Source organism: Hakea prostrata, unplaced genomic scaffold, assembly GCF_041222555.1.
Source record: "Hakea prostrata isolate BN-2017 unplaced genomic scaffold, UWA_Hpros_2 contig_4, whole genome shotgun sequence".
Classification (NCBI taxonomy): Eukaryota; Viridiplantae; Streptophyta; class Magnoliopsida; order Proteales; family Proteaceae; genus Hakea; species Hakea prostrata.
This window is the reverse complement of record NW_028291123.1, coordinates 722,650-857,077: the sequence shown is the minus strand read 5'-3', so window position 1 is coordinate 857,077 and position 134,428 is coordinate 722,650. Positions and strand designations below refer to the sequence as shown.

General features: G+C 37.8%; 3 protein-coding genes and 1 pseudogene across 4 annotated transcripts; 3 read left to right on the top strand and 1 right to left on the bottom strand.

The window, feature by feature from the left end:
- The first annotated feature begins 15,005 nt into the window (after window positions 1-15,005).
- On the top strand, window positions 15,006-51,255 carry EMB3103 (Pentatricopeptide repeat (PPR) superfamily protein). 2 transcript variants are annotated; one of them, XR_016170927.1, is made up of 11 exons: window positions 15,006-15,532; window positions 16,518-16,602; window positions 24,796-25,059; window positions 25,216-25,518; window positions 31,261-31,365; window positions 38,512-38,611; window positions 39,732-40,051; window positions 44,118-44,294; window positions 44,452-44,580; window positions 50,358-50,759; window positions 50,861-51,255. XR_016170927.1 is itself a non-coding variant. In XM_089141140.1 (11 exons), the coding sequence occupies exons 1-11, from the start codon at window positions 15,249-15,251 to the stop codon at window positions 50,571-50,573; spliced, it is 1,833 nt and encodes a 610-aa protein (XP_088997266.1). In that variant the 5' UTR covers window positions 15,006-15,248; the 3' UTR covers window positions 50,574-51,255. The 2 variants fall into 2 exon arrangements, 1 of the variants encoding a protein (XP_088997266.1); XM_089141140.1 differs by having other exon boundaries at window positions 39,732-39,831; window positions 39,982-40,051; window positions 50,358-51,255.
- A 5,059-nt stretch (window positions 51,256-56,314) lies between these two features.
- Window positions 56,315-78,865, top strand: LOC148999462 (uncharacterized). The gene is made up of 5 exons (XM_089141132.1): window positions 56,315-56,444; window positions 57,848-57,978; window positions 58,073-58,148; window positions 58,243-58,649; window positions 78,797-78,865. Exons 1-5 carry the CDS (start codon window positions 56,315-56,317, stop codon window positions 78,863-78,865), a joined length of 813 nt encoding a protein of 270 aa, XP_088997258.1.
- A 29,327-nt stretch (window positions 78,866-108,192) lies between these two features.
- On the top strand, window positions 108,193-114,909 carry LOC148999461 (autophagy-related protein 2-like; annotated as a pseudogene).
- Window positions 114,910-126,633: 11,724 nt separating this feature from the next.
- On the bottom strand, window positions 126,634-129,602 carry LOC148999460 (RNA demethylase ALKBH9B-like). Its single transcript, XM_089141139.1, has 6 exons — window positions 129,285-129,602; window positions 128,767-129,180; window positions 128,042-128,127; window positions 127,416-127,726; window positions 127,218-127,289; window positions 126,634-127,142 (listed from the first exon to the last, which is right to left on the bottom strand). The coding sequence occupies exons 1-6, from the start codon at window positions 129,487-129,489 to the stop codon at window positions 126,887-126,889; spliced, it is 1,344 nt and encodes a 447-aa protein (XP_088997265.1). The 5' UTR covers window positions 129,490-129,602; the 3' UTR covers window positions 126,634-126,886.
- Window positions 129,603-134,428: the final 4,826 nt, after the last annotated feature.

Below are 134,428 nucleotides of genomic sequence, written 5' to 3'. Positions count from 1 at the left end.
CTTCTTCCCCGCAATTCAAGCACAATGGTCGAGCAAATTTCATAATCATTATGCAAACTATCAAGATCATTCATCAAATCTATTTCTCTCGAACTCAGCTGCCGTTAATTTTGTTTTCGAAGATCCCAATTTTCTTCGAAGATCCCGTACCTCATTAACCAATTCGAAGTTCTTCTTGATCGGTTCAACATTTTCCCGAGACAAAGTTTTCTCTCTCTCCAACACTTCGAAAAATGCATTGAAGGCAGCTCCAAAACATCCGTTTATCAATCAAAAAAATATATATGTATACATTAAAGACAATATAAATAATCGGATCAAAAGCGAATTAGTTTTAAATAAATAAAAAGAAGGAGAGGTCTAATTCTTACCCCCACCCATGAGAATAAAGATCGGAATCGACATCCGTGCGAGTATTCTTCTTGTCGCGAGGAATTCTCGCCTTTTGTACCCCATTCTCCGGCAGCCCCCCAATTACGGCGGGTCGTGTGATTTTCTTTTAAAAACCACTCGGGGTGGAAAGGATTCCCGTAATCAGCATTGCTCATGGTATCATCAACCCGATCGTGGGCTGGTTGGAGATCAGCTACCTCAAGAATATTCTCAGGATTAACATTCACCGCAAAGCATCATTTGAACCACCGCATGATGATGATATTTTCTTGATCTTCAGCATGAGGGACAATTACCACGAGGGCTTCAGGAGGGACAGGATTATTCTCTCGGGAGAACTACTTCATGAATTCCATGGGAAACATTTTGGTTATTGTCCTCCAAGGGAGGAACATCTTGATTACTTTTCTCAGAGGAGGAACATCTTCATCATTTTTCGGGAGGGGGAACATAGATCCGGAGGAGCAAGAACATGGATCCGGAGGAGCAAGAACATCGCATCATATCTGGGACAGCAACATCCAACACAGGGATGGATAAAGGTAAAACGGAAGCGGAAATTTCATTTACACGATCCTCGGCAACAACATCCAAGGGAGAGACAGGAACATCAATATTTTCATCACATAGTTGATCGGCTATTTCTTCAATAATACCACCGCAGATATGTTAGTATGTCTTCAGCAATTTTCTTCAGATGGTCGAAGAATAGTCAAATAAATCCTTACCTTGACCTTCGTCCTCAACCATTTTTTTCGGGAAGACTGGAAGTATCATGAGGAATTTCTTCACATGGATTATCTTCAACAATAGGAACTTCTATGGGGGCAAGTATGAATTTCTTTTCTTTCTTTTCTTCTTCTTCTTTGAGCCGATGGGCCCCGGTCGAGATCGGACTCGTAGACCTAAGTCTACATCTCAGGTGTATTGGAGGTTCTGGAGGTCCTCATCTTGGGACCAGGGATTTCACTTGCAATCTGTTTTCACAATTTGCACATCAGCATCTTCTCCGATGGCACCTTCTCGGAGCCGGGGTAGTTTTCTCTTGATCGTGGGAACTCTCTTAGCAGTTTTTCTTTCGAAGGATGACGGGCAAGATGTTTTCTTTTCTTGGAGGGTTTAATAACCCTAGAATCAGACTTCTTTTCCTCCGAAACACTTCTCCGTAAGTCAGCAACATTAAGGATGGGACGAGCAATTACTTCTGATGGCAAAAATATATGATAATGAGTAAGGATTACAAAAGGATAGAAAGAGTATACAACAGGTTATTATCTTTACCCGGAAAAAGGCCATGACTAATGAGACTCGCATCCGTCTTCAACTTGGCCGCATCTATGGGAGTTCCAATGGGAATCATTCTCCAAGTTATTCGGTCATATTCAAGAAGTTCGGGACGTACTTTTAGAGGAGATAAGGATTCCAAGGAATGAAGACACCATCGAGACCGGAAGTTTGGATTTGGAATAGCGCAGAAGAAGTATTTTTCCCGCCATTGCTTATTGTCATGGGGAATGGAAGAATCAATGAAAATTTTGGATTCTCTTCCCAGTTCACCCAAAATGCAGGTTCTTCTGGCAAAATGAAGATATCCGCGTTCGCGGGATACTTTCAAGGTGTAATAATTTCTGAAGAGATCAACAGACGGGACACGATTCATCTGGAGAATAAACGCAAAAAAACAGTAAACTAGCCTCCAACTATTTGGAGTAAGTCGAGAAGGACAGACATGATAATAGTCCAATAAAGATTGAACTACGGGAATCAGGGGGATTCTAAAACCTGAATCAAGGTGATCAAGGTAGATGGTGATAACACCAGGATCAACTGAGTAAGGACGGTCGGAGGAGTCGGGAACCCATACTCTAGCATCAGAAGGAAAATGGTAACTTTCCAAGTAAGAATCCAGGTGGGATTTCTTTATTTTAGTGGGATACCATTCAGGACCGGCATGCTTTGGGTCCATTTTTTCTCTGGACATGTTGACAGGAGTATAAGGAAGGATGGCTTCATCATGAGCATACGGGACCGGTTTCCAATCGAAGGATTATGTTGAGAAGAGGAAGAAGCACCGCACACATTTTTCATTTGCTCTCTGTTTGAAGGTATATCAAAGTTGGGAAGAGATACTTGGTAATCAAGGATTGGAAGCAGGATCCATGGCGGAGATAAGGAAGGAAGAAGAAGGAAATTGAAAAGGTAAAATCTGAAAAGGAGTAATAAAGAAGTTAGCAGATAGGTATGTTGGTGTTCGCGAAGAAGAACAGAGTACGGAAAGGAAAAGGCGACATGGATGATGATATATATAAAGAATGAGAGAGGATTTCTTGAAAGGAGGGGGAAATACACGATGGTCCAAAATCAATGGTCATTACCTTTCGTAACCGACGCGTGGGATTAATCAGCCTAACGCATGAAAAACAACAAGTTGAAAAAAATGAAGATGATGTGTGAAAAGGCAAGGGAACAATATGATGGCAATGCATGGGAAAAAGACGAAGTCGGTGATCAAGCAAGGTAACGCTAAGGAAGTTAAAAAGTTATATTTGAAAATTCAGAAAAGATCTCGACAAGCAAAGTGATTTTAGCCGGTTTTAAGATAATTTGGGGGCTGAATACAAGAATATAATTTCAACCAATACGAAGGACATGATCTCATGAGAGACATAATTATAAGCAGATTTTCAAGATAATGATGATATGATGCGGTAACTCGTCATCAAGGTTTTGAAGAAACCGAGAATTACCCGGGGAAAAGGCATAATAGCCGGACAAGAAATGCCGTGTGTTTTTTATGAAAAGGATAAAACGTCCCGACCGCAGTCTCATACAAGTTCGACCCGATCAGCAGGCTTGGGGGCTTATGTTGTAACTAATATATCCATTGCCGGTTTGTACCGGTCAAACCAATCTCAATCGGGTTCAATTGAGAGATAAAGCTAAGATGATCGAAGACGCCCAAAGAGGAGCAATGATCTCGATGGCTATGATTTAAAGAGTATTATAAGCGGGAAAGCCAAGATAAAAGCGAGGGAAGATCCGTGAGAAGGTAAGTCTCTGGAATCAACCAAAACTCTAAGCTCACTCGATTGAACTCCATTACTAGCATTCCGAAGCTCCGAGAGAGCTCGTGAACACCATCGACACCATATCGACTAGATCGTCGGAGACGAGACGCCGATCAAGACGATCGGCTCCGTTTCTTACCGTGATTCTGTTTTCTTTCAGGAGTGAGAGGTTGATCGATCGAGGAGCAAACCGGGGTGTTGGGGTTCGGGGGGGGCGGGGGGGGGGGGACCACCGTCGGAGAAGAGTGGGGGTTGAGAGAAGGGGGGGGGTGGGGGGGGGGGGGGAATAGGGGGGGGTGGGGGGGGAGGGGGGGGAGAGGTGGGGTGGGGGGGGTGGGTGGGTGGGGGGGGGTTTTTTTTGAATTTATTTAAAAAAAAGCTAAAGGGGGGGGGTGGTTGGGGGGGTTGGTTGGGTTTTTGGTTGTTTGCCCCCCAACAACAAACAATTTTCTTAGGGGTGGTTGTTTAAGATAATGATGATATGATAACTCGCCATCAAGGTTTTAAAGAAATCGAGGATTACCGGGGAAAAGGCGTAATAGCTGGACAAGGAATCTGTATGATTTTGGTGAAAAGGATAAAACCCGCTGATTAGAGTCTCATTTAGGTTCAACTTGATCGTGAGCTTTGGGGCTTATGTTGTAACTAATATATCCACTGCCGGTTCATACCGGTCAAACCAATCTTAGTTGGGTTCGATTGAGAGATAAAGAAAGGATGATCAGCGACGTCCAAAGAGGAGCGATGATCCGACGATTATGATTGAAAAAGTATTATAAGCGGGAAAGCAAGTATAAAAGCGAGGGAAGATCCGAAAGAAGGTAAGTCTCTAGAATCAACCAAAACTCTAAGCTCACTCTGATTGAACTCCATTACTAGCATTTTAGAAGCTCCAGAGAGCTCTGAAAGACCATCGACACCATATTGACTAAATCATCGGAGACGAGACGCCGATCAAGACGATCGGCTCCGTTTCTTTTTAAAATTATTTTTTTTTTGAAAAAAGAGATAAAAAAAAAAAAAAAACCAGATCAAATCAGATTTGAGAGTTCGGTGCGGAAAACACGGTTCGAGGCGATCGGAAATAGCACCAACACACCCATTCTGGAGGCCAAAAGCACCCGACCACGGATTCCAAAACAAAACCACCCACCCGGGCGGAGTCCACCCCAAGCTAAGTCAGATAACTAACACAAACCTCGCAGAACCACTAATGAATGAAAAACGGAAAGGTGATCTAGATAGCAGGACCCGATAGTTAGGTCTATCGCATGACCGAACCGACCGAATAGTATCTCCGATCAGATCCGTCCCTCACCTATAGTAGTGAGGTAATAGAGTGTACCAACCCAGATCACTCAAGCTCCGTAGTCGTTGATCTCAAGTAAGATCCGGACGAAACCACAGTGGCAGAGAGGACCGAGAAACCGAGGTACAAGTTACCCTAAATATCCGCAGACCTGAGTCCACATCAGATACCCTAACCAAAGTAAGATTACACCCCAAAACTATCTCTACAACCATCTCGGATCCGTCGCTTGGGAGCGATTCGTTTTCTCCGTCTCGACCGGTCGAGGGTCGGACCATGTATGAACCCGGTCTGATCATAAACTCTCCATATCAGGTACCTCTATTACTAAGTGGCGGAAGGATTTGATCAAGCCACCGGGAGTAAATGACGAGGAATCTCTACTTTCTTCAAAGGTTGTAAATGAATAACTGGAATCTTCTTTCAAATTCTCATCTACATCCGTTTTTTTTGGCCAAATTTAACTTCTTCTTTTTTTACATTTTTTTTATGAGGTTCATCCGGGCCAGCTAGCGCGCACCACGATTACATCCTCAAATTAATGCCACCGAATGGGTACGAACCCAAGACCTCCCCGTGGGAAGTAGAGTCTTTAACCGCTTTACTAACCCATCATTGGTCATCTACATCCGTTTAGGAGTATCTGAACTAATAGGATACCATAGTATACCCTTTTCCTACCAATTATTATCTATTCGATAAACTTATCCAAATAAGTTACTTGCTTGGGTATGTTTTTCTTATTTCTATAAATTTTTTATTTGAGATATGTGATTTTTTTTTTAGATTTTCTGTTAAAATAATTGTCAAAATTCTTAAATTCTTAAATTTCAAACTTAACTCTAACAAATAAAGTGGTAAAGATGTCAATAAATAGTCATGAATTTGTATTCATATCAATTTAGAAGAATCTACTTGAGAAAATAACTATCTGACTATTATCCAAATCTAACTGAATCTGTTCGATAACTTATAGGATATTATCTGAATTCTTTAGAATATAATAGAATGAAGATATGGTATTACTACTATCCAATCCTAGTCCAAACCATTTACACCCTACTTCCTTCCTCAAAGTATGCAAGCATTGCATCTACTATTCTATGCATGAGCTAATGTTATTCCCTATTCAATCTTAATGTGTGTAGGGTCTTATAATCCACGGATGAAAAGAACAAAGTGGGTTTTCCCCCTTTTTTAATGGCTCTTTCATAGTTTTTTCGCATGGGGTGGATAGACTCTTCTGATTTTGGAAGCCTTGATATTATGCGTACAAATGGATTTGGATCAGTCACGCATTTTTCTTATATCAATCAAGGAAATTTGGTGCCATGAGCAAACTGCCCAGGATTTTTTTTTTTTGCCCATATCAAGAAAGCCATGGACTTTGAAGATTTTGAATAGTTTCAACTTCCAACCCCTTTGAACAGTTTCATGAGGTTGTGCGTGATTTTTGCATTCTATTATGTCTTGATGTGATTGTTCATCATACATGTAATCATTTGGTCATTATACAATTGGGGCCTAGATTGCATTCACTTTCTCATATAAAAGGCCTATATTTTATACTAGAGCAATGATTCTCACATAATATAAATAATAAACCGATCACAGTACTGTAGCTAATAGAAGGAACCATTATGGTTGGATTAGATCCCCCAGCCAAGGAGTTGGTAACAGTGGTGGTCAATTATGTTGTTTTCTATAAATTATTATTATTATTATTATTATTATTATTATTATTATTATTATTATTATTATTATTATTATTTTATATGTTTATGTTTAGGCAAACATATTCCATGTTCATATTTGTTATCGCATTGATTTTATTTTGTTCATGATTATGTTATTGTGCATGTGGGAGAATAATTTTTTTGATACTTGTTCTTCGGGACTGTGGATCACACACTCAGGTATGCCAGATAGAGTACCGTCTGGGTGGATGAGACACAACTTCTCAAGATTGGGAAAAAGCTAAAGTTTTTATCAAATTGGTAGAGTATTTTATAATTCAACTACAAGACTATTTGGATCACATTATACTATTACAAATCTTTACTTTACAGAGATTAATGTGATTGAATCACAGTTGAATGAATGGTCAAAAAGTAAAGATAGCATAGCTCAAGGCATATTATTGGCAATGAAAGACAAATTTGACAATATTAGGGTAGTATAGATAAAATGAATATTATGGTGGTCATTGTTCGTATACTTGATCCAGATTTTAAGTTAAAACATGTGAGATGTTGTTACTCAAAAATATATGCTAAACATGAAGTTGAAGTGAAAATGGAGAGGATCAAAATTTTAATAGATCGTCAATGCATCAATTGACTCATAGTGTATCAGGAGTTGGTTCAAACAATTTTTAATAATCTACTAGTATATGAAGACAATGAATTTTCAAAAAGGGGACTTCATACATAATGCATTAAAAGAGGAGGAGCATTTCTATGTTGCATTTGATTTGGAGAAGTGCTGGAAGCTATTTAAAAGGATGGCTCTCAAATTTTAGATGCCATGAATTGGTGGAAGTTTAATAGTTCAAGATTTATGTTTCTAAGTAAGATGGTTGGGTATGTTTTGGCAATTCTTGTTTCAAGTGTTGCTTCAAAGTTTGCATTTAGTATTAGTAGTACAATTTTGGATCAATTTCTTAGTTATTTGACATCTAAAATGGTAAAAGCATTGATATGTACAAGCAATAATGTTGATTTTCAAAGGTTTTTTTGTTGATAATTTACTCTTTAAGAGGAAAAAAAATAAAAAATAATGTATAGTAAAAAGCATTGTCAAAATTCAAATTACTTGAAAAAAAATTGTTGCAAATATTAAAATTTCTTGTTAAAAAAATTTTACTTAAAAAAAGAAGGATTAGGGCCCACCAATAATTTATTTCGTTAATATTCAAAGGTGGGTCTCACTACTACTGTTTGATGGGGAAGCATCAAATAACCACATTGTTCTCCCCTGACGGGTAGCTGATTTGAACTCCGACCCCCTCCATGTTGAATCCTGGCTGTACCCTTGAATGGAAGGACTACTCATAACATTAGCTAACTCACTATAACTCAAATAACCATGACCTAATAAATAATTACAACCGGATCAAATAACTACAACCTAATAAATATAACCACTAAACAATTATATTACCCCTCATGCACGTAACTTGTTTCTCCCCTCCTAAGTTTGACCTTGTCCTCAAGGTCAAGTTTTGAAAATTGCAATGCCAGCTATTATTTCTTCTCCTTATACAACATTGTACCCTTCAATCAAAAAAAGTTTCTTGCACCTATGCCTTAGACAAATCGATCATTACAATTGTAACAAATTCCTTTGGCAATCTTTCTTGCATTTCACTGGCTATCATTCATCGGATTGGTAATGCTACTCCTTTTGGTGGTTTCTTGTTGGTTGCAAGCAGTTCGCATGATGTGTTCTTGGCTTCATATGACTTGCTAGCTCAACTGCATCTGAAAGGGTCACAAGACGTGCAACCAAAACATCCACCTTGATGCTATCACACAACCTACTCACGAAGCAATTGATTTGCCTATTGGGTGGCAACTAACTCACCTTTGATAAAATTCTTTCAAATTTTGTTTGGCAATCACAAATTGAACTTGTTTGTTACAACTTAACTAATTCACCAAACGAGAAGTGGAGTGGGTCTGAACCTTGCAGGTAGGCCCTCACAAAACTCAAGCTAGCTTCCACCTCCTTCACTTTGCTTGTGACGTTGATACTAGAGTTGAGCCTCTCCTTCTAAATGAAAAGATGCCAATGCAACTTTCTCCACCTTTGGTGTTTGGTGGAATTCAAAAAACTGTTCCACTCTACAAGTCCAGCTAGTTGTGTCCTCCTCAATGCTATAGCAAGGGAAATCAAGTTTGACCAGTTTCGGATGGACCATCTATTGCAATGTTGAAGACTTCCAAGTAGGTGTGGCAATTGGAGACTTTTTCTACCCATTGGTTTGGTTTGATGCTTATAAGTTTTCCCCTCTATCCTCCCATCTAGAGTGGAGGTTGGGTACTCATGCGATCAAACATCTCTCAATCTTTTTTAACATCTGCCATTGGTTGTCTAGCTTTGAGAAGATTTGTTGTTGCGTTCCTTTGATAGAACTCACCTCCCCTTCTAATCGTTCCACCCCCTGATCTATAATCTAGCTCTGATACCAAGCTGGTATATATATGGTTTTTTTCCACCCATGGTAGCAATGGGAATTAGAATAATAGATATGATGACTGGAACTAGGGGTGTCAATTTTCAACCCAAACCGTTAAAACCGGACCGAACCAGACTGTTATAGTCCGAACCGGCCCGAACCGATCTTAATGGGCCGAATTGGCTGAGGTCCTCACCAACGGCGGGCTGGCCCGGCCCAGCCCGTGTGCGGCCCGTCAGTCCGTTAGTCTTTACATAAATAAAATTAAAATATTAAATGTAATTAAATTTTGTTTGGAATTGTTTAAATGTAATTAATGATCCATGAATTTCGGTGTTTGAGATGTTGAGACTCGAGTTTGAGTAGTTGAGAGTTGCTTAACTTTTAAGTTTTAAGTTTTAACTTTTTAATTTTCAAATTTCATTTAGTTTTATTATTTTAAAATTTAAAAGTCTTAATTGATAACTCTTAACTCTTAAGTCTTAATCTTAATTGTTAACTTTTTAATTTTCAAATTTCATTTAGTTTTATTATTTTACAATTTAAAAGTCTTAATTGATAACTCTTAATTCTTAAGTCTTAATATTAATCGTTAACTTTTTAATTTTCAAATTTCATTTAGTTTTATTATTTTAAAATTTAAAAGTCTTAATTGATAACTCTTAAATCTTAAGTCTTAATCTTAATCGTTAACGTTGTTTCAGTTTCAGTCTTTAACATTTTCGCTTTTGTGAAATCAGGCATCAGGGTTTCAAATTTTATTTTCACCGTTTCATTTCCAAACCGTTAGTCAACCCGAACCCAAACCGCACCAAACCGAAACCGCACCGAAACCGTTATCTTTTAAATGGGCTGGTTTGGGCTGGGGGTTTTTCAGCCCGAAACCGTTAGGCCCGGCCCGAAACCACTCCAAACTGCACCGTTGACACCCCTAACTGGAACACTGGCTTTATTGAGGAAGCCTGACCTCTCTACTCAATATTAGTTTCAACATTATTTTCTCAGATGGTTCTATTAACAAATCAAATGGTTATATAGACTCCACAACGATTACCCATTTCGACTCAATTAATAATAACTAACCCAATTCAAATACCAGTAACCATAGTTTAATAAAATATAATCACTACCCATAACATTAGTTAACTCAGTATAACTCAAATAAAACAACTAAATCAAATAACCACAACCTAATAAAATATAACCACTAAACAACTCTATTCCCACTTATACACGTAAAAATGAGACAAATGCATTGTTTATTGATAAAGTAAAACTAAAGAGATCATCTTACGAATTTGAAGGTCTTGGAAAATAAGAAAAATTGAGATTAAAAATATATGTGTAATTCCCTTAGTTCTAGGATAGACTTTGAAAAGAGAATTTTATCAAGTCCATTCCCAGTGAATTTATGACATGTATCCTTACATCACATTAAAAGGTTGAGGTTAAGTTTACAAGATATTTTTATTTTAACTTAATCACGACTCTTTGATGTGACTTATGAATATGTGTCACAATGAAAAAAAGGACTGGAAAAATTCCCTATGAAGAGGTGAATATTAAGGGGAGGAGATCCCACAAACTAATCATATTAGATATTTGGATTCAAATGTGAAGAAGGGTGACATAGACAAATGATGTTCTCAAAAGATTGATGAAATGGTGAGGTGTAATTTGATGTGTGATCAACATACTTCTTTAGACAACTTAAGGGGTTGACTTAGTTGACAAAAGACCAACACCTAACAGTATGAGGTCAAGGGTTCGGATATTCTTGCTGTCAAGGGTAAAACTCTATCATATATTTAGATTATATAAAAGAAACTACCCTAAGGAGGTAGTCCAATTAAAAAAGAAAAAGAAAAAAAGGACAAAACCTATATTGTTAGAGCTTACTAGAAAATTTTCATGGGATTGCACTGTGGTGTTGCTCTCGTTAGTCCACAAGCTCCGCTCGCCATTGTGCTAGACAACTCAATGGCAATCTAACCTTTTTGCTTTATCTTCCTTCTCAGGGTCCTATCCACTGACTACTTCATTCCTTTTGGGTAAACCTCTTACATTGATGCTTCTATAGTTCCATGGCCATTCACAAAATAATACAATAATAGTGATTGCATAGTCGACTTCTATATCTATGGGAGCAAACCCATTCGATTGGAATCTTCATTGTCTGAGGACCTGTTTGGTTATCTGAATCCAGGATTTCAAATCTTTGGATACATGAATCGGAGATCTATACCTATTTAGTTGTAGAACATCCTTGCATTCATGAAATTTAGAGATTAATTTCACTTTTTTGCCTAAAACATGAATTAAGTTGTTATTGGTTATTGGGTGAAATTCATGGATTCCACTATGAATATAAAATGGATAAAATTTGAGGATTCATGTGGAGTAACCCAACGGAACTCTACAAACTTTGATAGATTTGAGGCTAGCCAAACAATTAATTTTTTGAATCATGTATCCATAGATTTGAAATTCAAATACCTGAACTCATGTAACCAAAGAGGTCCTTAGTCAAGAAGTACATTTTCTACACAAAAAGTGTTTTGCTACCTTGACAAGAGTGACGAGTCGTCGCCGCTGAAAAACCCTAAACCCAGTGCCTTTGCCGTCATTGCCCCTTTGAGCAATCCGGTGTAGGCTTTTTCTTGAGGCAGAGAGAAACCAACGGTCTCCCACCTGTCTCTCCACCTCTTCCTCTACGTTTTCTTTGTCCTCTCTCTCCATTTTTCTTTATCTTCTCTCTATTTCTCTTTTTTCACCCCTACCTTCTCTCCGTTTCTATCACTGCCTCTCTCTTGTTTCCCTCTCCGTTTTCTTCTCTTCTTCGTTCCTCTCCATTTCTTCTTCCTTTTCTCTTCGTTTCTTTCTCTTCTCTGCTTCTCTTCTCTTTGTTTCTCTCCATCTTTCTATTTTTCCCTAACTGATAGAAATTTTCGTTAAAAAAAAAAAAGAAAAGAAAAGAAAATCGGTAGATGTGAGATCTGGTTGTGCATTCCACAGATTTGGAAGTGCATCCTGCGAATTTGGAGGTTATGCTGCCTCGAGTTTCTACTGGTCGCCTCTCTATTGTTGCTGGTCTCAGTGTTTGTGGCAGCGACGAATGACAGTGTTTCTCCGCCCTTGTGGCGTGTTTTGTCTCTGTCCCCGGGCGTGTTGTATCTTTGCCCTCTTGTGGCGTGTCAATCTCCATTTTTGTGGCTTGTTTTCGCCTCTTTGGGTGTTTTTTATGGAAGATACGTATTTTGTATCTCTTGTGCTTATAGCGTTTATTCTAAGGGTTTATTGGGCTTGAGTCTAAGGGTGTCAATATGGTATGGTATCGGTAATTTGGTACGGTACCGCATTTCAAACCGTCATACCGACATGGTATGAAAACGGTAATTTAAAAAAAGTTCGGTATTGTTTCGGTATAAAATCGGTACGACAAAAACTTACTTAAACATAAATGATTGGAAATTTGCAAATCCTTGTCTTTAGAGGATTAACTGATTGTTTTTGTCTTCTCCTTTTATTATTATTATTTTTTTTATTTCTTTTTCCCTTCAATGCTTCTCTGCTCAAGGATATCATTTTATTTTTCCCTGTATGTGGCGTATTTCAAGAGAAGCTGACTTATACTTGTGAAGTGGAGTAGTATCGTTCCCTTCAATTACTGCTTACTGATATGGATTAGTCTCCATAGTTATCTTGCAGATTCTGTCATGGGGGGCCATTGCGTTGGTCCCAGCTGGGGTGAAGTTCTTCCTCTGTTAATGCCGTGCATATGGGATGAAAAAAATATATATATATATATATATATATATATATATATATATATATATATTTATTTATTTATTTATTTATCAAGTGTGATCTATCCTCAATGCTTTTTCCGCTTCTTATTTCCTTACATACCGTAATCTTCTCAGGATTATTACCGTCTGAACACCTTCTCAGATGCTTCTTGATCATCTAAACATAGCTGCAATTTAGATCAGCCAAGTCTGAATTGTTTCCTCGATGCAGACTTTTAAATTATACATTAAGCAATCAGAGAACCATCTCGAATTTCATATCTTGTTTTCAATTATTCATTTTATTAGTTGAAAAATCAGATTACCCTCCACACTTGACCAGATTTGTGGACTAAGACTAACCCCACAATTGGATTTATAGTAATATCTCTTATTTCCAGTTCAAACTAATTCTGGCCTCTAAAACTTTACTCTGGATTTTGATCATCTTCAACTACTACAAAAAGATGGATTAGTTTTAAGAAGCTCTAAAACTGAAGCACAATTTTGTAATATCACTGACAAAAATCAAACACTTGTCATAAAAAGCAGAAGTAGAAGGGCATGTGTCATAGCGATTCACTTACAATGCAGATGGGAGTTTCCAGAGGATAGGTGAACCAAGTTGGGCATCAGAGGGAAAACGAAGGTGCTAGCTTCAACTCGCAGAGAGCCAGAGAGACTAACGAACAAAGAGCCAAAGCGACAAACTACGGATGTCAACGGTGCGGTTTGGGGCGGTTTCGAGCTCAAAACCACTCAGCCCAAACACGGCCTGTTAGCAAAATAACGGTTTCGGTCCGGTTTCTGTTTGGTGCAGTTTGGGTTTGGGCTAACGGTCTATACTCAGGTTGACTAACGGTTTGGGCTAATAATTTATGGTATGCAATAAAAATAAATAGTCGAGCATCCTATAACAAGAGCCAAAATTCTATGGAAAAACAAAATTGTTATTTATCAATTTTCATTAAAAAAAATGAAAAATCATTCCATGTTGTAGAAATCCCACACACCTTATAGAAATCAATAACTCAAATAATAAGTAGTAACATAGAAACTGCAAGTTCATTTTTTTCATTCTTTAGGCTCCATCAGATAGTCCTGAACAAATCTTCAAACCAAAAACCTTTTTAAATTCTAACTTGTGCTATGATGCTTGAAATTGGGTTTTTGTTTTGTGAGAATGTTGATTTTTTTTTCCCTTCTATGAAATCCGTCTCTTTTTTGGGTTGGTATTTAATTGATGTGCAAAAGAAATACCTCTCAATAAATATAATCATACTTAATCAACATTCTCATACTTGATAAATATTTACTTAATTTAAACAAACGTTGCACATTCAATTGGACATTCATACTTAATCATTCTAATTGTCTCTTATAAGTAGTAGAATGACTATTTGATCTTTGAATTCATGTTCAATTTTTTTGATAGTCTACCAACTACCTAGTGATAATGTGATGATTCAAACAATAGTTAATGTTAAACTATATAACGGGTTACAGTTTGGGTTCGGGTTGGTGCGGGCTCTCCACCCTCCAGCCCAAACACAGCCCATTAAGGTTTGGTTCGGGCCGGTTTGAGCTATAATGGGCCAGTTCAGTTCGGTTTTAACTGTTCGAGTTGCAAATTGACACCCTAGAATGAAGCTTGAACTCGAACTGAAGGCTGAAGCTTGAAGAAGGCTCAACTGCTCAAGAGTCACAGAGAGGAACGAAGTCACAAACATAACAAAAGTGTAAAACTAAGGGATTTTGGGACTTAGGGTTATTAACTTATTAGGGTTTAAAGTTTAAAACAAAATTACAGAACTAATCTTAAATACAATACGAAAACATTATTCGGTATGTACCAACGGTACACCGTTTGAAACCGAAACTGTACCGTACCGTCTGAAAACGGTTTCGTTACATACCGTATCAAATTTGAAATGGTGCGGTACGGTGTGGTTTTAAGCAGCCGGTTCGGTACGGTTAAAACGGTTTCGGTACCGAATTGACACCCTTAGGCTTGACCCATCCCTTAGCTTGGATGACACAGTCTATTGCATGTAGCACAATTTGGTCAATTTCTACTCTATAATTCGAATCCAACTTTATTTTCATGCATTTATCTTTTGAAGTTTTTTCTTCTTCTGAGTGTGTATGTTCCTTTCGAGTTCAATGAATAAGTTTTTTTAACTTCTTACCCCACAAAAAAAAACAAGGTAGAGAACATTTTCTGCGCACGTTTAGGCTAAGCTATCAGTGCTCAACTTTGATGATTCTTCAGTTTCTGCTTAACCCAACCCCTCAAAAACAAAAAAAGAAAAAAAGAAAAAAAGAAAAAAGAAAACTTTGATGATTCAATTCAATTGTGTCCAGGGAATTGATTATTCTTAGCGGAGACTACTGGTCAAATTCCCAGATAATATTGTCAGTTGGGTCACTCACATGATCACCAGTTTTCAATTCCTCGGAGAGATTTACAGGCCCCGCTACGGTTCTACCTAGGAAGAAGTGGGGAAAGAATGGAAATTGCTGTCTCGGCTGGTGGATTTCAGCATTTCGTTAGCCTCCCTTCACCCGTCGTTACCTTTCCCTCCATTTCTACAGCTGAGAAGAGAAAGAGGAAGAGTTCTTGGTTCTCCTTTGCAAATACGGCCCTCAATGAGTCCCAACCTGAGCCTGCCCAAGTTTCATCTCGTACTACCACTACCACAGTGCATAAAACCAGTTTAACACCTTACTCGGCGAGGCGAGCTGCGGTTGTGTACGTGCAGAAGTGCGTTGATTTGGATTCTGCTCTTGCAAGGTTCTCCCTACATCCGTTTGTAGTCTTGCTTCTTTTATATTGGAATTTTGAATTATCTTTTGTTTGGTAATTTCACAGACAACCTGTATGCAAATCAATGGGTTCAGTGATTGGTGATGAAGTCATGAAACTGTCAGTCTTTGTTTCAATTCCATTAGATAGTTTTTTGTATTTCTTGCTTCCTTATCATAATGCGTTCCAAATTCTTTTCTCCTATGGAAATGAACATTCTTGAGAGGATAGAATAGACTTGAAAATTCAGAAGGAAAACAAAGGGGTCTATTAGATTGATTGTGTGAAGTAAAGCTGTATCATGAAGTGGCAATGGAACGTGATTGTGGCCCAGCATAGTCCAACCATACTGGCTTTCAAATTCATGTTATCTTAGGCTTTCATTTCACTTCTCCAGTCTTTCTTCTTTTTGGGTCTTGAGACATTGAGGCGTTATTTCTTTACTTTCTCATTTCTAGTTTCTAAGCTGTTTAGCTGTTCCCAGTTTATTTAATTCCTGTATGAAGGATTTATACACAGATATTGAATCAAAGCTGTGATTTGAGAATTCAATATCATCCTAATGTACTTATCACCACTGGTGTTGGTTTTAAACTATTTTATAAATGGCTTTGATATGGTGAATTGTTCTGCTAAGAAACCAGAAATGGATTGTTATATCAAACATTATTTTGGAGTGACTTTTCTTATTTTCTGTTGTTAAAGAATCCTCCTTAATTTAGAAACATATTTTAGAAGTTGTTCATATTCTGTGGCTAGGCCTAGGAAATGTCAATATTGAATTTGAATATCTAACTGATTTTTCTTTGTCCAGCTGTAATTTATATTGAATTCAACCTGATGATGCATTCTGATCTTCAAATTAGGTCACTTAACCACATTTTGATGCTCAGTTGAAGGTTTTTTCATTTTAAATGAGATTAAGGATGTAACTGACTGAGAACGTGATGACTCATCTGTTACTATCTGTCAGGTCAGGAGGGGTGTTGCAGGTGCAAGATTTGAATGTTATCTTGCGCCATTTTGGGAAGCTAAACAGATGGAAGGATGTCTCTCAGGTGACTCAACTTGAAAAGTGCATTAGATTTTTCTGAATACCCAGCCTGGTTGGTATCTACGGACTGTTGCTTTACCTGTCAAATCTATTTGCATCATTTGCGTAACTGGAGTTGGCATACATTGAAGATTTTGACCCTTAAGAGTCCCTTAGAAAAACATAATTTGGCCTTGTTTTATTTATTTATTTTTTTCTTTCCTGTGCTGTTTATCTATGTGCAATGTGTTACAGAGATGTCCTTTGTGTTAGATCGTGGTACTCCATGAAGTCATAATTTTAGGATCTTTATCAAGTTCCTCAATTTGTAAGATGTAGTTCTTGAGGTTGTCTCCAAGGCCATAAAAGTACACACTAGAGGAAGCATAAACCCTCCTGGTCATATAAGCCTCAAGGTGGTCATTGATAAAAGAGAGTAATGCAAACAGCTCTAGACTCTTTGTACAACAATCAGGTTCGCCAACTCCAAGTAATCGACAGAACCCAAACAAATGCAAGCAATTTTCACAGTTTCGAGGTCCACCTGCTAGAGAAATTGGACATATGGTACAACAGAGGTTATGCCATATTTCGTTGAATAGAGCAGAGTAGCAGACTGAAGAAGAGCAGAAAAGTTCTGAAGCTGCACAGAGGTGTTGCCCTTTTTGAATGAATTCCAGGCACAAAGGGTTCTCCGTCTGCCTCATCTGAAAGCGTCAAACACATATATGAAGTTGGACATACTAACTTTAGTCTTTCATTGTAAGTATCCAATCTCCCAGTGCCACAAATGGCTGACGAAGTAGTTGAGTTGCATTTCCTGTTTCTCTCCCCCTAGATAAGGGCTTAATTCAGCACTTCTGAACATAGGACATGCTATCAAAAGATTGAAGAACTACTTTCTCTACCACATGCTTACAAGGAGAAAAACAAGTAAGGGACTAGGAAAGTAGAATGGAAATTTTGTGACTCTTCATTGGTGAAGAATCTTAGTGATAGTAGTGATGCCATCACTGATGGATGTATCCCATGACATAGGGAAGAGGTGGATGTAGATTTAGGGGTTCAACTAGGGACCAGTTAACCAGGATCCTGTATGAACTAGGGGAACAATTAGAATAATGTGTGCAAACCCCTTGAGGGCTAAGGCTACGGTTGATGGTAGGGGTTTTGTGTGGCTGATGTATGGTAAAATATATGTTGGAAGTTAGAACTGCATCAGATGATTAAATATGAACTTAGAGAGGATTTCTTTTAAAAATAGAAATGAAGAGTGAAAGGGCAATTTCAGGCAATTGGCTGGGTGTATGCTAGTGAAATTTGGATTGGTTCTCCCTAAGGGTTAGGAGAAGATTAGATAAAATTTTCAGCAGGGTTTAGTGGTTAGATTTGACTGTGCAGAATACTCGCAAACAACGCCTGGCTTATGAAATTCCAGAATGAAGTTGTAGGTTCTCAAAATAGAAGCTTGTTTGAACTTGGAAGTTGAATAAATTTTTATCTCTGGATATTAGGGTTGTTAGAAAACAAGCTTTAAACAATCAAAATAGCAGTTGAACTTGAACAGAGAAAAGAGAGAAGAAGAAGAAGAGAAGAGAGATGAAGAACCAGTAGAAAAGACCTGTGATTCTTAGCTAAAGAGTCTAGAATCACAGAGCACTTTTATTTATAGCTTCTAATGAATCTAATACAACTTGAGAGACAAGTAATTGTCCTCTAGAAGAAGGAAACAAAATATTACAGCTTTAGTAACTTCCTAACTTCTAAATAGAAAGTTCTGAAAATAGAAACTACCACAAAAATAGAAACTATGTTTTCTAAAAAACTCCCAAAACTTATGTAGCAAGATTCCCACATTAGAAATAGAAAATATAATCAAAACATCAGCAAAATACTGTTCACGTGAACAGTAAAAGCTGTTTTTACTGTTCACTTGAACAGTAAAAACACTGTTCACGTGAATAGTAACGTGAACAGTAAAACTCCTAATTTATGTATACTTCAACACTCCCCCTCAAGCTGGAGCATACAAATCTCCCATGCCCACTTGCGCAACAGTGATAGACCGAAAACTTGGTCCGAACGAGCTTTGGTGAACAAATCAGCTAGTTGGTCAAGAGAGCTCACAAAAGGAGTTGTTATAAGCTTCTTTTTCACTGCATCACGCACAAAGTGACAATCTACCTCTATATGCTTCGTTCTCTCATGGAACACTGGATTACTAGCAATGTAAGTGGTTGCTCGATTATCATAAAACATTTTCATAAAGGGGAAACCGGAAATCCTATTTCCTCTAACAATGAACGAAGCCACATCAATTCAACAGCGGTGTGGGCCATAGCCCTATACTCAGCTTCAGCACTAGATCGAGCAATGGTGGACTGTTTCTTACTCTTCCAAGTCACAAGATTTCCACCAAGAAAAGTACAATAACCTGTGGTTGACCGGCGATCAATGACGGATCCAGCCCAATCTGCATCAGAAAAGGCAACCAAGTCCATACTCCGATTTGGTCGATAGATGAGCCCTTTTCCGGATGCACTCTTGAGGTACCGAAGCACTCTCATTGTTGCATCCCAATGAGCCTTCCTAGGAGACTGCATAAACTGACTTAACACACCAACAGAATAAGAAATATCAAGACGAGTAACAGTAAGATAAATAAGTTTCCCAATAAGACTCCTATAACGATGGACATCATCTAACAAATCACCATCATCACGTCCTAACTTCAACTGAGGATCCATGGGAATGTCGCTAGGTTTAGAAGCAAGCATGCCAGTCTCAGTCAAAAGATCTAACACATACTTTCTTTGTGACAAACTTACTCCTTTTTTACTGCGGATCACTTCAATTCCCAAGAAATATTGTAGATCACCTAAATCTTTGGTTTGGAAAGATTTTTGTAAGTGTGCCTTAACTGTATGGATTGCATCAACATCATTGCCTGAAAGGACAATATCATCAACATAAACTGCCATAATGACAACACAATCACCCTGCCGTCTAACAAACATAGAGTGATCAGAATAACACTGTACAAAACCAAAAGACTCCACAGTCTTGCTAAATTTCTCAAACCAAGCCCGTGGAGACTGTTTGAGTCCATAAATCGCTTTATGAAGCCTGCAAACACAAACACTATCCTCCCCCTGAGCAACATACCCTGGAGGTTGCTCCATGTAAACTTCTTCATGAAGATCACCATATAAGAATGCATTTTTTTATGTCGAGCTGAAAAAGAGTCCAATCATAATTCACAGCCAAAGATATCAAGACACGGACAAAATTAAGTCTTGCCACAGGAGAAAAAGTCTCAAAATAATCTACACCATATGTTTGTGTATAGCCCTTAGCCACCAAGCGGGCCTTAAGCCTTTCAACCGTACCGTCAGAATGGTACTTAATTGTATACACCCACCGACAGCGGACCACATCTTTCCCAGGAGGCAAGTTGACTAAAGACCATGTATGACGAGAATGTAAAGCATCCATTTCCACATCCATAGCGGCTTTCCAGCCAGGAATTTTAAGAGCTTCGGTATGATGGGTTGGAATATGAACGGTAGACATAGACAAAGCAAGGCAACGAAAGCTAGGAGGGAGATGAGAGGTAGAAACAAAATTGGAAACAGGATAAACAATGTTAGAGTGTAAAGTGCAAGCACGAGTACCTTTCCTTAAAGCAATTGGTAAGTCATCTGAAGGCAGAGTGGGATCTCCACTAGAAGAATCCGCCGGTGGAGAGGATGAAGAAGGAACATCCGTAGGGCCAACTTCAGGCTCCACTAAAGGAGAGCCGCTAATATTGTTAGGAGGAACTCTACTATCCACAATATGTTCTGGCAACTTATGTCTTCGCTGATAAACCTGTAGAGGAACATTGCTAGTGGAAGGAACTAAAGAGGGAATAGGAGGAGTATCATCCAAAACATTTTCAACAGACACAGATTGACTTAGATAATAAGGAGTGTCTTCAAAAAATGTCACATCCGCACTTGTAAATTGTTTGCGAAGAACAGGATCATAACAACGAAAACCTTTTTGAGTGCGTGAGTACCCAAGAAATATACACTTAATAGAACGGGAGGAAAGTTTATCCAAAGGATGTGGTATATGAACAAAACACACACAACCAAAAATTTTGGGTGGAACTGAAAACGGTTCTCTATTGGGAAAAACAATTGAAAAAGGAGATTTTTCAGAAAGCAAAGGCATAGGCATGCGGTTAATTAAATGACCAGCAGTCAAAATTGCATCACACTAGTAACTCTTTGGAACATTCATCTGAATCAAAATAGCACTTGCAACTTCCAAGAGGTGACGATTTTTGCGTTCAGCCACTCCATTTTGTTGGGGAGTGAATGAACAACTGGTTTGATGAATCATTCCAAGAGAACCACACAAGTTAGATATATCATGTTGCACATATTCTAAAGCATTATCAGACCGAAAAATTTTAATAGGAAGAGAAAATTGAGTCCGAATTTCATGAATAAAACTTTTAAATGTAGTTAAGAACTCTGTCCGATCCTTTAAAAGATACAACCATGTAAGACGGGAGAAATCGTCCACAAAAGTAACAAAATATCGAAAACCATGCCTATTACTAATTCTACAAGGGCCCCAAATATCGGAATGAACAAAAGAAAATAAGGACTCACTACGAGAGATAGAGGGTGGAGGATAGGTGGCACGATGATGCTTCCCTAACTCACACGCTTCACAATTTAATCTAGACACTGATTTAAAAGAAAGAAATAAAATTTTTAATTTAGGTAAAGACAGATGGCCTAAACGACAGTGCCACTGAAGAGCATCTACACAATCATCAGAAAGAGTCGCAATAGGTTTAGCATAGTCCAGATAGTAGAGTCCGTTCCTTTCACACCCTCCACCAATCGTCTTCCTCGTGTGAAGGTCCTGGAAAACACAATAAGTGGGAGTAAAAGTCATAGAGCAGTTTAGTGCTTTAGTTAATTGACTAACAGATAATAAGTTAAAAGGAAAGTTAGCAACATGAAGTACGGATGATAAAGTAAGAGAAGGTGTAGGAGAAACACTTCTAAAGCCTAGAATAGGTGTGGAAGTCCCATTAGCTATAACAACAGAATTTTTAGTGGTAGATTTAGAAAAAGAGCTAAAAAGTGATGACTTACCAGTCATATGGGAAGAGGCCCCTGAATCGATGATCCAAGGGGTGGGAGTAGAAGTGAGAAGTGCTGTGTTACCTGCATGAGAAAGTGTGGCAGCAGAAGTACTAGTGGATGTGGAAGCGTCAGTTTCAATATTTTGCAATCGGCGAAGGATTTGGCTTACATCATCTCTTAGAGTCTTAGACAAGTCCCCTGAAGAAGATCCAGAACCATTATCGTTGTTTGCTACAGTATCAGTTCCACCATCAGAAACGACATGATTGGCAAGGTGCTTGGCCCACTCTGGTTTTCCATGTTTGGCCCAACAAGCTTCCACTAAGTGCCCTGTTTTGCCGCAATGAGTACAAAGTCGAGATGTCTTATCAGACAGTTGAACACCACGACCTCCAGAAGACCTACTAACTCCCCCTGAACCACGACCACGTCCCCTTCCATAAGAGGTAGTGAAGGCTGAATTTTCTCCTTTAGAACTTTTTTTTGGAGAACTCCCTTTAGGCAAGGCAATACGTTGAAGTCTAGAATATGCTTCACTAAGATTAGGGACATGCTCACCAGCAAGAAGATGTCCTTTGACAGATTTCAGTTCAGGGTTCAATCCTGCAAGAAACTTAGACACAAAAAATTCATTCCGTTGGGCCTTAAGCTTCTCTATATCAGTGGTGAGAGGTTGAAAGACATTCAACTCCTCCATCATGCCTTTAAAGGAGTTGTAATAATCCTGCAGAGACTTGTCAGCTTGCTGAAATTGAAATAGCTTTTCTTAAATACTAAAAATCCGAGTCATATTTTTAGCTTGGGAATAAGTCTCTTGCAAATCATCCCATATTCCCTTTGCAGTTTTATGGAACATAACATTCGCTGCAATATCCGGTTCCATACTATTCCACATCCAAATTTTGATGATTGCATCATCTTGGATCCAACTAAAATAAGATTTGTCAGTCTCAGCAGGAGGTTCATCCTCAATGAACTTAAGCTTACCTTTTGCAAGTATGTACACCCGAACCGCTTGTGACCACAACAAGTAATTAGAACTACCTTTGAGCTTGATAGATGTAATTTGAACGTTTACATAATCTCCTTGAGATCCTTTTGATTCAGCCGTACTCATGATTGAGTCACGTGTAAGTGAAGACATTAAACTGAGGTAGATATCACTCAAATAAGTTTTCCAAAACTTGAAGTAGAAAGAACACAAAAAAAATTCTGCAACCTTAGGACAAAATAGGAGAAAAAAAGAGGTAACAAAGGTATTCAAGTTCTGGAACGTGTAAGAGTAAGGTAATAGGTAGAGAAGATCAGTTCACATGAATATCTGATCTAACAGTCCATAATGTACAGCATTAGGTGGCTGCACACCAAGGAAGCAGAAGAAATTTTTTTTTTCAGAAGAGAATATTGAGAACAACACTATTTTGATTCAAAAAAGCTCTGATGCCATGTTAGAAAACAAGCTTTAAACAATCAAAATAGCAGTTGAACTTGAACAAAGAAAAGAGAGAAGAAGAAGAAGAGAAGAGAGATGAAGAACCAGTAGAAAAGACCTGTGATTCTTAGCTAAAGAGTCTAGAATCACAGAGCACTTTTATTTATAGCTTCTAATGAATCTAATACAACTTGAGAGACAAGTAATTGTCCTCTAGAAGAAGGAAACAAAATATTACAGCTTTAGTATCTTCCTAACTTCTAAATAGAAAGTTCTGAAAATAGAAACTACCACCAAAATAGAAACTATGTTTTCTAAAAAACTCCCAAAACTTATGTAGCAAGATTCCCACATTAGAAATAGAAAATATAATCAAAACATCAGCAAAATACTGTTCACGTGAACAGTAAAAACACTGTTCACGTGAACAGTAAAACTCCTAATTTATGTATACTTCAACAAGGGTTTTAATGGAATACTTGGGCAGCAAGTATACTGAATGGGGCATGATATTTGGGGCTGTTGGTTGAATTTGAATGAATTCCAATTGTGAATTCGGGATGTGGAAGGAGTTAAAAGTAAACTAGAGGTTTTAAAAACCAAAATATATCAAGGGGGAGGTTAGGGTTTAGAAGATGAATTGCAGAGTCTGATAATTATACTCACTATGGTTCCAGTCCTCTAATGGCAGGAGCTAGTGAATCGAACTACAACCTTGTTGATGGATTGCAAGTTGAAGGGCAAGCTTTGATTAAAACTTCCCGGGCTTCAGAACATCAAGGAGTTGACTAGTCCAATCAATCTTACTAACAGACCTCCCAAGCACTTCCCATTGCAAGAAGTTCACTGGATATAACTCACTGTTCCCACCATAGTTTAGATGTTATTATCTAAACCAGAGCTCTCACACAAAGGAGAAGAAGCAATTTCAATAATCAAATTCATGTTCAGTAATGGATCATATTACAAACTTATATAAAAGCTAAGAAATAGACTTTTATGCTAAAAGGAAAGGCCTAATCCAATCTTTACCCTATTACGTAACTTAAGTTGACCAGGAAACTAAAATAGACTTAATAAGGTCCTAATTAGATTATACAAATTAGTCATGTGCTAATCACATGCTAACTTAAATTGAACCATTGGTTCAACTGGTTCAATGAACTAAAACAAGTTCAAAAACTATGTAAAGAAATCAAATTTTGTACTCAGCCTAATTACCATATTTAGACCAATAAAAATGTACTATTACAAAGTAAACATATGGGATCAAAGGCCCAATGCTTATATATCCAACCCTCGACCTATTCCTAACAAAAGGATGAAGATGCATCAGAGGTGCTGTTAGTAACTGCATTTTTCTCATTGCATCTTCCTTAATTGGAATGGGATTGGAAAACTTTTGTCCTTGTATTTTAGTTTGGACATGATTGATTATGACTAATTACCTGCACTTATACACATGCATGCACCTGTGGCATCCGTTCATATTGCTCTGCATTATTTAATGCATTGTTTTAGTTGTCTTCCGAACCTTAAATCTGTTGTTTTGATTACTGAAATATTCGTTATTGGGATAAATTTCCATGTTTCTGTGGTCTTCTCATGGTGACTGACAGTGAGTGGCTTGTTGCAGCTCTTCAGTTGGATGCAGAAGAATGGGAAGGTTAATGTTGGGTCATACAGCAGTTATATCAAGTATATGGGCAGAAGCCTCAATCCCGTTAAAGTACTGGAACTGTACAATAGTATTCAGGACGAGTCAATGAAAAATAACGTCTCCGTCTGTAACTCTGTTCTCAGTTGCCTAGTCAGGAGTGGAAAATTTGAAAGCAGCATTAAACTGTTTGATCAAATGAAACAATGTGGACTGGTTCCAGATGTTGTTACTTATAGTACTGTATGCCACCTTAACCCTAATGCTGTCACTTTGTTTTTTTGAATTAACTTTCACTTGCTGCAAGAGATTGACATATGGGTAAACGAGATCTATGCCTCTAGTTTCTATTTGTGTTTGCTTTGTTCTTCATCACTATTATCTTTTTGTTATGGGTAGCTGCTTTCAGGCTGCATCAAAGTCAAACATGGCTACTCTAAGGCATTGCAGCTTGTCCAAGAGCTGGAAGACAGTGACTTAGGCATGGACAATGTTATCTATGGCACGCTTATAGCTATTTGTGCATCTAGTGGTCAAAGCATAGAAGCAGAATCCTATTTTGAGAGGATGATAAGGGAAGGTTATTCTCCCAATGTTTTCCATTACAGCTCTTTGCTCAATGCATATTCAGTTGATGGAAACCATTTGAAGGCTGATGAGTTGATGAACAATATGAAATCTGCTGGGATTGTCCCAAATAAGGTTGGTCTCACCTTATTTACTCAAGTGCCTGCTCCACAGATTCTCATTTTTCTTTTCATATTTGCTCCTCTATGAAATACTAATACTAGTGTGAAAACCATACCATCAATAAGATAGTGATCCTTTGACTGCCAGCAATATGATGATGATGTAGTGTTTATATTTCTCCTTATTTTGTTTCTTCTAAAAGAATCTGCACTCAGACAGGCTGGTTGTGAGTCATTAACGATGGCTCTGAAGGATATTCAGCATAAGTGCATGTGCATAGGTCAACAAAAATACTACCATCCTAAACTACTATGGTACTTTGAACTTGAAAGATTTAGAGAAATGGTTTGAGAATTACATCTCAAGGTTTCAAAAGTTCAAAAATTGTCTACTTCATCAACACCTTCCTGTGCTTGTAATGCAAGAATAGTAGGGTGGTACTAGAGAGATGAAGTTTGACAGCTAAAATACATAGGGAGAGAGATTGTAGTGATAACAAAATTTGATGGAGGGAGATGCTAGCACTAAAAATCATGTATGCCTCTCCTTGCAACTTTTTGTAACTAGTTCTGTGAGTCTAAGGTTCCGTGGTCTAGGTAACTGACTTATCAATTAAGTGGCTAAACATAGTTAGACCTATTTTTAGTCTATTAAAACATTGCCCATAAGTAGTAGTTGCATTTTGTGAAGTAGTATTTAAACAAAGTAATTACATGGTCACCGTTTGTTTTACTAATACTTTTTAGATGCCAATAGGATTAGATATTAATTGCATTGTCACCTTATCTTATGAGTATCGTCCTCTCCTTTCATCTATGTATATATATCATAAGAGAAAAACTTCAATAAACTTATTTATCAGGAATGTATAAATCAGATTTATATCGAACCCAAGGCCTTTTTATATTATATTAACCAGTTTTAGAATGGATTGACTCTTGTTGAACACTACCTTATTCTCCAGGGGTAATTCAGAATTCACATGTAATATCCCAATTCCTAAGTGAGTTTGGGCATCACCAGCTGTAAGAATCAAAGTTATAACTCATACAGGAAACTCAGAGATTTTCTAAAATATGGGTGTTCGATGAGAATGACTTGTTCCCTTGAGTGTGTCAGCTCCTAAATCATTATTTGTAATGATCCAATCAGGGTTACCATTTTAGAACCTCATTTTTTGTTGCAATATCTTGTCCATCAACTTAAGGTGACATCCTAGGCATAGAGGTATGCTTAGAACAATATTTAAATTTAATGTAATAAAATATTATCTATTCCTTTCTGTGATCCCTATGAAGCATACTTGTCAATGCTTTAGATGATAAGGCACTTTTTAGTGACTTAGGGGCGCTGTTGCCTTTATGCCTATGGGTACATGAAAAGTGCTTATCTTGGATCATAGTTTGAAATCTCAGTTGAGAACAGGTGAGTTTTGGCAAATTGTTTTAGTCTGGATGTGTTTGAATGAACTTGTCAAACTCATGTAAACCAAGGAGGGGGAAGGTTGTTTTTATTGTTGTGGATGGTTAGAAGCAATTTCTAGGGTTTTTATGGCTTGCTGCAATTGGGAACGGAAACTTTATGACATGCGGCGATGGATAAATTAGGGTTTAGGACTGCGCTAGGGCTAGATTATTTGGAATAGGCCTTGGGTTGAAGAGGATTGGAGGCAAATTTCTGTCTAAAGGTTTTCTGCTTGAATCTTGCTTTCTTTTCTTTCAATCTTGAAGGTTCTTGAATTCTCAACTTAGGTTTAGGGTTGTGTAAGGTGTAGGAGTCAATTTTAGGGTTTTAGAAGGGTGGGAGACTGAAGGGGCATCCAGAGTTTGTAGGGTGGTCTAGGTGTTAAACCTACTGTGATTTAGGGTTTAGAATAGTGGGACAGCAAGGTGTTAGGGATTTTCAGGTTTAGAATTTCCAGAATTCTGCCACAGGTAAGGGAGAAGAGAGGAGAGGCTGTGGAGGCCTTTGGGTTTGGGGCTGGGAGTTGGTACTTGATGTTTCTTGAAGGAGGAAGAGAATGTAAGTTGTTGCTGCAGTTGGTGGTCAAGAATCAACAAAGAAGAGAGCTCAAACCTCTCACCTCTCAATGGAACCCTACTCCATACCTCCTTGGCTAGAAATTCTCAGCAATGTTTTTCATCAGAAACTGATCTGTCGCCTTCAATCTATAGCCAGTCAACTAAGACACCAAGCAGGACTCGATGCTAGGGAAGTTCTACTTCTAGAAAGATCTAAGACTCAAACTTGGACTCAAATTCCTAATTGTAAATTACAATCTGAAATAGAAGAGTACTAGTAACTCAGTTAGGACTCTTTTAATTAGAGGAAATCCAACTTGACAAACTAAAAGAAATTAAATTTAAGAAAGGACCAAAATACCCCTAAGGGTTGCACAAGATCCTAGTGGCGTCTATGGCTTCTTGCCATGGTTGTCAAAGTGGCAAGGCAGCCAAAGCGATTGGGGCTCCGCCTAGGTAAAAAAGCGGTGCCTAGGCATTAATAAGGCAACCAAAGCGGTTGGGTAAAAAATTTTCAACACAACTTTTTTTTAAATTACTTTTAAATACAACTACTTTCTATAATAAGCCAAACAAATATTCAATAGTCACATTCATCAAAAAAAAAAAAAAAAAAAAAAAGCATTCAAGAATCATAATTATGAAAAATTATTCAAAAAAAGAACACTAGCATAAGTTCATCTCATCAAACCATGGTTATCAAAGCGTCCACCTAGGCATTTACTGATTCATTGATTCTTGATGTTGAGTAGGTCTTATGTCACTTTGCGCCTTGGAGTTCCTTTGCAGTTTGGGCGCCAATTAAGCGGTTGAACCACCTTGCCACCTAGGTGGACGCTTTGACAATCATGCTTCTTGCAGCTCTTTTTGCGGGGGGGGATTGGAGTTTACTTCACAGACCCTAAGGGGTGCTGATTTTCAACTGAAATTTTGACATATCACAGTTTGGATGAAATTACATTTAGAGGAATGTTTAGTTAGATTTTGGAAATAAATGATAGGATCCTTTCCTAAAAAGTACAAAAGCCTATCGAAATGGGCACATTGGTGCAGAATTGGTCAAATTTTCAACATATTTCGATTGATCTAGCGGTTCTGATAGTGAGGGAGAATTTGCTAGAAAACTATAATTCTTTGTATTATTTTAGCCAAATCACCTACAATTATTCATGGAGCGAGTTGTGAACTACTTCAATGCATCTACAACAACAATTTCCTGCAATTAACCAAGATTTGTTAAAGATTCATACTTGAGGTACACATTTTTCTTTTAGAGATAATTTTAACAGAACTACATGATCAATATTTGATGGTTCGGTATTTTTTTTTTTTTTTTTGGTTTTATATGTTAGAAGATCAAGAGCAATCTACCTCTTCATGTGGTCGGATAAAAATTTCTAGTTTAAAAATTTGATTTTCCAAAAAAAGGAAATTCGATAAAAAATCAGGGCAACTTGTATGGGGCCTGGGGTGGGTCTGGTTTATATATGTTAGGCATCATTCATGGATCTCTGGCTTCATGGTGTATTTCTTTCCTAGCTTATAATTTTTTTTTTAAAAATTTAACTTTAAATTTTAGAAAACCATTTAGAAAAAATCTGAAAAATTATGGAAGTTAAGATAAGAAGATAGAGTGGACCTACATTTACATCATCTTCACGTTGGGGACCTGGGTTGGTGGCCTGCAGAATGTTGATGATGAGGCCTATCAGGCTATTGTAATGGAATTTGATTGTTCCTTTAGATGCAGCATGACATGATCACCTTTTTCCTGATCATATTCCATGTTCAAACTTCTAAGCAGCAAGAAAGTCATCAACACCACTTTTCTGCCCATTTGTGAAGGCAGTTGCATCCATATCACAACCCGGAGCAAATCTCCAGTAGAAGTCTTAAGGTCTGCCAAATGCATGGTGGTGTTGTACTGAGAATGAGGTAGATCTTTTTCCTGGAGTTGATGAAATTGCTTTTGGATCTCAAAGTATTTGGCATCATTTCTCACCTTGGAGTATGTCTCCTTAGCAACTTTTCACATGATGGCAGTGCTGTCCAGAAGAAGGTAACCTTCAGCAATGGTGAGGTCAAGAGAGTTCGGAAAATCTCCCAAAACCAAACATGCATTAGCCCCATTTATTGTGACTCCAGTAGGTGTAAGCTACAATGCATAGATGTGCATTGAGATACCCTGCAACTAGGGGAACCAACTACAAGAGCACCATGACCAAGACAATGTCAGACAATTAGTCCCAATAAGCTTGAGGGTGTTCATGGGAAAGGAGGGAAAGTGCCCTTCATGGGTATGGTATCCTCTTGTTTAGGAGAACCAGTGGAAAGCCCAAACATGGCCGTTGATTTGAAAAATAATTACAATGAAAAATTGGAATGATAAATTAATCTTCAAAATGAATTTATCTGTTTAAAAAAAAGAGGGAAGCCCCTGGTGGGAGAAAGAAGTGTTCACCACCAAGGGAAGCACAAGAGGAAGTACAGGTGGAGCTCCTGTGAAGAACGTGGTGCTTTGTTTTTTGGGTTTGGGGGGGGGGGGGGGAGTGGATGGGTGGATTAGGAAGTTGTGCAGGTGGTGCAAGGCTGCGGAACTCCTGAGAGAAAGGAGAGAGGGAGACACAAGGTGGAAGGTGCCAGAGGGCTTGGTGGTGAGATAAAAAGAGAGGGGGTGGCAGTGGAGAAAATATAGTGGAAAAAGAGAGACAGACTGGTGGTGGTAGATGGAGGTGGTGACGTTACTGGAAATATAAGCAAAGAGAGGCAGCTGGTTATCGTGGTGCTATTGCTGCATCAAAGAAATCAAGGGTTTAAAACTCCCAATCCGAAACTTTCTGCAATATAATGAATAATATTTTGGGAATCAGGCTTAATGCAAACGTGAGAGTTGATACAACTCCTTTATTTATAATGACAATTGGGCAGTGGAAGTTACAATATACCATTGGGCAACATAATATAAAATCCTATAGACAATTCTATCCTTGTGCCAATATTTCAGTAATATTGAAGAGGGTGGGTGTCATAGAAGTGCCAGAAATACTGTTATAATGTCTTCCATATTCTTATTTTGATTTTAAATCTAGAAATACCTTCAATGGTTGCTTGTTAAATGTGCTTTAACTCACTGAAGTGCTCACCAAGAGTAGAGACTTGCAGGAGGACTCTTAGGATGGAGAAGCTTCTATGAAGGTTGAAGTGTTGTCAAATGCGGTCCTATTGGCTCCATCCTCTGCTGACCCAAAAGCCCTGCTTCTGGATTCCAGAAGCAGGAGCTCAAGAAGCTATCTGAAATATGGACAAAGTCAATCCTGCTGACACCTTAAAGTGGGTCCATATTGGCCTATCAAAAATAAATGGCATTCTTGTAATTTTTTGAAACTTCATATCATGGAAAGTATTCTCTGTCCTGGAGTGTGGCTCTTGCATGTATACATGGGCCAATGGGAGAGTGCATGGGAGCATCATGTGGGGCATTATTTGCACATTTATAAGTTTGAAAAGTTCTGCAAAGTATATAGTATGGTACTGATATGTGTTTGTATGCCAGTTTTCATAAGTGCATGTGTATTCTATCTTGATCTCTTCTTGCATTCAATATGCATCAGTGACATTGATGTAATTTAGCTTTACTAATTGTGTTCCAGTTTTCTTCCCCCTTCTGCCATGTACATTAAGTCCCCCAGCTTTAGATTTTGAAATTTTCTCACCTTCATACGAATTCCTGCAGGTTATTTTAACTACCTTACTGAAGGTTTATGTTCGAAGTGGCCTATTTGAAAAATCAAGAGAACTACTGAGTAAATTGGAAGCTTTGGGATACGCTAAAGATGAGGTATAAAAAAAGTGCTTTCCCTTCTACTCCTGTACTTCCAATATTTGAGTAGTTTGCTATTTATGGGTGTGCTATGTTACCCACCTCCCCGGCGGTGTGAATTTGGACCAGAAATTGGGAGTTCTCAAATTGACTATAGAACTTCATAATTAATTAATGTTGTACCTTAAAATTAATAAATTATTGTGATGTAAAAAATCTGTAAATAAAGACTAGACTGAAGTCCAACATGAAACATCATCCACTAGTCATATAGGGTCCATTTACTGCTCAACATTCCTAATACCTGAAAAATGTTCTAGTCTTTCTTATTTATGTTGAAAAAAGCCTGTTGGAGAGGTTTTTTGTTTTTTTCATAAAGCAAGTTCCCTTTTAAATCCCCCCCCCCACCCCAACAAAAAAGGTGAAGTATTTTGTGTAAGATCTACTGTTTTGGTTGCTAAAAGATGACTGGTAGTTTTCTTAGGTGAAAACTCCGTGGAGTTTTCTTTTGGTTTTAAGGAAATCCTTGAATAATCTTAGGTGAGTCTAGTGATTCCTCTCTATACATGTGAAACTTAAGGTTTCAATATCAAATATCAAAATAATTGGAAGGACCATGGATACAATAATAGTTTCAGTGGTGAAGACTGAAGAGATAGACTTTTTGTTGTACCCAGGGTCTAGATTAGATCCCTTCAAGATCCTCTTTGAAAGGAACCAGCACAAATTAGGGTTTTTGGCTGCCTTGGCTTGGGGTTTTAGGGTCTGTAAATCCCTAAAAGAACCTTAAGGGGACAACATTGGTTTAAGACTTGGGAGGGCATTTAGTTAATCAGATAAGTTGTATTTTAATTGCATCACCCCAAAACCGAGAAGGCTCATGCATAGTAAACATAATGAAACGTGCTACCTCAAGTAGATGTCTATTCTTGTATTTGCAACCCCATTTTGAGGTGGAGTGTTGACACAACTGGGCTGATGTGTGATCCCTTGGTTATCTAGGTAAGAAGGGAATGCTCCATCCAAGTACTCAGTCCCTTAATCTGTACAAAGGATTTTGATTGCAGCCCCAAATTGAGTCCTAACCATATTATGAAAATTCTAAAAACACGAGAAAACATCACTTTTTTGGTGAAGTAAGTAAACCCATGTGGTCCTAGTGCAACAGTCAATAAAGGTAACAAACTACCTATGGACAAATAAAGACACAGCCTGAGAAGGAGCCCACACATCAAAATGAATAACTAAAAAAGGAACAAGGCTACGATGGTCTGAAACAGGGTAAACATGTCTAATCTATTTATCTAGAATGCAAGCCTCACAATGAAAATCATTCAAAATAAGCCTTCTAATTAGATTAGGAAATAATTTGGATGAAATAGGTATAAGGACATGGCTAAGACAACAATGCCACTGCAATAAAGTAAAAAGTGCAGGAGAGGAGGAACTAGAGGCCCTAGAAAGAGTTGATGGAGACCCCTTTAGTTAGTAGAGCCCCCTTTTTGTCTACCACTACCAATTGTCCGCCTCATTTCTAGGTGTTACAACACACAGTGAGAAGGGTAAAAAGGTTGTTTTGCAGTTCATATAAGGAGTAAGGCTACTAATGGATAAAAGGTTAGCCGAAAACTTAGGAACATGCAAAACAAAATATAGGGTAAGTGATGAACATATAATGAATCGTTGCCTAGAAATAGGAGAAACTGACCCATCAGCTGTTTCAACAATCTGAGTCAAAGGAATAGAGGAATAAGTATGAAACAAAGAAGAGAACTAGTCATCTGGTCGGTTGCCCAGAGTTAATTATCCAGGAGGGATAACTCGAATTGACACTGTGACAACCAAAAATACTTGTGGATGATTGTGGATTAGCAGAGGGAATGGCGATAGAAGCTACACTCTTATTGGAAGTCAGTGTTGGAGAAGATACGTCAAGTCTAGACATCAACTTGCGAAGGTACTAGAGCTCGGCTGAGAAAAGAGGTGCTGGAGTATTTGGGGTGTTAGAACCAGCTTGGTTCGTAGATACTTGATTGTTGCCCCTATTTCCATTCTTACCTCCTCCATGGGAATTTGTTGGTCGTCCATGCAACTTCCAACATTTATCTTTTGTATGACATTCTCTGTCATAGTATTCGCACTCCAACATTACAGAAACTCAAAAATAAATTGGTTACTAGGCAAATCTCACCACCCAAAACAAATCATAAGGATGTTTAAAGGACAAGAGGGGAAAAATTCCAAAAGGCCATGGGAGGATTGCTATTATGCCCCACATATTTTTATGTTATTATTTTATCATTGTATTGGAATGTTTCAATTCTCAAGATTATTGAAGGATCATGGTGGTTGGACCGTGTGTCAAGATTGTTTGTTTGATGATTTAACCAAATGGTTCAAGTGTAATTAGATGATAGCTTAAATGGAACTTGATTCCAATTAGTATTTTGGTCGAGATCCGACATCGCTTGTGGGTCTCACAACGATGGAATTAGACTGAATTGAAAACAAGAAAATGATCAGCATAATTTTTAGAATTTGAAGATATTAATATTCACATTCCAGAGTGGGCCCTATGTAAGAAAACTGATTGGGTCCGTAAATCCATAAAGTAGGCCCATTAATTGAATATATATATATATATATATATAAAATATAATATAATATAATATAAAGGCACGTGCATATGCATGTAGCTCTTTGTGCAAATCACGTAGCCATAAAAAAGGTGTTTGAATGGGAATTTTTTTCTTTCTTTTTTGGTTAAAAGGTGTAGTTTAATTATAGCTATTTATATATATTTAATAGATAAAAAGAAGTTTATTTGAAATTGTTGACTTGAAATAAGTTGGAGAACTTTTAAGGCTGCAAGGCTTGCACCTCAAAAACAAACTCTATCTAAATTCTATGACAACAAAATAACACATGGAGATTATAGGAATACATTTTTTAGTAACAAAGTTTGGCTTAACAAGCCAAAAAGATAACCCCCTAAAAATATGAGAATAATGGAACAAATAAATCTACTTAAAACTATACATTCAAATAAAGTCTGATATTGAAAAAAAAATGCAAGTGTTCAACACATTTCAAAATTAAGTAAACCTTTTACGTCTAATTTTTCTCCACTTTGTTGTTGACCTCCAAATATCCTTGGTAACTTTTTTGACATAGGCTTTGCCATTTTAGTAAGTGCTTTGACATTATAGCTTAGCTCAATAGTTCTCCACCACTCACAAGCTGATCAAGCTTTCATCTTACTTTATCAAGTAATAAATTACATGAATTAAGAAAGCAATTACTTGATTACAAATATATAGAGATTCTGTAAAGAGGGAGATGGAACATGAAATAGTATTTATGGTAAAAAAAATTAGGGATTATTACTGTTGCCCTCCTGTAGTTTGATTTTATTACTAATAAAATCCTGTTCTTTACAAAATTACTATTGCCCCCCTTCCTTATAATAGTGTTAAGTAGCCGTTAAGTTTGAATATGTAATGTCTAATTTGCCCTTCATTAAAATTAAAAAATCAAAAGACGATGCAAATGGGCAAAACCAAATTAAATGTCAATTTCACCCTAAACTTCATTTATTTTGAATTAATGAAATGGGCAAAATCCAAATCTGATATTGTTTCCCACCTTCACTAATCTCATTTATTTTGAATTAAAGAAATGGGCAAAATCCAAATCCGATTTGGTTTCCCGCCTTCACTAAGCTTCATTTATTTTGAATTAAGGAAATGGGCAAAATCCAAATCTGATTTGGTTTCCCACCTTCACTAAACTTCATTTATTTTGAATTAAAGAAATGAGCAAAATCCAAATCCAATTTGGTTTCCCATCTTCACTAAACTTCATTTATTTTGAAAATATTTTAGGTGATATTCAGTTTCCAATTTGAGTTGAATTCGATTTTCCTTCCTCTTTGGTTTCTATTTGAGTTTTATTCAATCATTATTTCTTTATTTGGTGGTTTTTTTTTGAGAATAAAATGGATTATAGTTACTTTTTCTCCACAGTTAATTAAAGGTACTACTGGAACTTGACAAAATGGTGAATAAGTAAAGAGACAAATATAAGGGTTTTTGGGGTTTTTGAGAAAATATAAATATGCCACATCATCAGTAAACTAACGGAACTTAACGGTAGGGGGGCAATAGTAATTGTAGACAAAGTTAAAAGTTGGATTAGTAATTTTGAAAAGTACAAGGGATACAGTAGTAATAAAATCAAAGTACAGGGGGGCAATAGTAATTATCCCAAAAAATTAATATACAAAACTTTGAATGAAAATATATTAGAAGATCCTTAAAAAATTATTAAAAAAAAAGAAAGAAAATAGGAGGTTGACTATTGATTTATAATTTATCAGATTCTTTAAAAAATAATTAGTTTGAATAGTAAACTTTTTTGATAAATCCAAGAAAGGATTTAAATTTTTTACAATAAAATAAAAAAAAATGAAATTGAAATCATAGGGGTGGTATAAATCATCCTATTCATTTTGATTCTAGAATTGCTCTTCTTAGCTCTTATTTGGTATGAATCCCTACTTGTGTCTCACTTACGAAAACAATATCATCCGCAAAAAGCATATACCAATGACCTTCCCCTTGAGTGTCTTTGGTTAAATCAATCGATTACAAGTGTAAATAAATATGGGCTTAAAGTGGATCCTTGATGTGCACGTAATCATGAATTCCTCACATTATTACATTTGCATATCCTTAACTATGTCCATAAATTTACTTGAAACATTCTCTTCTATAGTACTTGCCAAAGTTGCTCTCTAGGGACTCTAGATAGGTTTTTCTTGGTCAATAAAGACCATTTGAAAATATTTCCTACACTTTCAATACCTTTCCATTAGTCCCCTAGTAGCCTAAGTAGCTTTTGTTGTAAATCTTCCTAGCATAAAACCAATCATAATAGTGGTTTCTTGTCTTAAAGGAGTTCTAATAACTCTCTCCCATTTATGTTTGTATGGTATTACATCTTTGGGTATCCCCTTTATCTTTGTTAATTGGAACCATGATGCTTCTCTATCATTCACCTAACATTTTCCTTGTGCTCATAGTTTTATTAAACAACTTGGTTGGTAGCATATAGGTTCCTAAGCTCTTCCATAAAATTATTGGGATTTTATTTTGACCTTGTGCCTTGCCTATTTTCATCCTTTGTAAGGTTATTTTATTTCGAAAATTGTAGTTTTCTGTAATATATGTTAAAAAATTGCTATCGTGATGGATAATGTAATCTTCCAAGACACAAATACTTGAATTATGTTCATTTAGTAGGCTAAAGAAATGAAGCTTTCCATCTCTTCTTAATGTCCTCATCACGTCTTTTTACTTTACCATAGTCACTTTAATACATCTAACATGGTCAAAATCCTTACTCTTCTTGTCCCTTATTTTAGCTATCTTATAAATAACCTTTTCCCCTTTGTACTTGGCTTATTATATAAATCTTCATATTTCTTCTCACTTTTCTCTAGAATCAGTGACAACTGACAAGTGTAAGAATAGTGGGGGACAAAGTAATGAATCCCAATTATAGTTGGGCTACATCAAGAATAAACTTTAAGCCTATATTTATTTGCATTTGTAATGGATGAATTAACCAAGACATTCAAGATGAGGTCCTTTAGTGTATGCTTTTTGCTGATGATATTGTGTTTGATAGATGAGACTCAAGTGGGGATTAATACTAAGTTAGAATCATGGAGAGAAACTTTGAAATCAAGAGGCTTTAAATTAAGTAGAACGAAGATCGAATATCTAGTTTGTAACTTTGGTCATGATCGGACAGACGATGAGGTGGTGGAACTTGACGATGATTCCTCAGAGTGATTCTTTTAGGTACCTAGGTTCAATCATGAATAAAATAGGTGATATAGAGGATGATGTTTCCCCAAGAATTAAAATAGGGTGGATGAAGTGGAGAGGTGCGTCCAGGGCCTTGTGTGGTCGACGTATTCCATTAAAGCTTAAAGGAAAATTCTATAGGATAGTCGTTCGACCAACTATGATGTACGGTGCAGAGTGTTGGGTTGTTAAAAAGAATCATATAGATAAACTCAGTATAACAGAAATGAAGATGTTAAGAAGGATGAGTGACAAAACTAGGAAGGTTAAGATAAGGAATGATCATATTAAAGTTGGTCTGGGAGTTGCTCCTATAAGTGATAAGCTTCAAGAAAGTCATTTGAAGTGGCACGATCACGTTCAATGGAGACTTATAAATGCCCCTATATGGAGAAGTGATATAATTTAGATTGAAGGAACTAGAAGAGTTAGGGGTAGACCTAAGATGACCTTCAGAGAAGTGGTGAGAAAGGATATGCATAGCTTAGGCCTTGTATCTGGCATTGCCTCAAACAGAACTAATTGGAAGGCAAGAATCCATGTAGCTGACCCCATTTAGTTGGGACAAGGCTTATTGTTGTTGTTGTTGTATTTCTTCTCACTTATTTTTTTGAGAATTTTCTCAGCTTCATTTTAGCCAACTTGTATCTTTATAGGTCCTTTACATCCTTAGTCTTTTGCCATGTCTTAAAGCTAGCTTTCCTATTCTTAATGGTTGCTTGAACGTAATCATCCCACCACAAGCTCTCTATGGGAATGGTGTTTTCCTTTTGTTTAACCTAGAACATCTCACCTTCCTAAAATTAATTTTGCATCAATATATCCCTTTCCATTTCTTAAGTTGCACCATTTTTCTTGCCACCTTTTTTCCTGCTAAAAGTCTGTCTGAAGGTTTCTAGTCCTTTTCAGTTTTCCAAGGTATCTGATTTCAATACACTTGGTGGATCTTAAATGTAGTTCATTTGTTTCAAACTTTCAATTAAGGTTCTGTTTCTTGAATCAGGGTTTTTCTACCTAATATGCATGCTGATTAGGTGTTGTAAGGTTGAAGCCAAGTGCCAAAATTTCATCTTCAGGATCAGACAATGATCAAATATTAATTTTCCAAATCCAATGAAGTTATGAGTTACGGATAAATAAACATTCCACACACACATGTGGGTTTACTTCTTGCTTTTATTTTCCCTGGTGCTAATATTCTTGATTGTCTTACTTTTTTTAGATTGTTATGTAATCTTTGTCAATCCTCTTTTTAATCACCTCTTTTTAAAGAATACGATTTATTGTGTAGATGCCATACTGTTTGTTAATGGATGGTCTGGGGAAGGCGGGGCACATACCTGAAGCTAAATCAATTTTTGATGCAATGAAGGAGAAAGATGTGAAATCTGGTAAGCCTTCATTAGGTTTGTATTTTCTCAAAAAATATGGTGTGGAGCTCAGTTGAATATCTTTTGACTAATTCATCCAAAAAATAAAATCTTTTGACTAATGTCAATAACATACATAATGGGAAAATCAAGAACCTTCAATCAGACCTAGGAAAGAATCTCTTTTGAGATAGAGGGGTTGTTTGGGCTTATGGAGAGAGGTTTCTTTATCAAATCAAAGAGACAGAGTGTAAAGAAAGGCGAGGATTCTAAATTGTAAGGGTTGGGGCCTATCAGGAGACTTGGTTATTCATCTGGAATCTGGATTGTGTGTTCCTTAGAGTTCCTGCTTTCAGAACTGTAGGTTCTAGTTTAATAAATTCATTATTCACCCAAAAAAATAACTTAGGTTTTCTACTTTTTCATCTCAGTCATTATTCCGATTGATCACTGGTGCACGACAATGCGTATGTGCAGCCTACTATTAGGCCTTGAACTTCATTTCTTATTCTCACATGACACACTTCACAAATCATAAGTACGTAAAAAAGTTTTGTTTGACTAAAGATTTACTATAGCTGTATCCATGATTTAGTGCAGTCATCATTGGGAAGTCCCGGTTTGTTATCTACTAGTAGTGAGTCTTAATCATGTTGTGATAATGCATTGGATGAAGCTTATTTTGGGTTCAGTTTTGACGTGACCATTGATGGTGTAATGGAAGAACAGGTGGCAATGACAAAACACATCTGCATATCCAGGTGTAGCTTGGGGATGTATTTTTCGAATTGAGTTGAGTTGTTTTCTTCTGGGTGCATGCATGGAATAGTGTCCTGGATTTTATAGACTGCATTGTCTTCAGAATCATTTTCTTAGGGACTGTAGGCCATTGCTTTTATTACATATCACCTGCTTACATAGTTAATATCAGAGATGGTGGTATTATTTTTGGGGTGATTTTGCCATGTTCTTATTTCATCTTAGGTACTTTTAAGTTTTATCTTTGTCATAAGACTCATAACTGCAAATTTGTTGAGGATTTTGCATGATTTCACTATTTGAGTTTTCATTTATATCATGTACAAGTTCAGCTGGCATGCCGCTTTGTTAATGCTATTTTATTTATATTTTATATATGCAGATGGCTATTCATATAGTATCATGATTTCAGCATTTTGTCGTAGTAAACTTTTGGAAGAAGCTAAACAGCTAGCCAGAGAGTATGAATCCAGATATAGCAAGTATGACTTGGTTATGCTAAATACATTGCTTCGTGCCTACTGCAGAACAGGGGAAATGCAGAGTGTCATGGATATGTTAAGGAAAATGGATGAATTAACAATATCTCCTGATTCAAATACCTTCTATATTTTAATTAAATACTTCTGTAGGGAGAAGTTATATCACCTGGCATATCGGATGATGGAAGATATGCACAATAAGGGTACTCAACCAGATGAGGTAAGCATTCATTTTTTTATTTAGTTATTAATTTGTCAGTAACAGACTAGCTGTAGGAAATGTATGATTTATTCTTGGTGAAATGATTTAAAAGAATGGTAGAATGTATTGCTTTAGGACTGAGAAGGGAAATTTTTCCAAAGGAAGCAAGACTGTCTATCATCAAAATTTTCTGTGCATGTATTGTTGCAACCCAATTTAGTTTGATGCTAGAAAGATCTACAATGGAAGCTATACCTTATTAGGAGACTTTCGGAAAAGAATAGAGAGCATAAGAAAGATCTTCATATGTGGTTTTTATTGAGAGCCTATGATAGAGTCCCAAGAAAGTAAATTTGGCAAGTATTAGAGAGGAGATGTGTTTCAAGTAAATATGTGGACATGGTGAAGGATATGTATGATGGTTTAGTGACCGGTGGCCTGAATGGTGAATTCCCAATTACAATTGGTTTTAAACTAAGTAGATTGAAGATGGAATATCCAGTGCATGCTATTTGTTGTGATTGGATGGACAATGAACTGGTGAAAGTTGATGAGGAGGAGGATTTCACAAAGTGATTATTTTGAGGTACCTTGGCTCAATCATAAATAAAGAAGGTGACATCGAAAATGATGTTTTCCGGAGAATTAAAATAGGGTGGACGAATAGATATTTTTGGGGTTTCATGTGTTTGACGTAATCATTTCAAGCTCAAAGAAAAATTATATAGGACCACCACAAGTACAGCTATGATGTATAGTGCAGAATGTTGGGTTGTTAAGAAGCACTTTGTAGATAAACTCAGTGTAGCAAAAATGAGGGTGCTAGGATGGATGATTAGCAAAACGAGAAAGGATAACTTAAGGAATGCTAATATTGGAGCTAGTTTTGGTGTAGCTTCAATAAATGATAAGCTACGACAAAGTTGTTTGAGGTGGCATAGCCACATTCAATAGAGGCCTTCAAAAGCTGCTGTATTGAGGAATAATTTAATCTAGATTGTAGGAACTAAAAGAGCTTGGGGCAGACCTAAAAATACCTTAGAAGAAGTGGTGAGAAAGGATATGCATGGTATAGGCCTTGTATCTAGTATGGCCTCAAATAGAGGTGATTGGAAGGCAAGGATCCATGTAGCCGATCCGATTTAGTTAAGATAGGGCTTCTTGTTGTTGTTGTTGTTGTTGTTTTATTGAGCCTATTTTCAGCAACACTATAAAGTACATGGAATTTATAAATTTTATTACAGTGAGAAGGAACAGTATTGATTAAGTAGTGATCCCTGGTAAGTGTGAAGTGTTGGTGTCACATGTTGTGCCTTTGGTGCCTTGTAGAGCCATGTGAGTTTCTGGGCCCTGTACTTCTTATGCGGGTGTTAATAAATTTTGTTGTAACCCTTAATAGATAGCTTGAGGCTTTGGATTATGTGGTTGTAACAGGTCAATTCCTGGCTGAGTTTCAATTGGATTTGATATTTCCCAAAGACATGGTGTGGCAGTTGTTTTGGTGTGGGCCTCTTCATGGAGGAATGGTAGAGTTTGTTTGATGGCCACCCTTATTAGACACCGTTTTGGTCACTGTGGGAGGACAAAACACTTTGTCTATTTCTTGGATGCATTCTTAGCAGATCTGTGGATCATTAAGAATATAAGGGTGAGGCTAGTTCCTTGGGCATAGACTTAACCAATCGCTAAAGATGTTCTAGCAGTATTGTTTTAGTAAAGATGAGGAAATTTCTTTTTTCTTTATGCCTCTATCTTAAAAATTTACACAATTGTGGTTTCTTTTCACAAACTGGATAGTCAAATACTAGTAAAATTGAGTTCTGATGGATCGGCCTTAGGGGGGAGTGAGTCCATCTGGACATGGCAGCATATTCAAATACTGTAATGGAGCATGTATTCAGGTTCTATTGGCAATGGAAATTTGTTGATTTTGTTTCAGAGATAAAATGCTATCAATCTGAATGGGGCTTGACTTTGAGGTATAGTTCCAACTTCCATGGGCAGAGGAGCTGTGGCAACTATCATCATTTTCCTGACCTCTAATGAAAAGTCTTAGAGATTTTCCCATTTCATAATAAATACTAAACTTGTTGATGTGTTGGTGAAATTTTGTTTTCACTGTAAACCAAGGACAGCTAATGACTGCCTGTTGGCCAAGCAAGGTGTGAGATGGTTGACATTTAATTATGAACAGTGTTTTGCACTGCCTTAATAACGTCGTCAAGTCTGTTTCTCATTTTCCTCTTTCTGTATACTTGTAAAGCTGTTATTTGTGGTTTCCGGTTGTGGGTTTTGTAAGTTTCTGGTTTTGAACCTCTTCTACTTTTTTAAATAAAAGAAAAAATCTTTCTTGTCTAACAAATGAAGTTGTGTATTTGGAGCCCCAAACAGGATACTTGTATTTTGTTTTCAAGTGTCAAGTAAGCAGTAGGTTACATTGCAAAATCACCACTTGGGTCAAGGCCTACAAACATGGTCCCAGATGCGCTGAATAACTTCCACTTTCCATCTTAATAATATAATACTCCCTCCATCCTTCTATGCCTATCCCTTTGAAGGAAGGTAATGAATCTGTTATCAATACATGGGAGTAAAGTAGTGAGTTTATTATAATCATGTTGTAATTTTTGAGACAGATGAAAAATATGGGCCAGTAAATATGGGAATGAGGTGTGTCTTACACAGCAGAGGGAGCATCAAAATTAGCTTGAACATGCATAACGATGATATCTCATTTGGTTTTCAACTGTAACATGTTGAAGACCCTCCTATTTTTCATAAAGTAAAACTGTGAGAATAGAATTTCATTATTGTCCTTTGTATTGTTTCTTGTGTGTTGAGCTCGACAGATCTTATATCATATGGAGGCAAAACGAATATCAAAGTCTCTTCTAACAAAGCATTATAAGTCTTACCTAATTCACCCTTGGTGATGGGGTGCACAAAAACTGGAGAGCGAACGAGAGTGTGCTAGGGTTTTGTGTGTCGAGGGCTCCGGTGCTGGATGGATTCTCTTTCAATGCTGAGCCTAGAGAGCGACTGTTGCTGACCCTCTCCTTTCTTCTCCCTCTCTGGCTCTCTGCTTCTCCTCACTTTGTTTCAGCGGAAGTTAGGTTTACCAAGTTCTGCAAAAACAATGGAGTGAGGGCATTTGGCTTCTGCTCTTTTCTTCTCCCTTTTTCCCTTTCTTTCATGAATGATCCAGTGCATTACAGGGTACACAGGCTGTGCACAAAAACCAATCTGAATGTTTGGAAAAAGCATCAGCCATCAGTTTTATGTCGGGTGCCTTTTTGCCAAAAAAAGGCGTGAGCATGCCTAAGGGAAGCAAAACATTCATGCCTAGGTTTGAACATTTCTGTTGAATTGCCTTTCCTTTCTATATATATCAAAATACTTAAAAAATTAAGTTGGGTATGTTGCTCTGTTCATTTTTTTTTTCTTCCTTTGCTTTCTTTTGGGAGATGCATATCCCATGAATATGTCAACGTATCTTCAACCAACACAAAACACAGCCACAACCACACTGGTCAGGTGTTGCTTCTACACTCTATGTTGTAATTCGAATAGTTGAAGCTGATTTCCTGTTATTCAAAATGTTAATTCTGAGGAGGCATTTGTGGTGCATCAATGGGTTGGGTTTAAAATCTTCTGACCTCATTCTACTACATAGAAATATGCATTACCTTAATTTATTTCCAGTACCTTACCTTATAAACACCTGTGTAGTAGTTACCCATTTCCATAGAAATATGCATGACTTACCTTAATTTAGAATCTGTGTTCTTAATAGCAGAAGGGATTCATGCACAAGTGGTTTTCCCTGTCGACTTTGTTTTATTTTATTTTATTTATAATTTTTTTTTTGGGGGGGGGGGCAGAGGAGGAGGGAAGTTAGTGGTGTTTGGTTATTTCTGATGGAAATTTATGCCCATCTTCCCGTATCTAATGCAGGCCATACATGTTTTTTTCCCCCTTCTTAATATGCTTTCTAGATAAAGAAAGAAACAAAATAATAATGACATGTGTTAAATAAAATTCGAAGGACCTAGCTCAAAGCTCTCTAACATTTTATTATTCACAGGAACTCTGTTCATACTTGATGTTGCAACTGGGTAAAGTTGGTGCATCATCTGACGCATTTTCAGTTTACAATATGTTGAGATATAGCAAGAGAACAATGTGTAAGGCCCTTCATGGGAAGATTCTTAATATCTTGGTGGCAGGAGGACTTCTTAAAGAAGCCTATGTGGTGGCTAAGGTATACCATATCGTACTTAATTTGAGATGGGGGGCAAGAAGTTAAGACGCTTCTAGTCTGTTTATGGGAATAATTAAATTTTTTTCTTTTTCTTTTTTCTGTAACTTTTTCAGTATGTTCTTGTGTGTGACAAATTTTCACAATTTCATGTGGTCAGGACAATGCAGAGGTGATACCTAGGAACAGTTTAAAGAAATTTGCCGCTGCTTTTGCCAAAGAAGGCAATATAAACATGATAAATGATGTTCTGAAAGCTGTTCACAGCTCTGGGCACAAGATTGACCTGGTAAGAAAGAAAAGATTGTTTGTATCTTTTTTATTTTTTTGTTTGTTAGTTGACTGTGTATCCGGATCTCATCTTCTTGCTTCATTTTGACACCATGAAGTTCATCTAGCACAACAGTCAAGGTTTTAGTTATTTCCCAACTCCTCACTTGCCCACCCACCAAACTGAAAAAATAAAGGAAAAAAAGAAATCAAATATAGCCAGTATAGCACATGATCTTGTAACAATGTGGTTACACTTTGGAGTTTTTGACTAGTCTATTGGAAGAAAAACGTTCAGACAAATCCTTGTGCCAATTTAAAATATTAATAATAATAATCAGCACACAAAGTTGTGTTTTAGCATTTTACTGTTGAGTTTAATGTTCATATTGTTCTGCTTCATTGAGGTAAAAAAGGGGGTCCACTGCAGGTCAAGCATATCCATTGTTTTCCATGTTCCCTTTGCTTATCCTTTTTGTATGTCCTCGTGTTATCTTGAACATCTAAACACGTTACTTTCTTTTTTTATTGATTTTTCATAGGTCAACCACTTCCTTTTCTTTGTATAATTATCGTTGGTCAACCTTTTCACTGATGGTAAGTTTCCCAGTTGTAGAACCAACACTAATTTAAGGAAATCTCTATGTCAACCTGGCAAAGTGAAGATGACGGTAATAATGTTTGACTCAGCAAACCCTTATCCCAACTAAATGGGGTTGCCTTCATAAATCCTGTTTTGCTTTTTATTTTTTATTTTTTTTATCTAGCTTTATGAAGCATCTCAACATCCTTATCCCGACCAGACATTTTGTTTCTCTATCATCCAAACTTTCAGCTCCATACAAGTACAACAACTCGGCCTTATCCCAACAAAATGTAGTTGGCAGCAGGATGTTTTTCATACTACTTGATAAAAGGCCTAAGCTGTGCATTGCTGTCCTCATCACTTACCCTAGGTTCATTTTAGATATGTCTCTGGCTAGTTAAATCACTCATCTAAACTGGAGCATCCAGAGGCCTCCTTTGATCCTGGCCGTGCCACCTCAAATTATTTTTCCGTAGCTTATCAAGTACCAAAGCTACTCCCAGATCAGCTCCAATATGATGATTGTTTACTTTATCCTTCCTAGTTTTTCACTCATCCAACTCAACATTCTAATCTCCATGACATTTAATTTGTGTTTGATGCTTCTTAAGTGCCCAACGTTCTTCCCCATACATAATAACCAGTTCTGTGGTTGTCCATTCCAAATGCTCTTCTTTTCTTTCTCCTTCCAACTTAAATTTTCTGTGATTGTTTTACCTTCTCCTAGATACCTAAAATAATCACTTAGCCAAATTTCCACTGAACCAATTTCAACTTCATTACATGATCCCACCTTCAACCCATATATCTTAAAACTTTGGATTCCGTTCTCTCATCTAACTTGGCGTTAATCCTTGGATTGGTCCTTTTCCACTAAAATGATAACATCAGCAACAAGTGTACTGATTTTTTTTCTGGCAAATGTTCAGAAAGAAGTCTGTTAAAGCATTAAAAATGAGGTATGGGGTTATAGTCTAGTAGTCTACTAGTCTAGGGCCTTTAGGCATACCCAGATTTCGTTTAGAGAAAAAAGAGGGGGGGGGGGGGGAGCAACGGCTTTCTTGGGACTTCTCCTTATAACATTGTCATGATGCCATCAATAGAGGCTAAAGCAAAAATCTTCTAAAGATTCACCTTCGGCATTGTCAGCAGACCCTCAAGATGAAATGCTGAAATGTAACCAGAACATTACATTAGAAGGTGGCTAGGGAATCTCTTTGAAGCTAGATGTCTGGAGATGTTTCATTTGTAGGGCATTGAAGATGGCCGAAAAATGAAAACCAAGCCATAAGCTCTTCCAATATGGCTAGCTGAAAATATTTCACTTCCACAAATGTCTTATGAATCAGAGTCTTGACCTTCTAAGCACTTCAGGCAATATCTGAGCTAGTAAATGAAGGATTTCCCAAAAATCAGAATTTCTTAAGGGGCTGCACATCTCTTGGAAGTTAAGTCTGCAACTTCCGCTGACATATTTATGGTAGGTCACCTTCCATGAAATTGATGAGAGCTGTGGCATAAGATATTTCCAATGCCATAATATAATCCATGGGATAGATTGATTCTTCATGCTTGTTTTAACTGGATTTGAATCTTACTCTGTTCAGATGAGTGAAGCCTTCATCCTAATAATAAAGGCTTGAAATTCCAAAAAGTAATTTGGCAGAGGTCGCCAAATACGTGCAAGAACCACACGTTGATCCACCATCGGAATTCACTAAAATTGCATCCACTCCCGAATGATTTTGCAGCAAACATCCATTGACGTTGAGCTTAATCCAACCCAACTCAGGAAACTGTCACATTATTTTAATTTTCCATCCACCGACAGTGGAGGTAAAGAAATGCTCAACCTAGGAGAAAACAATTAATCACCAACTGACTTCTGTTCACGAGGCATTATTGTTCTCCTTAATCACCTGATAACTTCTACCCTTCCCATTGAACCTCCTTACATTTCTTTCAAACCGGGTGTGCATTGGAACAAAAATACAACCAGCTAGCCAGACATCTCTTACTGGAACATACGACGCCTTACTAATCCAGAATTCCAACAGAAAAAAGAGTCAAAATGTGGCCTCTGGAGTTTGTAGGGCTCCATTGAAAGATTTCCATATTTATATAGCTATTGGGAAATCTACAAATATGTGAGAGATGCTTCCAGCAGCTTTTAATTCATAGAGCATTGAGATTCTAATGGGGATCCTTTCTTTGAGATTGCATTATCACTTATCGGTGGGCACTTTGGCATAATTTGTTTGCTAGATAAAAGGGGTGGGAAAAATAAATATATGGGACCTTTATGTAGTGGGGTGGGGAAGTAGAAAAAGAAATGAAAGGATTTTGTGGGAAGTTGCCACAAAGTCCCACTAAATTAGTGGGATTTTAAAAAGAGATGGGATGTGAAAAGTAGGTTGCCATGTCAGCAAATTGGGTTTCCTTAAATCAAGGAAGCTTGTCTGTTAACTTTCTCACCCCATTAAACCAAACAAGCCATGCTTTGGAATTCTGTGGAAAAATTTACTTTTTTCCCACCCCGCTTCATATTCTTTCAAACAAATGATACCTTTCTGTGCATGAGTTTCCATCCAAAAATTGATATATAGGATGAAGAAAATCCATTTGCCATCACCTTGCTAAAACTTTCCCATGCAAACTTTACCAGCAACAGCCCCTCATTCTGAAACTGTACAAATAAGTTGACCCAAAACCACTTGATCTGAAATCTTAATTTCTGTATTAGTGTTAAAAATCATCATGAATGCCTTTGGTTAAATCATCCATGATTTGCACAAATAAGTAGAAGATAAAGTTGATCTTTGATGGCATCATGGAACCCGATGGTAATTAGGATTCACTATCTTCATCCCTATACATATGATGTAAACAGGGTCAGCAGGCCCAAGGAGGTCCAAAATTTGGGCCCAAAATAGCCCCCAGGCTTGTGGCAACTAGGGCTGGCCCAATGCCCTAAGGGGCATTTTGGTCATTTTCACACCCTTTCTTGGGGTCTCATGTGTGCAGTCAGATTCTGTGTTTAGGAGTCTAGATTTATTTTTCTTTTCTTTTCTTTTAGTTGATTATGTCATGGACTACTAATTGAAGAGTCTTAGTCCAAGTCGGAGTCCTAGTTGGAAATTATTTTCCTTCTAGGTAATATTTATTTTTATTGTTAATTTTGTGGTTCTTAAGATACCTCCTGTTTTTAGTTGTTCATGTGCCAGTAAAGTTGTTATTTAGCTGGTAGTTGTTACGTGTTAGAGGATTTTCAATCCAAATTGGATTCTCAAATTGAGTCCAAGTTTGTTAGTCAAGTAATTTGAGTGTGAGCGTCTTTCCTTTGTTGTAGTTGGCTATAAAAGAGAGCTACTCCCTCTTGTAAACCTTAGACTGGATAAATAAAACTGAAGAGCATTGAAGGAATTGGCATCGTGGGATTCCCAGGCAGAGTGTGAGCTTTTAGCAAGTCTTTTTCAATCTCCTTCAACCTCTAACGCCTGTGGCAGCCTAGTAAGTGTGTTCTAGTCCATTCCCCAGCGAGTACAATGCCAGCCCCTCACCTAACCTAGTCCCTTTCCCTAACCCTCGCATGAGTCCCTCCCTCTCTCCTGTTCCCTGCAGCAGCACAACCCCACCCCCTCCCCCTATTCTTAGCAGCCCCTTCCTCTTTTCTTGATCTTGTGGCAGCAGTTGAAGAAAAGAATAGGAAGGAAAGAAGAAAGAAAGATCAATAAAGAAAGTAAATTCTAGATTCTTGCAAGTCATTCAAGAAACCATTCAAGAACCTACCAAGAAAGCCTCCTAGCCTAGCTGCAAGTTTCCCTACACTTTCCCCCATACTGCAAGCTTCTCTATCCCCTTTTTTCCTAATTACTAGCTCCCACAAGTGTTTCTGCTCTCCCTCATCCTTTACTCCAGGGTTCCCATTTGGGTATGTTAATACCCTAACTTCTCCCACCCTACCCTAAATTTTTAAAACCCTATCCCATTCCATTTGAACTCTTAATCCCCTCGTCCCATCCTACCTAGGGTGCCTCTAGGTATCCCAAGATCATAACCCACTTCAAACGGTCACCCAACTTAGATTTGTTAAAACCCTAACCCTTCCCTAATCCCTTCCCTATCCAAGATATAATTTTTCCATCCACACCCAATCCACCCAGGGATCTTTGTTATTCTAAAATTACCCATTTTCTTCACCAAAACCATCCCGTCTAAGGTATAGTTAAAACCCTAACCTCACAGATAGCCCAATTATTAGCTGGTTCTAAGTAAAGAAGGATCCTGAAGACTAACCCAGAGCCTGGGTTGAAGCAATTCTTTTCTCTAGTTTTTTCCAGCTCTATTCTCTAGGGACTGATAAATTTGTTCTAGGATGTGGAAATACCATTTGGTGGAATCTTTCTCGTAATCTTTTCCTTGAGCCTCCTAAGTAAATAGCTTCTGTCATGGATCTTCCTGGCATCGCCATCGTACCAAGTGGGTCTCCACAGTAGTTGTTTTGAGCACCATTAGCTGTGTAATAAGGGCAAAAATATGCTTAAGATGTGGTTTTACTGCAATTATGATCAGTACATGTATGCATAGTTTACTATCTGTTGAATTCTATATTTTCCTGTTTAGAGGTGGTTTCTTCTTGCAGTTGGCTGGAGGTAAGAATAATGTATTCATAATGATCAAATTGATCTTCAATTATTGGCGCCATCTTGTCCACAACTCCACCCCATGAACATGCAGACCCACAAACCTTAATCTGCATGTGAGGATGTTAATTTGGTCCGAAACTGGGAACCATCCCACTAATACCCAGAAGTGTTCCTCGTGCTGGTTTTGGGACCGATTATTAAATGAAATGGGATGGCTCTGGGATGTGTTTCTCAATGGGTCCAAACCTGGAAACCCATTAAGGAATCGTCAACAACCAGGATGTCTAAATTACTCATTCAGATTTAATTTATAACATATTCAAATTTGAGTTGGTGGTGGTGATTTTGATGTTTAAACTTTAGGTTGGTTGAGTATTTTTGTGTTTAAGAATTGATGTTTCATAGAAATGTATATTCAACTATTTTTATGTATGGGATTTTTTTTTTATGTATTTCATATTATATTATAGTTTGTGCTTTACCCTGAAGTTTTTGTGCTTTTACCCTGAGTTGGATTAGCTGTAGAAATTTTTACTTTTGACTAATTATGTCTTATTATTTCAGGAAGTGTTTTCTATAGTTATATCACGTTATATGGAGCAATCTGAAAAGAAGGAAATGTTATTGAAGTTGCTGCAATGGATGATGGGTCAAGGGTATGTTGTGGATTCAACATCGAGAAATTTAATTCTCAAGAATTCACATCTCTTCGGACGAAACCTCATTGCTGAAATACTATCAAAACAACACAAGATGTCAAAAGTACTAAGAACTCAGTAGATGATGGTTGCTTTAGTGTGCACTAGTGGCTAAAGTCATCTTTGGGATCACCTGATAAAAATTATTCACAGCTAGGCGTCTTCCATGAAGCATCCAGTTCTTCTTAGTCGTGCAATTTCTGATTTATCAACACATGATTAAAAAGAGTTTGTCATGTCAAGGTTCTAGTGTTTACACTCCCTTCAGGTATTCTTTGCTCAATGACACATTGTATTTTCCAAATTCAATCAGTCTTTAGCTTCAATGGTTACTTGAATTCAATGAATATTTGGGGATGTTTGCAACAGTTGCAGAAGCAAAAACAAGTAAGAAGTGCTCTGAGTGAAAATCAGTGAAAGGACTGCAACTCTGAGGGATGATCTTCTTCTTCCTTTTTTTTCCTTTTTTTTTGGTAAAAGAACTGTGATGGATCTTGAGTGGCAACGATAGTCCTTATGCAAAGGCATTGTCTCATATTAAAACCTCATTTGAAGAAACCAGAACCGGCTAAGAGAGTATATATCAAGAAAGCCATGCTCTGTTTTTTGATGGAGTGCTTGTTGATGTATAGGTATAAGTACTTGGGGAATACAGGCTTCTTGTGTAATCATTTGTAATACACCAAGAGGGAGGTTTCTGGTTATGGAGGGAAGATGATCACCACGATTTTTGGCTTAACAAGCCTCCAAAATCTTATTATCCATCTACATGGTATGTTTGTTTGTTTTTTTATGTTTTTTATGTTTTTTTTTTTTTTTTAAATTGATTTACTTGTGTTTACTCTTGAGGATCTGTAAGCCATGCATGGGTAGCTTTAACATTTCACTGTTGGACAGGGTTGGTGATAAATTGACAATACCTCAGTATTTCCACTCTGAAATTACATATAAATAATATTTTCACTATCTCTTTTAGGGGAGGGAGGGAGAGGGGAAACAATAAAACAACTTTTGACTCCATGTAATATTTCTTTCAAAATTTTCTTTTGTTTGAGAAATAAGAGGAAAACAAGTAAATATCATGGAGAAAGTATTTTTGGGTTGGTGACAGTATCTTTGCATTCACCATCGCGTGTCCTTATGATTGGACTCTTAGGCGGTTGTACCATTAACTCCGGCCTTATATTCTCATTCACCTAACATTTTCTAAGCGTATAGGACTCATTTGATAACCCCCCACAAGGGTTTCTATTTCAAAAAAACTTGCTTTTGAAAGTAGGGGCTGGCGGAGCCATGATTTAACATGGCGGAATGGGGGGTCGAAATCCTTTTTCCATTCTTCCACCATGGTAGTGGTGAAGGTGTGCCTTAGTTGAACAAATTTGTTTACTACCTAAAAGTTAATTATTGATAATGATATTTCTATTCATTATTTTCACCCGGGGAGAAGCAATAGTGGGGAGCAAGTGCGAATATTTCACCGATGGAATAGGGCTAAAGGGGTCTCTCCAGGCAAATTTCAAAAAATTAGAGAGCTCCACTTTTGTTGGGAAGATGAGACAATATTAGTGGGTTTTAGCTACGTTCTTATGTTTATAATGTCAAATTCCATGAATACCCCTTTTTAAAATTCTTTCACTTAAACTTAGCCTACGTCCTACTTGTGATTTGAATTGTTACACGAAAATTATTCTTGAAGCAGAAATTTTCATGAATTTTAATTTATGTTTCTAAATCCACTTGAAGCAAACAGTTTTATCAAATGATTCTCTAATTGTTAGAAATAGGAATTCGACTTCTATGAAGACTCCAACTGGGTTGTAGGATCAAGTGTTTGCCATTGCTCCAGAAGTCCGGACCTATGGATATAGTACTACTAATTTTTCTTATACCATAGCCAGCAAGTACACCGGTTTGAACCTGGATCTGAATGGATCTTGGGCAACCTCAGCACAGCCTGATGAGGTCCCCAACATAATGATCTAATCCTATCTGTGCAACCACTTAATGGACACCATCTCTGTAAGGATTTAATAGTCACCGTTGGATGGTGCACATGAGTGAGTAAACTAGCAACTTAAATGTTAAACCAGTGACTGAACCACAAACCATGAAACACCAACGAGGATCCAACCCATACTTTGTGCTTGTACATCAAATTCACGCATGATGGGTTATACTTAAACCCACTATATCTAAATTACAGGCTTCTCAACCCCTTCCTCTTCAATCCTAAGATCATCTTTCCTCCTGAATTCAACTGCAACACAAGACCCTCAGTAGTGAGTTGATGCCTTCAATCCCAAAGTGAAAAAATTCTCATAAAGGATGTGGTCTAGCAATTAGATGGAAGAATAAGAGAAAGACGATGGAAGAAGCGTGAAGGTAATGTTTATAACATTGATTTCGCACAAGCATTGTTTTTCGCCCAGAGTTTCACTTGGTAGTTCTTTGGATATTCTATCAGATTCAACTGGGAGTACTTTCCCAACCAACTGAAACTAGTGAAGTTGGATCGCAAAACCAAAACACACCCATCAATACATTTTGAAAATCAAAAACAATAATGAAGATTAAAAAAAAAAGTTTTTTTAATATGTAATTAAAATATATTCAACTACTAAAGAATCTTAGATTTGATAAGGAAAAATCTGTTGTGAACTTGAAAATTCTACCATTATATTTCACGAAACCAGAGATCCAACATACTTAGATTTGGGATGAAAATACATGAAAAATAAAAAAATAAAAACCCAAGACACAGAGAGGAAAGTTGAGTAAAGCACATGCTGAATATATAATAATAAAAAAAATTACACATATATATATAAATAATAATAATAATAATAATAATAATAATAATAATAATAATAATAATAATAATAATAATAATAATAATAATAATAATAATAATAATATATAATATAAAAAATAAAAAAATAAAATAAAAATAGCGAAGTTTCACAGATCCAAGTTCCAGAGATTAGCATATAATTAGACGAAGATGATGAAGATGTTGGTTTCTCCTCCATGAATTTCAAGTTCCATAGATCGTTGCTTTAATGCAGGTTTGGTTTGATTTTTTTCATATAAGCCTTGGTTCGTTGAAGGTTTATTGTAGTTAAGTGACTCATTCAACACGTGATCGTCACATAAGCTGTTTACACTCCACCCATGCTAAACTGAAGGTAAATCCACCATCAAACAAGAAATAAATTAAGGGTTGAAGATCCTACAACCAGAGCACCTCTAGAGAGCAATTGTAACCCAAAAAATGAAGAATTGAAAAACCCTAAAGCTAGAGAGGACCTATTAATACAGGCCCAAAAATGACAAAAATACCCTTACAAACAATTACATATGACAAATGAATACAACTTTGTTTAAAAAAAGACTAGAATACCCCTGCTAAGAGCATCTAATTCCAACATTCTTCCACTTGACACTAATTATAACTGTGTAGGATACCTGTATACACAAAGGACTTATAAGATAATAAAATAAAATGAAAAACTAAACAGCAAACACCTTTAATAGGTTCAAGGCTATCTTGAACTTATTATTAGGCACAACCTTAGTCATTATGTCAATTGGATTGATAGAGGCATCAATCTTTTATAACTTTGACTAAGCCTTTGGAGATAACATCTCTAATAAAGTGTAGTCTAATATCAACCTGCTTAGTGCATTTATGAAACATGTTATTATTTGAAAAATAAATTGCACTTTGATAGTTACAAAATATAATAGAATGAATATCATAAAGTCCAAGTTCTCCAAGGATGTCATTCTACCAAAGAGCCTCTTTAACAACCTTACATAAAGCAATGTATTCAGATTTTTTGGTTGAGAGAGCAACGACATGTTGAAGGATAGACCTCCAACTTACCAAGTTACCACCACTAGTAAATAAATAACCAATCAAGGGTACAAAGTCGCATTCAATGCAACCCACAACGTTCAAATTACTATACAAATATCAACATATAAATTTTATAATGAATATAATTTTTTAACTATCTTAAGATCCACAAAACTGCATTCAAATGGTCATCAGATGGTCTACTCATGAATCTACACACTAGACCAGCAACATATGCTAAATCAAGTCTAGAACTAAACATTGAATACCTAAGTGATTCAACACAAGTTTGATGAAACATTTGTAATAGTAACATCAATGTGTATTTTCAATTTAAAATATGTACTCAAAGGAGTATTAACAACCCTACTATTCTTGCTACCAAAATTATCAATTAATTTATGCAAATAACCAATCTGAGACAATGTTATAACACTTTTAGAATTGTCTCTATGAATATCAATACCTACGATCATCCTAGTAGCCCCTAAGTCCTTCATCTCAAATTCATATTTAAAAATGTTTTTTAATTTATATATATGAAATTTATCATTACAAGCTATGAGCACATCGCCGACACAAGGCGAAAAATCGCTATGTCGCTGGGGGGCGACACGACACCCCCCAACGACATCGATATTGCAAGAAGTCGACGATATATCGTCGACTTCTTGCGATATATCGCTAACGGTCGAAATTTTGACCGTTTGCAATATATCGCGAGAAGTCGGCGATAAAATGGCGAAATTCGGGCGAATTTCGCCCGAATTTCCATTCGATTTTTTTGCATTTTCTCTCTCTTCTCCAGAGCTTCTCTCTCTCATTTTTCGCACTTTTCACCATATTTTCGTCCGATCTTCGACATCTACGAGTACATCTTGCTTCCTTGTTGCCGGATATCACGTTGTTTCTGTCGATCAGTAGCCGTTTCGTACAGATCTGGGAGTTTTTTCGTCAAACAGGTAACCATTATTCTCCAAGTAATTTTTCACAAAATGCATGCTATATGATGTTGGATGATTTTGAAATTAATATATGTTGAATACCATGTGCCGATCTACGATTTCACGGAGTCGGAATTTTTTTCCGCAAAGTATTTTTTTTTTATTTTTATTTTTGTGGGTAAAAAATGATATTTTGATTATCTTGTATGATTACTTTTTAAGTGATACAGTGGTTGTATGATGATAGAAAAAACATATATGGAACTCCGTGAGCTGATCTACGGACTCACGGAGTCGAAATATTTTTTGACCCAAAAATTAATTATTTTATTTTTCAAAAAATATTAAAATATTAATATAAATATCAATAATTATGAAAAATGGAAAAATTAGGGGAAAATGGGGGGAAATGTTTTGAAAACTATGGAATAATCATGTAAGTATTTTATTAGTGTATAAACAATTATAATGATGTTGTTAATTGTTATTTGTTAATGTTATTTGAATGCAACAGTCATCATGTCTGCTGGTGGGAGTCAGAGGGGAACTGGGTCTTCCCAGGGTGGACGGGGATAGGGCGATGTGAGGGACGGGGGGCCTGAGAGATCAGTAGTAGGAGGGAGGACTGACCCAGCATGGCAATATTGTACGGCTATTGATGGAGACAAAAATAAAACAGAGTGTAATTTTTGTCACAAAAGAAAATACTCAGGTGGCATCAGTAAGTTCAAGGGTCACATCACTGGGAGATCAAAGGATGTGACTACATGCACAGAGGCCCATCCAGATGTAATCAAGTTACTCAGGGATTTACAAAAACGAAGGGGAAGAAGAAAGATGATCGGAGGAAAGTCAACGAGCACTAGATGATGCGGTGCGGGGTCCGTCATCATATGTGGATGATTCGGATGATGATAGGGATGTTGATCCTGTTGATGTGGACAGAGATCAGGAGGAGAGGGATATGCGGCGGGCCATGGCGAGAGAGCGGACGATTGCACCATCGGGAGCGAGGATATGGCCGAGCTAGAGCTACGGGAGCTGGTCCCTCTAGGCCTACGGGGGCTAGACCTTCGATTACGGGGGAGGGGTGGTGTATTTGGCATGTTTGGCAGATCACAGTGTCAGCGGGCCCCTCATACATCAGGTTCAGACCGTTCAGTGCCACTGCCATGGCAACCATCTGATTATCCACGCCGTCAAGACCCGATCATGGAGCGGGATCCCGATACATTCGGGGAGAAAAGGGGCCAAGCAGCCCAAGATATCGGTGCATGGAAAGGTCTGGCAAAGAAGGTAAAGAAAGCAATGTCAAAGTGGATTTATTACAATCACATCCTAGCAAACACAGCACAGGGTCCATATACGAATATGATTGATACTATTGCAGCGGCAGGCCCTGGATATGATGGTCCCAACCCTACAGAGTTGATGACCACCCTCCTTCAAGAGGAGAAGCATGAGCTGCAGGAGTATATTGATAGTATGAAACCCTTTTGGGATACTTATGGATGCACCATCATGTCTGATGGATGGACCGGCCCGACAAGAAAGTCCATCATCAACTTCATGGTATACTGTGATTGGAGAACTGTCTTCTTGAAATCAGTGGATGCTACTGGTCATATGAAAGACCACAGATATATCATGAGTCTCCTGCAGGATGTGATCGAGGAGGTGGGTAGGAAAAATGTGGTGCAGATTGTCACTGACAATGGCTCCAACTATAAGAAGGCCGGTGAAGTGTTGATGGCTTCACCTGATTATAACCTTTTGTGGACACCTTGTGCTGCACATTCAATTGACCTAATGCTGAAGGACATTGGAAAAATTAGCATTGTCCACAACACCGTTGAGAGTGCAAGACAGGTAACCAACTTCATCTACAATCATAACGTTGCTTTGGCAATGATGAGGAGATCATGTGGAGGTGAGTTGGTGCGACCTGGTCCGACACGATTTGCGACGAATTCCGTCGCCTTGAGCAGCATGCAAGATAAGAAGTCGGGCCTTAGGTCCATGTTTGCATCGCAGGAGTAGTTTGATTGGGCTGGATCCAGTAAGATAACTATCTACTATTTCATTTTATAAAGTATTATATTTATATTATGAGTTTATGATTATCTTGTATGATATCTATTGTCTATTGACTTAATGAGTTTGTGATAATTCAGCACGACCAATGGGCGCGCCGCACAGTACACAATATCATCTGATGATTTCTGGAGATGTGTTACTGTGGTGTTGCAGACTATAGATCCTATAGTAAAGGTCTTGCGTATGGTGGACTCTTCCTTGAGGGGACCCACTATGCCCCACTTGTATGCATCCCTTGAGCGTATGAAGGATGCTATAAAGGCAGCAAACCCTAGAGGACATCGCTTTCTTATATATTGTCGATGCACGATGGACAGCTCATTTGATGCATCCTCTGCATAGGGCCGGTAAGTAAATATTATGGGTTGTTGATTTGTAGTTGTAGACTTGTGGGCTTGTAGCATTGTAGGTATTGGTAGTTGGTACTAATTTTAAGCTTTTTTAATTATGTAGCATATTTTCTAAACCCTAAGTATCAATATAATCAACATTTAGGGTTGGACACAAACCTATTGGATGCCCTGCTACAGGTGATAACGAAGTTGGAGCCAGATGAGATGCTCCAATCATTTTGCCACAATGAGGTGAGACATTGGGAATTTCAAATGATTAGTGAGTTGTATTTATTGTTTAAATAATTTAGATAACCAATCAATACTAATGATTGTATTATTGCAGATCAAATTGTTTAGGGATGCATTTGGGTCTTTTAGTGGAGCTGCTGCTGTACGGGGCAGAGAAACCAATGATCCAGGTTAGATACTTATATAGTTAGATCCTTAGATACATAAATGTTTTGAGTCTTTTGACTTTTGAGTTTCTAACTTAATGTTTTTGTGATAATGCAGCTGAATGGTGGTATCTCTATGGCAACAGTGCATCAAACTTGCGAAGGTTGGCAATCAGGATCTTGTCTCAGACTTGCTCTGCCTCTGGATGTGAGAGGAATTGGAGTACATTCAGCATGATCCACTCCAAGAGGAGTAACCGGTTGGGAAGCCAACGTCTAAATGACCTCGTATTTATTCACTATAATATGAGGTTGAAGCTGCAATATGCCAGGGAGCAGGCTCTGAATGATAGGCAATACATCAATCTCGATGATATATTTGATGTGGCCGAAGATGAGCAAGATCCCCTCACTCAGTGGATGTTGGACAGGGGTGAGCCGGTATTGGACCAACCTGGAGGGAGGCCTGACCCAGAACTAGCTCAAGCTGCAGGGGTTAATTTGGATGAGTATATGGCCACTCATGTAAAACCCAACCCTAACCTTGACCTGGAAACCTTGTTATTTGTAGGTCCAGTGACCCGAAGTAAAGTAAGAAGTCAGCTTTGGGCCATCCCAGTGGAGGACTTGTTGTCTGGCTTTGAATCCATGAGAGTTGATGATGAAGTTCTATTTATGGAAACTGAATCTTGATGAAGATCGGATTAGTTGATGGACTTGGAGTGCTCTCTATCATGGTTTGAAGGCATTTCTACCTATTAGGTAAGTCACTTGATATGTGTGCAAAACCCCTTTAGGATTGGATTTGATCTGGGCCTTCAATTCCCTGTTTTGGAATTGTCATGCGCATTGGTCGACCGATTGGTCGATTGGACCGATCGACCAATCCACTCGACCAATGGGTGCTGTCTTTGGCAATTAGGTCTTGCTTGCTCTATTTAAGTCCAATCTCGAGTCTACTTCGTATTTGCTGCCTCCAAACTCTTTGGAACGAACCAAAGACCTCTGCAAGTCATCTCCCTTGCATCCTTGGTGATTTTCTTGACGGATCTTCGTCAAAACTCTTCCTTTTGCATCAAAGGTATGTCTACACTCTCTTCTTCTCCTCCATCTCTGTTTTTCTGTCCTTTTTGAGTTGAGACAATAGAGGAGATGTTGCATTCTCTGTTGCAAACATCTCTGGACTTGTCTCTCATGATATTCCTAAGGATTAATGGCTAAAACAATGATCTTAACCATGATCATTGCAAGCTTTTGAAGGAATCATGATCAAACCATGATCTAGTCTTTGTTTAACTTTTGATTTGAATTCTGATCTCCTTGGATCTTCTATATTAATCATGTTAGTAATCAATTGCTGTGTTTTCTTTTCATGATCCATGATCTATCAATCTCTAGTTGTTTCTCTTCTACCATACCATGTTTTCTTCATGAATCATGATAGTCACATATATGGTAGGTTTTGTTTCCTTCTTTAGATTTATGCTCTTAGGTCTATTCTCTTTAAGATCTAAGTATGCTTTTCATGATACCTTTACCTGAATCAATGATCCATTCTCCTATTGTTCTTGTCCTTGATTTCTATCTTGAATTCTTCAAGATCCATGATTGATCTAATTATGGTAACTTTTTGTTTCCTAATTTGGATCTTGATGACTTGATTTGATTAGTGTTTTGAGATCCCCTATATGTTAGGATACTACTAATGTAGTTTACCCCTTGATTAGTACCCTTTTGAACCACCAAATTCGGATTTTATATCTTAAAACTCTGTTTTTTTGGGCTATCGCCGCGGTGGGGGGTGGGACGGTGGAGGGGTGGCGTCGCCCCACTGACCCTCTGTGGAGAAGGTTTGGGTGTTGGTGTGTTGGGGGTGTTTTGGTTTGTTTTTTTTTTTGTTTTTTTTTTTTTGTTTTTTATGTTGTTGTTTTGGTTTGTTTTTCAGTTGTTTGTTTTTTTGTTTTTTTTTGTTTTTTTTTTTTTGATGGTTTGAATGGTAAGTGGGTTATTTATTTATATATTTAAATAGCATGAATCTAGTTTCTATATTTGAATATCATTGATTTGTTTCCTTAATTAGATTCTTACAATGATATACTACTGTTGCATAATCTTGATTACAGTAGCATTACTTGTTTATGTTAATTGATTCATGTATGATTTACTTACCAATTATATACAAGTTGATTGTAATTATTGATTTCTTTCCATATATGAAGTTATCATATATGTGATGATATGAATTGATGCATGTGTATGCTTAAGTATGGTTTGGAAAGGAGAGGTGTCCTTTTGACACTTCTGTCCTTGGACTACTACGGGAATATTATGGGATGTTTCCGGAGATGCCCTTTGGACACCTTCCTAAACTGTTGGATGACATATCTAGGACTGTCTAGTAGTGTTGGGCTAGGATGTCCCGTTATGTCAGACCCTAATCGGAGGGGTATTGAGACCGAATGACCCGTGGTAGCAATGGGGATTCATGGGCGCTCAAGACCGGTAACCAACCCGTGAGAGGACAGGAATCACATTGTGGGGGCAATTTATTGGTAGGGTTGCATATGGATAGACTTGGGCTCACAGGCGCTTAAGACCGGTAACCAACCTGTGAGAGGACGTGAGAGCTTCCCGTTTACCATATGTGGATGACCAATAGGGTTGATGAGTCCGTAGTCAGGGACTATGAGGACTCTAGTGTGAAGGATACCGGAAAGGATCGTCAGGGACGAGGAATGGACGTATCTGGATCTGACTTGATGTAACTAAGTAGAAGACTTGCATTTGGCTAGGCTTTACCCTAACATGCGCCGGTACTTAGACCAATGGTGATGTGAGAGAGTGGTGACCTATACCCCCAGCCATGGAATGTCCCGAGGGATGCCGGACCCATTACCAACGGATGATGAGTAATTGAGACCTTCCTAAAGAAGTACGGTGCTATGACTTAAAGCATGTCTGCCAATAGAGACCAGCATATGTAGAGTTAGACTCATTCATTCATTGTTTGTCTCATACCATATTGCATTTATGTTTGTTCTGAAATCCTGCCATTTGTGTTATTATGGATTTAACTGCCTTACTGAGTTTCTTTGAAACTCATTCCTTTATTGTACAATGTTTGTTAGACTATTCTACAGTCCTGAATATTATGACGGCCCCTATGAAGAAGCGCAAGGAGAAGAGGCATATCTCCGGGAAGGTGATTGCGGTTACAACAATTACACTGAAGATCCCGCGAGTGGTTATGCTCCGTACGATGCTTAGTCCGACCATTGAGTGGAAGCGCCCTTGTGCCGTTTACGAGATTTATACTTTTAGGGATGTTGTCTATAAAGTTGAGAACAATTTAGTTATCCATTGTACCTGCTACTGGGATTAGATTCTGTCTTGCTTATTCTCTTTTAGAACTACTTTTCCGCTGGTTGTAGAGTGGGATTTTGCCTCACTTTACTTATCTGTCTTAGACACTAATTTTATCTAGTACTCTGATTTATATATGATTCATTCTTTCCTTATTTGGATCTATGGTTTATCTTCCGCACTTTTATTATTATTGTTCATGATTATGTTATTGTTTATGTGAGAGGTTGATTACTCGATACCTGATCTTCGGGCTGTGGATCACACTCTTGGGTATGCCAGATAGGGTACCGGCTGGGAGGATGTGACAACTCAAGAGGGTCAGGCACATGCAGAGGCAGCTGCAACTGCTGATGAGGATTGGATGATGGCACCAGGCACGAAGGAGCGGCAGGACGACGATCCCGATGACACACTCCCGCCTAGTCAGACTGGTCGAGATGATGAAGATGATGGTGGTGGTGGTGGAGGCATTGGAGAGCGTCTACATGTTCCATTACCAGAGACACAGCAGCCCCCACCCAGATACACTCGGGAGAGTCATTTTGATCATGCCACCCAGGATTATGATCATGGTGGTGATTATCAGCGTGGTCGTCAATATCCTGATACGAGGCCGAGCCACCATTAGAGGGGGGCTGGCCATGACGGCTAGCAACAGCACGGAGGTGGTTATGATTATGGTAATCCTTGGGATGCGATGATTGCGTCAATGGGGTCCATGAGCTTGGATGAGTCCGTAGGCTCCACAGCAGGTTATTGGCCTACGGGTAATTATGGTGTCCCTCTTCCTCCTTCACATGGACAGTATGATATGGGAATTAGTAACCCCTCTGGTTCTTCGTATCATGGGAGCTATGGTGTCCCCTCTAGTTCTTCGTATCATGGGAGCTATGGTGTCCCTCTCCCTCCTTCACAATCAGAGTCATTCGTACTAACAAGGGCAATTGATGGCATGCGGAACGTTCCTTGGCCCTATTCTCACTTCCCTCAAATTGGAGTTCTCATGGCGGCGGAAGATGACCGCTATAGAACTGCAGTTAATGATTACTTAGACAATTTTCAATATCGTATGAGATGGGATGAGTATGTGAATTTGTTGGGGGGGCATCATTGGAGACAGTCTGAGTCACAGGAGTTCGATCCACCTAGGCACAGTACTTGGTACTGAGAGTTCCAGATTTTATATGGTTGGATGACTCTATGTATTTCAGTATTTGTACAATGAATTGTAGACTTTATATAATTTGGTTTTTATGAGTTTTTAGGTTTTTAGTCTCAGGGCTTTCGTCCGCGTACAGTAGGACATGGGTTGATTAAGAACATTAGTTTAGGTAATGTTTTAGGTCAAAATAACACCCCCAATGTGTTTATTGGCCTCAAATTAGGCTACACATCAAATTTCAGGTCAGAATGACCTAAAATACCCATCGAAACAGGGGTTCGATTTTTCATCGAACCCCTACCAAAAGTTGGTCGACTTTTGGCGATATGTCGCCCATGTCGCCGTGTCGCCAAGGTTCGACACGACGACATAGGTCGACATATCGAACCTTGGCTATGAGTATATCATCAACATATAACAAAAGGTAAATAAATGATTTAGGTCTAAATCCAAAAAAATATCCACAATGATCATAATAGCAAACAAACCTTATTCTCATTGTATTTTCTAACAAAACCCTCAGGTGGAGACATCTAGATTTTCTCTTTAAGCCTACCATTTAAGAATGTAGTCTTGACATCCAATTGTTTTAGCTCTAAACCATAAATGGCAACATGGAAAGAAGCACCCGAATAGAGGTATACTTAGCATTGGTGAAAACACCACATTATAGTCAATACCTTTAGTTTGAGAGTCACCTTTGGCCACTAAATTAGTTTTAAATCTAGGGTTTTCTATACTTAGTATTCCTGACTTAAGCTTATAAACCCACTTACATCTTATGACTTTTTTGCCTATGGGTCTATCTACTAGTCTCCAAGTCTCATTCTTAACTAAGGAATCTATCTCCTCCTTGATGATAGCCATCCATTCTCTACTTTCTATGTTATCTTGGATATCCTTAATGGTCCTAGGCTCACTTACCTCAATCTGAATAGCAACATTAAAAGAATAGGAAATTAAATTTGAACTTGAACCAACATTTTTACTCACATTTGCAAACCTAGGATGCTTTCTAATCTCTCTGTCCTAGCCTTATCTCTAACCAACATCTAGTTGTCTAAGAGACCCTCTTCAACAGCTTCTTGTTTTACTTCTAAGGATTCACTAGCAGCCACTAGATCAATCTCTAACTCTAGAGAATCAGGAGTATCTAATGCAACACTAGGCCTATCCTCAAACTCCACTTAAATGAAGCTACCATCTAGGTCTTGGGTGATGGGTTCCCTATTTGAGGACTTAGGTTTAACAAACTCCACCTAATTAAACCTAACACCCCTAGTAACTATTACTTTCTTGTCCTTAAGATTGTACAACCTGTACCCTTTAACTCTTTGAGAATAACCTAAGAAAAGACACTTCTTAACCCTTGGCTCTAAGTAACCTATATAAGCCACACACTCAAAAGGTCTCAAGGAACTATAATCATACTCAGCTCCTAGATCACCTATTATTGGGTGTTTCAAAGCCTATAACTAATTAGGGGATTTATTAATCACATAGCAAGCTTACTAGTAGCTTCAATCTAAAATTTCTTTCATGGACTAGACACAATCAATATACACCTAACCCCATCTTTAGTGGTCCTATTCATCCTCTTAGTCACACTATTTTGTTGGGGGGGGGGGGTATAACTACAAGTCCGATGCCTAGTAATCCCAAAATCCTTGCAAAAATCTTGAAATTTGTCATTACAAAATCCAAATCTATTATTAGTCCTAAGTTTCTTATTTCTTCTTTTCAGATTGATTTTCAACTATCACTTTTCATTCTAGAAACTTATAAAAAACAATATATTTATCTCTAAGAAAGAACAATCATGTTTTCCTAGCATTAGGGGCAAAGCCAAGATTAAACGGGGGGGGGGGGGGGATAATGATTACATAATTTATGCTACTAATATTTAAAAAGAATACTTTACCCAATAGTAATTCAAATTTTTTATTAAATCTTTAAAAAAATAAGAACAAGTGAAAAGCCATAGAACACCTCCCTAATGTCATTATCATAATGGAACTCAACGATCTTTGAGGTCACGAAAATCCTCAATGATTGGTTCTGTATTGATTTTCTTTACAATTTTCCTTTCAATATATAAAATCATAGAATATGTGAGAAAATTATCTTCCATCATGTTCTGCAATTAAGTTTTAATAATCCTTATGATAGAAGATGCTCGTTCTAAAGTTGCAGTAAAAATGTGAAGAATAATCAAGAGTGTAATTAATCGATAAATAAGTGGCTAAACGTCATATCTTGTTGTCTTCCACTGATGATTGACATATTCTGATAATCTAAACCTTTGACTACATCAACCTCATAGTGCAGTTGTGCTTTCAAGCGTTATCTTTCATGATCAGTAAAATCTTGGGGATAATATATAGCCACAAGCTTGCAAATGTTATCATTTTGAAAATTCTCACAATCACTTCTAAGATTCAAACAAGAATTAAGAATAAGCAACTCCATAGGATGCTCATTGAATCTACTATTTAGCTCATTCAACTAGCTATCAATTATAGCATAAAAAATATTTGCTTGATAGTATTATTCAATTGTAAAATCATATTGTTGATGGCAAGCTCGACCTTTCATTTCAACAAACTGAACACTCATGTTAGGGACATCAATGTACCGCTTTTGATAAAAAGCAATCACCTTAGCCAAAAGCCCATCTAACATCTCTCATTTCTTGGATAAACTTTTTTTGTAGAAGACACAAAATGAATAGCATTTAAGATGTCTTCAAACTTCTGGTGCAAAGCTTGAAAAAGCTTATCAGTGATGTCTATAATTTCTTTTATTAAATGGATAATTAAAACAAAATCAAAAGAGGTCAATGTATTATAGGCTGATTCTGCTTCAAATCTCTGTGATGAAGTAGTATCCTTATCGATCACGTTGATCAAAACCTCATATGTAGCACCATACATATTTATCAAAATTGAAATAGATTTCAAGTGAGAACTCCAACAAGTATCTCTAGGCTGTTGTAAAGTTTCAATTTGATTAAGTCTGCTTCCAATCTCAAGTTTATTAATGGAAATCAAGTAAACAATTTCAAAAGAATGAACAACTTTTTAACTTGTCATTTCGCTTATTAGATGCACTAACAAGATTAATAATAGATATTAATTCGGAGAAGAACTTCTCAAATGGGTCAACACTTCTAGATGTTGCAACTAATGCTAGTTACAAACGATGAAAAAAACAATAGATATAATAGGTATATGGATAATCAATAACTACTAAGGCTTATAACCCATTCTATTCACCTTGCATATTACTTGTTCCTTCGTATCCTTGACTTCGAATGTTGTGAATGTTAAACCCATGATGAGAAAGAGTAGAAAAAATAGCAGTTTTCAAAGTCAAACCTTTGTATCTGATACATGAACAAGATAAAAGAAAGAAAAAAAAAAAAAAAAGAAGCCTCTTGTACACATCCTTTTTTATCAACAAACCTTAAAACAATAGCTATCTGTTCTCTTTTAGATTCATCAACTATTAGGCAAAACTTTGCATCACCAATCTCTTTGCAAATTTCTCTCTTCACTCTATTCGCTATAATATATAAAATTTCATTTTGTATCTGAGGTGATATATATGATGCATTTTGAGGAGCATTATCCAACACAACTGCTTCAAATTTATCATTGTAAGAAGTTATCAACTTTAAAAATTTAATAAATTACCTCTATTAGTTGAATATTTACTTTCATCATGACCTTTAAAAGCACAACATTGAGATGCAAGCAATTTGATTACATTAATTGTGGCTTTCAAATATAATCCATTGTTTTAAATTTCTTGAGATGTATATGCTTTTCATGCATTGATGTTGCTTCATTAAGTTTGCACATTCATTTTCAACAGCTTCGTGACATGAGTTGATTTCCTTTCCGTATAATTTATTAAAGTACGTCTCTTACACCTATTTTCTTCCAATTTTTAAATCTATCAAGAGTGAATGACCTCTGTCCCGAGTTTGCTCCAAGCTTATTAAAAAGAAAGCACGACAAACAAAATACTGCATCTTTTGAAGGAGAAAACTCTAACCAAGAAGGATGAATCTTGAGCCACGAAGACTGAAAACATTGAGGATAACTTGATAGTCCAGATCTTGGATGCTCTTGAAAAATAAGCTGATATGGTCCAACTTTAATGTAACTGTTGTGGTCGAACCGGTCTTTAAGGTCGAACCAAGTAATTATGATTGAACCTATCGAACCGGAACTATGTGGTTGGGTCACTATGCAATCTAGCGGCAAACAGAGTCTGTGCTCAGTTAATATGAACTCAAGAAGGAATCCGTATTGGACTCTGGTGCTACCTTCTGAATGAAACTCAAATAACTAAGGGAAAGACGTTTCTTGATACAACTCTACTATAGGGAATCCTATTAAGACTCGAACACCCACAATTATATAAAGAGGTATGACAATCGTGATAAGGTATGCACTCTTGAGATATTGAATACATTGTGAGATTGAGCTTGCTTTCTCTGTTCGTCTGAACTAACTTGTTCGTCGGAGACGAAACTCGACCACACCGGTCTAGCACGTTTTTGCAGGTTTGAGCAATCGACCAGGAGAGACCAAATTTTGCAACAACAGTAACAATGTCTAATTTCATCACATTAATCAACCAAATAATCCCAAATTTGTTTCCTCAACTTGGGATTACATTCAAAATAATGATTTTGCTCACTTTCAAATATTGAACTGGTTTATGACGGTTTTCACTAGTTGATGTCTCAAGAATAAAGGTAAGGAGTGATGCATCAATTATGTCATTCTCAACATTCTTTCGTTTAAAAAAAAAAAAAAAAACTTAACGATACACTTCTTTCTCCTAGTTAAGCAAACTCTTCTACTTTTGAGGACCGCACCACTTAGTTCTAAAGAAACAACAATAACAGTTTATTCTCCCAAAGTCCCACCTATATCCATTCAATTTGATTGATTCTCAAATTTGAAAAACTCAAATAAATATTAAATTAAACAATTCAACTTTGTATTCCAATTACTACAAAATTTGTTTAACTGTTAGCTAGTATATGATTCAAAATAAACTCAACTAAATATAATAAGAGTCAGATTCTATCAATTGGTTCAATTACTTCAATAGTTTTTTTTTTAATTAAAATAATTGCTTCAATAATTAGTTCAATACTATATAAATATACAATATAGTTAGAAAAATCCATTAATTAAATAATTAAATTGAAAAAACTTTCAATTAGGTCATTATTTTCTACAAAGAAAAAAAAAATAGCGAAAGAGAAAAAACAACACCAATACATAAAAACAAAGAAACAAAGAGAAAAACAAATAAATAAAAGATAATTAGAAAAAACAATGAAAAAAATACTAATGAAAAATCAAATATAAAGAAAGGAAAAAAATGATACCTAAGCAAACACCCCCCCCCCCCCCCCAAAAAAAAATGAAAGAGAAAAAACAAACAATACAACAACAAAATGGGGGAAAATAAATAAATAAATAAATTGAGAAAGAAAAAACAAAAAAATAAAAAAAAAAAATCAATTATGGCTTTGTAGTTTTCTAAAAGGATACTAGAAAAATCGTGAGAGAATTTGAGAAAGAAAGAGAGTGAATACTTGATAATTTTGAAGAAGATTTACAAAAACTCCAATGTTTGATAGCCATTTGCGAGACGTGTGATGAAAAAAAGAGAGAAAAAAAAAAAAGAAAAAGAAATAAAAGAGGAAACTCAAGAGAGAATAAATAGGAATGAAAATATGAGAGAATAAATAGGGGAAATTCATGGACCATGGGTTAGTTTCTAATTATGATTTAACGTTTTGTTTCTTAAAACTAGGGGTTTAATGGTAACAATTAGATAATGATTAAGAATGACATTTATACCCATTATCTTTACCTTAAAATCATATATTTAAGGGATAATTACTATTGCCCCCTTGTACTTTGGTTTTATTACTAATCAAACCTCTTTCTTTATGAAATTACTATTGCCCCCCTCACTTCTAATGGTGTTAAGTGGTTGTTAACATCAAACATGTAATGTCTATTTTGCCCTTCATTAAAATTAAGAAATTAAAAAATATGACATTACCCTCATTTTTAGAAAATATATTGAATATCAATTATATCCTTAAAATCTTATATTTTACAATAAATTTTGGCTTTGGTGGGACCACACACTTTGTACAATGGTTAGCATATATTAGGAGATTTTCAATTTCCAACTTTGAATTACATTTGATATTTCCTAATATTTTAGTTTCTATTTTAAGTTTTATTTAATCACATATTTCCTTTATTCGGCAAATTCTTTTTAGAGAAGAAAAATCAAGTCTTTTCTTTATTCGGTAGTTTCTTTTTAGAAAAGAAAAAATAATTTAAAGTTAATTTTTCTCCATAGTTAGTTAAGGATAGTATTATAACTTGCAAAAGAGTAAATAAGTAAAGAGATAATTGTAGGGTTATCTTTGGGTTTTTAAAAAAAAAATATAGATGCCACATCATCTGTAAACTAAATGAGCTTAATGGAAGGGGGCATTAGTAATTTTAGACAAAGTTAAAGGTTGGATTAGTAATTTTAAAAAGTAGAGGGGATAAAGTAGTAATAAAATCAGAGTACAAGGGGGCAACAGTAATTATCCCTTTCTTTTAATTTATTGTTGATTGAAAATTTTGTGTAGGGATTTCAATTTCCATCACCAAAGCAATGTGAGACTTTCATAGCTCAATATGGAATTATGGAGTGTGAATTTATTTATGTTTGAAGCAACATTATGAAGTTATTGACTAATTTATCACTTTGTAGGAGTTTGAATTATCTTATATTTCTATGAATTTTATTTTTAGTTTACTTGTGATACTTTTATGTATTTTAATTTTTATATTTACAGGATAGGGCCAATAAGGGCTAGGGATAGGACCATGGCCAATAATAGGGCCAATTAGGGCCAGGGCCAGGAAACAACCAATCAAGGCTAAGGACAGGGCCAATTAGGGCCAACCCATCCCAACCCGGCCCATTAGGGCGAATCAGGACGAGAATGGGCTTGGGTTGGGCCTGTAGGGCTTAGGGCTAGGGACAATAATCATTGGCTTTGAATTAGGGTCAGGGCGGAAATGGGCTCAGATTAGAACATATAGCACTGGGCTTGGGATTGCAAAAGCCCGGCCTAGTTGTAGCCCTACTTCCTCTCTTTTATTCTCATGTGGTTGGCCCATTACCTCTGGGAGGTACATGTAAGTGTCCCTAAATTCTACTTCAATTTCTCTATCCTCCCCCCTTTACTTCCCTTTTTCATTTCTTTATAAATTATGCACTCATACTCACCCTCATAGTCTCTACTTTCTTTCTATAACAAAGAAACATAATTTGACTTATGCTTGCTTAAGGGAGCATCAACACCTTAGTTTTTCTAAACAACAAAAAGTAATCTCTCACTTTCCTATTCGTGGACAACCAGAAAGTTTACCCGAATAATGGTATCTTTCAGGAAATTTCCTACTATTAGATCCAATTGGATTGACCATTTGGCTATCGTTGACGATCCAGCGAAGCCATACAAGTGTGTGTTGATTGGCTTCAGCAAATCCTCCTCCATTTTTAACTTTTGGTATACTTCATAAGACAAAAGATCTACTGATGATCCTATGTCTACTAATACTCTATGTACTTCCCGACAACCAATCTCGACCTTGATCATGATTGCATCATCATGAGGTGTACATACACTTCTTTCATCCTCCTCATTGAAGACAATACTTTCTTTTACATTCTTTTTTTATTTTTCCTTTTTATCGCCTCTCCTGATCCTATGAACTTTGATTTTGCTTCCAATTTTCTAAAGGATTCGGGCTTCAGACCCCCAAATATTGTGAGGATTAGGGATCGACTGGCCCATACTATTTCCTTCCCTTTCTTGGATTGAGGGGCTTCGACCCGATGATCTCTGCTTCCCGAGTGCTCCCTTCTCTTCTCTTTAGTAGTTCTTCAATCTAGATCGTCACTTCGACCTTTTATGTTCCTAGACAAATGCCCCTGGGATATCAATCTTCCAATGTCTACCTTCAAGTGCCTACACTCATTAGTGTAGTGCCCATAATCTTTATGAAAACGACAATATTTTTTTCATGTTTCTTCCTCCAGGTTTGGCAATCATCTTAGGTGGCCATCTCAGGATGTCTTGATCCTTAATATGCATTAGGATCTCTAATCATTGCGCATTTAACGGTGTATATTCTGCATGATCGGACGAATGTTTCCTCCATCCCGAACGCACCTTTCTTCCTCGATCGTTATTCTGCACTTTCGAATCTTGGCCTTGCTCTGAAGCCTTGTGTTCCTTAGTGGCTGCCTTCACCTCTCCTTGCAGAGCGTCAAGGATCTCTGTTACTTCTGCTTGTTTCTAGCATCTTTGGACAAGTTTGGGATATGTGGTTGACATATCCTGTAGCAACAACTCCAGGAGTCGCCTGTTAGAAAAGCCTGTAAATAGTGTTGTTTTGGCCACCTTTTCATCAGGATTATTGATCTCCATGGTTGCCTTGTTGAACCTCTATAAGTAGTTTTGAATAGACTTGTTCTTTGCTTGTTTGACAGTAAACAAAGTCTCTTCAGTCTTCTTGGTTCGAATTCCACTCTGGAATCGACCGATGAACTTTCGGGCTAGTTCATCAAAATTAGCTACTCTTCCCGAGGGTAGGTTTGAGAACCACTTTTGAGCTGCTCTGATTAATGAAGATTTGAACACTCTTCATAGGATCCCATCAAAGTTTCCAGCAATAGCCATTGTCTGCTGATAATAACTCATATGGGCTATTGGATCACCAAATCCATCAAAAGAGGAGAAGGTTGGAAGTTTGAAGTTGTGGGGGAATTCATACCTAGCAATTGCCTCCAAGAGCGGAATCTTTCTAATGATTGAATAAATGTCATTGGTTCTTTAGCCCCTCGTGAGTTGTCCCAATTTTTTTTATTAAAATCAGTCAATTCTCGATCGATCTGCATCGAGTAATTGCCTGTTGTTCGGATGCTATCGTAGCATGATCGTTGGGATGTCGTCGTGTGCGTTCGCACTCCTAGTTTGATCTTGTTGAGTGTAATATCTAGCCCTATTCTAACCATGACCCTAACCCGGATCCACTGTTGTTTTCAGGTCCGAAGACCCGAAGCGGTGGTAGAAGAGACCTTTGGACCATTCTGATTGATGATCATGATTCGGAGACTGAGCCTATGGACATTGATGATGATACCCCTTGCTTAAATGCATTATCAGTGTTTAAGGAAAGTCTTTGCATTGGAGAAGATTAATCTTGTTGATGTACCTAATGACCTCCTGTGCACAATTCGAAGGTATTCCCCGAAACTAGACTTCTTGATTGAATTGTGGAAGAAAACCTCACTCAAATTGACCTTGTATAGCCTTTCAAATCCCTACTTGAAGTTGCTAAACTAAACCTGTTTTTCTGTTGAGAAACATTTTGGTCAATCCTTTTGGTCGATGCCATCGACCAAAGTTTCCCAGTCTGCCAAGTTAAAGATTCCATGGAATATTCCTATTCTATTTATTATGACCTCGAGCCTTGAGCCTTGTGCAATCATTTTCTCACCTAAAATCGTGGGGAGAGCTTCCCAAGGCACCTCCTTGGCTAATGTGAAAGGCACCTCATCAAAAACTCATTGTTTACTATTGATTCTTGTCTACTTCTTCCACACTAAGGTATGAATCACCATTCCACTCTCTATCCTACCATTTTCTATTCTTTTCTTTTCCTTTCTTGTTGGTGAGACATTGGAAATGGTGCTGCAACCTTGCAACCACCATTCCAAGTGTCTACACATGATTAACCTATGAGTTTCTTAGCCATCCATTGATGATATGCCTCCACCTAAGGGTGTCAATCGGTACGGTTTCGGTAATCGGTATGGTTTCGGTGCGGTACCAACTTTGAATACCGAAAACCAGAACCGTACCGTACCGAATTTAAACGGTATGGTACGGTTTCGGTATTTACAAAAACCGTTCGATACGGTTTCGGTATTAAATCGGTACGGGAAAACGGTTTAAACACGGTATCTAGTGCGGTACAATTTTGATACAAATGAACTTATGCCACTTTTTGTTATTAGTTCATTAAGATCCTAATGAAATTGTGATCAAGCAATCGATATAATTTGAAATTAGCATAGATAAAACAAATAAATTTAATTAATAGAGACAAAACAAGTAAATCTAATAAGAAAAGTGAATGATGAAACAAAAAATTGAAATAGGGAATTAGGGATAGGAAAAATGTTAAGTGTTTTAATTGTAAAATTACAATTTATATCTCTTAATTTGGTACGGTACCAATTCGGTACGGTTTCGGTACATACCAACGGTATGAGTACCTAAAACCGGAACCGTACCGAAGAAATTCGGTTTCGGTACGTACCGTACCGAATTTTGAACGGTACGGTACGGTGCGGTTTTAGACGGCGCGGTTCGGTACGGTTAAACGGTTTCGGTACGCAATTGACACCCTTACCTCCACCTCATGCCTTGCATATGTATTCCTTCATTTTTCTTTTAACATCATGTCATTTTGTACCAAACTGAGTTGTAGGGCATGTTATGTTCATGTTTATCACTTCTATATGATTCCAATCGAAATTCTATTAGTTCCCCTAGCTATTACATGCCATTTCCATGACAATGCAATCAATCCCAACTTATGCCATGATGTTTGTCACTTGAACTTGTTAGCTCAATTTGGGGCTTTTTGTTTGGACCATTGGATTGGGTAAATTTTTTGACCTATAGTGTCCTACTACTGTTGTTAAGTGTTCCTCCAAGTTTCAGATTGATCCGAACACCGGAAAACCAATTTAGGATGAAAACACCCAAAATCCATCATTCTGTCTCGAAGGAAATTTTGGTCGATCCTTTTGGTCAATACCATCGACCAAAACCATCGACCAAAGTTGTTGCTGATAGCAACCTTGGCCAGTTTTGATCCAATTGATATCCAATATTCCTAACTTCTTCTCTAACTTATTTTTGATGTTTGTTTAGGGCCTTAACAATTATTTTGGACTATTTCTTGGTACTCTCAATTCATCATCAATTCAACCCAAGGTAAGGATGGTTATCTCCATAAATATATAGATCACCAACTTATGATTTAGGTTCTTGTTTATGAATAGAACCTTTTGATTTCTTTTAAATCCTTATAAGATTGTTATATATGTGTTAGAACAGTAGTATTGGCATTTTCATACTTTTGTCATGTTACTTACTATTCTTGTTTACTTATGTCTATGATGATTCATTTCAATATCATGATTTAAATTTTATGATAAGATGCATTGGATGCATGAAAGATGATGAACTTGAATATGTGATTGCTTACGTATTGACTTGGGATTGGGGAGTGTTCTATTGACACTTCTGTCCTTAGGCATCGAAGGGAATAGTATGGGATGTTCTCCGATGGTGCCTATAGACACTTTCCCGGGTTATTGGATGACATACATAGGACTATCTAGTTGGTTGGCTAGGTTTATCCTTGTCGTGTCAGACCCGAATCGGAAGGGCATTGAGACCGAACAACCCGTGGTAGTGTATGGTTGGATGGGCGCTCTAGGCCGATAACCAATCCGGTAGGGGACATAAACCATGCTACGGATACCCGAAAGGGGCCATTTATTAGTAGGGTTGCAAATGGCTAGACTTGGGCTCACGGGCGCTCAAGATCGGTAACCAATCCGTTAGAGGACGTGAGAGCTTCCCGTTTACTATTTCTGGATGACCAATAGGGTTGATGAGTCCGAAATCCGGGATTTCGCTGACTCTAGTGTGAAGGATACTGGAAAGGATCGCCGGGGGCGAGGAATGGACGTATCTGGATCTGACTTGACCGACTGAGTAGATGACTTGCATTGGGCTAGGCTTTACTGTGACATGCGCCAGTACTTATACCAAATGGTGATGTGAGAGAGTGGTGACCTAATCCCTTACCATGGTTTTTGAGATGACTTTATCGAACTTCCCTGGCAGACCCAAGATATCTTGTATGATTGAGGGGGAGTGCTCGACCACCCAAAGAAGTATGGTGCTATGACTTAAAGCATGTCTACCCTAGAGACTAGCATTTATAGAGTTAGAATCATACTCGCATCATATGTTCCATATCACATTGCATTATGTATGTTACGTATGTGTATGATTTCTAATTATGGAATAATCGCTTTGCCGAGTTCTTCGAACTCATTCCTTTTGTACAAATGTTTTTAGATTATCCTACAGGTACCGAAGACTACGATGGCACCCCCTTCGAGACGGACTATGATTCCGCATACTACCCTCGGGTAGTGGCATCTATGAAGATCCGAGTGTTGGTGCCGAGGAGGATTACTATCCGCACCAGGGTTAGCCCCACGGTTGTGAGGGAGCGGAAAAGCTGGGTCTACTTCATCCGTACCATTGAGGAGACTGTTATTAGAGTAGAGGAAACCCTAGCTTAGTGCCCCATTTCTCTGGTGTATTTATGGAACCTTTGGTCATGTAACTAACTTATCTTTGGGATTATCTTTTGATACTTGAACTTGTAATTAACTTAATCACACTTCTTTTCCGCTACTCTGAGAGAGTGGTTATCATATCTTCTCTCACCTTTATGATTATGTTCATACTTTACTGTTATTGTCTTCCGCACTCTGATTTATTTAATCTTATCTTATTCATGATACTTAATATTAAATGTTTTTACTTTGATTATCTTTGTTCATGATTATGTCATTGTGTATGTGGGAGGCATGAACCTACGAATCTTGATCCTTGAACTGTGGATCACATTCCCGGGTATTTCAAATGGGGTACCGGCTGGGTGGATGTGACTGTGAGAGTTCCAGTTCGACTTCCTTGTGCTCTATCCAGAATGTCCAGCTCATCTCCTTGGCAACTCTCCAGTCCTTCTTACTCTTGAACGACCTTCTTGTGCTCTTAGCGGGCCTTAGTTTCTTTCTTGACTGAAATTCTGACCCTCGGTCAGGTATCCGTCTCCCTGAGGAGAACTCCCTTTGACTGGAGAATTTCTTCTCTCAGTCCTTTGTGTCTGCCTTCTTGCTTCCTCCCGATCATGAAGATTCGGGACTCTTGGGGCTCCTAGGCGTCTGGCCACTATTGGGAGCATTTGTTGCATTTCCAAAAATTGGATCTGCATCAGATTCATCTATTCCTGGATGACCGGAACCACTCAAACTTCATCATTATGATCATTCGAGAAATCCTTTAGCTATTTCTTCTTCACAACATGATTTCCCTCAGGAGGATTTTCTCCTGGAAGAGGTTGGAAACTCTAATTCTGATGTCTTGTAGATCTGGTGTCTACCATGGCTCTTCGTCCCACAAATGATACCAAATGATGCATCCAAAAATTGTTTAGCCTTCAGATTCCTGCAAAATAGATGTTAGATGTGGGCCGACTGCACAGTTGGGTAGCTACCTAAATCAGCAATGGGAACACCACTGAGCTCTGGCTTGATGCAGAGCTTTAATTGAATGAATTAATGGAGGGAAATGATTCAGTTACCTTCACCTTGTGCGATCCTTTAGTTTATATAGATTTTACCTCTTATTATAGGCCGTTGGATCAATCCATGCCCTTCCTTTGTGGCTGCCCGATCCTAGGGTATCTACCTCTTTTTCGGAGTTAGTGGCAGTTACCTTTCGTGGCACAATTGTGTATCCTAAATTTGACGGGAGTACGTTTCTTCTATAACTATCAGGTTTCCTTGTGCTTATGTTATGTACTGGTTCGACCCTCAAACTGGTCCCGACCGGGATCCTTGACCCGAGCATGGTCGAACCCGGTTTGATATTATTTTTTTCCTTATTAGTGTGCATTGGTTACACTTTAGGTTGACATGGACTTATTAGAGTACTGACTGTTATTTGCTGTTATTGTGTCTATTGAATATAGAATATGATGCATCTGATAGAATCAGCAGGGGATGGTAGAATTGGGCTACAAAATTATGAACTGGGGTATATGCATGTGTAACGGGATTGGAGAATACACATATATCTATATTTGCCTTTCATGATGGATTGATGGTATAAGCATAACTCATGTAAATGCATGTCTAAGAGAGACCCTTAGCATGCACCAGCCTCAAACCCCCAATGTGTTATATTTTTCTATCGTTATGTGTATGAGCAGACTTAATCCCATGAACCTACAAGTGATAATTAAGCGAAAGTATGTTCCTAATCCATGAACCAACCGGTAGTTCTCCTTTTGATGCATTGAGCAATTGACACCAAATTAATAACCCAATTGAGAGTGATATTGGTGACCGATCCCATTAGCCTTGGTCAATGAGATGATGACGACGAGGATAGAACCTCAGGGGGCTGGTTTCTATTGAAACCTTGTTTACCTTAGTTAGAGAATGGGCACTACTATAATGTGTATATATATTGTAATGGCATTTAGATTGTAGTTAGTACATACTTTTGGATGTGTTTGTGCCCCTCACGAATTCTGTGGAACTTATCTCATGGTTATTTCCCCCTTTTTAGATGGTGACTCAAGTGTAGAAGTCCTTGATGAGTAAAGAGCTCAAGACAGTGAAGCTGAAGAGGGTGTCGTGGTAGCTGCGCGGGTGGAAGTCAGCCATGACCCATTGCAGGTGTTGCATGTAATTTCTTATGGTACTATGTAAAATGGTAACTTTTCTGAACCTTTAAGGATTGGGCAATTAATTATCCTTAGAACTCCTTAAGTATGGATGTTGATTTTAGTATAATTTCTCAAGTTTTTGCACCAGTGATTTGTATTGCGGTCACAATGCAGGATATTGGTACTACGTACATCTGAGATCCAAAATAGTGTCCAATGTTAAATATCCAGCCCCTTTTGGATGGGCTTTGGCCATGCCAATCAAAATAATTGTCTAGAGAAGTAACCTATAATTCATAGGATACGTAGACATCAAGCTTCATGACATACTATTTGATTTATTGCCCGACTTCCTGTATTAATTCATTCATTTGATGACATGTAAAACCAAAATCATCCATGCTATGAAGACGTCTCCTGATGTATAGATACCTCTATAATGCTCTTCTCACAAAGATTATTTGTTATGGAATGAGAAGGAAATCCTATCTCAGCTCTATGATGATAATGATGAGTGTGGTAAAGTTAGGGCTGATGATTCAGCAATTTGGTTTTAGAGATTCCCAATTCCGGTTTTGTTACTCTCTTCATTCTTCACTTGGATTATGTTCCAAGGTTCCTTCCAAGCAGCCAAACTTGAGGATATAACACAAGACAAGTGGTTAATTGTGAATTTGTAATCCTCCAAGGAGTTTGCACATGTAATGAATTGTGTGTGTGTGTGTGTGTTTTTTTTTTTGGAACTGGTGCTGTTTGTAATACTAGAAATGTTCTCCACAAAGATCAAACCCACACCTTTCACCTGAGAAGTATAGATCTTACCACTCAACCAACCCTGCATTGGCATAAATTGTGTTTTTCGGTCTAATGAAGAATCACCAGACAACGGATGAGGATAAATTTGAACCATCTATATGACATGTGTCCCACTCCATATGGCATGAAGCTCACATTGTGAGATGGGTATCATATCCCATGAAAGGTGGAGACCTGTCCCAACTTATACCTCTGTGGATGGTTGATTTGGACAGACCAATCCTGTTGTCATATTCCAATTTTCTAAATTACGCATGGTTATTATTTCCTTTTTGTGATTCTCATGTCATTTTTTTCTTATGAATACATGTCTTTTTTGTGTAGATATAAAAGTAAAAACATAATAATAACTTAACTCACGTTCTTCGAATTATAAGTGACCATAATTGGCGATCACGCTTGGTTTAATTGCATTTCTATTCGGGATCATCCACAAGAGTACATCCTTTAACATTTTTGTGCTTAACCAACTCATTTATGCTTGAACATCTCAGGTATTGGAGGAAACTAATGTGGGTAAGTAATTACTCTTTCCAAAGAAAATAAGAATTTATTGTTACTTACATTGATCACAATTATTTATATGAAACATTATTGATATTTTTGTTTTTATTGAATATTTTTACTAAGTTTACTTTGTTATTTCTTTAATATTGCAGAAATCCAATGCACCTACTGACAGGGCAGTAATATCCACTCCGGAGCAACTTGTAAATGGCTTGGTCTAGAAATTAAACTAGTTACAAACAGATTAGTCTTGCTTTCTTTATTTAGCCTGCTCAACCAGACCAACTGGCCCAAGTAGAAGAACAATCCTAATTAAATGAAAAGTTATAATGTATTTATTGAGATTAATTGAACCCAAATTTTCATTATTGAGCTTTGTAAAGAATCATGGCTAATAATCAATGACACACTATTCGGCACTTATGTCTTATTTAGAAATTAACAAGAAATATAAAAATCTTATAGATCTTTATTGTAATTGAACTTTAAATTTTGATTAGAAATTTGAGATTTTAAAATTATTAGAAGATTTAGAACTAATAACAAACCAAATTTTCGAGACTTCCAAAATTCAGATTCTTCGCAAGATCTTACAAGTCATAAGAGATCAATCTTTAAATAAGAAATTGTAGTATAACTAATGTAAGAAATTTTCTCCGACAACCTGATTAAGTACGGTTGGTAGCACGACAAGATCAATTGGAAGTCCGCTTACGAATGAGTTAAAGTAGTCTGATTATGGCCCAAGACAGAAGGGTCTGACATAGCCCAAGACTGAATTAGACTGATTATTAAATAGGCCATAGAGGTCTAACTTTTTTGCATCCATAGGTCGGATTAAGACTAACCAATGACACCCCTAGCCAAAACAAATAGAACGTTTGTCTATGCTTATACTCATCATCCTCATGCTCTCTATTTTGCTTTCCATGATAGAGAATAGAAATTTGATTTAGGTTTGCTAGAAGGAGAGCTTTGCACCCTAAGATTTTCTTAAGAACAAAAAGTATTATATCATTATTCTCTCCTAGTCATGAGAAGCTATAGATGATGCTAGTTCCCAAAAAGTTATGGACACTGGTTGGGCTAGAGATAGATCCAGTTCAACATATTTGAACAAGATTGAGAAGACAAAGTTGAATTAATTAGGGTAAATTAGTGCTAACCCAAGACAAAACCAGTTTTTGTCTAGGCCTACCAAAACTCAAGGAGGACGAAACAATTGCAACAATTATTAGCAATTGCTTATTTGAGATTAAAATTTTGTTCCTCCAAGATATTGGGAGATTATCCTAAAATTAGCTTTAAGTAGTAATTATGAGAGTTGTAGTAGTTCCAGAAGTTATAGAAGTTAGTAGTTGTTGGTTTGATGGTTCCCTTTTCAAATTCAAATTGTAAGGTAGTTATGGTAGTGATTAACCACCTTGTGCCTATTTAAAGAGAGGAATGTTGAAGCAGTGATCATCACCAGTATCAATCAAATCAAAATTATCACTCCACTTGGAGTTTTATCTTTTTAGTTAAGTATTGTCCCTCATCCCTTTTGCTGATAGTAACTTATAGTGTAGTTTTGATGCATCTTTGGCCCGTATTCAAAGAGCATATATGTTGTCTTTTTGCCCATCTTTCACAAGATAGCCATCACCACCGTCAAGCTTTAGGTCTAGCAGTTTGCGATGGTTATCACTATGAAGAATTGCACCAAATTCGATCATCTTGCCACAAAGATATGGTTAGTATAAGCCTCACAAGTGCAAACTAGTGTAGATGAGTTCGAGTCCGCCCTTAAAGTACTTCATGAATTTGCCTTACTTTCTCCAAAAAGGCAACAATTATCTTAATTTAAATGGGTTCAAGTCCGCCCCCAAAGGACTCCATAAGTTTTCAGTTGCCTTCTCCAAAAAGGTGATAAAATCCCTGCACTTGGGAGTGGGAGAATCCAACATTTGTCTGGAAGTCAAATGCAAATGTTATTGTTTGAATCCTTATGACTCTAGCACGTTTGAGCACTTTAATTAGCAGTAGAAGTGGAAGCCGTTGACTCATACGTTTATGGGCAAACATTTTTGGCACACCTAGTGGGACCTCAATCTGAAAGTGAATATTTTGCTGAAAGAGGAAGGGTCATGGAAGCCATCCACAACTATTATGGTTGCAAAGCCCTCTGCTACCTATGGGTATGTTGCTCCACAAGATAAGGGGTATGTGTGTTACGATATAGAGATTGACCAATTAATCTTTTAGAAGAGGCAATTGGAAAGGTCCATTGCAAGTGAATCATCTCCTTGAGAGTTTATGAGAGTTGATTAGGGACACTCGGAAAACCATGGCGTTAGGGGGACATTAAAGATTTTTGTGGCCTAGAATGAGGCCAAAATCGATCTACAAATGGTCAACATCAGCAGCCAAAAGTAGGCTGAAATGGTGATCAACTAATCCCAAACTAGGGGCAAATGGAAAGGGTTGTCTCTATTGGTATTGACAAGCATTGAGTGCTATCATAGGACACCATTCCAAAGATTGAGAGGTGTCCTGGAGAAAGCCCTTCCACCCAAAAATGGTGGCTATTAGGCTAGTTACAACCAAAAGATTGAGCCACATTAAAAATGGTCATATTGATGGTCATAAAAGGCATTCGAAGAAGGGGCAGCATTATGGAATGCCAAAAAAGAAAAGTGTTTAAAAGTGTACCAATCTAGAATGACATCTTAGGACCTCAGTGCCTTAACAAGGGGCAATTGCTGCAAATTCTATTATCCATGACAAATTCCTGCTTGCTAAATATGGCATACTTTACAACAATAATGGATTGTTGTCTTGCCGTCATTTTGATAATGACGAGAGGCCACCATATGTGATAATGAGAGGCTAAGAGGAGGGAAGTAGCAATACATAGAGTGGATGATTCTTTAAATAAAACATAAAGCCACTACTCACTAAAGTAGGAAGCTAAAATAATTATAATAAAAGAAATTCTCAACTGCCAATCTTTCATGGTTGCAAACAGATGGAGCAACTCATAAACTCTAGAGGATTGGCTATACCCCTTCCATGATAAATTGCATTTTCATGAAGGTTGTAGAGGACCAATGCAGTGAAAGATTAGTGTGACCTAATTGATTGTTGCAAAAAAATGGTCAGGAAGGCATAACTGACTGTTACAACAAACGGTCGGCCAGTTGACCGATGCAATAGACGGCTAGTGACATTGCAGACCAAATTTTAGCCACTCTTTAGAGGATAGGTCTGTCATGATCGAAGGATGCTGCTCCAACCAACACTCATAGCTTTGTATAAGGCAATTTTTTAGGGATTTTGTGCATGACTGCTTGAGTTCAAGACAGCTAGTTTCTCAATCAAACAGTCATGAGGGGTAATGTTAGCTCCCCAAAATTTACCAACACCGGATGGGCCAGAGAAGGATGCGATTCAACATATTTCGATGAGTTTGATAAAATAAAGTTGAATAAATCAATGTAAATTAGTGCTAAACTGGACAAAACCAGTTTTCATCTAGGCAAGCTGAAACTCAAATAACGAAGCGGTTGCATTAGTTGTTGAAATCAAATTTGTATTCCTCCAAGCTTTTGGGAGATTATCCTAAAAGTTAGCTTTCAGTAGTTGCTATGGGAGATGATGTTGTAACAACCTCCGTAATTCTAACCCAGGATCTGTGTATTGTAGGTCCGATAACCCGAACGTCAACCCGGAATAAGTTGTGGGGTATCTGGATTGACGTCCATGATCCATATCCTGAATCCATGGATTTGGATTCTCTTAATGAAGAACCTGGCTTGCTAGGAAATTGGATCCCTAATGGAAGTCAAGAGGTGTTTGAAGATGTCTGAATTGAAGATAAGACCTCCCCCATGTGTTGTTTAGGGTTAGGTTGGAGTTAGGAGTCAACCCCTTGAGCAAAGCACCCATGTACTAAAAGTACTAGGGCGAGTTTGCTTAAGTTGGTTAATTGGCCAATCAACTGCCCCAAGTGACCGCCATGGTCTGCTTGCCGGATTTTGCCCTAATTTGCCCTCTGTCCTCTATAAATAGCAAACTCCATCTTTTTAAATCATTATTATATTCAGGATTGCTGTTGTGGACAGCTAGGAGGCGGAAGACACGTGCTGGAAGGTGAGAGAAGTATGGATTGCGATTTGGATCATTCCCCCATCTGTTTTACGAATCTAGAAATGGTAAGTGATCCCCCTTCCCTCAACTTTGGAATGGTGTAGATCCATATCCTTTATGTTGGGGTGACCTAATTGTGATTGGTTCTATTCCCTAATCAATGATTTTGAGGAGATCCTATCCGATAACAAATCCCTGCATTCGAATAAAGGATGGATCTAATCAAGGGAGATGAAGTGGGTTGTGAATCTTTAGAATTTTAGGTTACTGATTTTCACCTTTGTTACAAACTTATTAAGATTGAAATTCAGACTTAAATCATCCTAAAAACGGATTGAAATTGGATGATCAAAAGCCGAATTTCGGACTTTGAAGACTGTCTGTAATAGGGGCGGTCGCAGATCAAGCGACCAGCTGGGTCACAATGGCTACGTGAGATTTGTTTTTGCTTTGATTTGACTCATGTCCTTAATATATTCTTGTAACCTTATGTTTAGGTGTTCTCTGAGTCTACTGGAAGTCTTGTAATTGAGGTTTGATTGCACTTCAATAAGCATTTACTTAATTACAAGTAAGCACACACTTTCTTGTTTATATGCAATGACATACTATATGATGAATCAGTTATTTTTTGCATTATTTATTGATCATGTACCTTGTTGTGGTCGTGTAATTCATTACAATACTGTTGGATACCTACTGTATGTTATGTTTTAGTATACTTTATCACTTTAAGAGTGAACAACTGATTATGTTATGATGGTGAATGATGTGGAGTAGTTGTAATGGAAAGGGTATCCAATTGGGTATCTTTGCTTAAGATATCAAAGGGTTGTGGTATGGGACATAGTGAGATGCTCAATGATGCCTCCAGCACTATCATGACTGATGGATGACATACATAGGGAATCTAGAATTGCATGGCTAGGTAACCTACATGCTACTACCCTTTCAGTAGAGGAATTGAAGCCGAATGAGCAGTGACGATAGTGACATGACTTTGTTTCATCCTACAATGGTAACCAGTCCATGTGGATACTCGATGGTTTACTGTTGATCATGCAATGATAGGGTTGCATATGTTAGGGTTAGGCTAATGGATGTCTAAGGAGCGGCCCAGGTGTCATGAGGAGTCATGAGAGCATTCTGCCCCAATAATATGTGGATGTCCATAGGGTTAGGGAGTGGAGTCCAATAGTGGTAGCCAGTCTGTGAGGGTTCTCATTCCTAGGTTGCGAAGGATACAAACCGAGTTGGTTGGTGCCAAAGGGAAGTATCTGGACTTCATGTAGTATGTTACCAGTATGACCTTGCATTGGATTAGAAACCCCGACATGCGCCAGTACTCATGCCAATGGTCTTGGTAAGAGAGTGTTGACTTAAACCCCAGCCATAGATGTCTAATGAGGACTTAATCCCTTTACCCGGGATCCCGATAGAGGTAACCAGTCCGTGAGAGATCATAGTGACTAGACCTACCCAAAGGAGGGCTGGTGTTATATCTTAAAGCATGTCAACTATCTAGAGACTTGCGTAGTTAGATCTAATAGCATTAATTATTATTGCATATCATTCATTTCATATATATATTGCTGATTTTGTTGACATTTGTGTGAGAAATGTGTTATCCTTACTGAGTTCGTCAGAACTCATTCCTTTCTTTATATGTTATATTATATTGTATAGATGGTGTGTGACGGAAACTGGAGAGAATTAGTATGATCAAACCATCACCTATGAAGAAGATGTGGTATCGTCAGTGGGAGACGGAGATGTGATATGGAGAAAATATGATCGAACCGGGTTCATACTTGGTTCAACCCTCGACCCCGGTCGAGGCAGAGGAAATCGATTCGCTCCCGAGCGAACCTGTCACACCCCGCCCGCCAGGCCCGGTTACCCGCCCGACGACCCGCGGGTGCGAACCGTCACAGGATCCATGGTTTTAGTCTATCAATAATAATAAATACAAATACAGATAATCAAGAGCAAGAATAGTGCAATAATTAATAAACAGGTTACAAGAGTCCAAATACTCCGATAAATATCCAAGAAATAATCAAAGGAAAGAATCAAGAATCAAATGTAATATCGAGTTCAGCGGAAGCAAAATAAAAAACTAGGTAATCTTCATCTTCAGGAGGCTTCATGCTCTGCAAGTTCATGTATCACTGTCTGTGCCACATCAGCTTCAAACGAGAAGGCTCTTTCATACGAATCATCTCCAACTTCTGACGTTGTGCAACCATCTCATACGGTTTATATAATACATACAATGAAAGGAATGAGTTCCAACGAACTCAGTAAGGAACAAGCAATTCTCATATATATGTCAATACAATCCACGAATGCACATATGAAATGATATGGATGATATGCAGAAATATGAATGCTACTAAGATCTAACTATGCAAGTCTCTAATGGCTGACATGCTTTAAGATATACACCAGCCCTCCTTTGGGTAAGTCTCATCACTCTGATCCGGCAAGGACTGGTTACCTCTGTAGGGATCCTGGGCAAAGGGGTAAGTCCACACTGGCTCTCAAACCATGGCTGGGGGTTAAGTCAACACTCTCTCACCACGACCATTGGCAATGAGTACTGGCGCATGTCGGGGTTTCTAATCCAATGCAAGGTCATAATGGTAACATACTATATGAAGTCCAGATACTTCCCCTATGGCACCAACCAACTCGGTTCAAGTATCCTTCGCAACCTAGGAGTGTGAATCCTCACGGACTGGCTACCTCTGTTGGACTCCACTCCTTAACCCTATGGTCATCCACATATTATTGGGGCGGATGCTCTCATGACTCCTCGCGACACCCGGTCCGCTCCTTGGACGTCCATGAGCCCAACCCTAACATATGCAACCCTACCATTACATGACCAATAGTGGACCACAGAGTCTCCGCACGGACTGGTTACCGCTGTTGGATGAAACATAGTCACGTCACCATTGTCACGGGTCACCCGGCTTCAATTCCCCTGCCGAAAGGGTAATAGCATGTGGGGTACCTAGCCATGCAATTCTAGACTCCCTAAGTATGTCATCAAGTAATCATGATAGTCTTTGGAGGCATCGGCGGGCATGTGTCCCATTCCACGACCTTCGATATCCCAAGCCAAGATATCCCAATGGAATACCCCTTCCATCACAATCACACTACAATCACTCTTTATCATACCATGAACAGTTGTGCAATATCATGAAAGATGAAGTACATCAAGGAATACCACAAACAGCAAGTGTACAATAAGATTCACATACTTTATACAATTACAGCAAGTTACATGATCAAAGAATAGTAAATAGAACAACGGGAATCATCATGTATATGTAATTGCATATAAATAAGAATGCATGTCCTTACCTGTAATTTAGTAGAAGTCCTCCAACTTGCAATCCAAAAACTATTATAAGACTTTTATTTGAAACAGAGAACACCTAGGCATAGGGTTACAAGAATGTATAAGAGTCAAGAGTCAAAACAATTCAAAAATCAAACCTACACAGTTACTGGAAACCAGCCGGTTGCTTGTGGCGGTTGCTTAAGTTAAGCGACCTCCACAAGCGACCGCCTCTGTTGAGGCAGTTTCCAACTCCGAAAATAAGACTTTTTATCATCCGATTTCAATCCGTTTTGGGATGATCTTAGTCCGAATTTCAAGCTTAATAGGTCTAGAACAAGGGGGTAACAAGAAACCCTAGAATTAACAAAGATTTATTACCCAAATCATTCCCCTTGATGGGATCCATCCATTAAACAAATGCGGGGATTCGTTTCTGGACAGGATCTCATCAAGAACATTGGAGAGGGAGTACAACAAATCAAATGGGTAACCACCAACAAAATGGGGATGGGTTCATATCAATCAGAGGTTAAAAAGAAGAGAATTGCAGATGGAGATTCATTACCTTAATCAGAATCACCAAGAATAAAAGAGAAAAGGTTTTATATCATTAACAGCACTTCAGAGTTGAATCCCGCACGATTCCACTGCCGCCTAATCGCCCAAAATAGCAATCCCGAACAAAATAATGCGTTAATAGGGCGAGGGATGCTATTTATAACGAACAGGGGGCAAAATAGGGCATTTTTCCGCAAGCAGAACCGGGCGGTCGCTTAAGGTGGTCGCTTGGTTTAATCAACCGCCACTAGTAACCGCCCCCAAGTATATTGCTATACAAGGGTGCTTTGCTCATGGGGTTGAAGACCAAGTACAACCAAACCCAAATGAAGACATGGGGGAGATCATAGTCCGAAAAATCAATCATAATAGGTTTGAAATAAAGGGGTTAGGGTTTCATCATAACATATGGCTCATGAAAAGGTTATGATCACGGAAAGAGAGGGAATGATTGTTATCAAGAAAATAACAAGAAATCATAGGAAATCTAGTTTATGTTAACAGAAACATTACCCATGAGGTTTCCCGCACATGGAAGGTTACAAGAGGTTTCCAGAAAGATCATAAAAGGATTAGGGTTTCAAGGAATTTATTTGGCTAGGGTTAAGATCATGATGATGATCATAGATCTCAAAGAATAGGATGAGATCATGGAATAAATGGTTGCAAGAATGCATCATCTTCTTCCTGATCTCAATCAAGAACAAGAACGAAGAAAGAATAATTAGAAATCCTAATTAGGTTAAACATGGATCATGAATAAAATATAGTGATCAAGTTTAGGTTAACACAAATATCACCCAAGGGAAAGAGAACCAAAGAATCAAGATTCACCCATGGGAAAGAGAAACAAAGAATGCACAATCTGAAAAAGGTGTTGGGGAGTTTCCAACAAATAAAAGAACAATAGGGTTTCATATATGGTTACCTCTCATAAGAGTTGGTTACCTCTCATGAGAGTTACCCATAATTAATTCTCACAAAAACAACCCAAGATAGATAAAGGAATATCTCATTAGTATTTCAAAATAAAGAATGGAATTAGGAAGGGTCTACTAATGAGAGAAAATAAGGTTCTCAATTAAAGTGAAGGGAAACAAATTCAAATCATACAATTAGGGATTTACTAACAAGAATCTGTGTATCCCACGAAAAGACTAAGGAGAATAAAGATTCACCCTTAGGGCAAGGAATTTACAATCAAGAAAGGTTTTGGGGAGAGTCCAAAGAATTAATAGAAAATAAAAGGGTTGCCAATTGTTCCAAAGAAAAACAAGGATCAACTCCTCAATCATGAGGACACAAGGGAAGGTCATGGTAATAATATGAGACCTTCCCCACAATAATAAAGATAGGTAGGAAATTAGGGAAAGTATCATTAAGAGCTTTGGTGGAATCAAATTCAAGGATCATCGCCATATGGCTTCAAGATCATAGAGTGAATTGGGGGATTCACTCTAGGGCTAAAAGAATTAAAGAAGAGGCGAATTGAATACCAACATTTTAGAAGAGAAACCGATGAAGAAATCTGAAGAGATGCTTGAGGATCTTTCTTGGCTTCGAAGGAGAGGTTATAGGGATCTTCCCACGTTCTCCCAAGGCTTAGAAACAGATTGAGAGTGAAACACATGGAGTTCCCCCTTTTAAATAGCACAAAGAGTTCAAGAGTTACTAGGGTTTCACCAAACTGACCAAACTGACCCTGTTGGTTGATTGGTTGCCAAAGAGGAAGTTCAAAGGTCGATCCCATGCTATCAAGAGGTTTAGAAACATGGTGGGAATAGTTTACCACGAAATTAAAAGAAATAAAGCTTTTGAAAACCTTAAAAACAGATATTTACCAAAATGCCACTGCTTGGACAACTTGTTCAAAAATAGGGATTTAATGGGCCTAACTTCAATATTTTTGGATGGGCTTCTTTCAATACATCGTACTACTTACCTAGTATGGAGGGATGTCTTCAAACCAGGTCCAACTAAGCTTTAGGTCCATCAATCAAGTTCTTCTTCACAAATAAATAGTTCAACACCAAATCAAGTAAGGTTTCCATAAGGAAACACCATCATCAATATCCATGGGTTTTGGGTCAAACACTATATCCTCTACTGAGATGGCCCACAAAGACATCTTCCTAAGATTTTCAAAGATAGTAAAACTGAAATCACGGTCAAACTTCAAAGTCAACATTAAACAAAACCCGACTTCACCCAAAACATATCGGGGTTTCGGGGCTGGGTTTGGGGGGGGGGGGGCAAGAGCAACAAGGGGGGGGGGGGGGGGGGGGGGGGGGGGATAGAGGTGCGCGCAGCGCGCCCTAAATTTATGGTTGGTGTGGGTGAGGGGGGGGCTAGGGGGGGGGGGGGGGTGGTTATTATGGGGGGGGGAGAGCTGGGGGGAGTGGTGGGGGTGTGGGGGGGGGGGTGTTTTGGCGGGGTGGGGGGGGGGGGGTGGGGGGGGGGGGGGTGGGTGAGGGTGGGGGGAACGACTCCCGAAGAAGGCTCAAGTGCATCCAACGAAGGAGATTCGAAGGTACACTCTATATAAACCTCACTGCCATACGAGGTGAGAGACAGAGATTCATATACACATTGGTAGATGTAAACTATCAGGGGTTCACGATCTAGATCACCTTTCCCAGTTCTTCATTCTTTAGCTCTGTGCTTCTAGCAGAGCCGTTTGTGATTAAGTTCATCAACTGACTTAGCCTTCGGAGGTGGACTCCCGACCACCGCGGTCGGGCCACATCTGACGCTTTAGTTTTGCAGGTCATATCGAGAAGATCTAAGGGCTGAGCAGATTTTGGACGCATCAAGATGTATTCCGCAAAGCCTTCTGCAGATGCTTGGAAGGCCCTTACATCACCCATTGATGGCCGAAGAAGGCAGATCGTTAGGCATTTTGAGAAGTCCTTGGAGAAGAACTGGAGATCCCCTTCCTTACTAATTTAGAAAAGCAGTTTTTAGCTTTAAAAAAGAAAACTGGAAAGAAACTCATTTAGTTTACCTTTTTGTTTCCGCTGAACTCGATATTTCTTTCGAACTTGATTACTTTCATTTGATTCTTTCTTTGACTTTTATTGGAGTATTTGGACTCCTGTAATCTCTTTGATTAATTATTTGAACTTGGTCTTTCTCTTGATTATCTTTTGCATTTATTATTATTGATGGGTAAGACCATGGATCCTGTGACGGATCACACCCACGGGTTGTCGGGCGGGTAACCGAGACCAGCGGGTGGGGTGTGAAAGTTGTAGTTATAAAAGTTATAAGAGTTAGTAGTTGTTGGTTTGGTGGTTTCTTTTTCAAATTCAAATTGTAAGGTGATTATGATAGTAATCAACTATGTTGTGTGCCTATTTAAGGAGAGGAACGTAAGAGCAATGATCATCATCAACATCAATCCAATTATAATTATCACTGCAATTGGAGTTGCATCTTTCTTTCTTTCTTTTTTTTTACTTCTCTTTTTAGTTAGTTTTGTCCTCATGCCTTAGAATGATGGAGACTTGCAATATAGTTTTGATGCATCTTTGGCTTGTATTTCAAAGTGCATATATGCTATCTTTTGGCTTGTGCTTCAGAAGGTAGCCATCGTCACTGTCAAGTTACAAGTCCAACTGTTCGTGATAGTCAGAACCATGAAGAATTGCATCAGATTTGATCATTTTACTATGAAGATAAGGTTAGCATAGGCCTCACAAGAATGGTGTGCAAATTGGTGTAGATGGGTTCAAGTCCACCCTTTAAGGACTCCACGATTTTGTATTGCTTTCTCCAAAAAGGCAGTAATCATTGTAGTTTAGATTGGTTCCAGTCCACCCTCAAAGGACTCTACGAGTTCTTAGTTGCCTTCTCTAGAAAGGTGAAAAAGTCCTCACACTGGGGCATGGGAGAATCCAACATTTGTCTAGAATTTAGATACAAATTAACATTGTGTTTTCCTTTGAGTCCTTCAGATATTATCATACTTGCGCAATTCAATTCACATCAATGGCGGAGGCCAAAAATGGACTCATAAGTTTATGGGAAGAGAGAGGGGGAAAAAAGAAGAAGAAGAACAAACCTGAAGTGACAAATTATGATACTAATTTCATGACGCCTGAAGATGTATGTGAAATATAAGTAGTGAGGATTCGACAGACCTAATCCCATGAACCTACTGGTGGTGAGCAATATTCTGGCCTAGTTCTCCAACCAACCAGTAGTTCTACTTTTGATGCATTGAGCAATTGACACAAAAAAAAACCCAATTGAGAGCGATATTGGTGACCGATCCTGTTAGCCTTGGTCAATGAGATGATGACGACGAAGATAGAACCTCAGGGGGCCAGTTTCTGTTAAAACCTTGTTTACCTTATTTAGAAGATGTGCACTATAATGTGTCTATATATCGTAATAGCATTTAGATTGTAGCTAGTTCATACTTTTGGATGTGTTTGTGCTCCTCACGAGTTCGGTGGAACTTATCTCATGGTTATTTCCCCCTTTTTAGATGGTGACTCAAGTGTAGAAGTCCTTGATGAGTAAAGAGCTCAAGACAGTGAAGCTGAAGAGGGTGTCATGGTAGCTGCGCGGGTGGTAGTCAGCCATGATCCATTGTGTGCATACTACTCATGTGCAAGGATGATGGTAGTTATATAGGTGTTGCATGTAATTTCTTATGGTACCATGTAAAATGGTAACTTTTCTGAACCTTTATGGATTGGGCAATTAATTATCCTTAGAACTCCTTTAAGTATGGATATTGATTTTCGTATAATTTCTCAAGTTTTTGCACCAGTGATTTGTATTGCCGTCACAATGCAAGATATTGGTACTACGTACATCTGAGATCCAAAATAGTGTCCAATGTTAAATATCCAGCCCCTTTTGGATGGGCTTTGGCCATGCCAATCAAAATAATTGTCTAGAGAAATAACCTATAATTCATAGGATACGTAGACATCAAGCTTCATGAAATACTATTTGATTTATTGCCCGACTTCCTGTATTCATCCATTTGATGACATGTAAAACCAAAATCATTCATGCTATGAAGACGTCTCCTGATGTATAGATACCTCTATAATGCTCTTCTCACAAAGATTATTTGTTATGGAATGAGAAGGAAATCCTATCTCAGCTCTATGATGATAATGATGAGTGTGGTAAAGTTAGGGCTGATGATTCAGCAATTTGGTTTTAGAGATTCCCAATTCCGGTTTTGTTACTCTCTTCATTCTTCACTTGGATTATGTTCCAAGGTTCCTTCCAAGCAGCCAAACTTGAGGATATAACACAAGACAAGTGGTTAATTGTGAATTTGTAATCCTCCAAGGAGTTTGCACATGTAATGAATTGTGTGTGTGTGTGTGTGTTTTTTTTTTTGGAACTGGTGCTGTTTGTAATACTAGAAATGTTCTCCACAAAGATCAAACCCACACCTTTCACCTGAGAAGTATAGATCTTACCACTCAACCAACCCTGCATTGGCATAAATTGTGTTTTTCGGTCTAATGAAGAATCACCAGACAACGGATGAGGATAAATTTGAACCATCTATATGACATGTGTCCCACTCCATATGGCATGAAGCTCACATTGTGAGATGGGTATCATATCCCATGAAAGGTGGAGACCTGTCCCAACTTATACCTCTGTGGATGGTTGATTTGGACAGACCAATCCTGTTGTCATATTCCAATTTTCTAAATTACGCATGGTTATTATTTCCTTTTTGTGATTCTCATGTCATTTTTTTCTTATGAATACATGCCTTTTTTGTGTAGATATAAAAGGGGAAAAAAATTTTAACTCACGTTCTTCGAATTATATGTGACTATAATTGGTGATCACACTTGGTCAGTTGCATTTCTATTGGGAATCATCCACAAGAGGATGTCCTCTCACATTTTTGTACTTCACCAAATCATTTATGCTTGAACATCTCAGGCATTGGAGGAAACTAATGAGGGTAAGAAACTACTCATTATTCTTTCCAAAGAAAATAAGAAGTTATTGTTACTTATTTGATCATAATTATTTATATGAAACATTATTGATATTTTTGTTTTTATTGAATTTTTTTATTAAGTTTGCTTTGTTATTCTTTATTATTGCAGAAATCCAATGCACCTACTGACAGGCCAGTCATATCCAGAGCAACTTGTAAATTGTTTGGTCTAGAAATTAAACTAGTTACAAACAGATTAGTCTTGCTTTCTTTATTTAGTCTGCTCAACCAGACCAATTGGCCCGAGTAGAATAACGATCACAATTAAATGAAAATTTATAATGTATTTATTGAAATTAATTGAACCTGAATTTCCATTATTGAGCTTTGTAGAGAATCATGGCTAATAATCAATGATACACTATTTGGCACTTACGTCTTATTTAGAAATTAACAAGAAATATAAAAATCTTATAGATCTTTATTGTAATTGAACTTTAAATTTTGATTAGAAACTTGAGATTTTAAAATTATTAGAAGATTTAGAACTAATAACAAACCAAATTTTCGAGAGTTCCAAAATTTAGATTCTTCGCAAGATCTTACAAGTCACAAGAGATCAATCTTTAAATAAGAAATTGTAAAATACCTAATGTAAGAAATTTTCTCTAACAACCTGATTAAGTACGGTTGGTAGCACGATCAAGATCAATTGGAAGTCCGCTCAAGAATGAGTTAAAGTAGTCTGATTATGGCCCAAGACCGAATGGTCTAATATAGCCCAAGACCGAATTATACTGATTATTCAATAGACCATAGAGGTCTAACTTTTTTGCATCCATAGGTTGGATTAAGCTTGACCAATTGACACCCCTAGCCAAAACAAATAGAATGTTTGTCTATGCTTATACTCATCATCCTCATGCTCTCTATTTTGCTTTCCATGATAGAGAATAGAAATTTGCTTTAGTTTTGCTAGAAGGAGAGCTTTGCACCCTAAGATTTTTTTAAGAACAAATAGTATTATATCATTATTCTCTCCTAGTGATGAGAAGCTATAGATGATGCTAGTTCCCAAAACGTTACAGACACTAGTTGGGCTAGAGATGGATCCAGTTTAACATATTCGAACAAGATTGGGAAGACAGTTGAATTAATTAGGGTAAATTAGTGCTAACCCAAGACAAAACCAGTTTTTGTCTAGGCCTACCAAAACTCAAGGAGGACGAAACAATTGCAACAATTATTAGCAATTGCTTATTTGAATTTAAAATTTTGTTCTTCCAATATATTGGGAGATTATCCTAAAAATTATCTTTAAGTAGTAATTATGGGAGTTGTAGTAGTTCCAGAAGTTATAGAAGTTAGTAGTTGTTGGTTTGGTGGTTCCCTTTTCAAATTCAAATCGTAAGGTAGTTATGGTAGTGATTAACCACCTTGTGCCTATTTAAAGAGAGGAATGTTGAAGCAGTGATCATCACCAGTATCAATCAAATCAAAATTATCACTCCACTTGGAGTTTTATCTTTTTAGTTAAGTAGTGTCCCTCTCCCTTTTGCTGATAGTAACTTATAGTGTAGTTTTGATGCATCTTTGGCCCGTATTCAAAGAGCATATATGTTTTCTTTTTGCTCATCTTTCACAAGATAGCCATCACCACCGTCAAGTTTTAGGTCTAGCAGTTTGCGATGGTTATGACTATGAAGAATTGCATCAAATTCGATCATCTTGACATAAAGATATGGTTAGTATAAGCCTCACAAGAATGGTGTGCAAACTAGTGTAGATGAGTTCAAGTCTGCCCTTAAAAGACTTCATGAATTTGCATTACTTTCTCCAAAAAGGCAACAATTATCTTAATTTGAATGGGTTCAAGACCGCCCCCAAAGGACTCCGCAAGTTTTCAGTTGCCTTCTCCATAAAGTTGATAAAGTCCATGCACTTGGGAGTGGGAGAATCCAACATTTGTCTGGAAGTCAAATGCAAATGTTATTGTTTGAATCCTTAAGACTTTGGCACGTTTGAGAACTTTAATTCGCAGTAGAAGTGGAAGCCGAAATGAACTCATACGTTTATGGGCAAACATTTTTGGCACACCTAGTGGGACCTCAATCTGAAAGTGAATATTTTGCTGAAAGATGAAGGGTCATGGAAGCCATCCACAACTATTATGGTTGCAAAGCGCTCTGCTACCTATGGGTATGTTGCTCCACAAGATAAGGGGTATGTGTGTTACGATATAGAGATTGACCAATTAATCTTTTAGAAGAGGCAATTGGAAAGGTCCATTGCAAGTGAATCATCTCCTTGAGAGTTTATGAGAGTTGATTAGGGACACTCGGAAAACCATGGCGTTAGGGGGACATTAAAGATTTTTGTGGCCTAGGATGAGGCCAAAATCGATCTACAAATGGTCAACATCAACAGCGAAAAGTAGGCTGAAATGGTGATCAACTAATCCCGAACTAGGGGCAAATGGAAAGGGTTGTCTCTATTGGTATTGACAAGCACTGAGTGCTATCATAGGACAACATACCAAAGATTGAGAGGTGTTCTGGAGAAAGCCCTTCCACCCATAAATAGTGGCTATTAGGCTAGTTACAACCAAAAGATTGAGCCACATTAAAAATGGTCAAATTGATGGTCATAAAAGGCATTTGAAGAAGGGGCAGCATTATGGAATGCCAAAAAAGAAAAGTGTTTAAAAGTGTACCAATCTAGAATGACATCTTAGGACCTCAGTGCCTTAACAAGGGGCAATTGCTGCAAATTCTATTATCCATGACAAATTCCTGCTTGCTAAATATGGCATACTTTACAACAATAATGGATTGTTGTCTTGCCGTCATTTTGATAATGATGAGAGGCCACCATATGTGATAATGAGAGGCTAAGAGGAGGGAAGTAGCAATACATAGAGTGGGATCTTTCTTACTAAAGAATCATCTAAAGATGATTGCATAAATAAAACATAAAGCCACTACTCACTGAAGTAGGAAGCTAAAATAATTATAATAAAAGAAATTCTCAATTGTCAATCTTTCATGGTTGCAAACAGATGGAGCAACTCATAAAATCTAGAGGATTGGCTATACCCCTTCCATGATGAATGGCATTTTCATGAAGGTTGTAGATGACCAATGCAGTGAAAGATTAGTGTGACGTAATTGATTGTTGCAAAAAAATGGTCAGGAAGGCATAACTGATTGTTACAACAAACGGTCGGCCAGTTGACCAATACAATAGAAGGCTAGCATTGCAAACCAAATTTTAGCCACTCTTTAGAGGATAGGTCTGTCATGATTGAAGGATGCTGTTCCAACCAACACTCATAGCTTTGTATAAGGCAATTTTTTGGGGATTCTGTGCATGACCGCTTGAGTTCAAGACAGCTAGTTTCTCAATCAAACAGTCATGAGAGGTAATGTTAGCTCCCCAAAATTTACCAACACCGAATGGGCCAGAGACGGATCCGATTCAACATATTTCGATGAGTTTGATAAAATAAAGTTCAATAAATCAATGTAAATTAGTGCTAAACTGGACAAAACCAGTTTTCATCTAGGCAGGCTGAAACTCAAATAACAAAGCGGTTGCATTAGTTGTTGAAATCAAATTTGTATTCCTCGAAGCTTTTGGGAGATTATCCTAAAATTTAGCTTTCGGTAGTAGCTATGGGAGTTGATGTTATAACAACCTCCGTAATTCTAACCCGGGATCTGTATTGCAGGTCCGATAACCCGACGTCAACCCGGAATAAGTTGTGGGGTATCTAAATTGACGTCCATGATCCATATCCTGAATCCATGGATTTGGATTCTCTTAATGAAGAACCTGGCTTGCTAGGATATTGGATCCCTAATGGAAATCAAGAGGTGTTTGAAGATGTATGAATTGAAGGTAAGACCTCCCCCATGTGTTGTTTAGGGTTAGGTTGGAGTTAGGAGTCAACCCGTTGAGCAAAACACCCATGTACTGAAAGTACTAGGGCATGGTTGCTTATGTTGGTTGATTGGGCAAATCAACCACCCCAAGCGACCGCCATGGTCTGCTTGCTAGATTTTTCCCTAATTTGCCCTCTGTCCTCTATAAATAGCAAGCCCCATCCTTTTAAATCATTATTATATTCAGGATTGTTGTTGTGGACGGCTAGGAGGCGGAAGACACATGCTAGAAGGTGAGAGAAGTGTGGATTGCGATTTGGATCATTCCCCCATCTGTTTTGCGAATCTAGAAGTGGTAAGTGATCCCCCTTCACTCCATTCTCTTCCCTCAACTTTGGAATGGTGTAGATCCATATCCTTTATGTTGGGGTGACCTAATTGTGATTGGTTCTATTCCCTAATCAATGATTTTGAGGAGATCCTGCCCGATAACAAATCCCTGCATTAGAATAAAGGATGGATCTAATCAAGGGAGATGAAGTGGGTTGTGAATCTTTAGAATTTTAGGTTACTAATTTTCACCTTTGTTATAGACTTATTAGATTGAAGTTCGGACTTAAATCATCTTAAAAACGGATTGAAATTGGATGATCAAAAGTTAGAATTTCGGACTTTGAAGACTATCTGTAACGTAAGGCGGTTGCTTATAACGGTTGCTTGACCCAAGCAACCGGCTGGGTCACAATGGCTATGTGAGATTTGTTTTTGCTTTGATTTGACTCATGTCCTTAATATATTCTTGTAACCTTATGTTTAGGTGTTTTCTGAGTCTACTGGAAGTCTTGTAATTGAGGTTTGATTGCACTTCAGTAAGCATTTACTTAATTACAGGTAAGGACACATTTTCTTGTTTATATGCAATGACATACTATATGATGAATCAGTTATTTTTTGCATTATTTATTGATCATGTACCTTGTTGTGGTCGTGTAATTCATTACAATATTGTTGGATACCTACTGTATGTTATGTTTTAGTATACTTTATCACTTTCGGATATTGAACAACTGATTATGTTATGATGGTGAATGATGTGGAGTAGTTGTGATGGAAAGGGTATCCAATTGGGTATCTTTGCTTGAGATATCAAAGGGTTGTGGTAAGGGACATAGTGAGATGCTCACTAATGCCTCCAGCACTATCATGATTGATGGATGACATACCTAGGGAGTCTAGAATTGCATGGCTAGGTAACCTACATGCTACTACCCTTTCAGTAGAGGAATTGAAGCCGAATGACAAGTGACGATAGTGACGTGACTTTGTTTCATCCTACAATGATAACCAGTCCGTGTGGATACTCGATGGTCTACTGTTGATCATGCAATGATAGTGTTGCATATGTTAGGGTTAAGCTAATGGATGTCCAAGGAGCGGCCCGGGTATCGTGAGGAGTCATGAGAGGATTCTGCCCCAATAATATGTGGATGGCCATAGGGTTAGGGAGTGGAGTCCAATAGCGGTAGCCAATCCATGAGGTTTCTCATTCCTAGGTTGCGAAGGATACAAAACCGAGTTGGTTGGTGCCAAAGGGAAGTATCTGGACTTCATGTAGTATGTTACCAGTATGACCTTACATTGGATTAGAAACCCCAACATGCGCCAATACTCATGCCAATGGTCGTGGTAAGAGAGTGTTGACTTAAACCCCAGCCATAGATGTCTAATGAGGACTTAACCCCTTTACCCGGGATCCCAATATAGGTAACCAGTCCATGAGAGATCAGAGTGACTAGACCTACCTAGAGGAGGGCTGGTGTTATATCTTAAAGCATGTCAACTGTCTAGAGACTTGTGTAGTTAGATCTAGTAGCATTAATTATTATTGCATATCATTCATTTCATATATGTATTACTGATTTTGTCGACATTTGTATGAGAAATGTGTTATCCTTACTGAGTTCGTCAGAACTCATTCCTTTCTTTGTATGTTATATTATATTGTATAGATGGTGTGTGACGGAAACTGGAGAGAATTAGTATGATCAAACCATCACCTATGAAGAAGATGTGGTACCATCAGTGGGAGACGGAGATGTATTCCACGAAGCCTCCTGTAGATGCTTGGAATGCGCTTACATCACCCATTGATGGCCGAAGAAGGCAGATCGTCAGGCATTTTGAGAAGTCCCTGGAGAAGAACTGGAGAACCCCCTTCCTTACTAATTTAGAAAAGCAGTTTTTAGCTTTAAAAAAGAAAACTAGAAGGAAACTCATTTAGTTTACCTTTTTGTTTCCGCTGAACTCGATATTTCTTTCGAACTTGATTACTTTCATTTGATTCTTTCTTTGACTTTTATTGGAGTATTTGGACTCCTGTAATCTCTTTGATTAATTATTTGAACTTGGTATTGCTCTTGATTATCTTTTGCATTTATTATTATTGGTGGGTAAGACCGTGGATCCTGTGACGGATCGCACCCACGGGTTGTTGGGCTGGTAACCAAGACCGGCGGGTGGGGTGTGACAGTTGTAGTTATGGAAGTTATAAAAGTTAGTAGTTGTTGGTTTGGTGGTTTCTTTTTCAAATTCAAATTGTAAGGTGATTATGATAGTAATCAACTACGTTGTGTGCCTATTTAAGGAGAGGAACGTAAGAGCAATGATCATCATCAACATCAATCCAATTATAATTATCACTACACTTGGAGTTGCATCTTTCTTTCTTTCTTTCCTTTTCCTTCTCTTTTTAGTTAGTTTTGTCCTCATGCCTTAGAATGATGGAGACTTGCATTATAGTTTTGATGCATCTTTGGCTTGTATTTCAAAGTGCATATATGCTATCTTTTGGCCTGTGTTTCAGAAGGTAGCCATCATCACCGTCAAGTTGCAAGTCCAACTGTTCGTGATAGTCAGAACCATGAAGAATTGCATCAGATTTGATCATTTTACTATGAAGATAAGGTTAGCATAGGCCTCACAAGAATGGTGTGCAAATTGGTGTAGATGGGTTCAAGTCCGCCCTTACAGAACTCCACGATTTTGTATTGCTTTCTTCAAAAAGGTAGTAATCATTGTAGTTTAGATTGGTTCCAGTCCACCCTCAAAGGACTCTACGAGTCAGTTGCCTTCTCTAGAAAGGTGATAAAGTCCTCACACTGGGGCATGGGAGAATCCAACATTTGTCTAGAATTTAGATACAAATTAACGTTGTGTTTTCCTTTGAGTCCTTCAGACATTATCATACTTGCGCAATTCAATTCACATCAATGGCGGAGGCCAAAAATGGACTCATAAGTTTATGGGAAGAGAGAGGGGGGAAAAAAAGAACAACAACAAACCTGAAGTGACAAATGATGATACTAATTTCATGACGGCTGAAGATGTATGTGAAATATAAGTAGCGAGGATTCAACAGACCTAATCCCATGAACCTACTGGTGGTGAGCGATATTCTGGCCTGGTTCTCCAACCAACCGGTAGTTCTACTTTTGATGCATTGAGCAATTGACACCAAATAACCAAATTTAGAGCGACATTGGTGACCGATCCTGTTAGCCTTGGTCAATGAGATGATGACAACGAAGATAGAACCTCAGGGGGCCAGTTTCTGTTAAAACCTTGTTTACCTTATTTAGAAGATGTGCACTATAATGTGTCTATATATCGTAATAGCATTTAGATTGTAGCTAGTTCATACTTTTGGATGTGTTTGTGCTCCTAACGAGTTCGGTGCATGGAACTTATCTCATGGTTATTTCCCCCTTTTTAGATGGTGACTCAAGTGTAGAAGTCCTTGATCAGTAAAGAGCTCAAGGCAGTGAAGCTGAAGAGGGTGTCATGGTAGCTGCACGGGTGGTAGTCAGCCATGATCCATTGTGTGCATACTACTCATGTGCAAGGATGATGGTAGTTAGGTGTTGCATGTTATTTCTTATGGGTTCATGTAAAATGGTAACTTTTTTGAACCTTTATGGATTGGGAAATCAATTATCCTTAGAACTCTTATGTATATTGATTTTAGTATAATTTGTCAAGTTTTTGCACCAGTGATTTGTATTGCGGTCACAATGCAGGATATTGGTACTACGTACATCTGAGATCCAAAATGGTGTCCAATGTTAAATATCCAGCCCCTTTTGGATGTTTTGGCCATGCCAATCAAAAAAATTGTCTAGAGAAGTAACCTATAATTCATAGAATACGTAGACATCAAGCTTCATGACATACTATTTGATTTATTGCCCAAATTCCTGGTATTAAACCAAAATCATATATGCTATGAAGACATCTCCTGATGTAGAGAATCTTATAAAAGCAATACAAGATATCAATAATGAAAAGTAACTAACATCATTACACATGTAATATAAAGTTAAGTATATTCCTCACCTTTTACTTTGTTCTTCCTCCAAATCCAAGAATCCACTCCCACAAATTATTAATTAAAGATATATTAACATATTTATGCAAAAGAAATAATTATCACAAATTAGGGCCAATTTGGGTTTCAAAAGATATTCTAAAATCTTCACACGAAAACCCAAATCTGAAAACTAGGTTAAAAAGGGTCACTAGTGAATGGTCACTAATTTGCCACCAATTCGAAGTTTATAATGAAGCAAAACTTTGGAAAAGTCTAATTGGAAACAAAAGGATCCTACGGGTACCTTCAATTTTATTAAATTTGACCCATCTCAAAAAGCCCCAAATTTGGCTCTCATAAATCACCCGTGTGTGACTCGGGGAGTCAAATTCTAAAATCTTTTACAAGGGGATAAACCATTACTCCCAAACTCAAGAGAAATATTAATATAAGAAAAGATAAGCTTGTATGATACCTATCATTATTCCTTTCCATGGATCCCTCAAAGGAAGAGAAGAGAAATTACTCCCACAAACTAGGAAGGGACATTAACACAAAAAAGAAAAGCATCCAAGATACTTAACAACATTCCCTTTCAAGATCTCCACAAAAGAAGAGAAGATAAATTCTCGCCAACTATGATTAAAGAGAAGGATTAAAGAAAACTAACATTTCGTAGTGATTTTGCGAAGATTCGGATCCTAAAATCCTTCGGAAGGATGGAAGTCGCTCCTCTCTTTTGTTTCTTCTTTTCCCAAAGCCTCCGCCTCTTTCTAGCCTCCAAAAATGCGTTTACGGATGAGATAAAACATAAATAGGGCTTAAAATCCGAAATTCCAATTTCGCCCCTAATTAGAAAATGGGGTGGGGATTGGTTCACCCAAACGGCCCAAACTTCTGGTTCATGGTTGGACCCCAAACGAACTCCGATTTTGATGATTTGTGGCTCGTTGGAAAGGTCTTTCGACGATCTTCGATTTGATACCTTATTCGTGTCAATCGGATTCTCCATCGTTAACCTATGGGCATTTCAAGATCACCCTTTTTGCACCATTGGGATTAATCTTCTCTCTTCACTTAAACTCTAGGAGAGTTTTTGAGTCATTACAAGGGTCATCCACCAACATTGGGGTGTGACAAACATAGTTGTTGTGGTCCTTTTGCCTCTCTGTTTTTCATGTGGGGTGGGGGTGGGGGGTAGCAATCTTTTTACTATTTGAGGATTGAAGAAACAAGGACGCCTACATTCATTGTTGCAATACGTTCGAATTCGAAGTGTTTGTATCATTCTTTTGAGATGTCCGAAAATTCAAACTCCTTAGATTGCTCTTTAATGAGTATGATATGTCAATTTATGTTAGTTTTTTCTTAGATAAAATATGGTTTTCAATTATTCTTCAATTCTGATTTTGTGCTCAACTAAATAAATATTTTTGGAGTACTAGTGCAGTGGAATTGAGACATCAGTGGCATGCATGCGTATTTGTTCAGTTTCTTTTTGTGGTGATTGTTGAATTGCTTTGCACCAAAACCTGACTTTAATGAATCAGTTGTTCCTAAGCAACTACTTGCAATTTATTTATGTTTTAACATTTCCTCCCCTCCCTGTCTTCTGCAAGTTCCTTTGTAACTTGTTTCCTTCATTATCTAGTAAGTTTGATGGTTCATCCTATGGTGCCCTTGTGTAGTTGCACTGGATATGTGATGGGTTGAATGTATTACATGGAAAATATAATGATATTCGTGCATAATCTATATACATGGTTAGAGGATTCGAAGAGGTCTTTGTCAAGGTTGATAAGATTGCATATTTAACACCTATTAGGAGTTGCACATTTCAATTCCTAAAGTTAACTATAGCATTGGGTGTTCAATAGTATAAAAAATCATAGAGAATCAATAACATATTTAAATTTTAGTTTACAAATAATTGTTTCTTTGGTGGGAATTCTAGTCGACAATATATCGATTTGTCTACTTCATTCACTGAGGTAAAAACTAGGAGTGAATTAGTTCGAGTACTCTTATGTTAAGTTGAATGTACCTTGGGGAGTGAGAAAATATGTTAAGGTGGAAGCTTCAACCCGAAAGAAATATGAACTCTTGAATTCTTACTTATGAGGAGTTTGGTCTTTTGACAATTGAGACAATCCTATAAGGTTATGGTTATTATTCTTTTTCTTTAGCTTTGGTACACATTTAAGCACTGACAAAATAATTCAGAAGTGGGACTCCTTGTATTCAAATGTTGGACATATCTTTCTTGTGTAATGGAAAAATGTCAGGAGAGTAATAGATGTTTCCTCGATGGGAGGTGATATGGCTCACATAATACGTCCAAGTTGTTCTTGTTGTGAGCTTATTAATGGAAAAATCATTTGACGAACAAAGAACAATACTTGAGATATGTCATGTTTGAGAGTATCATGCTCAGTTGTATTTCATGTAAATTAAATATGATTTGTCAGTCTTAGATGTTAAAAGAAATTCAAATCAATCACTTTTTCCTATCAATTCATATATGAAACCTTCCTTCTTTCATGAAGGTGAAATTTGATATTTGGACGTCTAAGGAGGAAAAAGAAGAAGAAGAGAGAGAGATAGCTATTGCCTCACCTCCTTGTTTGTTACAAATTATATATCAAACGTACGGATTCACATCCGCTGCGGCCATTGTTTTTTTTTTTTTTGTACAAAGGCGCTTTTTATATATAGGGATAGGGATATTACATATGCCGCCGGTAGGAGTTGAACCCATGACCTCTCCACTGCGACCGTTGTTTCTACGGCCATCCTGCAGCCAAGTGACTAAAGTGTGCCATTTGGCAACTTTAACATGCAGCTGTTGGATAGGCATTTGATTTTCAATTTAAAGCTAAACTTCATCAACCAAACCCAATTGATTTTAAACCGAATTGACCCAAACCCAATTGGGTTAAACTAGATTGACTTAGACGCTAAACAATCTCTCGTTGCGCTACACTATGCTCCTTTTCTATGGTCGACCTCTGGTGCTCCTTTAGGCTTAACTGCTATAATTTGATTGTGGTTCCGAGGCGGTTGAAGTCTTTTTGGATAGATCGAGGGATTAACAGTCTTCGATCCCGTGAAAGACACCACTAACACGGCTATTGATGTTTCATATTGAGCCACTTCTTCAACCTTTAGGTGTTCTTCCAGTGGAACTAGAACCTCCTATATGTCAACCTAAGATCGGCTCTTAATTTCTTCTTTAATGGCTCTGCTTGATGGATATGGTGATGCCTTGTTCTCTCTGATAGAAATCAACTAAAAGATTTTTAAGGTTGGGTGTATGAGGGGAAATTGCTGAGTAACAATTCTTGTATGCATTTGGGTTGCATAAATTGAGAGATCAGATAGTAGATCCACTTTTTTCCATTTCTGACACCGTAAGTTTAAAATTGATATATAACATGTGGAATTCTTTTTCTTTCAAAGATGGTGTCTTTACTGGATCTAGTTCCTTTGGGGATAACATGAAACATCAAAAGTGGTTGAAGAGATTCAGAGGTGAGAAGGAATATCTTAAAGAAAATGAAAGAGAAGGGAACAAATTAGGTCAACAGAGGATGTAAATCATTGTCGATTCTCAATCCTTTAGTTGGGAAAGAAAAGAAGCGTCTGGTAGCAACGGGAGACCGTTTAGGGTTTAAGTCAAATGGGTTTGGGTCAATCCGGTTTAAAATCAATTGGGTTTGCTTCACTTAAGTAGTTAACTATAGTTTCAAATTGAAAAATAGATTCTTATCCAATGGTTGTGTATTAAAGTTGCCAAATGGCACACTGTAGTCACTTGGCGGCAGGATGGTCGTAACCATAACTGCCGCAGAGGATGTGAATCCCAAACATACCTCTACAGCTAGAATATTGAGGTTAAGTGATGAATTACCGTCTATTGTGTTCTCAAAATTCCCAAGCTGACCTCTGTTATCCTCAATCCACTTCAACTTTCAAGGAAAAAGAGAGCGAGAAAAAAAAAATGAAAGAATATTGAAGGGTGAAAAACAACCATGATTGATTTTTAAGTATTTTCTTCTCACTTATAAGAAGATTCAGCAAGGGTAATTATGTCTTTTTTTATTTCAAAACTAAAGATATTAGGTAGAAAAGAACATCTGAAATATAATAAATTTGAAGGAGTTAAACATAATAATTTGCAAACCCAGGAGGTTTATAAGTAATGTTCTCAATCAATATGGTAATATTCATGTAATATTTATTTTGTTAAATAGAGAGCAAGAATAAAGAATCAATGAGTTGAATGAATTTTTATAATAAAAAAATTGACATGTAAAACCAATACAAAAACCAACATGATAATTAATACTACAACTAATATAAGAAACCAATAAGTTGATTGCTACATTTTTTTTTTCACTTTTTTTTTAAGAAAAATTACACAGCAATTGATGTGGTCCTGTGTGAAAATTGGATATCGAAACAGTCTGCGTCTGTTTGCTGGAATAAAGGTGGGGTGAGAAAATTCTTGAAAAAAAAATGTAGATTTCTTATTTTTCCTTTAAATCTCAAAATTGTATATTGTTTGGTTGCTTGGGGTGGAAAAGTTAAAAACAAATTTTCTTGAATCAAAGAAACTTGTCTCATTATGTAGCAACCTAACTTTCTCACCCTAAGCCATTTTATAACCCCACAAATTTTGTGGGATTTTGTGAAAAAGTTTAGAAAAGTAAAAAGTGGAACTCACCATTACTACTTTTCTCCAAAACCATTTCCTTTTCTTTCCTTTTTCCTCACCCTACTATATATGGGGCCTACATGTTTTTTTTTCTACCCTACCTACCTTTACAAACAAACACAGCAAAAAAGTTATTCGGATAAGCATAGGAAAAATGTCCCTTCCCTCGGCCCACTCGGGGGGGGGGCTGTGGGCATCAAGCCCCCCCACTTTTTTTTTCTTTTTTTTTTTTTTTTTTTTTTTTTTTTTTTATAATTTATGGTGTAAATGAGCGCCACATAATATATAAAAAAAAAAAAAAAAAATATATTTCTATAATAAATGAGGGAGGGAGAACAATAAAAAAAAAAAAAAAATAATTTCTTTATTAATGGGGGGGGGGGGAAAAATAAATAATTTTTTTTATTACTATATAAAACAATAAAAATTATATTTGTTTTTTCTTCTCCTCTTCTTTTTTTTTTTCTTTTTTTTTCTTTTTTTTTTTTTTTGTTTTTTTTCTTTTCCCCTTTTTTTTTTTTTTTTTTTGTTTTTTTTGGGGTTTTGTGGGGGGGGGGGCGGGGGTCCTCTTGGGGGGGGCTCGGATGATCCTTCTCATTAAATAATGAAAAAACCCCCTTTACCTATATACGTTTACCGTGTGAACGAGTTCCATCCGTTCGGTTCGGTCGATGCAAACCAACCGGTCCATACGGGCGGTTCGACTGGGTATAGTATATGTTATTAATGGTGTATTCCATACTACCAGCCTATACGTATATACGGTTGTACAGTAACCGTATATACAACTAGTTCAAAATCGTAAGAAGCTAAAAACCAACCCGCCCATTTCATTTTCATTTCTTTTTTTCGTTGTTGGCTGATCGAAGTCTCACGAGAAATCGCGAGGAGAGAAGAAGAAGAAGACCTATTAGGGTGTATTGTTTCGTTTTTGGCTACTACGAAGCTTCCGTAGAAGCCGACGACAGAGGAAGAAGCATCGTTAGTTGAGATCGAAGAGGAAGAAGAAGCAGCGGAGAAGAAGAAGAAGCAGCGGAGAAGCTCCATCTGCGATTTAGAGAAATCGATTTCAGATTCTGGTAGTCTCGTCTCGTCTCGTCTCGTCTCGTCTCTGCGATTCTTCTTTCAAAAAGGTAATAACCAACTCATAAAACCCTTACCATGGAAATTCTGATGATGTGGTCGAAACCTCGATTTGGTCGTTGATTAAAGATGAAAAATGCTCTGTAATAACTTGATTTGGTCGGTTTCTTTTAGTATTTGTTGTTTTACCTTTTTGTGGGGTTGTGGAGGGGTTTAATGTTGTTGTTCTTTTAGCATTCAACTGTAAGTATAGACATTAATGTTTTTCTTGATCAAACAAGGATTCCTGATCAATGCAAGGTAACTGTAAGTTTGTAAGTCAAATAATGACACTAATGTGTGGAATGGATATTGGAACTCCAAATATAGACAACAAATACTAGTCATAATACCAATGATTAGTAGTAGGTGCAGACAATTAGTAGACTGTACAATGAAAAAGAAACATATAAAACCACCTGGAAATAAGGAAGCAATGCCTCTTCTACGATATCACTCCCACCAAACTGACTTGTCTTCTCTGGAGGCATTTTTGACTCATCAAAATCCTGAGCCACATTTGGAGACTGGTCTGTTGATGATCCTTTACCCCCAAAGAAGTTGATGATCCTTTACCCCCAAAGTAGTTGATTAGAAAATCAAGTTGATCTTCATGAAGATGCACTAGCATAGGAAGGAATGCAATGGTTAACCTGGATCGAAAAACCAAAACATAGCCATGCTTCAGAAACTTATAATCAGTTCACTGTCTATTGGACAACGAGGTTGGAATCTATATTGTACATCCAAAACTGTTGTCATGGTTTTCACTAGGTCATATGGTACTCTATTATTGTTGTAAATGGAATCTGAAATCCAATTACACTAGCACCTTTCTCGTGTGTACTGCATAAAATTGATGCATTTGGGTAAACTTTTAGAGTGTCTTAATGGTTCTCATTTCAATTGGTAAATCCTGTAGAGAGAATGGTTAGTTTAAATTTTTTCGAGCTGCTATTTTGAACGGTGACCTTGTATAATGAAGGGTCACTGGGTGTATCTGGGTTGTCATTTGTCTCCTTGTTCAAGTGGGTTTAATTGGTGCAATTTGTTTATCTATTTATTGTAAGTCTTGTCTTGAACAAGTTTACCCCTGGGTCAGTTGTTTGATAGGTGTGGTTAGTGGCACATTTCCTTTCTAAAAGTATGTCAATAACACTTGTGCATGACTAGCATAACAGTCTTTTCCTTAGAGACAGCATCTATTGCAGATTGATGAAGTTTTATGCTGCCAATTAGTTTGGATTTGCATGTTGAATGTGATTAGCCACAGCATCTATCATTTAGTTTTTTATTTTACGGTTTAGGGCTGCATGTTAAATTTGTGTTAAATTTGGTTGGCCCTTTGTTTATTTCGGTTTAGGGCTGCATGTTAAATTTGTTATAGTTTACTTTAATTTGTGTTAAATGTTGATTATCCATTTTTTGATATGTTTTTTATTGTTTTTGACAGCAATTAGAGTTGGAGTAGTATATGGGCCGTAAGATGGCAGCAACTGGAAAGCATGTGCCATCAAAGCGGAAGGCTATGGCAAAGGATAAGGGGAAATCAGTGGTAGAAGCTGATGAAGAAAGGGGCTGGTTCAATGATGATGATCCCCAATGCAATCCCAGAAGATTAAATAAGCAAGCTATAGCTGAAGGAAGGGAAGTGGACATTCCTTCTTTCGAGGCTGTAGGTCTAGCAGCCAGATTTAGAGAGATCGGTTGGGAAAAAATACTTGAGGTAAATACCAAGTGTTATGAGGACTTGGTGAAAGAGTTTTATAAGAATTTGATTGTCCAAGGAGTTGGGGAAGAGATTGGAGCCATAAGCAAAGTTAAAGGGGTGCAAATAAAGTTTGATATTTGTAAGTTAGCTGAGATTCTACAAATCTCAAATGAAGGTGCAAAAGTATTCTGGGAGCCTAAGAAGAAGTTCGATGACTTGATTAATGTGGATGTGACATATAGGGATATAATGCTGAATTATACGGGTGACACGAGGCATGTGAAGTTGAGGCAGCTGAAACCACTTCCGCACGCCATTGCATACATTGTGCAACACAATGTTGTACCTCACAGTGGTCACCATGACACCTTAAATTCATTTGAAGCTTATGTCACCTATTGTGTGCATACAGGTAACAAGTTGAACCTACCGTACATCATTATGAAAATGATGCAGTACGCTAGATTGGCACCTAATCGGGCTCTCCCCTATGGCAAACTGCTGACACACATTTTTGAGCATTATCATATTCATTTGTCAGCGGTGGATTCTGAAGTGGGGAAGAAGAAGAAGAAGAAGAAGAAGAAGAAGATGAAGAAGAAAGATGCAAAAATATCTGCCAGTAATTTTCGGTTTGGAATACCATTGGGAGATGTAGGAGCAGAGGGTGCAAATGTAGGAGCACCGGTTGGTGAGGGTGTTGATCAGCCGGATGGAGCTAGATTGTCAAGATTTGAGAGAGAATTTGCTATCCTCAGGGGTGATGTACGGTATATCCGTCGGCGCGTAGATCAAATTGCAAAAGACTTGCAGCTTTCGGATTTATCGGAGCACTCAGATGGTTCTTCTGATTCTTTATATAGCTTGCTGAATCTTTAAATAGCTTGCTGAATGATTGAGTTCCTCAAATCATAAAAGGATAAGGTAATGTTATTTGCAAGGAACTTATTAGCAGCCTTCTGCTTATAAAGTTTAATTTAAATAACAGTGTCCATTTGTATGATGTGATTAAGTAGATATGCCTTAGAGCTAAATATGTTTAGTTACTCTTACTTATTTGAAAGAAAATTGCAAATGTCCATCTGCCTAAGCGAGACTAGTTTGCAAACCCCAAAGAGAAAGTTAGATTTTACCATGAAGATACATCAAGTAGTTGTAGTGTCTGAGTCCTAGTCAAGGGTAGTTTATGTATTAGTCAAGGGTAGTTTAGCATAACCTCAATGAGGAGTTATTAACAGAAGTTATTATGCCTTTCTGTTATTTGCAGCATAGATCAATTTTTTGAATGCTTTGATGGAATGAGGAATTCTCAGTCAGCATTGGCCAACAGTGGTATATGGAACTTGACATGTTCTGTTTTGAGCGCAATAACTGCTGCATCCAGTCTTGCTTCTGGATCATTGCAAATTCCCACTGGTATGTTCTTGATCAACATTCTAATATCGGTATCCACACTGTCATCTTATGTCCTGAGGTCCCTGTGTTCTTAACATGTGACACTTGATTATTGTTACGGGGTAACCCATGCGTATTTATTTCTTTATCTATTTTATTATCATATACATGTGCGAGATCGGAAGCATGTCGAGACAAACCTAAAGGCAAGCTGTTAATGGGATTTCTCTTGTACTTTCCTTTCATGATGAAGAGCAAAAGCATGAATGTGATGACAAAAGTTTACACTATCTAAATGCAAAATGTGGAGATGCGGTTCTCATATTGCGGGTAATTGTTGTGCTCACAAGAATTTATCTATCCACTTTTCCTTATTAAATAATAGTTGCGAGGTAATAATTGCAATTTTCTTAATTTCGGATGCTATACTTCACGGGATCGGTTTATTGCAATTGACTTACGTACACCGGTGACAAAGGAAAAAATTCAAGATGGCGAGTCAAAAGCGATTAAATGCAGGGCTTTGGTTCCATCCATTTGGACTTTGGGAATATTTTTCTTTATTTCATTAATTCTTGTAAAGTTCCTATTGGCAATGACTCACTCATCCGGGAAGCATGCTTTCTCTGCCCATAAGTTTTTCTCGGTAATTAGCGGGAGAGGTCGTTATCCTGGCGTTACTATGTCTTGGCGGGGAGGGTCACATTCTTGGTCCTTGGATGGCGAAGAAGGGTCAGTCCTTAGCTACTGCCCAGTGTTCAATGAGTCGAAATAAGGTGATGGATTATGGTTCTGAATTTGCATCTGTAACCACTATGAAGGATGTGGAGAATACACATTCTCATACACGACAAGAGATGATTTTGAGCTCTGCATTTTTTCTGCATTTCCATCTTACTTACTGTTTCAATCCACCTTAACAATTCTCGGTATAAGGATATACATTGCCTTCTTAGTCGGATTTTAGATGGTTTAACATTCATGGCTAGTGATAATGAGTCTTTGCTCCATGTGACAATCCAAGGAGAGAACGAGAACAATTGTCGATCCTTGCTGAATGTGAATGCTGTCGAAATCTTGATTGATGTGGATAAGATAAGGTGGAGGATATAAAATCTTCCTTGCGAGACGGAACTTCCCGGGCTCCTGTTATTGTTTGAAGTTGAAAGTACGAAGTTTGAGTTATTATCTGTTGCAAATATTGGAGGGATTAGTGATGCTAAATTTTGTTTGGTTGGGCCATGGCGAATGTGGACTTTGGGGTTCAATCACGGGAGCTCCATCTAAGGAGCTTCTGCTAATCTCTTGTAGCAACTCTACAATTGGCCGTGGTGATGGTGAAGGTGCCAATGTATTATCTGCTGGTTCTCTTTTGGTACTTCTTTGTTGTGCACTACGGGACCCCGAGTTTCCAATGTATTACGTCTATAACCATCAGAAGCGGTACAATAGGTGCACCAGGTGGTCGTTTGGATTGGTTGAATTCAATAACCTAGTTTTTCAGCTTACCTTTTGATGACACAGAGCAAGAACTCAAACAAGGAATCAGTTGTGGATGATTCACCTTATGAAGTGACTTTTGCCTTTAACTTGGTGGATCTTTGCTTTGAGTTCCGAGCCCTACATAAAAAATTTGGTGACCGGTGAAGAGTCGGGACAATTTGTATGTGGCATGTCTGTTGGCTGCTGCTTCATTGAATATTTCTAATCAAACTACGTCAAATTCTATAGACAGTGATTACAAAATAAGGGTGCAAGATCTAGGGCTTCTTCTTTGTGCATTATCTGGATCCAAGAATGCTAAAAGTACCTACAGTGTGGAACATCTTCGCAAGATGGGTTATGTTAAAGTGGCTAGGGAGGCACTTGTAGAAGCAATGTTGAGAACAAAGCTGTAAGAATGGCCTCTTATGGGAAGTAGAATGTTCTGAATCTCATATTAACTTGGAGACTTGCCATGATACAACATCTGGTCTTCTTCATTTGGTTGCTCAACTGCAGCACCTTTTTGCACCTGATGTGGATGAATCGGTTGTGCATTTGCGGTCTAGGTGGAATGATGTTCAGCGAGGCACTTGATAGGGATGATTTGATTTCTGAGACAATAATCTCTGAAGGCAGTGCTGCCTCATCACCTCCTGGAAACCATGCTTCAAGTCTAGACTCAAACTGTGGTTCTGTGGTGGGTCTGATGGATGAGATATGTGAGGATGCATTTCATGTTGACAAGATCAGTTCAAGCACATGTAATACCTGTGGATCCCAATTCTGTTTTTCCCTTGATGGAGCGCTGGTTGGAGATGATTTACATATGTGTCATCTTTGGAGCTTTTTCACATAGTTTATCTTTTAATGAATCAATGTCAGGACGAGGGGTGGGAATCCCTCATGCATCATCCCTACATGGTGAGGGTTTTCCAGAATTTAGAGAAGGCTATTACTTATCCGAATCATGCCCTCCATCGAGTTATACGCAACCAACCAGTCCTTGCCTCGAATCTTTGGATACAAATCAAGCAGTGTGGCCCAAGGTGGAAATGGAAGTAGTGGATGGTATCAGGATACCTCACTGATAATTTTAGAAAACCATATTTCACATGTAGGTGACCATCCTGAAGAATTCCAGTTCTTAGAAAGTGAGGTTCCATCTACAAGTTCTGGTGGAATCTCCAAGGCAAAGGGAAGACTACTTCTCAAGAATATTGGCATGAGGTGGCGAATGTATGATGGGACTGACTGGGATGACTCAGGGAGGAGTGCCTTTGCTTACCACAAGCACCATGAATACAAGTGGCGAGAGATGCTCTTGTTTGTTTAGAGCTTGAATTATGTAAGATGGATCTTCGGTATGATATGTTTTTCTGATGGTGAAATATGCATGTCAAAACTTTCTCTTTCGGTTCGGGATTTTCATCTTCTTGATAGCAGCAAGAGAGCACCCCTGGAAGTTGGTATAGCTCTATGACATTTTATGCTTGAAGTTTAATTTATACTGACACTCTCATTTATAGGATTCAGACATTTGAATAATGCTTATCCTTTTAATGTTGAAGGTTTTAGGAGATTATCATTCAAAGGATCACCCTAGAGAGTCCTCTGCCAAAGCTTTCAGGTTGGATTTGGAATCTGTCATACCAGATCCTTCTACTCCTGTTGAGGAGTACCGGTATGTTCAGATTTAGATTTTTCGTTTATTCTCTGCTCTCAACTTAGCTTTTAACCTCTTTGATGCTGGATATATTTAATTTAAAATTTCATCTGTAAAGTGCAATTTTTGAGGCATTTACCAGCGGTTCCGGGTTTTAAGTAATGATAAAAACATGAATATGGGGCTGCAACAGGGACAGGCTGGTCTGGCTTTTTAAAACCCAATCCAGCCCCAAATGCTCTTAGCTAAAAGCCCATTCCAGCCTCGGCCTTGACTCAAGGCCTAAAATTCTTGTCTTTGTTCCTGAACCCAGAGGCAGAGCCAAGCAAGCCCAAACCCGCTGATATTCTTTGATTAGGCCGGAGTCGGGACAGTTGCCCTGTCCCTATCCCTAGCCTTGGTTCTACTCCTAGCCTGCCAAATGTAACATAAAAAGTCAATTGTTTGACCGTAGAAGAAAACACAGACGTAAATAACATTAACCGTAAAACAAAATACCATTTTGGCCATGATCCCTTTCACAATCTGTTTGTGAGGTTTAATTTTTTTTTGGGGTCCTTTTGATTTGTCCTTTTATAAAAACGGTATAATAAATACTTTGCATCATTGGAACCTTGGAGGCATCATCTCAATTACTAATATGGTTAAATACATTTTTCAATGCATTATGTCATATAAAAATCAATCTTGGGCGGCTCTTAACTTTGTAGGTTTTCTCTTGAAAGCCTCTACTTCAAATCTTTTGCTTAGATACTTAAATGTTCCTCATTGGGGTAGTTGGCATATGAAAGATAATTTGTTGTGCAATAATGGCTTGAATTGGTATTGGATTCTTGTTTACAGTAATGGCTATTTCGAATTGAACTTGTTTTGTGTTTTGCATCATTAAAACACACTGAAGCATTTTAATTGGAATCTTGATCCTAGAAGGCCCTAGATTAAGAGTAGTGATTTATGACCTTCAACTTTTGGCCTTAATGTGCTAGTGTAATTGGATTTCAGATTCCATTTACAACAATAATAGAGTACCATATGACCTAGTGAAAACCATGACAATAGTTTTGGATGTACAATATAGATTCCAACCTCGTTGTCCAGTAGACAGTGAACTGATTATAAGTTTCTGAAGCATGGCTATGTTTTGGTTTTTCGATCCAGGTTAACCATCGCATTCCTTCCTATGCTAGTGCATCTTCATGAAGATCAACTTGATTTTCTAATCATCTTCTTTGGGGTTAAAGGATCATCAATAGACCGGTCTCCAAATGTGGCTCGGGATTTTGATGAGTCAAAAATGCCTCGAGAGAAGACCGAGTCGATTTGGTGGGAGTGCTATCGTAGAAGAGGCATTGCTTCCTTATTTCCAGGTGGTTTTATATGTTTCTTTTTCATTGTACAGTCTACTAATTGTCTGCACCTCCTTGCTTGAGAATATTGAATCATTGGTATTATGACTAGTATTTGTTGTCTATATTTGGAGTTCCAATATCCATTCCTCACATTAGTGTCATTATTTGACTTACAAACTTACAGTTTAGGATTGTATTATCCCCATCTTCAAATATCCAAACGGTTATTGTGATTGTTGGCCTTTTTGCCCTTTTCTTGCTATTTCAATTGGTTGAGCTTATTCATCGCATTCTTTGCATTAAACTTGCAGTTTTGGTCTGTCATTCACAAAGTTTGTTTAATTCAGCGGTAAACCATGATATCTACTATTTGGGTGATAAGTAGGAGCATCACTTATTTTCTCCAATATATTTATTCAAGGATCAACATCGTCAAATGTCGTATTTTTAAAGGGAACCAACCCCTTTCAACCATGCCTTTCCTCCAACAATGACTTCATTATAGTTGTTACACATTGTCTTTTGTTTTCTTGCATTGATCAGGAATCCTTGTTGCCATGCAATATTGTCATCCTTACGTGGTCTGGTATTAAGAAGTAGGAACTAAAAAGCAACCTAATTATCAAATATAGAAGAAATCATTATGTTCAATGCCATAGTGAAACAATTATGATACTTCCAATATGTCTAATTTATAAAATCCAATTTTTGCTAACACATGTTCGGTTACCAGCGGGGAATCGGCCGGGTGACTATGTTCTTCTTTGATATTGTGGTGAGAATGTTCTTCTGCTGTTGTTGCGGCGTTTCTTTAATACGGACACATTACATTTGGATCGATTGGATTTTTCTATTCATTACGTGTACTAACAATTTAGTACTTGGTTACCTTCTTTCTCTATGATAGGTGGTGAATCGATGGTGACACACGAGAGGAGAGAAAGTTGAACCTCCATGGAAAACCTTATGTGGTTCAATATTTGTCTTGTGGATATTTGATCAGCACTTGTGTTGCACTCTGTGGCCAGATACAACACCACGTTGAATCACCACCCCATGAAAGGCACCACAGCTGATTCTTCTATGTGTGCAATTCGTTGTTACCCCTACGAGTTGATCTAGGATCCATTTTAATATGTTCACTAAACCTTCTCCTTGATTGGATTCTTTTCTTTTATATCCCGGAGTTAATGTAAATAAATTCTCTTACATGGACTTAGATGAAACAACACATTCACATTAGTATTTGACTACATTGTCCGATCGGTTAATTTCTTTGTTAACAAGTGAATTGAATATCTTGCCGCACCGACAGGTTCACGCATTTTTGTTACAATGCAAATAAAGCATACATTCATATGTGAACGGCATTTTCGCCTATTCAAAGTGTTATTTTTTCTTTTGTATGAACGTGAAAATGTGCTAGTTCCCTTTTTATTTTTTCGTAACAGGGAATTTGATACTTTTTGATCTCCGGATGAAATGGGAACCAACCCCATTGGTGTATGTGTTCTCATGAAGAAAGTACTTGGTTCCCTTTTAAAGTTCGTCAACGTATTTTCTCTCTGTGTTGACAAACGAAGCGGGTTGGTTCCCTTTTAAATGTTGAATCGGCCCATTTGCTCTCTGTGTTCACAGACGAAACGGGCTGGTTCCCTTTTAAACGGAATCGGCCCATTTGGTCTCTGTGTTCACAGACGAAACGGGCTGGTTCCTTTTAAAAGGGAATTGGCCCATTTGCTCTCTGTGTTCACGGGCGAAAGCGGGCTGGTTCCCTTTTAAAAGGGAATCGGCCCATTTGGGCTCTGTGTTCACGAGGCGAAAGCGGTTGGTTCCCTTTAAAAGGGAATTGGCCCATTTGCTCTCTGTGTTCACAGACGAAACGGGATGGTTCCCTTTAAAAGGGAATCGGCCCATTTGCTCTCTGTGTTCACGAGACGAAAGCGGGCTGGTTCCCTTTTAAAGGGAATCGGCCCATTTGGTCTCTGTGTTCACAGACGAAACGGGCTGGTTCCCTTTAAAAGGGAGACGGCCCATTTGCTCTGTGTGTTCATCAGACGAAAGGGGCTGGTTCCCTTTAAAAGGGAACAGGCCCATTTGCTCTCTGTGTTCATCAGACGAAACGGGCTGGTTCCCGTTAAAAGGGAATCGGCCCATTTGATCTCTGTGTTCATCAGACGAACGGGGCTGGTTCCCTTTAAAAGGGAATCGGCCCATTTGCTCTCTGTGTTCATCAGACGAAACGGGCTGGTTCCCTTTAAAGGGAACTGGCCCGTTTCGCCTCTGTGTTCATCGAGATTACGGGCTGGTTCCCTTTAAAGGGAACCGGCCCATTTGCTCTCTGTGTTCACATACGAAGCGGGCTGGTTCCCCTTAAAAGGGAATCGGCCCATTTCTCTCTGTGTTCACCGGACGAAACGGGCTGGTTCCCTTTAAAAGGGAACTGGCCCGTTTCGCCTCTGTGTTCACATACGAAACGGGCTGGTTCCCCTTAAAAGGGAATCGGCCCATTTGCTCTCTGTGTTCCCAGACGAAACGGGCTGGTTCCCTTTAAAAGGGAACTGGCCCGTTTCGCCTCTGTGTTCACATACGAAACGGGCTGGTTCCCCTTAAAAGGGAATCGGCCCATTTTCTTGTCTGTGTTCCCGGATGAAACGGGCTGGTTCCCTTTAAAGGGAACTGGCCCATTTGCTCTCTGTGTTCACATACGAAACGGGCTGGTTCCCCTTAAAAGGGAATCGGCCCATTTGCTGTCTGTGTTCCCAGACGAAACGGGCTGGTTCCCTTTAAAAGGGAACTGCCCCATTTGCTCTCTGTGTTCACATACGAAACGGGCTGGTTCCCCTTAAAAGGGAATCGGCCCATTTGCTCTCTGTGTTCCCAGACGAAACGGGCTGGTTCCCTTTAAAGGGAACTGGCCCGTTTCGCCTCTGTGTTCATCAGATTACAGGGGCTGGTTCCCTTTAAAAGGGAACTGCCCCATTTGCTCTCTGTGTTCACATACGAAACGGGCTGGTTCCCTTTAAAAGGGAACTGCCCCATTTGCTCTCTGTGTTCACATACGAAACGGGGCTGGTTCCCCTTAAAAGGGAATCGGCCCATTTGCTCTCTGTGTTCCCAGACGAAACGGGTTGCTGCCGTTTAAAAGAGAATCATTCCCTTTGGTATGTGTTCACATAACAAAACGGCGGTGAATTGATTTGGGTTCGTAGTCAAATTAATATGTTCCATCACACTGTTATAGTCACTGAAATTATAAATTGAAGACTTACAGTAATGTTTAAAGCCACAGATGTAACACTAATAAAAGGGAATCAATAATTTAAAAAATTTAAACCATATATGGGTTGAATTATGTGTTTCATCACCGCTTAACTCTAATATGGACAATATATATCAACGTATTATATAATTGATTCGGTACAATATCATACATTAGAGGTGAACTTGTTTTGACAACTACTTCCAACCCTACAAATACATTGTGATAAGTGTTTGACATAGATAGAGTACATTTTTTTGAAATAAAGTACTGAACTACCCATCCAGTTTACTATTGTCCTACCGTATATGTTACAGTAGTGACATTGAACGTACGGGGGTTAAATGTTTCTTGAATGAAGTACATAACAAGAAAGTAAGAATAGCCAAACACATAAGAACAAAATTACAAGATGTTCCAATGTAATTTTGTCCAACAGTCTTTGATTTTGCCGTTGATGATTAAGGGTTCGCCTTGCAGCATCCAAATTCATCGGATTGCGACGTCGGTCGTCAAATTTTGGTGGCAATCTCACCTCATGTCCTCGACTATTCACACTTTCGTAAGACGTTGAAGCTGTAGAATGTACATACGTTGCTGCTTCACTGCCACACATCATTTTAAAAGGGGCTGGTTCCCTTTAAAAGGGAACTGGCCCGTTTCGCCTCTGTGTTCATCAGATTACAGGGTCTGGTTCCCTTTAAAAGGGAACTGGCCCGTTTCGCCTCTGTGTTCATCAGACGAAAGGGGCTGGTTCCCTTTAAAAGGGAACTGGCCCGTTTCGCCTCTGTGTTCATCAGATGAAAGGGGCTGGTTCCCTTTAAAAGGGAACTGGCCCATTTGCTCTCTGTGTTCATCAGATGAAAGGGGGTGGTTCCCTTTTAAAGTTCCTCAACGTATTTATAACTCTCAACACAGAAGTGGAAAATGGAGTGATTATGTTTGAAGTCTTGTTTCAACCCCTGGAGTTTTGATGGAAAGAGGGAGTATCTTATTGATTCCCTTTTCAACGGAAACAACCATATTAATTTAACGGATCACAGAGACTGGAGGGGTTAGTTCGTTTAAGAATGGAGCAATGTTAGTGTTAACTACACAAGTTTAAAATAAATTCCTTTTCCGAGTTCATGCGTATGAAGAAATAACACAACGCATTTAAGAGGAGGAAAAAATTCCATTTCCGCGTTGACGCGTCTATCACTATAAGCAAAACATACAATTCTATGGAGAACAGAATTTTATTGCAAATAAATTTGAAAAAATCAGACAATCTGCTCTAAAATCAGACAAGGTAGTCAAAGTCTCATGTTAATGCACAGTTTCATCACTGCCAACCATACGAATTACCAAACACCACTTGAACCTGTAACAAACCCCAACCTGCCTAAAATTACTTCATACATTCCGTATGGGGAGATAAACTCAATCAACCTATCTCATTACATTTAATCTTAGCTTAACAGGAATTTTGGGTGTGTATATGGATGTAATCCATGAATTCCACACATAGTATATTCAAATATCAAAATATAAGAAATATCACACATAGTATACTCAAATATCAAAATATAAGGAATATAAAGAAACAGCAACTGGGAACCTTACTACAACTTGTTATCTGTCTATTAAATAAGCATTGTTCTAAGGATTGAAACAAAGAATCCCATTCAGCAAAACATCCAAATTACATTTAATCCGAATAGTCAACCTATTCGATTCGGATGCGAATCCTTCGACTTCAGCGAGAAGGTGGTGAGGAGTCCGGAATATCCGAGATGCCCGACTTATTGGCGACTTGATCCACGCGCCGAAGAATCTTCCGCACATGTCTTGAGATATTTGAAAATTTGTTCTCAACACGCTCAAAATCATCTCCAGTCATGTATGGATCAACGACGAGTTGTGCTCCTACACCGGAGGCTGCACTCCTACATCCGCCATCTCAAGATGGAATTTTTTTCCATGGATTTTAACTTCATTGTTCTTCTTCTTATTCTTCCCACTTTCACAATCCTCCCCCTCAAGATCAATCCCATAGGTAGTAAAGATTTGGGTAAGCGAGCCGACCATATGGGAGAGCACGATTGTGGGCATCTTTTGCATACTTCATCATTTCGAGAATAATGTACGGCATGTTGAGCTGCCTCCCTGAATGAATGCAATGGGTGACATAGGCTTCAAAAGAACTCAGCCGTTCACGGTGACCTCTTCGTGGGATAATGTTGTGTTGCACTATGTAAGCAATTGCATGAGGAATTGGTTTCGGGTCCTTCAACTTCACGCTGGTGTTACCCGTGTAGTGAACCATTATATCACTATAAGTCCGACCAACATCAATGAGGTGATCAAACTTCTTCCTAGGCTCCCAAAAATATATTTGTCCTTCACTTGAGACTCCTAGCCTTTCACCCGAACTCATGAATATTCAAGGCAATCTCCACCCCTTTAACATTGGACGGGGCATATAAGTTTCCCTCCTCCTCCTTGAATCTCAAATTGGAATAAAACACTTTAACCAACTGGTAATAACACTTAGGAGGTAACTTTAGGATGTTATCCCACCCAATCTGCTTAAACCTATCTCGCTACACCTCCTCTCCGAAAAGAAGGGATGTCTACATCCCTTCCTTCTTCTATACTTAGCTTATTAATCAGAATAAATGACGCTTTTGCTTCGTCATCCACCAAATATGAAGCCTCGCCTTGCTGTTGCTTTTGTTTCCCTTTTTTAGCCCCTTTGGCCTTCTGTTGTGTGGTTGCCTTAGGAGCCATTTCCAAGTGAGACTTATGGTGGTTTTGCCTGCATAGATGCAACAAAACATATTAGCTAAACAACATATTATTAACATGAAACTAAAGTATAACAAAAAAAATACTAATTATACAGATGAGAGTCATGAGACAACATTAAAGAGAGAACACAAACAATCTAAGCATGAAAAACATTCAGTCTAGACATTAGTTATTCAAAATTGGATGCCAACCATTGGCCTGGATTGAAACCTAGCCCGAACAAGTCATATTATAGACAAACATTTCCACGCCCATGTGCCAAGCGTCCACCCACACTCAACACATCACAAACACAGGGAAATAACCCTCTAATGTTAACACCAAAAATGCTTCAAATGTACAAACCCTACCAAGTTAAAATAAAACCCATTAACACAAAAACGGGTTTGATCACAAAATTATCAAAGTGAAGTACTTTAAGTTCTAAACATTAACGAATGAAGTGATAAAATATCCACAGATTGCATAACAACATCAGCATTTGAGTATCTTAGGCTGAGGCCCCACTTCTTCAGCATTCCACATGATACTAAAGGTACATCACTATAATTTGTAGCTCATAAAACATTTATTCGCACTTATAATAATCTTAACCTAGGCCAAAGTACATCCACGGCATCATCACCTATCAAAAGCAAATAATAAAGGAAGTCCAAATCACAAAATCAGTATGACAACAAACAACCAAATTATTAAATGCCACAATATCATCAACATTGCTCGTCACCACCATTTTTATTGCTCCCTCTTTGGGAAACCAACTTATGTTTGCCCAATAATGGATGTTATCATTGTTTCAAATATTCTGTTTTCAAAATTTATTCATAACCTCGTCATTGTAAATGACTCCATTGAGAATTACGACACTCCACTAAATAGTTGTATATCCAAAATAATAAAATGCATTGGTTTGAACAATGAATATGCTAAAGATAGGATCTTATACGAAGGTATGCATTAACAGAAATCAATTATACTATAGCCATCGACATGAAAGGACTTCATCCAAATAAAAATTTCCAGAATATGAGTGCATGGGTGATGACCAAGGTCCCTGGGAATGAAAACCACATATATCTCAATATTGTCCTACAGAAGTTGCATCATCAAAAGGTTCAGTCATTTCGCTGAAGGGCAAGATGGCAGGATAAACCGAAATTTCGAACCTTGTTAGTAGCACACATCAAAAGCCTACATCTTTTTTCCCCTCTCTCTCTTGACCTCTTTAATTATGAGGTATGTCCTTGCTAGATGAGCTAATCCCTAGAAGATGAGACATTTACATCAAGACTTAAATAACTTAAATAACTGTAAAATTTTTCCAATTTGCAGAAATTGATGGAAAGATTTCCAAGTGCCTAATCACAATAAATAAGTCAAGGTTTTGCATCCAACAATCTCAACAGCTTCTTGCTTTGTGCAATACAACAGTTCAACTACACATTCAGTAGGCTGAGATAAAAGTATTCCTTATTAAACAACACACACTTTTTTTGATTCTATTCGAGAAATGCCAAATACAAACAACAAAAGAATGGATACAGCCCACAAAGGGGTTTCTTCTTTTTCTGATAGAGTAACAGTACAACCAACAAACAACAAAAGAATGGATACAGCCCACAAAGGGGTTTCTTCTTTTTCTGATAGAGTAACAGACAAGGGCCAGAAAGCAAAGATGTCAACCTATACATGAATACATGAAATGCAGTTAAATAGACCCCATAAGGAGGCCATGAATTTACATAATACCAGAATGCGAAAAACAAAGACACTGCCCACTGCATACAATTGGATCCCACAAAAGTATGTATATCTGCCCACCCTTGCTCAGAAGTATGCTAACGATTTTGACAACCTCGGTTTCCATGAAAATGACATATTCCAATGTTCACAATGATGCCTACCTCTTCTTATTAGGTAATTCAATGGGAGTAAATTTGGAACCAGAATTGACTTTTTAAAACAAAAACCAAACCAAATACAATTCATTATAGATTCAGTATCTAAGGCAAAAGCCAAACCGTAAAGTACTAAATTACTTATTCCCTAACCAAACCATGTATAGTATAGTGATTTTAAGTAGAACATACCAATATATATGTTATAAATATGGTCTATTAAACTGTATAAACTCCAAATAGAACAAGAAACTGTTTATGAATCCAACAAGTGTCTTTGAAACCAAACCTACTCAACACACTTTTTGTAAATGAATATGCGTGGGTTGGGAGGAGGAGCGGGGTTGTGGGTTACGCCCATTGACAGTACGCAACATGGAAGAAGCCCGAGAAGTTAGATAAGGTGTTTGAGAGAGAGAGAAAGGAGGGATGGGGGAGCAACAATAATCTTGCATGAACCTTGTGCTGGACTGAGGATTGCAGGGGCGACAAGGCCAACATGATATTCTTCTTTGAGGTGGATGACAAGGGTACAGATGCCAATGGAGCATCTATAACTAGTGCTTCGGTCAAAGACACAACGATGTCTCATAAGGTAGAACTGATTTCTTCAGAGGGAGAGCTGAAAATTGAAATTGCAATAGATCCTACGAGATAATTAATAGCAATATGGTCTTCCTGAAGGAGAGTAAAGGCCGGTGACTCAGTGGTGTCACAACCTACAAAGAGATAAAAACACTTGTATCGGGGGAATCTGGCATCAGGGGCGGTGCAATCCGGAATCTGATTGACCTCAGCACTTTGCAATAAACTGTTGCAGTCCAACCTTCTATACAGTACGCTAGAGGGTTGTTTTTAGGGATACGTAGGGAGTCAGCTGAAGAGATAAGGCCCTATGGAGCAATGTCAGGGGGTAGCAGCTAATCATAAGCAATGGTAGAGTGGCCATGCATTGTTTCTAGCCATGGACAATGACTCTGCTGGCATTAACGGTGTCGAGTGGCTTCCCCTACTCGACTCTCCGATAGGGAAGGGGTGACAAGTAGGCGGGAGATTCCGAGTGGGTCTACAGCGGTGAAGGGAGTGGTTCGGGGAGGTACGGGGGAGGGATTAATGGATTTTACGGGAGGAATGGTTTGTAGTGGCATCGGGGGCCAAGGGACTAGGGAGGAAAGCAGGTTAATTGCCGGCCTTTACTAGAGCAAGCAAAAGCGGGGTGGATCAAAGACTTCATAGTAACGACAATGGGGAGGAAGGTTTTCAAAAACGAATTCTGGGTTGAAGCTCCAACCTTCTTTTTCCTAAATAAGAATAGAGGGAGGCAAAAGTGAGGCGGCAAAGGCTTCCATACTAATTCTCACATACAACAACTTTGGTGGAGCTAATTGTGGCTTTGTGCGAGTGAAATATAAAATTTTAGACTAATTCAACCACAAGTCGTACTCATTTAGGAGGTCTAAAAACCACAAACAAATTATATTTGTGAACATTGTAATCGACTCAACAAAATACACTGTCAACTGCTTAAACTTAGGTCAAAAAATGAAATCCACATAAAAGAAAACACAATGAGAAAATCATTAACACACGTATCTCGAATCACACTCAAGAAAAGTAGAATAACCTCTACAACTTAACAAACTAACATAGACACAAAAGTAACCACTTCTATATTTTGAGAAACCAAAGCAGCCGGAAGTGAACAATTTCAAATGAACAAAAAAAAATTAAGAAGAAGCAAAATTCGCACTGAAACAGCAAAGCAAAGGAAATAGAACTTGTTAGGGATAAATTTGCAACTGATACAGTACCCAGGATGATACAGCTCTATTCCACTCAAACATTCTACTGACTTCTGAAGCCTGATAAGTTTTCTATTCTTTGGTGGAAGGGCAGGGAGCAATACAAAGGTGAAAACAAATCCTAAAGATTGCAAAGACAAGTGAACCACATTCCTTCAACAACATGGTTAAACAAGACACCACATTAAAGAAGAATAAGAAAAATATCACAAAAGTAAGAGATCTTGGAATACAATATATAACAACTACTACTTGACAAAACAGGTTTGATCACTATCAACTCATATTTAAACATCTGTAGAACGATGGCAATCTGAAGAGTGGTAGGAAAGGGCTGTCATTCAAAGGCTGGCACCATAAAATTTTATTCATAGAAACAACCTAACCATGTGCATCAACCATACATAATAGAATTGGCAGCAAATCTCTCAGGTATCTCAGTATAAGCCGATCAGGCTTCTTTCGGAAGGGACCACAATGATGCTCCATTAAAGATGATGCAGAAAATTATCCCCAAAAAGGTAATCTGTACTTTCGAACACTTTAAGTTGGCTAATCACATTCAACATGCAAATCCAAACTAATTGGCATAAACTCATCAAACTTGCAATAGATCAGTCGCAATAGATTGTCTCTAAGGAAAAGACTGTTATGCTAGTCATGCACAAGTGTTATTGACATACTTTTAGAAAGGAAATGTGCCACTAACCACACCTATCAAACAACTGACCCAGGGGTAAACTTGTTCAAGACAAGACTTACAATAAATAGATAAACAAATTGCACCAATTAAACCCACTTGAACAAGGAGACAAATGACAACCCAGATACACCCAGTGACCCTTCATTATACAAGGTCACCGTTCAAAATAGCAGCTCGAAAAATTTAAACTAACCATTCTCTCTACAGGATTTACCAATTGAAATGAGAACCATTAAGACACTCTAAAAGTTTACCCAAATGCATCAATTTTATGCAGTACACAGAAAGGTGCTAGTGTAATTGGATTTCAGATTCCATTTACAACAATAATAGAGTACCATATGACCTAGTGAAACCATGACAACAGTTTTGGATGTACAATATAGATTCCAACCTCGTTGTCCAAAGAGATGATGAACCGATTATAAGTTTCGAAGCATGGCTATGTTTTGGTTTTTCGATCCAGGTTAACCATTGCATTCCTTCCTATGCTAGTGCATCTTCATGAAGATCAACTTGATTTTCTAATCAACTTCTTTGGGGGTAAAGGATCATCAACTTCTTTGGGGGTAAAGGATCATCAACGGACCGGTCTCCAAATGTGGCTCAGGATTTTGATGAGTCAAAAATGCCTCCAGAGAAGAGGCATTGCTTCCTTATTTCCAGGTGGTTTTATATGTTTCTTTTTCATTGTACAGTCTACTAATTGTCTGCACCTACTACTAATCATTGGTATTATGACTAGTATTTGTTGTCTATATTTGGAGTTCCAATATCCATTCCACACATTAGTGTCATTATTTGACTTACAAACTTACAGTTACCTTGCATTGATCAGGAATCCTTGTTTGATCAAGAAAAACATTAATGTCTATACTTACAGTTGAATGCTAAAAGAACAACAACATTAAACCCCTCCACAACCCCACAAAAAGGTAAAACAACAAATACTAAAAGAAACCGACCAAATCAAGTTATTACAGAGCATTTTTCATCTTTAATCAACGACCAAATCAGGGTTTCGACCACATCATCAGGAATTTCCATGGTAAGGGTTTTATGAGTTGGTTATTACCTTTTTGAAAGAAGAATCGCAGAGACGAGACGAGACGAGACGAGACAATACCAGAATCTGAAATCGATTTCTCTAAATCGCAGATGGAGCTTCTCCGCTGCTTCTTCTTCTTCTCCGCTGCTTCTTCTTCCTCTTCGATCTCAACTAACGATGCTTCTTACGGAAGCTTCAGAGTAGCCTGCTTCTTACGGAAGCTTCAGAGTAGCCAAAAACGAAACAATACACCCTAATAGGTCTTCTTCTTCTTCTCTCCTGCGATTTCTCTGTAACTTCAGATCAGCCAACAACGAAAACAGAAATGAAAATGAAATGGGCGGGTTGGTTTTTAGCTTCTTACGATTTTGAACTGGTTGTATATACGGTTACTGTACAACCGTATATACGTATAGGCTGGTAGTATGGAATACACCATTAATAACATATACTATACCCAGTCGAACCGCTCAGATGGACCGATTGGTTTGCATCAGACCGAACCGAACAGATGGAACTCTGTTCACACGGTAAACGTATATAGGTAAAGGGGTTTTTTCATTATTTAATGAGAAGGATCATCCGAGCCGTCCGATTAGATCGGATGGCTCGCTCCACCGTAGTGCGCATTAATTACGCACTACAGAAGCAAAATTGATCTCCACCACCACACACCCAAGTGACCAAACATCAACTGGTGCTTCGTACTGGTTGAAAGCAATGGATTCAGTCTTTTACTAAAATTACACATTACAGTCGATGTAACTGAAAATTTTCTGGAATCTAAGCTCAGTTCTAAATGTTGAGGAGATTATGAATTTGATCAAACGAAATTTATTCATAAGCTCTAGATATACTTACAAAGACCAAATTCAGACCATGATCCAACACAAACATAGCCCTAGAAAAACAATAGTTATGATAATATAAAGGCAAAATCAGTGCTATAGGTTTTCACAGAGGCAATTTTCCTACAGAGTCTTCCCTTTACAAACATTACTAAGCAGAACTACAAAAGAGAAAAAAAATGGACTAACTTTGAGTGTAGTAATACAAGAAATGAACCAATCATCAATGCCTCTTATAGCTAGGTCTTGATCTGCCACTGGATTTCCAGGGGAAATCTCTCTCTCCATGGTGATAAGAATTGCCATTTGTAGTTGATGCTTCCTTATTTCGATGGACATGATTTGGATGAGAAACCTGCTGAGTCGAAGAATTGGTCCTAGAGAAGTAAGGAAGAGGCTCAAGGCCCTCCAACTCTGGGTCAGGCTTGAACTTGAATGGCAGCTTACTGTCATCCATCTTTCTGAAAGTGATGGAGATCCTGCCATGGGAAAAACCATTAAGTAAAATAGCTAGAGAGATGAGGCTTCAAATTTTGATAAAATCATGACATTACCTTTTGCTAGGCACACTAGGAACACAGTGCTTAGCTACATCAGAGCCATTTCCATTCAAGACTAGTACTGATCTGCAAGATGAACCACAAGCAAATGACCTTCAAAGCACAGTTGGTGACTATTTGTGCTTCATTGTATAGGCCAAATATGATGAGTGACAAATTGAGAAATGAGGAGAACTGTGATAGTTCACATACCCAACAGGCAAAGGTATGGTAACTGGACCAGAGAATTCTCCAGGGCCCTTAATCTTCAAATTTGAACCAAACACAATGTTGCATTCAGTCAATAATGAAACAGTACAGAAAGGTCTGACAAAATCATGGTGATCAATGTGTGGAGGGATGCAGTCTTCTTCATCATAAATGTTAACAATGCAACTGTTTGGAACACATGCCGCAGGCATGACATTCCACCTGACCAATCTCTTGATCATTTTCTTAAACAAGGCGGGCAAAGGATCGACTTCTTCATCTCGCATAATACCGGGCGGGTTTCCTTTTTTGTCCTATCAAAAAGAACTTCTGTGAGGAACATGTGAGATCAAAACAAATAAACAATATTCCGAGGGTTTTAGGAGAAGCAACCCTATTACAAAGGGCTACTTCCTCATTATCTTCGGGTGCTCGCCTTCTTTACCTTCGCTGTAAGGCTTGATGCCTCTGTGGAGCCCATGTCCTCTATGGTTGGGCTTCACCCTTTGTTCTTATATCCCCCCCCCCCCTCTCCTCTTCCCTTTGGTAATGAAAATTTTTATTCATTCCCAAAAGAAAGAAAACAGCAATAAAGACTTGAATAAAACAGTTGCTGAAGTGAATTTTACCTGTGCATAATTGTAGGCACAGCCAAATTGAATTGTAACACGACCTTTACCACGCATCCATCTCTTTGGCTCCGAGTATGTACGCGCTGTAGAATTTTCGGACGAAAAAATCAGATGAACATTTCTCATATGCTACTAAAAAGGTATAAGCTGAATCATTACCTTAAACTAACAAAAGGAATGCCTCTTTAAAGCAAAGGTCAGATCCTACATGTTCCAATTAGGAATCCTTACCTAAATAGAGATAAAAACTAGAACATCCGAGATTGAACTTGTACTAATTTCATGGTCATGTAGATCTAATAAGTACCCTGCTTGCATAGCATGTTTCAGTCTTTTGACAATTAAGGTTCGAAAATCCAAGACTGAGAGAAGGCAAAGTAATGAAAAGTGTTCCCCAGTTCAGTATAGCTCCACATTGTTGAATATCAAGTGAAAACCAAGAAGATTAAAACAACAACTATTCTAGCACAAGAAACGGCTCAATGGATGAAAAGCAAAGAAAACCACTGGATATTCTGCAGCATACAAGTACAAATATAAATTTGATGGGTACTTTAAACAACCACAAACAAAAACCCAATAAGGTTCATTTGATTGCCTTGAAAATGGCAGAAGAGAAATTCTATTTAATCAAACTCATCAAAAATTAGAGGAGCCATTACTTGTGCCTAGCAGGAATAGACTTGGAAAACAAAAAAAGAAAGAAGCAGATATATGTATACCTCTAAGTTTCCCCTCCTTTCCTAGTTGCTGCAGCTTATAGACATAATCAGTAATCCTCTTCTGTTCCACCTCATTAAATACTCTGGCATAAAGTTCAAGCCCACTTGTTATATCAACTGGCTTCCCATTAATCCTTTCTATATGTGGAACCAATCTAACTTGAGACATATCTTTGTATTCATCATCAACAAAATATGCTTCAGATTCATCTAATGAATGTTGATGATTATTTATGAATGCCGGCAAGGAATTAGAATAACTCATCTCGGAAGTAAGCTCTTTCAGATGAGGTTTCTTTCTGTAAGATGTGAATCGCTTCTTTGGTGAAGGAAATCTCAATGATTCCACAGGACAGAAATTAGAGAAGCTGTCAGAGTAATCATCATTTGAAAATAGCAGCATATTAACTCTTCCTGCAAAATTAAAAGGAATTCAATAAAAAAAAAATAAAATAAAATAAAATAAAATAAAACAAATCAAACTCAAGATTGAAAAGAAGGAAATGAAGAAGAATTACTATCAGAGAGATCCTCAAAGCGACTCTGCAACAAGTGTTTATCGCGTTCACAGAACCCTTCAGTTAAAATCTCCAGGACATCCTTCCGCCGACTAAGCAACTGAATAGCTTTCAAAACAGAGACAGAATCAAAGGAATTCTCCTCTTTCATGCCCCAAAAACCTTCCATCATATCTCTGCTTCTTCTGCCGCTGCTCCTCCTCATTATGGAAAGGATTCGTGACAAGAAAAATTCCAAGAGTTTTCCCCTTCACAGATTACAAGTCAAGTCTTTGTTCAGGCATCTTTCTGCTTTAAGTTTCAGCTTTAGTAATAACAACTACTCTGTGGGGGGAAGACTCGAAGTCAAGTCAATAACAAAAATTAAAGAAATAGAAATTTCCTATGAAGAGGATTGTCGGCGTACGAGACAAAGATCAGCATCAAGACAATTTTTTTTTTTGGGTAAATCATCATCACATCAATTTACTCTGCTTCTACTTTTTGTATTTTTGGGTTGTCATAAATGTAGAAAAGCCATTCTTTGCTTATGAGTAACACTCGAACATTTCTGTTTCTAGCAAATAAAAAAAGAAATTGTCATCTATTTGAATAGTTCAAGTATTCTATATATGAGCAAATGATGTCAAATTTAGAAAGCAAATCTAATAATGTGGTTATTTTTTTCTCATAAAAAGAAAATAGAAGACAAATTTGGGACCATTTGTAAGGCATTATGTTTGACACATAAAATGCAGGTCTCTGCCCAGAAAATGTGGAATCCATCCCCCACATAGGCATACCTAATACCCACATGGATTTACCTTTTTTTATTTTTCCTTCGAGGCTTTCCAAGATATCATTGGGGATACAACATTTATTAAGAAATTATTATTTTTTCCTTCCATGTGTTATGGCATATTTTGTTAGACCAATAAGGGGTGTTGTACAAATACTTGTTCAGTCCCAAGTCAGTGGTCTAACCAGCTAAACCAACCAAGTTGACTAAGGGACTCGATTCTCTGTCCTCCGGAAAAGATAGTGCGAGTGCGAGGATAAGAATGAACCAATATCTTCAAGATATGAAAAGCCAAAACTCGAAGATACCAGTGCCGTAATAGAAAAAAACAAATGAGCAAAAATCATGTCCCACGGAGTCAAGATTCTCGGGATAAGCTAGTGTAGATGACACATAGACTAAAAAGAGTACCTATTAGATAAAGAAATGAAATATTATTACCCCAATTGGGACACTAGAGTATCAAGCAAGGAGAGGATCATGGAAGATCCAACAAATGACCTTTGACAGGTTAATCTATATAAGTCATACGCATAGAAAAAAGAATCGGCAATATATCACCGATGTGGGGCAATATATCGCCCTATCGGAAGGACCCGATACGACACAAAGCATCGATACGAAATTTACAAAAAATCGATGATAAATCGTTGAAATATCGCTATATAGTTTAAAAAAATCGATATATCGCGATAAATTCCGAAAATATCAAAAGTTTAAAATTTGAAAATATTCAAAATATCGAGAGAGAATGAGTGGGGGAGAAAAACAAGGTCGGTTATGCGTGCCTCTCTCTCACATCTGAACCACATAGCAGATCGAAAGACTTGAGAGAGGGAAGAAACTATGGCGGTGACGGAGAAACGACGGTGGTGACTGGTGACTGAAATCTTGGCGATGACGGTGACAGAGTCGGAGATTTAAAGAAGAATTTTGTGCTTTTTTATCTCTGCAATCTCTCTTCTTATCTCTCTCATCTCTGCAATCTCTCTTCTTATCTCTCTCATCTCTGCGATCTCTCCGCCGCAGCGCCGATCTCCTCTTTGCCGTTCTCTCTCTGTCTCTCAAACTCACACCTGCAACAAGCTAACCGCCCTTCTAAATCCCGTGGAATAACTGGTAACAATCGATGGAAATAGCAATGACCTGGGGTTTTATTTCGGTCGACATATTGCAAAATGTCGCCGAGTCGGTGGTTTCACCAGCCACTGACACGGCGACATGAAACGATTATTCAGACCTTGGTCATAAGCCTATTTCAACCAAAAGATAATTTGATTCTACCCACTTTGATACATGTAGGTTCATGCTCTTCGTTGGCTTCGTAACTTCTAGTTCAAGGCCCTCGGTACCCCCATATGCTAGGGGAAAATGTTGTTTCTACATACGGACTTGATAATTGAAGGCAACTACCACTCACTCTGTTTTCGCCTTTGAGGCTTGTGGTATGTAAGCCCTTGTGGCGTGGTTATGTCTGCATCGGTGTCCGCCTTTGTGGTGTGTCCCCCCTCCGCTCACAACCAGTAACTGAGGGTTTATTAGGTTCGGCTCATCCCTTAGATTTTGTTATTTTTCTTTTGCTCGGTGTTTGTGTCTGTGTTTTATTTCAATTATGAATGAAATGTTTGAACTTTTGACCAAAAAAAAGATCAACCCGCTCTCACTGTTTGTCTTACTAAACAGATGCAAGTTTGATTTGTAGGACCAATCCCTAGTCCACCTGGAGAGTCAATTTGAAATGCAATAAGGAGGAAGGAGAAGACTGAAGGGAAGGGTAAAAAATAATACTGAGGATAGAATTAGCAATGGAGTTACATTGCCAAAAGAATAATGGTTTAATTGATGGCTTAATAAATGGATTGAGTGGTTTGGTTAAGTTCTGGGTCTTGATGTACTTTCTTAGATCGATTTTTGTGAGTGGAACCAAAGATGGGATTAATGTTAAGCTTGACCTATAGTTTAATTGATGGTGCATTGGACTGGTCAAGAAGTTAGGTGTAATTTGTGCTTTAAATGGGTTTATGTTCTAAATCAATTTCGGTTTGCGTTCATTTTCTTATGATGGTTGGGTAAATTGTTTAGTTTAAGTTTCAACCAACTTGGTTTGATCCACGGTCCAAATCGGTTCAACGGGAGAACTTAATAAAATAATTCGGTTGAACAATTCAAATAATCTATGAATTATTCGACTGAATCTAATTTTTCAAAATTATTGGAGAAATGCCATATCAACATTACTACATTCTTACCACATCAGCTTCCATTGGTTTTGATGATAACAAACATAAACTACTAATATTTAAATTGAATTATGATAACAAACATAAAGTAATATGTTTCTAATGCTGTAATTAATTATGTTGTTGTTTAATCTTGTCAACTATTAATTATTGATTGATTAGTTGTTCTTTGAGTGTTATAATCAATTAGTACTCTCTATACTGTTAAATTGAGTTTTATACTCTGATTTCCTCTTTTATTTCTCTATCGATGTCATGGCCCCACTCAATGTGAGCTTGAAAAGTTTGACCGTAAATGTCATTTTATGGTTCAAGAAAAAAAGATGCATGTCATCCTTATCTAGAACCATTGACACAAGGCCCTGATTGGTGCAAAGGCACCGCCCTCTAACATGACTGATGAACAAAAAGAGGATCTAATGGACTTATGCTAAAATACACTGATTATGCACCTAGGTAATAATTAGGTAATAGTGTAATAAAGAGAGTGAGAGATTGTGCATAGTTACAATGGGGCTTAAACTTGAGCTGTTATATATGATCTCATCCCTACCTAGTGTTCTTTATTAAAAGAATAGTTGTTTAGCTTTAAAATGGATTATTCTAAAACTGTCTACTTATGTAAAAGACTTCTGTAAGTTATCTTGTGATAAATTGACCTAGATTAAGAACTTTCATACACTTGGTGTCCTACTTTAATTCATTGCTGAAATATATACTAGTGTAAAGAATGCTATTAAATATAGTAGAAAATTAGTGATACTTGATGTAATGGAGACTCTTAAGATTAAAGATATAGAAGTAAAATTTGAAGAGAAAAAAAAATTAAAACTATAGAAGACCAATTTTATAGGAATTCTGAAAATAAAAATAACTTTGATACTAAAATGAAATCCAACAATAAGAAAAAGAAGTTTATAGGAAAGAATAACAACAATAATTAGAATACTAATAACAATAAAAATATAACTAAAGTTTATTATTATTGCAAGGAGAATGGGGGTATAATAAGAAGAATTGTTAGGAAAGAAAAAATAAACAAAAAGACAATAGTGGTGAGAGAAGTGAAGCCACAAATGTGGTTAATGCCAGTGGTGATGCATAATGGTTTTCCATATAGGTGACCTAGATAATTGAATCTAAGATTCAAGATGTTCGTCCCATATAAACCCTAAGAGAGAGTGGTGGTAACGTTCTTACGAAAAACAACTATGCATGTGAAAACGTAAAGTGGAGTTGGAGCATAGAAGACAAGGTCAAATTAGTAATAAGGGCCTAGAGTATTTATGTAAAAAATGGTCAACTGGACACAAGAAATTCGTGCCTTCAAAATTCTATGACATATGTGCTATGGGTAAACTCCATAAAACAAAAATCTCACATTACACATATAAGACATCTCATACTTAAGAATATATGCATTCAAATTTATAGGGCTCACCAAATGTGCTCCCATTTCCAGTATCTTTTGTTTATTATTGAAGATTACGCTAGGCAGTGGTGGAGCCACATTGCCCCCCCCCCCAATTTTTTAGAAAAATTGATCTCCCTTATTTTCTTCTTATTTCTCTTACTTCACATGTGAAATACCACTATTTACCCCCTCCCCCATATTAAATATAGGGATAATTACTGTTGCCCCCTTGTACTCTGATTTTATTACTATTTTATCCCCTCTACTTTTTAAAATTACTAATCCAACCTTTAACTTTGTCTAAAATTACTAATACCCCCTTCCATTAAGCTCATTTAGTTTACAGATGATGTGGCATCTATATTTTTTTTTTAAAAACCCAAAGATAACCCTACAATTATCTCTTTACTTATTTACTCTTTTGCAAGTTATAATACTATCCTTAACTAACTATGGAGAAAAATTAACTTTAAATTATTTTTTCTTTTCTAAAAAGAAACTACCGAATAAAGAAAAGACTTGATTTTTCTTCTCTAAAAAGAATTTGTCGAATAAAGGAAATATGTGATTAAATAAAACTTAAAATAGAAACTAAAATATTAGGAAATATCAAATGTAATTCAAAGTTGGAAATTGAAAATCTCCTAATATATGCTAACCATTGTACAAAGTGTGTGGTCCCACCAAAGCCAAAATTTATTGTAAAATATAA

What these genes read in the sequence shown, in the direction of transcription:
- EMB3103 (XM_089141140.1), top strand. Translation starts at nt 15,249, where the DNA reads ATGGAAATTGCTGTCTCGGCTGGTGGATTTCAGCATTTCGTTAGCCTC. An exon ending in TGGGATACGCTAAAGATGAG is followed by an intron (nt 31,366 to 38,511) that starts GTATAAAAAAAG and finishes TTTATTGTGTAG; the next exon opens with ATGCCATACTGTTTGTTAAT. An exon ending in CTGGGCACAAGATTGACCTG is followed by an intron (nt 44,581 to 50,357) that starts GTAAGAAAGAAA and finishes TTATTATTTCAG; the next exon opens with GAAGTGTTTTCTATAGTTAT.
- LOC148999462 (XM_089141132.1), top strand. Translation starts at nt 56,315, where the DNA reads ATGGCCGAGCTAGAGCTACGGGAGCTGGTCCCTCTAGGCCTACGGGGG. An exon ending in AATCATTTTGCCACAATGAG is followed by an intron (nt 57,979 to 58,072) that starts GTGAGACATTGG and finishes GTATTATTGCAG; the next exon opens with ATCAAATTGTTTAGGGATGC. An exon ending in ATGAGTATATGGCCACTCAT is followed by an intron (nt 58,650 to 78,796) that starts GTAAAACCCAAC and finishes TTAATATTGCAG; the next exon opens with AAATCCAATGCACCTACTGA.
- LOC148999460 (XM_089141139.1), bottom strand. Translation starts at nt 129,489, where the DNA reads ATGAGGAGGAGCAGCGGCAGAAGAAGCAGAGATATGATGGAAGGTTTT. An exon ending in CTTTGAGGATCTCTCTGATA is followed by an intron (nt 129,181 to 129,284) that starts GTAATTCTTCTT and finishes TTAATTTTGCAG; the next exon opens with GAAGAGTTAATATGCTGCTA. An exon ending in ACCATACCTTTGCCTGTTGG is followed by an intron (nt 127,290 to 127,415) that starts GTATGTGAACTA and finishes TTCATCTTGCAG; the next exon opens with ATCAGTACTAGTCTTGAATG.